The 108,942-nt window shown below is 61.1% G+C and overlaps 8 protein-coding genes across 15 annotated transcripts; 6 read left to right on the top strand and 2 right to left on the bottom strand.

Moving 5' to 3' along the window:
- Window positions 1-425: 425 nt before the first annotated feature.
- MSL1 (MSL complex subunit 1) lies at window positions 426-7,501 on the top strand. Its single transcript, XM_065651351.1, has 8 exons — window positions 426-1,289; window positions 3,817-4,040; window positions 4,374-4,759; window positions 5,521-5,585; window positions 5,773-5,840; window positions 6,070-6,194; window positions 6,280-6,352; window positions 6,457-7,501. Exons 1-8 carry the CDS (start codon window positions 741-743, stop codon window positions 6,545-6,547), a joined length of 1,581 nt encoding a protein of 526 aa, XP_065507423.1. The 5' UTR covers window positions 426-740; the 3' UTR covers window positions 6,548-7,501.
- A 287-nt stretch (window positions 7,502-7,788) lies between these two features.
- CASC3 (CASC3 exon junction complex subunit) lies at window positions 7,789-20,793 on the top strand. 2 transcript variants are annotated; one of them, XM_065651269.1, is made up of 13 exons: window positions 7,789-8,099; window positions 9,310-9,337; window positions 9,664-9,701; window positions 11,182-11,340; window positions 11,430-11,581; window positions 11,978-12,154; window positions 12,343-13,037; window positions 14,695-14,759; window positions 14,988-15,102; window positions 15,682-15,780; window positions 16,729-16,943; window positions 18,100-18,222; window positions 19,072-20,793. In XM_065651269.1, exons 1-13 carry the CDS (start codon window positions 7,848-7,850, stop codon window positions 19,111-19,113), a joined length of 2,160 nt encoding a protein of 719 aa, XP_065507341.1. In that variant the 5' UTR covers window positions 7,789-7,847; the 3' UTR covers window positions 19,114-20,793. The 2 variants fall into 2 exon arrangements, with proteins under 2 accessions (XP_065507341.1, XP_065507342.1); XM_065651270.1 differs by lacking the exon at window positions 19,072-20,793 and adding an exon at window positions 18,372-18,453.
- Window positions 20,794-23,306: 2,513 nt separating this feature from the next.
- RAPGEFL1 (Rap guanine nucleotide exchange factor like 1) lies at window positions 23,307-31,542 on the top strand. The gene is made up of 15 exons (XM_065651216.1): window positions 23,307-23,836; window positions 25,976-26,054; window positions 26,696-26,846; window positions 26,917-27,014; window positions 27,226-27,338; window positions 27,513-27,680; window positions 27,758-27,855; window positions 28,521-28,643; window positions 28,734-28,912; window positions 28,987-29,077; window positions 29,155-29,205; window positions 29,440-29,527; window positions 29,625-29,689; window positions 29,910-29,964; window positions 31,151-31,542. Exons 1-15 carry the CDS (start codon window positions 23,425-23,427, stop codon window positions 31,273-31,275), a joined length of 1,896 nt encoding a protein of 631 aa, XP_065507288.1. The 5' UTR covers window positions 23,307-23,424; the 3' UTR covers window positions 31,276-31,542.
- A 650-nt stretch (window positions 31,543-32,192) lies between these two features.
- Window positions 32,193-47,977, top strand: WIPF2 (WAS/WASL interacting protein family member 2). Of its 6 annotated transcripts, XM_065651061.1 has the most exons (12): window positions 32,211-32,268; window positions 32,658-32,765; window positions 32,863-33,019; window positions 40,617-40,782; window positions 41,263-41,340; window positions 42,040-42,164; window positions 42,655-42,787; window positions 42,948-43,067; window positions 43,506-44,165; window positions 45,050-45,259; window positions 45,363-45,464; window positions 46,700-47,977. In XM_065651061.1, the coding sequence occupies exons 6-12, from the start codon at window positions 42,102-42,104 to the stop codon at window positions 46,738-46,740; spliced, it is 1,329 nt and encodes a 442-aa protein (XP_065507133.1). In that variant the 5' UTR covers window positions 32,211-32,268; window positions 32,658-32,765; window positions 32,863-33,019; window positions 40,617-40,782; window positions 41,263-41,340; window positions 42,040-42,101; the 3' UTR covers window positions 46,741-47,977. The 6 variants fall into 6 exon arrangements, with proteins under 6 accessions (XP_065507131.1, XP_065507134.1, XP_065507137.1 ...); XM_065651060.1 differs by having other exon boundaries at window positions 32,658-33,019; XM_065651062.1 differs by lacking the exons at window positions 32,658-32,765; window positions 32,863-33,019 and having other exon boundaries at window positions 32,202-32,268.
- A 408-nt stretch (window positions 47,978-48,385) lies between these two features.
- Window positions 48,386-51,959, top strand: CDC6 (cell division cycle 6). Its single transcript, XM_065651237.1, is given in 14 exon segments — window positions 48,386-48,424; window positions 48,426-48,542; window positions 48,544-48,571; window positions 48,821-49,045; window positions 49,348-49,566; window positions 49,644-49,843; window positions 50,001-50,167; window positions 50,334-50,440; window positions 50,593-50,732; window positions 50,811-50,911; window positions 51,058-51,122; window positions 51,277-51,476; window positions 51,564-51,704; window positions 51,781-51,959. Coding segments are annotated over 14 exon segments (1,839 nt in total). The 3' UTR covers window positions 51,871-51,959.
- A 4,288-nt stretch (window positions 51,960-56,247) lies between these two features.
- On the top strand, window positions 56,248-76,708 carry RARA (retinoic acid receptor alpha). Of its 2 annotated transcripts, XM_065651204.1 has the most exons (9): window positions 56,248-56,472; window positions 63,429-63,732; window positions 73,550-73,698; window positions 73,786-73,927; window positions 74,682-74,842; window positions 74,931-75,107; window positions 75,196-75,400; window positions 75,581-75,739; window positions 76,011-76,708. In XM_065651204.1, the coding sequence occupies exons 2-9, from the start codon at window positions 63,555-63,557 to the stop codon at window positions 76,220-76,222; spliced, it is 1,383 nt and encodes a 460-aa protein (XP_065507276.1). In that variant the 5' UTR covers window positions 56,248-56,472; window positions 63,429-63,554; the 3' UTR covers window positions 76,223-76,708. The 2 variants fall into 2 exon arrangements, with proteins under 2 accessions (XP_065507276.1, XP_065507277.1); XM_065651205.1 differs by lacking the exons at window positions 56,248-56,472; window positions 63,429-63,732 and adding an exon at window positions 68,745-69,053.
- Window positions 76,709-77,005: 297 nt separating this feature from the next.
- Window positions 77,006-78,548, bottom strand: GJD3 (gap junction protein delta 3). Its single transcript, XM_065650817.1, is given in 6 exon segments — window positions 77,006-77,026; window positions 77,313-77,403; window positions 77,405-77,467; window positions 77,469-77,569; window positions 77,571-78,177; window positions 78,485-78,548. Coding segments are annotated over 5 exon segments (876 nt in total). The 5' UTR covers window positions 78,171-78,177; window positions 78,485-78,548.
- Window positions 78,549-81,025: 2,477 nt separating this feature from the next.
- On the bottom strand, window positions 81,026-99,188 carry TOP2A (DNA topoisomerase II alpha). The gene is made up of 35 exons (XM_065651033.1): window positions 99,156-99,188; window positions 98,627-98,773; window positions 98,346-98,436; window positions 97,813-97,876; window positions 97,162-97,307; window positions 96,707-96,804; window positions 96,192-96,404; window positions 95,816-95,989; window positions 95,517-95,618; window positions 95,212-95,349; window positions 94,900-95,038; window positions 94,476-94,633; window positions 94,083-94,208; window positions 93,508-93,618; window positions 93,317-93,422; window positions 92,524-92,633; window positions 91,702-91,794; window positions 91,116-91,230; window positions 90,682-90,803; window positions 89,955-90,103; window positions 89,592-89,823; window positions 89,329-89,463; window positions 89,004-89,204; window positions 88,236-88,431; window positions 86,838-86,929; window positions 86,125-86,271; window positions 85,941-86,024; window positions 85,410-85,607; window positions 84,359-84,464; window positions 83,926-84,066; window positions 83,339-83,489; window positions 83,158-83,219; window positions 82,707-82,832; window positions 81,448-81,677; window positions 81,026-81,175 (listed from the first exon to the last, which is right to left on the bottom strand). The coding sequence occupies exons 1-35, from the start codon at window positions 99,186-99,188 to the stop codon at window positions 81,026-81,028; spliced, it is 4,686 nt and encodes a 1,561-aa protein (XP_065507105.1).
- Between the last annotated feature and the right edge of the window lie 9,754 nt (window positions 99,189-108,942).

The raw sequence follows: 108,942 nt of genomic DNA, 5'->3' as shown, positions 1-108,942 counted from the left end.
CCCCGCGCCGTGGGGCCGGGCTGAGACCCGCCAGCCCCGCTGTGGGCGGACGGGACGGGGCCGTGGGATGCGGGGGCGGGCGCGGGATCCCGGCGCGCTCCGGGCGGAGCCGCCGCGCTCGGGAGCCACCGGGCGGCCGCGCCCCGCTACTACCGGCCCGGGACCCCCGCCCGGCTCCGGTTCCGCCGGACAGCGCCCCCCGCGGGACCGGCGCGTCCGCGCGTGGAGACCACCCCACGTCCCGCGGGGGCTGGGGGCTGCCACGGTGGCCGCCCCCGCTCCGTCCCACCCGCAGACCTGCCCCGCTTCTCGCCCCCCCCCCGCCCGCCCCGCTCCGGGGTCCCGGCGCCCCCTCCCCGCCCGCGCCCCCGCCCCGACCGGGGCCGCCGCCGGCGCATGCGCACCGAGCCCAGTTTAAAGGTAACCGGGGGCGCCGCGCGGCCCCGGCCTCGACCCGCCCCCGGTACCGGCCCGCGCCCCCCCCCCTCCCCGAATCCCCCCCGCGTGGAGCGGTCCCGCGTGGGCCCCGGCTCGGCCCCTCCCCTGCCCCCCGCCGCGGGGAGGGGGCGGCGGGGCAGCCCCTGCCCGTGTCCCGCGGCCCCCGCCGCCCGGGGCGGGGGATGCGTCGCGCTGATGGCGGCGGGGCCCCGCCGCCCCCCGGGCCGCGCAGCCGGTGGCGGCCGCCGCTGCGCCGTGTCGGCGGGTGGTAGCGGGGCGGTGTGGAGCGGCGGGCCCCGGCCATGAGGTCTACCGCCTTCCGGGCGGCCGAGCCGCCGCGGGGGGGGCTGGAGGAGGAGGAGGAGGAGGAGGAGGGCGCCGCGCCGCACCGCCCGCCGCCCCGCCGGCCCCGGGAGCCGCCGCCGCCGCCGCTGGGGGCACACAAGGGCCGCGGCGGCGGGGTGGCGGCGGCGGCGGAGCAGCAGCAGCAGCGCTGGGCCGGGCTGGTGCCGCTGGCCGGCGGCAAGCAGGCCGCCGCGGGGGATGCCGGCGCCCGGCCGCGCTACCAGGCGGTGCTGCCCGGGCGCGGCGCCGGGGAGGGCGCGGCGGGGCCGGGAGCGGGACCGGGAGCTGGGCCCACCGAGCCGGGCCCTCCGCCGCCGCCGCCCGCCGAGGGCAAGTGGAAGAGCGGGCCGCGGCGCGGCGGGATGGGGGCCGGCGGGGGCTCGCCGGGGCAGGCGGCCTGTCTGCGGCAGATCCTGCTGCTCCAGCTGGACCTCATCGAGCAGCAGCAGCAGCAGCTGCAGGCCAAGGAGCGGCAGATCGAGGAGCTCAAGGCCGAGCGGGACACGGTACGGCGCGGGGGGGGAAGGGGGGTGTGGGGGGGAACGCGGCACGGCAGGGGTTAACCCCCCCCCAACGCGCGGGCACCCCCCGTTAATGGCCACCCCCCCACCCCAGCACCCAGGGGTCCCCCGGGGCTTGTGTCCGCCAGCAGGTAAGTGACCCCCCCGTGGCACCCAAGGAGTTAACGCCACCCCCACGTAGAGGTTAACGCCTCCGTTGTGGAACCCCAGGGGTTGATGCCCCCCCGCCCCGGCACCCAAGGTGTTAACGCCACCCCCCCGTAGGGCTTAACGCCTCCCATTGTGGCACCCCAAGGGTTAATGCCCCCCCCGAGGTTATTGCTCCCTCCGTGGCACCCCAAGGGTTAATGCCCCCCCCGTAGGGGTTAACGCCTCCCATTGTGGCACCCCAAGGGTTAATGCCCCCCCCCCAACAACTCAGGGTGCAATATCCCCCTGCAGGGGGCATCAGACCCCTTCCCTAAAATACCCAGGGGGTTAATCCCCCCCCCAAGGGGTTAATCGCCCCCCGAGGGGGTTAACGCCCTCCCAACAAGGGTAATAACGCCCCCCCCCCAAGGGATTATTGCCCAGACACCCCGGAGGGGTTAACACTCCCCCAGGGGGTTGATACCCCCCAGGTATTGATGCCCCCCCCGGGGGGTCGGTGTCCCCCCCCAGACAAAGGCCGGCGGGGGGGCGGGGTGACCGGTGGGGGCACAAAGGGCCGGGGCGGGGCGGGCCGGCGGGGGTTAACGGGCCGCCGCCCGTCGCCATGGCAGCGGGCCCGCGGGGGGGGCCTTAAAGGGCCCGCGGCGCCTTCCCGGCCCGCCGCGCGGGGGTTAACTTAAAGGGGCCGCGTCCCCGCGGTCACGGGGGTGGGGGGGGGTGTGAGGAGCGGGGGGGACCCTGCTGGGCATTGCTCATGCTGTGTGCACCCCACTGCGTGTTTGCCCCCGCCACGCCGTGCCTGCCCTGCCTGTGTTGCCCTATGGATGCTGTGCATTGCAAGCCTGGCTGCCCTGCCTGCATTGCCCTATGGATGCTGTGCATTCCCCCCGCACTGGCTGCCCTGCCTGCATTGCCCTATGGATGCTGTGCATTCCCCCCCCACCGGCTGCCCTGCCTGCATTGCCCTATGGATGGTGTGCATTACACTATGGATACTGCGCATTCCCCCCCGGCTGCCCTGCCTGCATTGCCCTATGGATAATGTGCATTGCCCTATGGATGCTGTGCATTCCCCCACCCAGCTGCCTTGCCTGCATTGCCCTATGGATGCTGTGCGTTGCCCCCCGGCTGCCCTGCCTGCATTGCCCTATGGATGCTGTGCATTGCCCCTCCTCAGCTGCCCTGCCTGCATTGCCCTATGGATGCTATGCATTCCCCCGCCGGCTGCCCTGCCTGCATTGCCCCCCCCGGCTGTCCCTCGCCACACACTCACACCCGCATCTCCTGCCTGCCAGCCCCTGGATACCGCGCTGGCTCAACCCAACTGCAGTGGCGGCGGTTGCGGTGGCCCCGGTTGCGGAGGGCCCACCCCACGTGGTGCAGCCGGTGGGGCCGCAGCGGCGATGCTGCGTCCCTGCGGTGTGTGCCGAGTCCTCCAACATGGAGGAGCCGCTGCGGCAAGGCCGGGACGGGGCTGCACCGTGGAGCATCCTCCCGCCAGGGTTAAACTGCTGGCAAATCGGGGGGCACTGGGGTCCCCCTGCAGCTACATCCCCCGGGGGTGCTGGGACCCCCCACTGCGCTTTGCCGAATTGACCGCTGTAAATTCTGCAGCTCCTGGCTGGTGGGGACACTTGAGGGTTGGGGACGGGTGACCAAGGGCAGGTGTCACTGAGTCTGGTACTTGCTTTCTAATGGAGCCCACATGCGATTACAAACTGCGCTCTCCCTCCCTGGGCAATTGGAGAGGATGCAGCAGAGGTGGGAACCCCCAAATTGCTCCTCAAAATGTTTGCAGCCGGCTCTGTACCCCCTGCCAGGGATTCGGGCAGTGCCAGAGCGGGAGAATCAGCTGGGAGCAAGTGGCCATTTTGTGCCATTTGAATATTTTAGCTCCTGCCTGCCAGCACTGCAGTTAAACTGTCCTCGAGTGCGATGCCCGTAGCACCCAGCGCTGGCCGCAGACGCTGCCCTTGACCTCCTGTCCCCTCTGCAAGGACAGGTGTGACCACAGCGCTCCCGGCATGCCCGCCGAGTGGGTGCTGTTTGGGGGCTCCTCGCAATGTGCTGCTGTACCCCCGGCATTGCCGAGAAGTTGCCAGGTGAATGCCAGGACGGGCAGAGTTTGCAGCAGGCAGGGCGCTGCAGCGGGGTGGCAGCGGTCCCCCGCGTCCCCGGGTTGTGCCGGAGCGATTCTGCAGGCGGGCGATGGTGATGGCTCAGGTGTGGGCGCTGCACGTCGGCTCTTCTCTTTCCCTTGCTGCCCACGGGGTGTGCAGGCGGCTGCCCGGGGAGCAGGGGTGCAGGCAGGGTTCCCCCCCGGGGGTGCACCCCCAAATGGAGCCCTCGCCCTGCGTTGCAGCTCCTGGCGCGGATCGAGCGCATGGAAAGGCGAGTGCAGCTGGTGAAGAAGGACAGCGAGCGGGAGAAGCACCGCATCTTCCAGGGCTTCGAGGTGGACGAGAAGCCGGAGTCAGAGACGTGTGAGAAGCTGCCGCTGGAGTGTCCCCAGGACCTGCTGGAGCCCCCCCCGACCCTGCAACCCAAGCACTTCCCCTACGGCAGGAACGGGAAGGGGCACAAAAGGTAGAGGGGGGTGGGATGTGAGGCCTGGGAGGGAATGGGGGGATTCCCCATGGCTTTGTCCTCCATCCGTGGGGCACGGAGTTGCCAGCTCAGCCCAGTGACCCTCCAGCTGCCCGGCACCGGGAGTGCGTCCTATCGAGCACCGGCCGGGGGGAACCTCCTGAAAGCCTGAGCAAGGAGTGAGGGGGTCCCAAAATGCCAGGGAAGCCCCTCTTTCCTCCACAAACCTGCCTCTGTCCGGCCCCGGTGTGGGGGTGCCAGTAGCTGCACCGTGGCAGCCCTGGTGAACAGCGAGGATCCGTGTGCCCAGGTCAGCTCCTCTTCCTCCCGCAGGAAACCAACGTTTGGGAGTGCGGAGAGGAAGACGCCTGTTAAAAAACTGGTGTCCGAGTTCTCGAAAGTGAAGAGTAAAACTCCAAAGCACTCCCCGGGGAAGGAAGAATCGAGCGGCTCCTTGTCTGAAACTGTTTGTAAACGAGAACTGCGGAGCCAAGAGACTCCGGAAAAACCCAGGCCGCTCCTGGAGACCCCGCTCCGAGCCTCGGCGCCGCCGAAGGGCCCCAGCGCCCACCCCAAGGAGAAGGGCTTCTTCAGCAGCGAGACCGACGACCTGCCCTATCTCTCAACCACGGAAATGTACTTGTGCCGCTGGCACCAGCCGCCCCCGTCGCCGCTGCCGTTGCGAGAGCCCTCCCCAAAGAAGGAGGAGACTGTAGCAAGTAAGCGATGGAGAACCCACCGCGGCACAGCCGGGCGTCGGGGCAGAGCCGGCGGCTGGAAAACAGGGTTCAGCACCTTCGCCCTGAAGCTGGTGAAGGGCAAAGCCCCAGTGGCGGTGGGAGAGGTGCTGCTGGCAGCTCTGGTGCCGGCGATATGGGCTCTCCTGAACCGCGTCTCTCGTTTACCCTGCTCTGGCGCACACCGGGGCTGCCGCCGCCTGTACGGCTGAGCCGGGGCCACCGTCCCGGGCAGGGCTACCAGCCCCGCTCCGCTTTAGCCGCCCAGTTCACTGAGCAGCCTGCGTGCCCGTTTGAGCGAGGGGTGAATCAACTTCCCGTTCACGATTGGGAAACGCGTCTCTGGCTTGTGCCGCCGCGGCACAGCGTGGGTTCCTCTACGGGGTCACCCGCTGTCCCCAAATCTGGTGCCCCGTCCTGCTGGCTGGTCTCCTGGGTTCCCACAGCGTGGTGAGCGCCGGTGATGGGAGCGCTGGGCTGTGCACATCGGTGATGCTGCTGGTGATGGCATGAGGGGGCTCACTGCGTCCCGGAGCGGCTCCCGTTTGCTCGGGCAGGGGGATGGTGACAAGCTCTGTCACCCCCCAAGTCCCCAGCAGCTCCCGCTGCCCCGGCATCGCCCAGCCCAGCTCAGGACGGGGTTTGGGGAGACCAAGCCGCGCTTCCCGGGGGGTGAAGGAGCAGCGAGGTGGTGGGGATGGGGCTGGAGCGCGGGGCTAACGGCCTGGCCTCTCCCCACGCAGTTCCGTCTTGGAGGGACCATGTCGTGGAACCCCTGAGAGACCCCAACCCCTCAGACCTCCTGGAGGTACGTGTGCCACCCTGGTGGCTTCATAAACAGCACAGCAAACCCCGGCTGCAGCTGGGGGGCTGGGGGTGAAGGACCAGCCCCTCGGTGCCGCGGTGGCTCTGGCTGCTGGTTTGGGGTTGTGCTGGAGCCACCGGAGCCGGATCTGGTGCTGGGGGGACGCGCTCATCCCCATCTGTCCTTGCAGAACCTGGACGACAGCGTCTTTGCGAAACGGCACGCGAAGCTGGAGCTGGATGAGAAACGGAGGAAAAGGTGGGAGCAAAGGGGGCGACGGGGTCCCCGGCAGAACGGGTGCTCTGTGTCCCCTCCCGCAGGGAGATGTCACCCAGAGGGGGGCACAGGACCCGGCTGCACAGGGCACAGCTGGGATGGGGACCCGAAATGCTGCCGGAGAAGGGACAATCCCCCATTGCAGCCCCATGGGCAGCCCGGCGGGGTTGATGCTGCGGTTCCTCACCGCCTGGGGCGTCACTTTTTCCAGGTGGGACATTCAGCGGATCAGGGAACAGAGAATTTTACAGCGGCTGCAGCTCCGAATGTACAAAAGGAAAGGGATTCAGGAGTCGGAGCCTGAAGTTACCTCATTTTTCCCTGAGCCAGATGACGGTGAGTGCCTGGCGGTGCCGGGGGGCGGATGGGGGTGCCGGGGGGCAGGCAGGGTGCGTGTAACCCCCCGGTGTCTCTCCCGCAGTGGAAAGTTTGCTCATCACCCCCTACCTGCCTGTTGTCGCCTTCGGCCGGCCGTTACCAAAACTGACCCCACAGTGAGTACCACGGTCACGGGCGGCGGGAGGGGCCGGCGCTGAGCCGCGCCGGCGCGGTTTGGGTTGGCGACGGCGCCCGGCGGTGACACCGGCTCTGCCCGCAGGAACTTCGAGCTGCCGTGGCTGGACGAGCGCAGCCGCTGCCGGCTGGAGGTGCAGAAGAAGCAGACGCCGCACCGGACCTGCCGCAAATAACGGGTCGCGCCGCCGGCCGCCGCCGTCCCCTGCCTTTCTCGTTGACGGGCGGTTTCGTTCCCCCGTCACCCCAGTTTTCTTCTGTTGGGTTTTGCAAACACGTTCCCCGGACTCATCCCGTTTCCCGTTGCGGGGGTGGCTGCGGACCCCAGACCCCGCCACGTCCTGCCCGTCCTCGCCGCCACGTCCAGTTTATTTTGGATATTCGGGGTGTGCCGCGTTTGCCGGCCGGGGGGGCCGCGTTGTGCCGCTGCCTCCTTGTTAGGTGTAGTTAGAAAAGGGGATAACCAGCAGTTGGTGTCCAGCCGCGGGACACCGGGAACACCAGGAATCCTCTTTGGGTTATTTTTTTCTTCCCCTCTCTTGAGTGGCTATAAAGGGGTCGGAGGGGAGAGTTAAAAAAAAAAAAAAAAACTTTTTTTTTTTTTGTGAAATAGAAATCCTGTACGCACAATTTGGGGTTTTTATTTTTTTTGTTTGTTTTTTAAATAATTTAAATGTTTCGAGGTTGTAAGAGTTGGGCTGGCTCAAGATCCGGAGCTGTGTCCCGTTCCCCACGGTGTCCCCGGACCCCCCGGTGCAGTTTGGGGACCCCCCCGGGGACCAGACCCCGGTGGGGAGGGGGGCTTGGGGGGGTGGGTGTGCTCTGCCTGTCCCCCGCCCCGGCTCTCCCCACCCTCCAGCACAGATTAAACCGGAAAATCGCCAGCAGAGCCGCCTTGGTTTGATTTTCTTTGATTTTTCTTTGATTTTATTTCATTTCTCCCCGCGCTGTCTCTGCACCACCCCCCCGAAAAGTTTTATTTCTCCCGCCCCCAGCTGCTTTCTGGCACCGAGGTTCAGTAGTGAAGGAAACTTTGTGTTTTTTTCTTTTTTTTAAAAAAAAAAAAGTTTACAAAAAAAGTAAATCTCTTTAAAAAAAAAATAAAGTTCTAAACACGTTTAGCGGCGGGTGCTGCATGGGGGGGGGGTGGGTCACGCGTGGCGCAGCCGCTCTTTTATTTTTTATTTTATTTTTAAATTTTTATTTTACAATAAACGAGGAAAACGGACGCTGCGTGGTGTGTGCCTCGCCCCCCCGGGCGTGACGTCATTTCCGCCACCGTGACGCCATCCGTGACGTCGCCGCCCTCCCCGGCGCGCGCCTGCCCCCTGCTGGGCACAGAGACGACGAGGAGGAGGAAAGAGCGGCCGCCCGCCCGCTGCCGCAAGGGCTGCCGGGACGCAGGCGGTGGCGTCGCCCGCCGCGGGGGCCGCCGGGAGGTGTAGTCCGTCCCGTGGTGCCCCGCGGCGGCCCAAGATGGCGGACCGGCGGCGGCAGCGCGCCTCGCAGGACAGCGAGGACGACTCGGACTCGGCCGCCTCCGACAGCGCCGACTCGGCCGCCAGCGCCGCCCGCTCCCGCTCGGCGTCCGGCTCGGGGTCCGGCTCGCCCCGCCCGCCCCACCGCCTCCCGCGGGGAACCGCCGGGGCCCTCAGCGCTGGGCCGCGGGGCCGCGGGGCCGAGAGCGGGGCCGGGGGTGCGGCCAAGAGCGCGCCCGAGTCTGAGTGTGTGAGTGACGGGGGAGCGGGGGGACACGGGACGCGGGGGGGGGCAGTTGTGGGGCGAGGGTCTGGGAGGGGTGGTACTGGGACATGGGGGGACACTGGGGTGTGGGGGGGGCGGCAGAGCTGGGGGAGCACCGGGCTGGGAATGGGGCGATGGGGCTGGGCCCCCCAGCACCGGGCTGGGAATGGGGCGATGGGGCTATGGGGCTGGGCCCTTGTGGGGAGCAGGGCCGGGCCCCCCAGCACCGGGCTGGGAATGGGGCGATGGGGCTGGGCCCCCCAGTACTGGGCTGGGAATGGGGCGATGGGGCTGGGCCCCCCAGCACTGGGCTGGGAATGGGGCGATGGGGCTGGGCCCTTAGGGGGAGCAGGGCCGGGCCCCCCAGCACCGGGCAGGGGTTCCCCCTGGGTCCCGTCCCCAAGCTGGGGTGGGTGGGTTTGCTGCCCGCTCAGGCCTCATCCGTTCTCCATCAGCTCTAAACAGCCTTTTTCTTCAGCGAGGGCATTAAAAGCCGTTTACGGGGAGTTCGTGGTGCTGCTCTCCCCACCTCTGCGGGGTCGTTTTTCTCCTCTGGCAGTTTACGGCTGGGTGCGATTTTGTCCTCTTGTGGGTTTATTTCAAGTTCCTCCTGAATCACAGTGTGTTTCTGCTGGGTTGTTCTGCCATTCGGACTCATTAATTTCTTGGCATGTTTTATTTTTGATCCAAGGTTGTTTTTACACCTCAATCAGTCTGTGCTTTTACTAGAAACCTTCCCCGCTCTGAGCTGTTCCAGTTCATCCAGCGTCTTCTCCCGGGCTGTGTTTCTGTTGCCGCAGTCTCTGTTTGCCCGAGCTTGGTCCTGCTCAGCGTCTGTTCATTATTCCTGGGCTCCTGCTTTAAGTAATCCTCTTGTCCTTTCCCCAGTCAGCTGTCTGGCTTTCTGGTATCGAGGCTTGTCTGCCCTTGTCACTCTTTTCCCTCCACAGACCCCCAGCCGTTAAACAGTTTGTATTTTTTTTCCCTGAGCTGCATTCCCCCAGCGCAGCTCACTCGAGAAGGATCTCACAGGAAGATACTGGGAGCCCTGAATTTCTTTCTTCTTTCTCGGTCACTGAAGCTGAACTTCCAAGGGCAGATGCTATAGGACCAGGGGCCAAATTGTTGTAATTTTGCCTGGGATGCTCTTGACCTTCCCCTCTGCTAACGCACCTTTCCCTCCCTGTCTCTGCAGGAAAGCGAGGATGGCATCGAAGGAGATGGTGAGTAATGACTTTCTGGTATTGTAAGTGTTTTTTGCGTGCAAAAGGTAAAAAAATGGACAAAATACCTTTTTCAATAGTTCTGCGGTTGCTGTCACCCCAAATATTAACTTGTAAGAGTGAGCAAATGTGGAATGGAGGGAGAGCGCGTCCCAAACTTGCCCTCGTTTCCTCCTGGGTGAGCTGGCAGTGATATTAGTTGGGGACGCTTTGGTGGTGGCCTCTGGTGTCCCCTTGGAGAAGCTTTTTGGGGGGTCTGTGTGTGCCAGCGCTCGGAGAGAAGCTCCGTCTGTGCCCTGACACCAAACTCCTTTTTCTCCCCGCAGCTGTCCTCTCAGATTACGAAAGCGCTGAAGACTCAGAGGTAAGAGGAGTCTCTGTCCTGGTGTTTTGCCGAGTGGCTGCATCTCATGTCATTTTAGCGCAAAACCCGGTTTGTGTCCTTCGTTCTCTTCCGCTGACCCCGTCAGCAGCGGTTGCCGTTGTCTCAAGGTACCAGCTCATGTGTAGCTGTGCAGAGGCTTGGAGTGAGCCGTGCTGCAGCGTAGTCGTTGCTGCTGCAGAGGAAAACTCGTGTACAATCTACAGGAGAAGCTGCCTGCGCTGCTGCAGGGTGGGCGTAGGGCCAGTATTTTTAGGGGAGAAAACACATGATTCCTCGGATTTGGACACTGGGAGCGGGATTTGCTGTGGCTGAGAAGGATGTGGAAGGAAGTGTAGGATGCTTGTTGAGTTTTAATTAGTTGAAATTAAAAAAACGAAGTATGGTAGCTGGAGGGGTGACGCGCCCCGTGAGCACTGAGAGAATCCCCCCTTGCCCACACTGCAGCAGCCGTGGCTGGTGGTTTCCCTGGATTTTTAGTTCAGAATTGTAAGTTTAACACCTCCAGGCAGTTTAGAGAAGCTTTGTTTTCTAACAATTACAGTTAAGGTTTTCTAGTGAAAACCTTTCCTTTCAGACAGCAGTTTTGGGGATCTTGAGCGGGGCAGCAGTTGGAGAAAACACAAAAACAAGGCAGATGAAACCAAAGCTCGTGGGGGCTGTTAATTTGTGAATTAACCTCTGCCGTTAGTGAGGAAGGAGCGCGCGGGCTGCAGGGACAGCACATGGAGGGGCGAGGGGCAGCTCCACGTTCATCGTGCAGCTCTGGAGACGTGCGCGGAGACTCCTCGGAGCAGCGTTGGTGCTGCCGGAGCAGGGGGTATTGCATCACCGCCGTGCCACGATGAATCTGTTCCTGTGCCTAAAAATAATGCCATGTCTGGGTTTCCCACACGTAAACAAAAGGAGCAGTTGATGTGCAAATACACCGCGTTGAAAGGGAAAAATAGAGCAGTCCTTTTTGTTAATCACGCAGAGCTATTTTCAGCCCCGACGAGGCTTGCAGGCTCCTGGGGGTGAAACGAGGTCACGCTCCTGCGAGCAGAGCGCTCGGCGTGAGTCAGCTGAGTAATTCCAGGGAATTTGGAAACGCGGTGCTGGCTGGATCTGGGCCCTCAGCGTGGGAAGGAAGGGACAGGCCGAGGGCCCTTGTTTGCTCTTCTCCCCAGCTCGCACGAACCCTTTCCGAGTGGCGAGAGGCTGTGGCTGTGTGGGCGAGCTGGTCGTGGCTCCGTTCTAGAAATTCTGACTGTTGGATCATGGCAGGGAGAGGTGTTGGGTTTAAGTCTTTGCTTTTTCTGTAAAAATACAGGAATGGGAAGAACCTCAAGAGCTGATCCCCTGCTTTGAAGGAGTCGGGTGTGGAACAGGGATCTAATTCCAGATTTGGGGACTTGCGTGGGGAAATTCCCAGGGACCTGCTGTGAAAGGTGCGTGTTTGAGTAACTGGGGCTCTTTTCAGGCAGAGGAAGAGGATTACAGCGAGGAAGAAAGTGCCAAAGTGGAACTGAAGCATGACAGTAATGATTCCTGTGAGTCAGCAGCAAAAGCAGAGAAAGGGGATGAGAAACCTGACTCCAGAGGTGCTGTAACCGGTGAGAGGCAAAGCGGGGACGGGCAGGTAGGTGTTCAACATGTGTTCTCTGTGCCGAGGGTGGATCTTCTCGCAGAGGGACTGCTGCAGTGGTGAGAGCTGTCTGGTTTTGACAGGAGAGCACCGAACCTGTTGAGAATAAAGTCGGGAAAAAAGTTCCCAAGCACCTGGATGATGATGAGGATCGGAAGAACCCGGCTTACATCCCGCGCAAAGGGCTCTTCTTCGAGCACGACCTTCGTGGGCAGACGCAGGAGGAGGAGGTCAGGTACGTGAGCATCCCCCACGCGTTTGGCAGCGCAGCTCTTTGCTTTGGTGTGAAGTTTTGGGAAGGCATCAGCGAGGAGGAACTCTCCGTGCTTCAGCTCCCTGCTTGCAGTGTCCTGCCAGGAGATTTTTGGCTCTTTGTTTTGAAGGAAAGGCTAAGGTTGGTGCAAACAAACCACAAGGAAAGCCTGTTGCCAACGAGCAGTGCTCCTTTTTGCTAATTTTCAGAAATAGCAGCGGGTAAAGCAGCAGCTGCTGGGCAGGAGGAGTGGGAGGAAAAGGAGACGCTGTCTCCTGCCCTGGAAATGCTCGATCTCTGTGTGCGGGACTGGTTGACGCTTCCACATCTCCTCGGCTTTGCACCAACCTCTTGGCCCTTCCTGCGTGACTGTTTCAGGCCGAAGGGTCGTCAGCGGAAGCTGTGGAAGGACGAGGGTCGCTGGGAACACGACAAATTCCGGGAGGATGAGCAGGCCCCCAAAACCCGGCAGGAGCTGATCGCGCTGTACGGCTACGACATCAGGTCAGCTCACAACCCCGATGACATCAAGCCCAGGAGGATGCGCAAACCCAGGTGAGCAGCAAAGTCAAACCAGAGCCTGGCTTGTCCCAGAGTGTGACAGGGCTTGAACCCCGTGTTTGGCTTTGGCCCCGGGGTCGGACCTTGGTCCTGGGGTTTCTAGATGCTGGATCCCGGAGAGAAGTGGTACCTCTCCCCAAGGGATTTTTTTCCAGCATTTTCTGCTATTTTTTCTCCCTCAGGTTTGGGAGTCCTCCTCAGCGAGACCCAAACTGGTCCAACGAGAGGCCAAATAAGCCCCCAAGGCACCAGGGTGCAGACAACACCTCCGCTCCTCCACGAACCTTCACCAACAGGAGCTCTGCAGGTACGGGCAGGATGCCCCCGCTGCGGAACTACCCAAGGATGGGGGGCTACAAAGAGACCCGTCCGAGCTACCGAGCTTCGGAAGCGAGCGTCCAGCATCTGTCTCGAAACAGCGAGCAAGCGAAACAAGAGAGCAGCTATCGAGCGAAGCGTGTCGAGCAAACTCCCCCGAGAGACAAGTCCCCAGAGATGGAAGCGGCACATGTCCACGGCAGCCCCGTGAAGGAGGAGGTCGCTTTGGAAAACCAGGCCGCGGCTGCTGATGCTGCGCAGCCGCCTCCGGACAGACCAATCGAAAAGAAATCTTATTCCCGGGCAAGAAGGACCAGAATCAAAGCTGGCGACGCGGGGAAGCTGGCAGATGAAGTGCCCGCTTCCGAAGGGCTGAATCCTGCACCTCCAAAACCTGCGGAAGCTGAGACGTCCCCCCCACCAGCCAAGAGCAGCAATTGGGAGTCACCGGTAGAATCCAACCTGGATGGACTTGAGCAAGAAATGACCCAGATGAATCTCACGGAACAGAACTGGACGCCGGGGCAGTCGCAGTTCCTACAGCCCCGGGAGCTGAGGGGTAAGTGGGTGCAGCCTCTTGCTTTTCCACTGGAGCCCCAGCCAAAGGTAATTCTGCGTTTGTGGAGTCGGTCAGAACTGAATCTTCTCTGTTTTAGTTCCATTTCAGGGTAGGTACGTGATGGCGACGCATTCCTCTGAGAAAGCGCAGCTGAGATGGTCAGAGGGGACAAAATAGAAGAGAAACAGGGGAAATTAAACATTCTGCTGTAGGTTAATTGAATTAGGGCTGGGAAGGACGTAAGAGCAGATCCTTTCCCTCTCTGCCCTGTTTGGTGTGGAGAACAGGGAAGGTTCGGTGAAGCTGAAGGTGTATGGAGCAGGCCGCAGGGACTTTGTGCGGTGTGGATCATGGCGAGACCGGCTCAGAGTCCACGCTGGCAGATAAGGAGCGTTGTGCTTGGTGGGTACAGATAACGAATAATCTGGCTCTGGTCACATCCTGCTCAGGGGCAGGAGGGACTTTTTCCTCTGTTTATCAGCTGAGGTTTGGTTGCCACTCACTAAGTTGCTCTGTTGGCAGAGAGGGGTGTGCGGCAGAGTTGCCCCTGAGCGAGCCGTGGACTGAGTTCTCGTTGAGCATCCATGCAAGAGGTCATTCGGGTGTAATTATCGCTTGGCAGAATTAGAGTAATTTCTGGGGAGTGTTACGAGTCCTTCCTGAGGGAAATAAAACTGGAGCAAGAAGAAAGCGACTTGTTGCTTTCATAAGCGTCTCTTGAGGTTTAGGTCATGAAACCATAAGTCACCGTGTGCTGATGTGACTGGTAAAACCTTTGTGTGAGCAGATCCTTGGTCTCGCATGCAGACGTGAGTGACGGGCTTTAAATGAGCCAGCAGCATGAGAGTTCCAAAGCGCTGTGATCTGCAGCTGAGATTATGGACTCTTTTGATACTTAAAGATAAAGCATCTTAGCAAATTTACCACGAGACAGCTCTAGACTGCAGGGAGGGGACACTTTGTCTGTAAGAAGGACAAATTACTGTCCCTTTGTTTCTTCTAGCAGAGCAGGAAGGGTTAACTTGGGGAGGATCTGGGTGGATGAGCCAGCTGTCAGCTCATTCTGTACGTACAGCATGGGTGTCTGTGGGTATATTTGCAATATCAGTGGTCTGTGGGTGCTTTTGGTGTTTGTTTTGTCCACTTTTGCTCCCCTGGAATCGCCTGTAAGACTGTGGTTTTAAAAGCGCACCCATAACTTTGTGGTTTGAATTAAAAGGAACCCATGATAAAAGTGATTACACCCTGTAGAGAGTTTAAACTGCAGCTTAACCCAGTCCCACACAGATCTGTGTTTCTGCTCTGAAAAGGTCCTTGTCTCTGCAGGAACAGAGCTTAGATCAGCACCTGGATTTCAACCTGAGGATTTTTTATTTTATTATTATTTTAAGCAAGATTTAGAAGGCATTGAGCAGTGTGGATGATTGTAGCGTGGCACAACAGCTTCTAATTTGTACTGAAACATCTAAAATTGTAACCTAAGAGATGTAGTTGTTAGAAAAAGATTTCTTGTCATGAAAGCAAGAGCTGTGCCTGGTTGTGGTACGACGATGTCCCCAGGGTGCCGGCGCTCGCACGGCACCTCCCGGCAGCGGGTGAGGCGGCTCTTTGCTGGGAACCAATGCAAACCATAATAACCAGTTTGTCTCTTCCTCAGGTATTCCCAACCATATGCACGTGGGAACTGGGCCACCGCCTCAGTTTAACAGGATGGAGGAAATGGTAAAGCTTGTTGCGTGGAGCATGACTCCTGCTTTTAGAAGCGCGGAAGCCCGGTGTTTCTTTCTTTCTGGGCTGCAGTAATTACAGGCCGCCCGTGACACCTCAAAGGCTTTTCCCGTTTGTGGGTGTTTGTAATTTTGACCGTGTGACCCAGATAGGGGTTTGCAAGGGGTGTTGGGGAGCGGGTGGGTGTCCCTGCCCCTCACTGATGCCTTCGGACTCTTTCAGGCGGTGCAGGGGGGCCGTGTCAAACGCTACTCGTCGCAGCGGCAGCGAGCGCCGGTGCCGGAGCCTGCTCCCCCCATGCACATCAGCATCATGGAAGGGCACTACTACGACCCACGTGAGTGTTTCTTTCCCTCCCACTCCCGAGGCTCTGCATGTGTTCACACCCAAGCAGCTGGAGCAGGAGTCCCCGCACTCCTATTAGGAACTTTGCCTTCCCTTTCCTTTGTAATTAGCATCGTTGTATCATCTCGTATGGTAACTAAAAGGCTGCTCTGAGCCTCCCTGGTTGGTGTTAAAACCCACTGAAATACAATCAATGTTACCACCTCACTCCCTCTCTAGGACACTGGTTTTCTTCATGAGAACTAGGATTTAAAATTAGCTTGAAATCAGAGCAATGGCTTTGACATTTAAGAGCAGAGAGAATTACAGAACAAGACTGAGGATGGATTAGGAATTTACCTCAGCATTTCAAGTGTTGGAGAAGAAATTCCCTGAGTATTTTCCTGCTTTGTGAAGGGAGTAGGAGGCTTTTCTGTCGGGAGTGTGTAGCATCTGTGAGCCTGGTAGACTGCGTGTGCCGATGGGAACGTTCAGGTCTCGTCACCGTCGCTGGCTGGGTTGCACGTGTGACTTTGCCTCAGTAGAATAAAATCTGCCGGAGCTTTTCCCTACCGACTGTTGTGTGTTGCAGTACAATTCCAGGGACCAATCTACACCCACAGCGAGAACCCGGCCCCGCTGCCGCCCCAGGGGATGATCGTACAGCCAGAAATGCACCTGCCTCACCCAGGTGAGGAACCACTTCCCCAGCGCAGCACGGGGCAGCTGGTACCAGCGTTACGGTTGCGCCAGGGCGGGCAGATAGCTCTGGTTATGGCACAGCCTCTGTCACTGGGGGAATCCATTTTTCCTATTTCTACAAGATGGAAGAGACCTGCTTCCCTCCTGCAGCGAGGCTGGATCAATATACATTTTAAGGAAAGAAAAAGAGACGTTTCTGGCTCTCGCAGCCAGTGCAGGACTGAGATGATCTGAGCGTTTTGGCACCTCTAGCTGCATGTCTGCAGGTTCTGTGCAAACCCTCCTGGCTGAGTCGCTTCCCCTTTGCTGGGACGTGTGGCTCTGCCAGCTGTTGCGCTCGGCTGGTTCTTCGCTCCCTGCTGCTCGGAGATCAGAAGAGAAAAGCAGAAATGAGAGCTGTTGAATTGGCATGTTCTCTGTCTCACCCACAAAAAACGTTTCCTGAAGTGGATGTGCTGACCCGGGGCTGTGTCCGGTTTGGGTGAATGGCGACCCCAGCGCTGGGGAGGGGGCTGAGAATCGCTTCCCGTTTCCACCCCGCCCAGTGCAGGAGCTGAGGTCTCATTGTTGCAGGAAAAAACCTTTGAGCAAAACGCTTCTCCTTCCCGCTGTGCTGACCTGGTGCCATCCTACCCTGTTTCCCTGAAAATAAGACCTACTCCAAAACTAAACCCTAGCATGATTTTTCAGGATTTTTGACGCTGCTCAAAATATAAGCCCTATTCCAAAAAGAAGCCCTAGTTACCGTTCATAAAAAAAGTCAATTGAAGTAGCGTCCAGGCAGCTACGCATGTTAAAAAAAAGCATCTCTTGGTGCAAAAATTAGTATAAAACCCTGTTGTCTTTTTGGGGAAACAGGGTAGCAGCCCTAGCTCTCCGCGGGACATGCCAGCTTTACAGGTGCTGTCACACACGGCTTATTTCTCTCACTTGGCAGGTTTACACCCCCACCAGACGCCAGCCCCCATGGCAAACCCCGGGCTCTACCCTCCGCCGGTGTCCATGCCGCCAAGCCAGCCCCCGCCGCAGCAGCTGCTCGCCCCGACTTACTTCTCCCCTCCTGGAGTGATGAATTTCGGGAATCCTGGCTACCCCTACCCCCCGGGAGCGCTGCCCCCTCCGCCGCCTCCTCACCTCTATTCCAACACTCAGGTGAGCTGCGCTGAGCAGGAGCCGTCAAGAGCAGGTGGGATCCCGTGGGGTCGGGGGGCAAATTCTCAGAGGCCTCTTGGGACAGGATGCGGAGCAGCTGGGCTGCTCTGTGCTGGGAGGTGTTTTACCGTCATCTTGCTCTACGCTTGGGGTGGGCAACCAAAAAGGACTATACCTGTGGCTGCTGCCCTGGGTTTAGGGCCTGGTAGATGAAATCCTTGTGTTGGTGGATCTCAGAATGGAGTTGGTCTTCTACAGAAGGACATCCACAGTAGCTGTGAGGATGCAGATCCCTGTGGGCGTCGCGATTCCAACCCCAGCGCTCCCCTGCACGCTGTGTGAGCGGCACACGGCTGACACGCAGTGGCAGGCCGGAGATGTGCATGCTCCCCGAGCCCTGCAGCCTCTCTGACCTTCCCTGCTGCCCCGGCAGGGAATTGTCCTGGTTTCGGGGTGAATCCTGAGCCCCCAGGCAGCTGGAGGATGTCTCGGTGTGAAGGGGGACCGTTACCTGCCTTGTCTGCACAGAAAAATGGCAGCTGCTGTTGTTGCGAAGCACAGGCATAAGATGGCAGCTGGGAAACTCTGCAGGGCAAAGGGCGTTGGGCGACAGCAGCTGAATATGAGCCAGCGTGTGCCCAGGTGGCCAAAAATGCCACCAGCGTCCTGGCTTGTGGCAGCCACAGTGTGGCCAGCAGGCCCAGGGCAGTGACCGTCCCTGTGCTGGGCACTGGGGAGGCCAAACCTTGAATCCTGGGGTCAGTTTTGGGCCCCTCAGGCCAAGAAAGGCCTTGAGGTGCTGGAGTGAGTTGAGAGAAGGGAATGGAGCTGGGGAAGGGGCTGGAGCACAAGTGTGATGGGAGCGGCTGAGGGAGCTGGGGGTTCAGTGAGGAAACGGCCTCAAGTTGCGCCAGGGGAGGTTGAGGTTGGATCTGGGAAACAATTTCTTCCCCCAAGGGCTGTGGGGCATTGGAACAGGCTGCCCAGGGCAGTGCTGGAGTCACCATCCCTGGAGGGGTTGGACAGACAGAGATGAGGTTCTCAGGACACGTGGTAGTGCCAGGGCTGGGGGAACAGTTGGACTTGATGATCTTGAGGGTCTCTTCCAACCAAAATGATTCCGTGGTTCTATGATTCTGCTCTCTGGGGAGTGCAGGCGCAGTCCCAGGTGTACGGAGGAGTCACGTACTACAACACTGTCCAGCAGCAAGTGCAGCCCAAGCCTTCGCCACCTCGCAGGACGTCCCAGCCTGTCACTATCAAGCCACCGCCTCCTGAGGTACTGTCCCCTCAACGTGAGTCTGTCTGTGTGCAGTGCTGTATCCTCGGGGTGTGTGTGATGCTGCAGTCTCCTATCTAAAAAATACATTCTTCCAAGAAAATCTGTCTAATCTTTGACATGTCCCAAACCTCAGCTTCTCGTTGCAGGTGGTAAGCAGCGCTCCAGTTAATTTGGTTTTCTAAATACTTAAAAACTAAGCTCATGTAAAAAGTAAGTCCAAAATTGACTCTTGCCTTTTTTAAAAAAAAATTGCACAGGGTAGAAAACAAAACACTTTATAGCAAGAAAAAGCCAGTCTTTTGCAAGGAGGCAGTGACTTCTCTGACAGAATAAATGTTGAGACCTCCATAGATAATTCAGGCAGCAAACTTAAAGGCTTTCCAGAGACGAGAGCCCTTTCCCTGCGCTGGGAACAGTTTCCTCGCCCCAGTGCTGTGAGCCGTGCCTGTGTGTGCACACCCGAGTGCCTCGTGTGTGTTTTGTTTCCCCTTTAATACCTTGCTTGGCGTACGGGAGCTGAGCGAGCCGGAATCGCGGCAAGCCCAGACCCGGGCAGGCATGTGCCGGTTGTTTCCCCGTACGCAGCAGAGGGCTGGGAAACGTGTGGCGTTCGTAATTCCACCGCGAGATCGTCTGATCAAGGTGCCCTCGCGATGGAAAAATGATTAACCGCGAGGAGAGCTTGGCTGAAGGGAGCTGGTTGTGCACGGAGGAGGCGTGTGGGGGTGGTTGTTGGGTTTTGGCACCCAAATGTGGGGGGTGTTTGCTCCCTAGCACTGCAACCCTCGCCCGGTGTTTGTGGCGGGGCAGCCTAAACCTCTGCTTCTCTTTCCTCTTCCCCACCAGGACAGCAAAGGTGAAAAAGCAAATGAGAGGAGCAACACGTAGGAAAACGTGGGAAACCCAATGCCAGACCCGGCACCTCAGCAAAGAGGAGGCTTCTCCTTGGGAAAGGCTCCTTCCCTGGGCGTAGGTGAGGCAGCCGCATGAAATCAGCTGCACCGGCTTGTGCTCAGGGCCAGGCACCTTCCCTCTCTGGTTTTACCGGTGCCCTCCCAAAAACCATCTCACCGCTGCTGATCTGCCCTTCTCCCCCCTCCCTCGCTGGGACACGGAGGTCACCGAAGAATCTCAACCCCCAGAGTCGGTCCTTGGCCACAAGTTCTCGCAACTTCTCTCTTTTACTAAACCTCTGCCCTTTCCCCTCTCTAGGATGTTAAACTCGACTGGCTTGATTGTGGTCTCTGTTTTTATTTAAGAAATGAACCAGCTCCCTCAGTAAAGCTGATTTGTTTCTTTTGGGTATTCTGAATTTGTTTGTCTGGCGGAACGTAACACCCCCTGCCCCCCGCGGAGACAGCTGATGAGTTAATTCTTCGTTTCAATTCTCTCTTTAAATTAGCAAGTTTATTTCTGCCGTTGTTTAAGCACGGGGAGGGCAGCTGGGCAGTCGCCGTCAGGAACGCGCTGCCCGTGCAGTCACCACTTAAATTAGAAGCTCCTCCCGTTTCTTTTTCCGAACAAGCCCTGTTGGTAACTTGTGTCACTGGCAGTTTCTCTCCATCCCGAGCTCGCATCAGATGCGAATCTGTGTACAGGAGTGCAGGGCAATCCCTGTTGCCACAGCACACCTTGCAGAATGGGGGGACGTCTCCACCCGCCGCCTGCGCCTCTGCCGAATCGGCGGCAGAGGGGGAGGTTTATGGGCATCCAGGCACCTCGGTGCTGCCAGAACAGCCAAACCAGCAGCCAAACCAGCTTGGCAGGGCCTGTGCAGGAGGGATTTGCTCCTGGCACTTGGGTGTTGCTACTGCGGAAGTGGAAGGGGCTGTTGGAACCCGCCCCGACGCACTCAGCCTGAGCTCCCACATGAACCACCTCCCCACGGGGACGGCGGCTTTGTCACCCCGGTTAGGCTTCGGAAGCCGATCTGCCGGTGCAACTGGCACCGCGGTGCCGGGTGTGCCGAGCCGGGCTGGCTCTCCCATCCCGCAGCATGGATCCCGCGGCACTGCGGCTCCCAGTGACGCTCGGGCTCAGCCGCGTCCTCGCAGCCGTTGGCAAATTGCGTTAGGAAAGTTGGTGAGGCGAGCTGCCAAGGGCTGCCGGTTCCTGCCGCTCGCCCTGAGCACGTGCCGGCACGGCTTGGGAAGTGCCAGCTGCTGGCACAAGCTCCTCGGCAAGAGGGGGAACGTCTCGGCCTCCAAATCCCCATCTGCGGTGAGGGAGGGGTGCCCGGCTGCCCACCTGCCTGCTCTCTGGTCGAGATCTCGTCATGCATGAGCAGAAATACCTTCTTTGTTTGTTGTTTGTGACTCTATGACCTTTTTGTACCTTATTTCAAGACCTCAAAGTGATGTTTTAAAAGCAGAAATCCCTTATGTTTTAAATGTTGACTGTTTTCTCTGCCTTAAGGCTGAAATGTATCGTTAACATATCGGTCGCGTGACTGAAGTCCTGGACCTTACAACACTGTGATGGGTTTTTTTGGTTTTTGTTTATTTGGATTCCTGTCCCTTCGGAGTGCACATTTGTAACCAGCGTTGTGTCGGCACGCGGATGAGAATACATTTCAGAAAGCAGCCGGTTCTCTCGTGTCTCTTTTCTCGAGGCTCAGACCTGCAGGTGCAGCGTTCCCGGTGAAGACCAGCGTCCCACCGCGCTGCCGCGAAGCTCGGGAGCTGCTCCCCGCTTTCCAGGAGCTTCTGGTGGGACTGGAATCCTTTCTTCTCCTCTCCTCCCTTGCAGGGGAAGGCACAACTGGTGTGGAGGTGGTGTGGGAGCCGCCGCCTGTGCTTCCGCACCACGCTGCCGCCTCGGCACCACCGCGGCCTCCCCTGGCCCACGGCCCGGCTTCCCACGGCAAACGGGGGTGGCTGGCACGTACCCCAATTCCTGCACCGTTCCCGGTGCCTCTCCTCCATTTCCAGCAGCTCTCCCCAGCTCCTGCCCTTGGGGTTGGGGTTCCACAGCCCATCCAGCAGCAGGAGCCATCGATTGACCTCCCACCCCCAAACCGCGCTGCCCCTTCCCTCACCAGCACCCCTGCCTCAGTTTCTCAGTTTACTCCCCTCGACCACGAGCTCTCCCCTTCCCCAAATGCTGAGATTCCCCCCTCCCAGTGCCGCAGCTGGGAAGTGGGTTAAGGCGCTGGCTCGGGGAGGGATTTTTCCCTCGCTGTAATTTTTCCCTCCTACACAAGGTCTGTTCTGAGCGGTGCCTGGAGGCTTCGCACCCCCCGCTTGGCTGCCGGGGTGGGGGGAACGCGAGGCGGCTGCAAATGGAGGTGCAGGCTTTGGGAGAGAAACGCCTGCTCCAGATCCCAGCTCGTTAGGAGAAATAACAGCAGCTTAATTAAGCTAATATTAATAGCTCGCTCTGCGCCAGCACTGCCCCGGTCCGTGCCAGGGGAGAGGAGCTGGGGCACGTTTTCTGGGGGCGAGCGGGGCCCTTGGTGCAGCGCGATGTTCTGGGTCCCTCCTGCTTGCACAGCCCGACTGTTGCCTCGCTGCCACCGGTGAGCGTGGCTGCCCTGTGCCTCCGTTTCCCCTCCAGCCTCTCCGTGCAGTCACAGCCCGGCCAGTGGGCACCACTCGCACCCAGGGCTGGGGACCCTTGTCCCGCCGCCCTGGGCAGAGGGCACGGAGGAGCTTGGCTCAGTGGCAGCGTTTTGGGGTCTTGGGTGGGGGGGTCTGGGGGCTGGCAGGGCAGGTGGAGGTGCCAAGGGGCGGAGAAGGGCAATGCTGTGCCGTACCACACCGTGCCATCCTCCTGGGCCCGTGCAGCCGGGGATGGGGACGTGGGGGCACGTTTTGTCGCTTTCCCGCGGAGTTGCCAAGCAACTGCCGGGTAGAGGCGAAGCGGGAACAAAGCGGGAGCCTCCGGGACCCCCGTCCTTCCATCCCTCCCCAAACCCCCCGGATCTGCCTGCCCAGGCACCGCAGGGGCTATGGGGTCACCTTTGGTGTCACCCTCTGTGTCCCCCTGGTCATTGCTGCCACCCCACCCCAGGGCTGCAGGGAATGAACCCCAGGAGGTGGCGATTGTGGGGGTACACGGGGTCTGTCCCCCGCTGCTGTCCCCACCGCTGCCCTACCGGGGGGGTGCAGAGCGGGACCCAGCCCTGGCGCCTCCCTGGCTGCTGTTGGGGGGGCTGGGGGCCGCAGGGCGGGTGCCCAGCACCCGGCGGGGGGGGACACGGTGGTTCTGCCCCGGGCGGGCACCGCCTCCCACCCTGCCCTGCCCCGGCACCTGCCCCGGCTCGCCGGCCCGGCACGGCCTGTTCCCGGGCTGGCAGACGGCGCGGGGGGGGCAGCTGCCCCAACCTGCCCGGCCCTGCCCGTGGGGCAGCCCCGGCCCCATGGGGGGTGCCTGCGCCGGGGTGGGGGGTCCTGCACCCACTCCCGGCCCTTTCCCACGCTGTGAAAGGTGCGGACAGCTGGGCTGGGGGTGCCAGGAGTGGGTCACCCCGCACCTGGGGATGTGTCCCCCTGGGTGGACACCAGGGACGGACACCATGCGGGGGACAGTCCTGTGGGGCCCAGGGTGCCAGAGCTGGCATGGGGGGGCCGCGTGGGTGTGCCAGGGGACAAGGCGTCGGGGTGTGACATGGGTGTGACACAGGTGTGAGCACATGGAGGGAGGGGTGGGACTGTGTTCCTCTGTCGGGACCTGCGATGGTGACAGTGGGGGGGTGACAGGGTGTGGGCTGCACCCCCTCCTGCACGGGGGCTCTGCCAACGTGTCCCCCATGCGTGGCCGAGCGCGCGTGGCCGTGTCCCCGGTGTGACGGTGCTGCGGGGGTTACCGGGGTGTGCACCGCATCACCTGTGCGGGGCTGCTGGCGGGGGGGCCCGTGTCCCGCTGCGTGACTGTCGCTGCCGCGGCTGTGCCCGGTGTCATCGCACCCCCGGGCCGGGGCTGCCCCCGGCTCCCCGCTCCCCGGTGCCCAGCCCGGGGCGGCGGGGGGGGCGGCGGGCAGGTGCCGGCGGCGGGGCCGGGGGCGGGGGCGGGGCGGGGCGGCGGGGCGGGCGCTGGCGGCGGCTCCGCGGGCCGCGGCGGAGCGCAGCGCAGCAGGCGCGGGGCGGGCGGGGAGCGGCGCCGGGGCCCGACCGAGCCGAGCGGAGCCGCCCCGCCACCGCCGCCACCGCCGCAGCCCATGGCCCCCTGAGCCGCCGCCGCCGCCGCGCCCGGGCGGCCATGAAGCCGCTGGAGAAGTTACTGAAGAAGCCGGGTTCGCACCTGCCCGCCCGCCCCGCCGCCACACCGGGACCGGGACCGGGACCGGGGCAGGGACCGGGACCGGGGCCGCGGCGGCAGAGCCTGTCGCGGTCACCCGCCTCCCCCGAGGAGCCGGCGGGGCCGCAGCCGGGGGGCGAGGGCCGCTGGCTGGAGCTGCGGCCGCCCGAGGCGCCGCTGCGCTCCCCCGAGGAGCCGTCCCCGGGCGGCGACCGGGACCGGGAACCACCGAGTCCCGAGCCGCCGCCCGCCGCCCGCTGCTGCTGCGGCTGCGGCTGCGCCCCCGCCGCGCCCGCGCCCCCCGAGCGGCTCCTGGCCGCGCTCCTGGAGCGGCTGCCGGCGGGCGGCGCGCACGGCCGAGGCTGCGGAGCAGGTACCGCGGGTCGGGGCCGGCGGGGCGGCCGCTGCGGGGCCCCCGGGAGCGCGGCCGGGGGGGACGGAGGGGCTGCGGGTACCGGCGGGAGATGCTGCGGGGGTGCCCGGTGCGGGGAGCGCGGGCGGGCGCTGCCATGGGGAATGCCGGGGGGCGATGCGGCAGCGGGGGAGGGTCGGGGGTGTCTGATGGGCGCCCGCCCGCAGGATGCGCTGATGGATGCCGGGGTGCGAGATGCCGGGTGGGGAGACGCCGGTGGCACCGCGCAGGGCGCAGGAGGGTGCCCGATTGGGGTGGCCAAGGTCAGGCTGGGTCCCCACCGGGCCAGGGCGCCGGTGGCAGCAAGGGGGACAGAGGCTTTGCGGGGTGGGCAGGGGTCCCACGGGGCATTGGTGTCCGGGCCTCCGCTGCAGCAGAGGGGCTGGGCAGGGGGACGGCGGCTCGGTGGCAGCGCCAGGCCTGGCAGAGGGTGAGGTTGGCCGGGCACCGGCTGCCACCGCACCGTGCAGAGCCGGCAGCCGCTTGGTTAATCTTTAACATTTTCCCGGTGCTAAAATTAGCTACGATGAGAACTGCAGTGATGGGGGGGGCAGGCGGACACCCCTTCCCTCCAGCACAGGTTTCAGGGTGCCGTCCCACCGCGGCTCCCCGTGTGAGGTGCCGGGGTGGTTTGGGGTGCGCGGGGCTGTGTGGGAGCCAGGCAGGGGCTGGGAGCTCTCCCTCACTGCGGGGGTCCCTGCTCTGGCTGACCCTGCTGGGGTGCAGGGCTGGGGGGCCGGGGGACACCCCAATCTGCTGCTACCCCCCTGCGCCAGGGCTGGGGTGGGACTCCCTCGGTGACACGAGGGAGCCCTTCGGGTAGGAGCGAGATGGGACTGGCAGCACCAGGCCCTGCCTGCACCAACACGCTGCCGGGCCCGGCCCTGCCGTGCCAGGGCTGGCAGGGAGCGGTGTGGGGAGCAGGAGCCAGCGCGGAGGTCCGGGGGCTCCCCCAGCCACATTCTAGTGTGGGGAAGCCGCCCCTGCAGCCCTGGGGGATGGTGTGTGTGCAGCAGAGAGATGGGGAAACTGAGGCACGGATGGAGGGAGCTGCAGCCTGTAGAGACGGGGGCTGTTTGGCTCCTTCTGCCCCCCCAGCAGAGCCCAGGAAGGGACCGCACCTGGGGCAGGGGAGATGGGGGAGTGGGGGCCGCGTACCTGCCCTGGGGGTGCCCCCCACTGCCGGTGCCCCTGCCCGCCCCGCTCCCAATGCGGGTGCAGGACGCTGGATGTGGGGCAGCAGCTCGGCAGCGCTGGGGGGGGCTGGTGGGTCTGGCCTGTGGCCCAGACCGCTGTGTCCTGCTTTTGGCGGCAGCTCGTCCCCCGTGGGCACCGAGCCTCGGCGTGGTGGTGCCGGGGGAGCCTCAGCCCCGGCTCGGCACAGATCCGTGGCTGGGTTAATGGGCCAGGGCCCAGGGGGTGGCCAGTGGGACACTTGGCATGTGGGGACGAAAGGGACACTGCGGTCCGGCCATGGTGTCCCGGTGGCACATGGGCACAGCCACCCCTGCCTGGGGACCTGCTCAGGGACAGGGTCCAGGGTTCCTCTGGGACCGGGCGCTGCCGCGTCCAAAGGTCATGGTGATTGCCGGGTTCTGGCGTGACGGGCACCGCTGCCGGTCTCGGCCCTTCGGCTCACCCGGTGTCAGGGGATAACATCTGTAACTCCAGCTGTGCCAAAACCCCCTCCCCAGGGCCGCTGCTGGCGCAGAGAGCCCAGCTGTGGCACTGGCTCCCTCGGCGCTGGCTCCGCCGTGCTGTGCCCAAATATTTCCTGCTGCCACCCGCCCTCCCTGCCTGCCTCAGTTTCCCCATTGCCCTGAGCCGTGTCCCGGTTTGCCCGCAGCCGGGCTGGTCGGTGCGCCGGGGTGTCGCGGCTCAGGTCCTGCCCTGCCGGCGCCTCTGCCCCCGCACTGTTCCCCCCGCCGCGATCCGTCTGCCCCACGGGGCTGGGAGTGGGTCCGTGAGTCAGCGCTGGGTGCAGGGGGGGGCTCGGCGGCTCCTGCCGTCGCCTTGGGAATGAGCATCGCTCCCTCGGCTGCTGCTCTCGGGGGGCTGTGCGGGGTGGGGTGCCCACGCCTGCCCCTCCGTGTCCCCCAGAGTTGCTGCTGGATGACATTGTACTCACACACTCGCTCTTCCTGCCCACCGAGCGCTTCCTGCAGCAGCTGCACCAGCAATATCCTTGGGGGGCACTTGGGGTGCAGTGAGGGTGGGCACGGGGGGGCTGGGAAGGTGGCAAGAGGGTGGGCACGAGGTTTCGATGGGGAGGGGTCCAAGGTTGGGCAGGAAAGGGCATGAGGGTGGCAGAGGGGTGAGTGTGAGGGGGCAACCAGGAGGGCACGAGGGTGGCAAAAGGGTGGGCATGGGGTTGCAAGGTGGAGGGCACAAGGAGGGCTATGGGGGGGCACAGGAGGAATTGGGGTGCCGTAAGGGTGGGCGTGAGGCTGCCATGAGGGTTAATATATTGCCAGCAATATATTGGCAAGAGGGTGGGCACAAGGTTTTAATGCGGGGGGCGACCAAGGTTAGGCATGGGGAGGGCACGAGGGTGGCAGAGGGGCGAGTGTGAGGGTGTAACCAGGAGGGCACGAGGGTGACAAAAGGGTGGGCGTGAGGGTGACAAAAGGGTGGGCGTGAGGGTGACAAAAGGGTGGGCGTGAGGGTGCCACGACGGTGGGCTTATACATTTGGGTGCAAGGCAGGCGGTGGGGTGCCGATGTGGGGGGCACGAAGACACTCACAAGGGGTGCCCAGGGTGCAGCAGGTGCCTGTGGGCCGGGGTCCCTCCTTGCCGTGTCACCTCCTTGACGGTGCCACCTTTGTGCTGGCGGGGGGCAGCCCCCCGGCGCACTGGGAGGGGGGGTCCGGGCTGCGGCGCAAGCAGGCGGTGTTGGCCGTGCTGTTGCATTTCCTCGAGACCTACAAGGGGCTGCTGCAGGAGGAGGAGAGCGCCGGGAAGGTGATCAAGGTGGGTGTCCCCCCCTGGACCCCCCCAGCCCCCCGTCACCCCCCGCCCTGAGCCCCTCTTGCCCCCCCAGGAGCTCTACCTGCTCATCATGAAGGACACGCCGCTCTACAACGAACTGGAGGATGAAATCCTCAAGCTGCACCAGCTCGTGGAGACCGTGGAGCTCAAGTGAGAGGGGGGACAGGGGGTCCCCAGGGCGGGACAAGGAGTTGTGGTCCCCAGGAGCTGGGAGGGGTCATTAGCTCATTAGCAGCCCTTTGGTAATGAGCAGGGCCCCAGGTGTGGGCTCTGGCAGAACATCCCTGCAGGGCTCGGGGTGCAGCACCCAAGGGTGCTCGGCCGTGCTGGGGCCCCCCCTGACCCTGCGCCGGTGCCGCAGGGTGGCCGACGAGACGCCCCCCCCGAACAAGCAGGTGAAGCCGCTGTTCAGGCACTTCCGCCGCATCGACTCGTGCCTGCAGACGCGGGTGGCTTTCCGGGGCTCCGACGAGAGTAAGTGACCGTGGCCGGGTGCCGGGATGGGTGCTGGGGTCCCCTCCCTGGCCCCCCCATGGCTGCAAGGGGCTGTGCCTGCTCCGTGCCTCAGTTTCCCCAGTTGAAGCTCTAGAGCCCCCTGGGGAGGTGCACAGGTCCTTGACGCCCCCCCCCCCGCTGCTTTGTCCCCAGTTTTCTGCCGCGTGTACATGCCCGACCACTCGTACGTCACCATCCGCAGCCGCCTCTCGGCCTCGGTGCAGGACATCCTGGCCTCCGTCACCGAGAAGCTGCAGTACTCGGAGGAGCAGAGCGCCCGCGAGGACGCCCTCATCCTCGTCACCATGGCCTCGTCGGGAGGTGCCCGTGGGCTGGGGGGGCAGCGGGAGCCGGGAGGCTGGCTGGCGCTGACCCCCCTGCCCGCGCTCTGCCCGCAGAGAAAGCCGTGCTGCAGCCCAGCGAGGAGTGCGTCTTCACCACCCTGGGCATCAACAGCCACCTCTTCGCCTGCACCAGGGACACCTTTGACTCCCTGGTGAGCACCGCGCTGGGGACACCCCCGAGCTGCCCGGGGCCACGGTGACCCCTGTGCAGAAGAGGAGGGGACCCTCCTGTGGGACCCCCACGGTCCAGCACCCTCCGAGCATCCCCGTGCCTGAGCATCCCCAGCTGAACGTGAGCCAGCGTGTGCCCAGGTGGCCAAAAATGCCACCAGCGTCCTGGCTTGTGGCAGCCACAGTGTGGCCAGCAGGGCCAGGGCAGTGACCGTCCCTGTGCTGGGCACTGGGGAGACCAAACTGTGCATCCTGGTGGCAGCTTTGGGCCCCTCATGCTAATAAAGCCCTTGAGGTGCTGGAGCGAGTTGAGAGAAGGGAACGGAGCTGGGGAAGGGGCTGGAGCACAAGGGTGATGCGAGCGGCTGAGGGAGCTGGGGGGTTCAGCAGGGAAACGGCCTCAAGTTGCGCCAGGGGAGGTTGAGGTTGGAAATTTGGGATAATTTCTTCCCCCAAGGGCTGTGGGGCATTGGAACAGGCTGCCCAGGGCAGTGCTGGAGTCACCATCCCTGGAGGGGCTGGACAGACGGACATGAGGTTCTCAGGACATGGGGCAGCGCCGGGGGTGGGGAACGGTTGGACTTGATGATCTTGAGCGTCTTTTCCACCCAAAATGATTCTGTGATAATTCCATGTCCCCTGGCAGGTGCCACTACCCGAGGAGATCCAGGTGGTCCCGGGGGACACCGAGATCCACCGCGCCGAGCCGGAGGACGTCGCCAACCACCTCACCGCCTTCCACTGGGAGCTGTTCCGCTGCATCCACGAGGTTTGGGGGCAGCCAGGGGGCTGGAGGTGGGGGGTGTGCACCACGGCGCGGGGGGGGACCCTGGCGATGTCCCTGTCCCCTGCGCTGCAGCTGGAGTTCGTGGATTACGTGTTCCACGGGGAGCGGGGCCGGCGGGAGACGGCGAACCTGGAGCTGCTGCTGCAGCGCTGCAGCGAGGTGCAGCACTGGGTGGGCACCGAGCTGCTGCTCTGCGAGTCGCTGGGCAAGCGCGCCCACCTGCTCAAGAAGCTCATCAAGATCGCGGCCATGTGAGTGCGGGGCTGGGGAGGGAGCACGGGGGGGGTCCCCTGCGAGCCCCTCACCCTTTGTCCTCTGTCCCCAGCTGCAAGCAGAACCAGGACATGCTCTCCTTCTACGCCATCGTCATCGGGCTCAACAACGCGGCCATCAGCCGTCTGCGCCTCACCTGGGAGGTGAGGGGTCCTGGACCCCCTGGGTGTTCCTGGACCCCCCCCCCCAGGTGTTTACGCCTCCTGGGTTTGTCTTGCAGAAACTCCCAGGGAAATTCAAGAACCTGTTCCGGAAGTTTGAGAACCTGACGGTGAGAGGGGCCAGGGCACCCATGGGGGTTGGGGACCCCCCCAGGGGGTGTTTGGGGAGCTGGGGGGCAGAGGGTGTGTTCCCACACTGTCCTGGGCTGTCTTTGACCCCCCCGCCCCCAGACCACCTGCAATGTCCCTGTGCCCACAGCAGCCAGTGTGTGTGGGGGTGCAGGACAGGGTGCTGGCACCCATGGGGGGCTCCCCCCCAGCCCTGACACCCTTTTCCCCCCCAGGATCCCTGCAGGAACCACAAAACCTACCGGGAGGTGCTGGCCAAGATGAAACCCCCGCTCATCCCCTTCCTGCCGCTCATCCTCAAAGGTGAGGGGGGGGCATGGGGGCTGCCTGCACCCCACGGTGGGCTGGGGTCCCGCTGCTGCCCCACAGAGCCCCCCCTCACCCCCCACTTGCCCCCCAGATCTGACCTTCCTGCACGAAGGCAGCAAGACCCTCCTGGATGGGCTGGTCAATGTGGAGAAACTGGTGGGTGCCTCTTGCTTGGGGGGGCACGTGGCTGAGGGACACCCAGAGTAAGGACAAGGGTGCCCACCGAGGGTGGGATTGGGGCTCTGGGGGGTTCCCCAGGTGCAGAATAGGATTCCTGGGGGGTGGGGGTGCCCCAGGGTGTGCAGCAGGGTCCTGGGGGGGCTGGGCAGCGTCCCATGGGGCCGGGGGCTGACGGGGGGGCTGCTTTCTGCCCCAGCACTGCATCGCTGAGAAAGTCAGGACCATCCGAAAGTACCGGAGCCGCCCGCTCTGTGAGTATGGCAGGAGGGGTCCAGGACCCCCACAGCCCCAGCTGGGTGGGGGCAAGTGGCCAGCGGTGCGGGAGGGGGCTGATCCCGCAGGGTGGGGGGATGTGCATGGCCCAGCAACCCTGGTGCTGGTCCTGAGGAAAGGGGATGTGTCTGGACCAGCATCCCATGTCCCTGCATCTTCATTCATGCATCCCTGCATCCCCATCCCTGCATCCCCATCCCTGCATCCCCATCCCCACATCCCTGCATCCCTGCAACCCCATCCCTGAATCCTTATCCCTGCATCCATCTGCACCCCTGCATCGCTCCCTCACTGCATCCCCATCCCTGCATCACCGTATCCACACCCCTGCATCCTCCTCTCTGCGTCCTCATCCTCACATCCCTGCATCCTCATCCCACAACCCTGCATCCTCATCCCACAACCCTTCATCCTCATCCCTGCATCCTCCTCTCTGCATTCTCATTCCCACAACCTTTCATCCTCATCCTTGCATCCTCATCCTCATTCCCATCCCCACAACCCTTCATCCTCATCCCTGCATCCTCATCCCTGCATCCTCATCCCCACAACCCTGCATCCTCATCCCCACCCCTGCATCCTTATCCTCACAACCCTTCATCCTCATCCCTGCATCCTCATCCTTGCATCCTCATCCCCACAACCCTTCATCCTCATCCCTGCATCCTCATCCCCACAACCTTTCATCCTCATCCCTGCATCCTCATCCTCATCCCTGCATCCTCATCCCCACAACCCTGCATCTTCATCCCCATCCCTGCATCCTCATCCCCACAACCCTTCATCTTCATCCCTTCATCCTCATCCCCACAACCCTGCATCCTCATCCTTGCATCCTCATCCCCACAACCTTTCATCCTCATCCTTGCATCCTCATCCTCATCCCCATCCCCACAACCCTGCATCCTTATCCCTGCATCCTCATCCTCATTCCTGTATCCTCATCCCCACAACCCTGCATCCTCATCCCCACCCCTGCATCCTCATCCTCACAACCCTTCATCCTCATCCCTGCATCCTCATCCTCATCCTTGCATCCTCGTCCCCATCCCCACAACCCTGCATCCTCATCCCTGCATCCTCATCCTCATCCCTGCATCCTCATCCCCACAACCCTTCATCCTCCTCCCCACCCCCCATGGCGGGGTCTCCGTGCCCCCCCAGGCCTGGAGCTGGAGGCGTCCCCCAGCCAGCTGCAGACCAAGGCCTACGTGCGGCAGCTGCGGGTCATCGACAACCAGAACCTGCTCTTCGAGCTCTCCTACAAACTGGAGCCCGGCAGCCAGTGATGCCCGGGGGGGTCTGGACCCCCCCAGCACTGACGCACTTTGGCCAGGGGGCCCCGGCCTCGTGCGGGGCGGGGGGCGCAGGTGGGTGCTGCCCCCCGCTTGGCACGGGGTGTGGGGGGGCGGGTTTGGGGACCCCAAGCGCATCAATCCCCCCCCGCCCCCCAATTCCCTCTGGCACGCACTGCCCCCCCGTCCCCTGGGGGGGGGACCCTGCTGGACCCCCCTTTATTTTTGTACGTGGCCCCCCCTGCCCCACCCCTCCCCTAGACGTGTATATTTTGTACCGAACCGCGGTCCGGAATTGTACATTTATTTTTTAAGAAAAAGGAGGAAAAAAGAAAAAAAAAAAAAAAAAAAGAGCCCGGGGGGGGGCGGGGGGCGTGGAGCCCCAATAAAAGGTTGTCCCGTCTCGTGATGTCATGCTGGGAGTGATGTCATAGCCGTGCGGGGGGGTCACAGGCGGTAACGCCCCCCGGTGCTCCGTTACCGACCGGGGCGGAGGGACGGGCGGACCTTTGACCTTCCCAAGGTGGCGGCAGCGCGGAGCCGTGCGGGGTGACCTTCCCAACATGGCGATCGCCAGGGTTCCGCCCGACCTTCCCAACATGGCGGAGCTTCCGGCGGCCACCGCGCTGGCCCGCGGCACCTCCGGCCTCCAGCGGCGGCTCGGCCTGGGGCGGGGAATCACCCCCGGGCGGCATGGAGCTTCCCCTCGCTCCTCTGTTCGCCCGCGGAACCGGGCGCTCCCGCCGCCGGCGCGACCTTCCCCAGATGGCGCCCCCGGAGGCCCGCGCCTTTCCGCGTACCGCCCTTCCCACGATGTCCGCCCGACCTCCCCAGCATGGCGCCGCGGCCCTGCCGTGCCCCGCCCACATCCGGTCCGGCCGGCGCAGCCGCAGGAAGGGGCGAGGGCCGCCATTTTGTTCGGCGGCGGCTGGCGGCCGGACGGCGCCGCGGGGCCGCGTTTCCGGGTGCGGCGGGAGGAGGCGGCGGGTGAGCGCGGGGGCACCGGGGCCTGCGGGGCCTCGGTGTGGGGTACAGGGGCCTGTGAGGAGTCCGGGACCGGCTGTGGGGCGCCCGGGGCCGGGTGCGCTGGGCTGGGCGGGGGGCGGTTCCCAGGGGAGGCCGCGGTGCGGCCTGGCCCGCCCGTGCTGGGGAGGGTGGTGGGGGGATCTCCGAGGATCCCGGGGAGATTTTCTCCCCCCGTGTCAGGGGAACGTCCTCGTCCCGTTCTTCCCTTCACCCCCTCCCCTGGGGGTCTCAGGGCCCCTGTGTGAACAGCTGCTCTGGGCGGGTTGGGGCCGGTTCTGCTGCCCTGGGACGGGGGGCGGATGATTCTCCCAGGCCAGGCCTGGGGTCCCCAAGTCCAGTCTCTCCTCTAGGCCGGGTCCTGGCAAACTGGGACCTGAGCAGAATCTACCTGCGGAAACTGGAGCGTGGGGCGGCAGATAAAGCGCCCCGGTGGAGCCGAGCTCTCCCTCCTGCTCCCGGTAAACACGGCCGTGTCTGTGTGTCCCCGCTCCCCTCCCCGCCCACGTCGCCGTCCGGCCTTGAGGACCGAATTCCAGCTGCATCTTTGCACTCCAGACCCCTCCGGAGCCCCGGCTGTGAGCGGACACCGATAAGTAGCCGATTGTTTTCCCCTTTGGGACAGAGGGAGAGCGGCGGTGCCGTGGCCGCAAGCAGCCGCAGCCTTTCCCCCTGCCAAGACTCAGCAGGATCGATGCGGTTTGTGCCCGTTTGGGTGCGTGTGGCTCTTCCCCGCTCCCCTCGGTGTCCCCTCTGCGCCCATTATGGGGTCGCTTGTTTTGGCGTTTGTCACGGAGAAGCCACAGCGAGCGCGGAGCTGGGTTGTACGGCGTCCTCTGAAGCGGCTTGTTCTACACACGCTGCTTGGAGACAGACTATTTGAGGGGTTTAACTCGAGTCCCCGTTGCTGTTAAGCGTCGGGAGGAGTCGCCGGCTGCCTCCTGACCCTCAGCTGACAGGTCGCCGCGGGTGCTGAGCTCCTCGTGACTTCCCTGCTCCGCGTTTCCCAACACGGGCTGGGAAGGTGTCGGCAAGGAGCCGGCGCGGCAGCATCCCCGGCGCAGGCAGAGGCAGAGCTTTTGCATAAAAGCCATTTCAATGAACCGCAGGCTGAGCAGGAGCCCTCAGAGAGGCGCCGCTGTCCCGAATCGGCCCCGTTTTACCTTTGGCAGGCTCGGCCGCGCGCGGGTCTGGCCTGATCTCTGGTGTGAGTGTCGCTGCCCCGCTGACGGCTGCCAGCAAGGGTTTAATCTGACCTGACTCCCGTCTCTGCCGCTGAATGAGCCGGTTTGCAGATGAGGTGTGAATCCACCTGGCTCCGATGTGCTCTCCGGGGCAAAACTACCTGGCGAGCACATCCTCTGCTTGTCACAGCATCCTCTGCTTGTCACAGCCCAGCTGCTGTTCTTGTCTTATCGAGTCTTTCTTGTCCCCAAGGTGTTTCGGCCGGGGAGATGTCCCCTCTTGGCACACCATGTGTCAGTGGCCGCGCTGTCCCGCTCACGGCCGCGTTGCTGGAACGCCAAGGCAGAGCCTGTTTTCCCGTGGCCGGGAGCACAGACCCCTCTTTGTGCCGCGGGGCCGGGGGAAGGTTTGGCTTTGTCCAGCCACCGCCAACAAAACGGGAACTGTCGCCCACCCTGCGCCAAACCGGTGCCGTCTGGAGCGCGTGTCGTGCGACCAGTGCCGCCGTTCCCACCGCTTCCCAGCGATTCGGGTCTGTTTGCGGCACTAAAAGTTGGTTCTGTGGCTGGTGCCGCAGACGTGCGGGGCCGCACGGCTTTTGGCTTTGGTGTTAGACCCTGGGACGAAAGTCGCCGTGCAGAGTCGCTGCTCCGCTGCGGTTGGGTTTTCCGCCCTTGCTGGATGCGTTGCCCCCGAGGTGACACATGCCGGTTCCCCTGCTCTCTGCCAGCGCCGAGGTGACGGGGCACGTTCCAGGTCAGGGCTCGCTTCCCGCTTTGCTTCACTTTAAAGCGCCGTTTCGAGCGCTCTGGTCCGTGTCTGACCTACTTACTTACATCTGGCAGCTTGGACGGGAGGCAGATCTGCTCTGCCAAAGAAGTAGCTTTCTGTTGAGGAGCGAAGGTGGGAGGAGGGAGCGGGGGGGTAAGTGCTCTCCTGACGAGGGGCCGAGCGTCTTGGGTTTCGGCTGTTGGCTTTGCCAGGGCGGCTCTGGCACGAGCGCAGCTCCCAGGACTTGCTTCTCGCTGTTACGAGCTTGGTTCAAAAAATTAAATGGTCTTTGCCAGAGTTAAACAGGCATCTTTGGCTCAAGCTTCGTGGTGGGGCGGTGGTTGTGGGAGCCAAAATGTGCTGCAGGGTCGCGTGGAGCTGCGGCTCAGGTGCGTTTTTGCTCCCTTCGGCCCGTCCCCACCGCCTGTCCTTCCTCTGGTGTTTCCCACACCTGTCCCCCAGGATGCTGCTTGCTGGGGCTCAGTGCTGCTGTACTCGAGTGGCCTTGTTGGCTCTGACCTGCTGCTGTGGCACTGCTGCGGTGCCAGGCTTGCTCCTGCAGCCATGCATGTTCCTGCAGCGATGCGCTCTTGCAGCAATGCACTTGTTCCTGCAGCGACGTGCTCTCCTGCAGCGACGCGCTCTTGCAGCAATGCACTTGCTCTTGCAGTGACAGGCTCGCTCTTGCAGCGACGCGCTCTTGCAGCAATGCTCTCTTGCAGCAATGCACTTGCTCCTGCAGCGACAGGCTGCTGCAGCAATGTGCTCGCTCCTGCAATGACGCACCCCTGCAGCAATGCGCTTGCTCCTGCAGAGATACGTTTCTGCAGAGGTATTTTCCTGCAGCAACGTGCTCACTCCTGCAAAAATGCGCTTGCTCTTGCAGCAGTGCGCTCTCTCCTGCAGCAACATGCTTGCTCGTGCAACATTGCACTCCTGCAGCGATGTGCTTGCTCCTGCAGCGATGCATTCTACAGTGCTGGCTCATGCCCAGGGCCTATCTCTGCTTTCACTGAAGCAACTGAGCACCTTAAATGTCCCCTTGCCTGGGCTGGAGCCTGGCTCGGTGACCTGGGGGTGCTGGTGACTTTGCTGGTGACTTTGCCCTGGAGCTGGGAGTGACGGGGCTGCATCCGCGAGGACCATCTGAGCCCATCGCTGAGCCTGTCCATCTGTCCCACCCCGTCACTAGACCAGTCTCAACGCCAGCCCTCCTCTCCCTCAGCGCCCGCTGTGAATTTGCAGCGTGTTCTTGGCACCCGCTGACCCGAGAAGCAGCCGAGCGCGGATCCGACGGTGCAGAGAACTCGCCCTGACAGCGCTTGGCTCCGGTTCCCCTTGGCATCCACACAGGCGCTTCCTTCGCGCTGCCCCGGCGAAGGGATCTCACCACAATCTGCCCCAGCAAGGGCTCCGCTCGCCGTTACCCGTCCTGCAGCATGGATTTGTGAGATGTCTGTAGCTTTAAGCTCTCGCACAAACATCAAGCTTATGCGCGTGTCCCAAAATAACACTTAAGTGCTGAGTATTCTACGGTAGGTTGTAAATTTTCTCCTAATGACTCTTGAGTGCCAACCTGGTTAGAGGAAAGACGCGTGTCTTTAGCCAATTGAATTTTTTAGGGTTTTCTGAGTGGCTGCTTCCTTTCCGCGAGGCCGTTGTGGCTTTGGGGCGACTTTATTCCGCGGCGAGGACCGTGCCGCCTCCCAGCGACTTGTGCTCTGCCTCCCTCGCTTACCCTGTGTTGTTCTGGATCGCGAATCGGCGCATCCCTGCTTGGCCTTTGCCTAGGAAAACCCTGAGAATACTTGGCCGGATTTTGTGGAAACAGCAGGAGACTTGGGCTGCGCTCGTCGCCTTTGGGGCCGCTCCTCGGAGCAACTCTTGCAAAAGCGTCGAGGCGGGAAGGTGGTGGCCGGGCAGAGCCCCAGCACCTCTGGCCTGCAGGAGAGAGGTGGCAGAAGGTCCCGGAGCGGAGGTTTCTGTTCTTGGCCTCCCCAAAAGCAGAGGAGGAGGAGGGGAGCGTCGGGGACGCCTGGCAGGAGGTGGGAGAGACTCCGGTGGGGGGGACACGGCGGGGACTGTCCCCTCTCGGCTTCTGGCCCAGCCCTGGTGAGCAAAGGGGCCAAAGGGCCACAGGGCAGGACGGGGGGGCTCGGGTTTGTCTTAGGCATGTTTAAACACTCTGCTTAAACCCAGGCGGAGGCTGGTGCAGGGGTTTAAACCGGAGCCAGTCCTGCCGTGTTTTAAAGGCACATTTATTCCCCAGCCAGGCTCCGGAGAGCAGCAGCGTGTGTGTGTTTAGCTCATGGGCTTTCACCAGGATTTTTTTTTTCATGGTTATAACCAAACCCCTTGGGTGGGGGACTGGGCAGACCACTGGCTTTTCTCCTAAGTTGCCCACGCAGCCCGTTGGGTCTCGTGGTGCTGTGACCTCTTGCGGAAACGCTGCCCGTTGAGCCCATGCTGGAGGGCAGAGGAGGAAGACTGAAGAAATGTCAGACCTTGGGCGCTGCCCTGGCATTGCTTCTGCTTGTTACCGACCTCTCGGATATTGGGGTGAGTCTGGGAGAAATTAACGTGGTTTTTTCTTCAGCAGAGAGTTTCCCCTGGGCGTTTCGCCATCCCTGCCTCGCGACTCAGACCTGTGAACGCTGCGGCAGCTGACGGCGTCAACTCAGGGTGGCAGGCTGGAGCTGGAGACCGGGTTTCCTGCTCCCGTCCGCGGTGCTGTAAGTGCCGTAAGCTCCGCGCTGCGGAACGTCTGGTGCTGTTTGAGCGATAACTTCGCACACCGTCGGTTCCGAGCGATGCTCAAAGAGCTGCAGGTTTGTTCCGTGTTCCTTGCTCTTTGCTGGTGGCGCATCAGCCGCAGCCTGGCAGGGACCAAAGGCTGACGTTGCGCAGGTTCTGCCGTGCAGGGAGCCTTAGACACAGCTCGTTAGCGCTTGTCTCTAAATGAGCTTAGCCTGAGCGGGTCCTGGCACCGCTGGGGGGCTTTAAAAGGCTCTTGGAGGTGGCTGGAGCTCTTCTCTGCTCCTGCGGTCACCAAGGTTTTTCTTGCACCTCGAGCTCTGTCATCTCCAGCATGCAGGCTTCTAAATGCACAGACCGTGCATTGTTAGTAGTTGAAAAAAAAGGTGTTTTTATCTGAATGCTGACACCGTCAGGCTCGGGAGCCGCTTTCCACTTGGAGGCGTATTGTTCTCCACCAGGCGTGGACCAGGCGGCGCGTTGTTCCCAGCCATGTGGGTCACGTCGGGAAGTCCCTGCGTCTGTCACTGCTTCCTCCGAACAATCGGAGGTGTCCCTCGGAGAGAGTGGCGGCGCAGAGCGGTTCCTGCCCGCTCCCCCCGTGTGCCACCTCTCCCTCCCCGGCTTCCTTTCCCTTCCCGCCTGGCACACGGGACAGGGAGAGGCAGGGAAGTCCGTGGTTCCTCCTGGGACCGGCTTTTCCTGCTCTTCCCTTTGCCTAATGTCAGGACACGATTCCTTGCTCCTGATTAAAGGTTTCCTCTGCCAAGCGAACCGAGCTGAGCCCGCTGGGAAGCTGCTAAAGACCCGCCTGACTCCGGGGTCCCGGGGATGGGGAGACACAGGCTGTGGAATTCATCCCCGAGGCGTTTAGAAACTTTTGTGTCCGGGGTTTTGTTAAAAAATGCATTGTCAGTGACCGTGGGTTGTTAATAATTCACAGCGAACGTCTGAGTCCCGCGGGGCTGGAGTGTGTCTGTCTGTCTGCACGCAGGGATGCACCGGCTCTTCGAGACGCTCCAAATCGAGATGGCAGCTCGCTCTCTTAAAGCATGCTGATACGATTTTTTTGAAAGCCTGAATGACCTTAAATCCTGCGACGGCTGTCTTTCAGGATAAATTATTTATGGCGCATCTTCGAGCGCTGCTGAAGCCCTCGCTCCTCAGAAATGTCAAGCTCCAGAGGACGCGGGCTCTGAATTTGGAAGGGTTTTGCTGGGGGTGACTGAGGGTTTGGATGGGAAGAGGTGGAAAACAAAGGTGCCCGGGGAGGCGGGGGCGGGAGGGGAGGGTGTTTGAGAGGTCCAGCCTTGGAAGTCGTCCCCAAACCGGTACAGCCGCATTCTGCAGCCGACATCAGAGGCTTGGAAATTCCTCTTGATCTGCAGTTCAAAGCCGCTGCCTCCCCAAGGATGGAGCCGCTTCATCTCGGGTTTGCAAATGCGGCCTCGCCTCGGCAGCCGGCGGAGCTGTGAAATACAAATCCGCCACGGCGCCCAAATCCCCCTGAAAAGCGAGGAAACGCGCTTACGGCGTCTGAAGGTCACCGCTGCCTGTCCTGCTAAAAAAGCAAACCCCAGGGATGAGCCGAATCCAGGGCTGCTTGCTGGAAAAGGCATTTATTTCATTTCCCTTCGCGCCAAACGGGGACTCGCAAAACGCCTGAAAAACGTGGCGTGTCATCCTGTCTGGGCTAGATCTGGCGAATTCACCTGTTTTAGAGGAGAATGGGAGTGCTGAGTGTAACATTTTGGGGTTTTAATAGTGTTTTGGACCCCGGGTTGGAAGGGGAGTGTTGATTGGATATGCGGGACTGCCCCATGTCGGGTTCCAGCTCTGTGGGGTCACCTCCGTCTCAGCGAACTCTCTCTCCTCCAAAGTGCTTTTCACACCTTGTCTTCCTCCTGCTTTTCTCGCAGCTTTGTTGGGTTTTTAAAATTTTTTTTTTTTATTTTAAAAGGCAAGCTAATGCACAAACCCGCCCCTCCTGGCTCAGCCGAAGACGAGCTCTCCTCTGCGCTTTGATCTAACGGGCGCCTCTCACTGCCCTGATTCAGGGCTTTCAAACCACTTTTCCTGCAAGCACGGCCACAGCATATGAATCCCTCAAAGGCTCGGGTCTGGTTTGGTGAAAGGATCCCTGGAAATGAGGAAAAAAGGAGAAGAAACGCAGAGAAAAGTCTGTCAGAATGACATCGTTTCAAAGGGCACAGTTTCCAAGAGGCCTATGCCAGACATTAAGGGGTGGTAAGAAGTGCTGGGAGAACCCCCATTTTTTTTCTTTTCCTGGAATATTTAGGTTGTGTCTCCCTAATCTTTATTAGCCGTGTCTGTCTTCGTGAACATTAAAGATCTAGGCTGTATTTTAAAGCCACAGATCACTCCAGCATTCCCACCCAGAGGCTTCAGCTTTTCTCGTGGTGTGAAATAACCGGCAGCCACCGTGCGCTGAGTTCCGTGCCTCTCGATTTCGGTTTTTCAATGTGACCTTTGCTGTTAAACCGCAGCAACCCGAACGGGGCCTTGCGCTGAGATGAAATGACCCGTTTCTTGGGAAAACTCAGCTCCAATTTATCCTCAAACTGCTTTAGTTTCAACTCTTCTCTCCCCTCCTCTTGCTCTTCTAGGTCAGAGCATTTATCCGAACGCGGGTTTTGGTGCAGCGTGGGTTTTGGTGCAGCGCTGGTTTTAAGGGCACGTTAGACACGGGGAGATGACGACTCACGGTGTTCTTTGTAAAATACCCCTCTCCTCCCTGGCTGTGCGTACGGGAGGGAACACTGTGGGATTGTCCCCGACTGCTCTGCTTGACGTGGGGGGCAGCAGCGCAAACCGGGGGGACCCGCGCGATGTGTTTCGCTCACAGACATGGCACCGTCGTTTTTTCTGACGGCCGACAAACCCCTGTCCGTCTGTCTGTGTCCGGCGAGGCCGTGTGTCCCCGTCATGGGAGCATCTGAAGGGGCTCGTGTCGCCCCAAGTGCCATCGAGGCACAGAACCGGGTGAGAAGTGTCACCCCGTGAGTAACCAGCTGGAGCAGGAGCGCGGCGGGGGGGTGACACGGGTGTTTCTGTCCCCGTGGGCCGGAGGTGACAGCACTGGCACTGCTCCTGCGCTGGCGCAGGCCTGTGACACATGAGAGCGAGGCCGGAGTCTCATTACCTGGCACGTTTCTCAGCTCTGTCTCTGCTAATTACCTCCTGCTGCTGGTGTTCAAACAAGCTCGGCGCTCTCCTGCCTGTCCCCTCCTGTTGTCATGTCATGTCTTCATGCCGTCCCCTCAATGTCACGCTCTGCCCTGGCAGCAGTTTGCGCCGTCCCGGCCCTGCGATCCCGCCGTGGGGTGGGAAGGATCACGGCGAAAAACCATTCCTGTTGCAACACGTCCCGGCAGCCCCGACGAGCACGTTCTGAGCCGTCTCTGATCTTGCTTTGATGGGACAGGTACAGGCTGAGATCTCGAGTGACTTGGAAAACGCCAGAAAATAAAGGGAGGAACATCTTCGCGATGAGGGTGTGCGTAGCTGAGGAGTTTCTCGCTTGGTAGAAGAGCTGCTTTTAATTAAAAGGCAGTTTATTTATTTCTTTTCTCAAACCACAGAGAGCTGGCGGTTTGCTGAAGGGCAGTGAAGCCGCCGGCATCGCGGCAATGCTGCTGGTCCCTTCTTCCCGTTCTCAGACCTCTGCTGTGACACGAGTGGGAACGTCTGAGACGTGAGGATGGACCCGCTCTCATCCCGGCCTCCCGTGAATTTATGTAGCAGAAAGTGAGTCTTGAAAGGGACCTGGATTTTAATACCTGATAAAACCATTTCAAAGGTTGTGGGCACCTGGGATTCAGTGCCTGGGTCATAAAGAAACTTTCACTGTGGTGGCGGGTGGATCCGTCACCTCTCTCGTTGCGCGTCCTGGAGGTTGGGGATCAGAAGTCGGAAGCTTCAGGTGTGAAACTGTCCTGGTTTTACCTTGTGTTGCTATTGTGGGCCCTTTAATGGATAAGGAACAGGTTTTCCTGGGGGAAAGCCATCTGCGGGGCATTCACCCCCTGCCTCTTGGGCTGCCCCGAGCAGCCGAAACTGCCGGGGTGGCGAGCGAGGCTGCCACTCACCGCATTCCTATTGCCTGAGCCGGTGCTGCCGGGACGGCCCGACCTGCTGCTGTCAGAGGCACGAGCTCGCCAGGGCCCCGTCCGGTGATGTCCCGGTGATTCAGGCTCCTCTTCCTGTCCCTGTTTCCTCCGTTCCCAGTCTCAGGTGCCGACTGGAGCTACCGGGCTCCACAGAGCCCCACCGGTGAAGCGCTCCGTGGACCGGGAGCCGTTCCGGGTGAGCTGTGGGTGCAGGACGGATTCGTTTTGGGTTCGTGATGAGACGGATTGAGCTGTAACCGAAGCGGGGTTGGGAAAGCTTGTTTCACCACCTGCTTGGACAGCTTCGGGGGGTATTTGGAGCTGGGGAGTGCAGTGGGGTGCAGGCAGCCTCCTTGGGAGGTCAGTGAAGTGGGATCCGAGCGGTTGGGGCAATCTGTCGGGGCTGTTTGGGGACAGGGACGTCTTTCCTTGGTGCGAGCCGCAGGACAGCACTGCGCCGCATCAGCTGCCTTCCGCTTGGGGATCCGTCTGGCAGGTTTCGCGGCGTCGGTGGCTGAAGGGACCCGCTGGGGACACGTGCCAGCACCGTCCGTGCCGCTGACGGGCTCGGGCTACTGTCGTGCTTCCATGCGAGGGAGCAGGACTGATGGCACAGGATTAGCTCGGTCGGGTTTGCTCTGCGCAGCGAGACGGCTGCGTGGAAAACGTCCTGGGTTTCAGCTGCGGGTGCTGCGCTGGGGTGGGGAGGCCCTGGTGATTTGGGGTGAGGCTATTGTCCTGGGACGTGCTGCTCCAGGCTGTTGGGAGAATCCAACAGCTCTTTGGAGCCACCTGGGAGAGAACAGCCCCGGGGCGCTGCCACACCAGCCCCGGGGCCACGTTTCTCCTCGCCTGCTTTCCCCTCTATCCCTGACAGCCTCCTCCCTTCCCGCAGGAATGAGTGACCGCACTCGTCCCCAGCGCTGAGCAGCCGGAGCCGCTGGGAGCCGGGCCAGGATGCCGATCCCTCCGCCCCCGCCGCCGCCGCCCGGCCCGCCGCCCCCTCCCACCTTCGGTCAGGTAGGGCTCTGCAGTTTGTGGGGAGGGGACATGGCCCGTCTCCTCATGGTGCTGCTTTCAGGGGCCTCTGCGTTGTCTTTAGAGTTCTCAAGTCCAGCCTGCAAGAGCTTCAGGTGACCCATGGGCTGTGCCTCAGTTTCCCTTGCAGCAGAGTCTGTACATGGAAGGGGCCACACATGGCTTTTCTTTACATTAGTGTCTTCTGCTCCGCCATGACTTTGGGAGAGCAGGAGATGTTGCACGTGGCTCTAACTGAGCTGTGTCTTTGGCTTGGGTAGGACAGGAGCTCAAGCTTTCCCTGCGGAATGGGGACATCACCTCCTAGGGCAGCCACGTTGCTCTGGAAGAGAGTCCCTGGAGACGGCAGTTTGCTGGCAGGGGGCAGAGGGGCCTTGGGGCTCAGCAGAGAAGAAGTAGGGTGCGCCTGCTCTGCGATTTGGGGTGTCCACACGCACAGATGAACTCCTGCTGAGCTGCTTCTTGTCCCCAGGCGAACACAGAGCTGCCAAAACTGAGCCGAGAGGAGCAGCGGGGCCGCGGGGCCCTCCTGCAGGACATCTGTAAAGGGACCAAACTAAAAAAAGTGACACAAATCAATGACCGGAGCGCACCAATCCTAGAGAGTGAGTACCCGCCTGACACGGCCCCGAGAGGCGCTCAGTCCCACGCTGGGTCCTGCTGTGCCCTTCAGGACGGCTGCTGGGCTCTCACTCGTCTGGTTTCCAGCAGCTCCTCGTTGGAGGAGCTGGTAAGACCGGGCTTAACCTCTCTGCCTCCTTTCAGAGCCCAAGGGCAGCGGTGGCGGCAGCTACGGCTCCAGCTCAGCTGCGATCCAGCCAAAGGGCGGCCTCTTCCAAGGCGGTGTCCCCAAGCTCAGACCCGTGGGAGCGAAGGACAGTGCAGGTAATGGCCAGCGGGCTGTGGTTTGCGCGGGGGTTCCCTGGGGAGTGGGAGGGGGTTGAGGATCTTGCTGTGTTTGGCTGGGGATTTGAGCTGGTTAGAGGCGGGGACCCCAAATCAACATCCCTGCCGCGGTCTCCTACGACACAAACCTCCTCAGAGGGACCGGGAGTCGCTGTGTTGCTGAACGTTTCTCTCTGCTGTTTTCTGTGGCAACCTGCCTTCCAGCAAGCCAGAGAGCAAATAGCAGCGGTGAGAGAGGAGCCGTGTGTGGCTGAGCACTGTGCCAGCTCCCTGCCGGTGCCAGACAGCATTCCCCGCGGTCTGGCCCTCCCCAGCCGAGTGGGCAGCCTGCCCTGCGCGGGCTCGGGGACGGAGCACGTCGCTCTCACTGACTCCCGTGCTGTGCCTGACTAGTAACTCCGCTTCCTTTCCCCGCAGACAGCTCCGGTAAGCAAACCCTGCAAGTCCCCGGTTCCAGAGCAGCCGCCCCCAGGCCCCCGGTGCCAGCCAGCAACAACCGACCTCAAGACGATGCCGACAACAGCCGGGCATCTCCGCCAGAGCTGCCACGCACGCAAAGACCCTCCCTGCCGGATCTCTCCCGGCCCAACACTGCCAGTGGCACCGGCATGAAGCACAGCTCGTCTGCCCCGCCGCCTCCCCCGCCAGGACGCCGGGCCAACGCGCCTCCCGCCCCCCCGCCGGCGCACGGCTCCAAGGTGTCCTCCTACAACCGGGAGAAACCCCTGCCACCCACCCCGGGACAGCGACTGCCCGCGAGCAGGGACGGACCCCCTGCCCCGCCGCCCGTCAAGCCCCCTCCCTCCCCAGTCGCTATCCGAACGGGGTCAGGGGCTCAGGGCCAGTCTCTTGCCCCCCCGCCACCCCCTTATCGGCAACCCCCCGGTGTCCCCAACGGCCCTTCCAGCCCCATCAACGAGTCGGCCCCGGAGCTGCCGCAGAGACACAACTCCTTGCACAGGAAGACGCCGGGTCCCTTGCGGGGGCTGGCGCCACCGCCGCCCACCTCAGCCTCCCCCTCTCTCCAGAGCAGTCGCCCCCCTCCGCCGGCCAGAGACCCCCCAAGCCGGGGAGCAGGTAAGAATCGTTGGCTCTGCCGGACCCGGCTCCATCGCAGCCGTGATGGATGGATCAAGCTGTGGGAGTTTTCAGGGGGTTGTGTGGTTGTCGAACATTGGAACAGGCTGCCCAGGGCAGTGGTGGAGTCACCATCCCTGGAGGGGTTGGACAGATGGAGATGAGGTTCTCAGGGACATGAGGCAGTGCCAGGGCTGGGGAAACGGTTGGGCTCAATGATTCCCCCGTGCACACAGAGCCGGGCACGAGCGTGTCCCCGCTGCCGGGAGCGGCGGTGGCTTTTCTCCAGTGTCCCTCCGTGTGCTCCCGGGCTCTACATCCCGACCGCAGCTCCCGCCTGGTCCCCTGCCAAGCCGCTCTGTCCCTCTGGCCCTGCTACGGCTGAGGAGCTGCTCTGTGTGTAATTAGCCTAATAAGGAGCATGAACCGCCGCTGTGTGCCCCTGGGAGGTTGGGCAGGAGCAAGAGGTGGGTCAGAGGGGCCGTGGGTCCCGTCACTGCCTCGGTGCCGGTGCAGATGTGGCTTCCCGGCACCGGCACGCAGCGTCTTGGCTCCCTATGGAGCTGCTGCCTTCAAATCCTTGTGTGTGCAGGGTTGTAGCTGCTCTTGGGTTCCCCTCTCGTGCAGGGGGTGACCTCGGTCTGACTGGGGGTGGGCGTTGAGCTGGGGGGAGCAGGCTGGCTGCTGCCACTGCCGAGGAGGACTGTAGATATTGGGAACGAGCAGGAAAAATCTCTGCTGTGTGCACGTAGGAGCATCCCTGGGCCCGCCGTGCTCTGGCCTGGAAAGCTCCGGTGGGGGCCGTCCTTGGCCGCGCTGCTGGAGGGAGGGTTTGCCCTGGGGACGCCGCGGCTTGGCAGGCACTGACCCAGCTCTCCCTGCAGCGCCGCCGCCTCCTCCGCCGATGCTGCGAAACGGGGGGCGCGACGCCCCTCCGCCTCCCCCTCCCTACAGACTGCACAGCTCCGCCGAGCCCCCGAGCCGGGGGAAGCCACCGCCACCGCCCACGAGGACACCGGCCGGGCCGCCACCGCCACCTCCACCGGTGCGGAACGGGCACCGGGACTCCATCTCCACTGTCAGAGCATTCCTGGGTGAGTCTGTGCCCACAGCAGGTGCTGATTTCCCGGCGGGGCTGGAGCTGGAGCTCACCCAGGGCCCCCTCCCTGACCTGCCAATTTTCCCTATTCTCTGCAGATGACTTTGAATCCAAATACTCCTTCCATCCCGTTGAAGACTTCCCAGCTCCAGAAGAATATAAATACTTCCAGAGAATCTACCCCAGCAAAACAAACAGAGGTAAGGGAGGGGGTGTCTGGCTGTCCTGTGGGGTCTGGCCCCCTGTCCTGTGCTCCCGAGGGTGGCAGGAGGTGACAGCAGCGCAGCCACGGCCACCTGCTGAGGTCGGGGCCGGAGCACAAGTGTGATGGGAGTGGCTGAGGGAGCTGGGGTTCAGCTGGAGAACAGGAGCTGAGGGGAGACCTTCTGATCTCTGACCTGCCTGAAAGGAGCTTGGAGCCCGGGGGGGTCGGGCTCTGCTCCCCAGGAACAAGCGCCAGGACCAGAGGAAACGGCCTCAAGTTGCACCAGGGGAGGTTGAGGTTGGGTCTGGGGAACAATTTCTTGCCCAAAGGGCTGTGGGGCATTGGAACAGGCTGCCCAGGGCAGTGCTGGAGTCACCATCCCTGGAGGGGTTGAACAGACGCAGATGAGGTTCTCAGGGACATGGGGCAGTGCCAGGGGTGGAGGAACGATTGGACTCTATGAGCTTTGAGGGGCTTTTCCAACCAAAATGATTCTATGATTGTGCTGATGTGACCCACCCTGGGCTCCTGCTCCACGTCCTCTGTGCTGCAGTGTCACCCTGGGGCCTCCACACACTCCCCGGGATGCTGAGCCCCAAATGCAGCCCCTTCCACTTGGGGTCCCCGAGGATTTGGGCTGTGCAGGTGTCCCATCCCGCCTGTCCCTTCTTTTCCCTGCCGAGCCTGTGCAGAGAAACGCTGCCGGGCTTGTTCCCGCCTGCGATAAGGGTTTTTGATGCTGGGGTGGTTATAAATGAACCCGGCAGCCGCCCCTATGGCTGAAGGTGGTGTTGGGCAGGGGCTGGGGGAGTAAAGAGCCCCCGCACATCCCGGGATGAGCCCAAGCAGCTGCGCTCAGAGCCAGTGTAGCCGGCACGGCACAAAGTGCCCTTGCTGAGCTGCTGCTGCACATCAGCCCTGCGGATCCCGCAGGAGACTCCGGGGAGAATGGGATGCTCATTTATTTTTAGAGCCATGAATGTTTAATGTGAATTTGAAAAGCCCTGAGCTCTCCATCCGCTGCTGCAGCGGCTGGTTTTGAGTCGCAAATCCCAGGCTCCAGATCTCTGCGGGGAGCACGAGGTGGGGAGGAAGCTGGTGTGGGGGTGTGGAGGGGGGAAAGAGGCCGTGCTGGATCCCGATGCTCCGAACCAGTGGTCCGGTGTGGGACACACCCTGCCGGCCGTTTCCCCGCGGGTTCTGGCCTCAACGGGCTTTCTTGTCTTGCAGCAACACGTGGGGCCCCCCCTCTGCCGCCCATCCCCAGGTGAAAGCGGCTGCGCAGGCGGATTGTTCCTGAGCAGAGAGAAGGAGCTCCCTCCTCTTCCTCAGACGGACCCTCCCCACCTCCCAGCCCCCCCGGATCCTGCATGAGAAACTCCCAGTGGCTTTTCCCCGGACGAGCAGACGCCCCAGCCCCAAGCTCTCCGCCGGCCCCCGCTCATCTATGCATCTCCCCCCGGGACTTGGTGACCATGCCGACAGCCCCGGTGGGTCCTTTCCTCCTCGCTCGCCGCGGATCTGGGCATGAGGACTCGGGGTGGACACCAAGCGGTGGGGACCAGGGGGACTCAGTGCCCGATTCCTCGGGGCCGGGACAGGACAGGAGATGGACACGGTGACGGGGGAGCAGGGACACCCCGGCAGAGCCTCGTTACCCCGGCAGAGCCTCATTACCCCGGTGCGGCTGATTGCTTTTTTGCACAGGAGCCAGTGGAGGAGCCGGGAAGGGGGGCGAGTAGGGACCAGCCCCACAGCGTTTGGGGGGGATCCCCCCTCCCTGCTCCCTTGGGGGGACATCCCAGCTGTCACCCAGTGTCACACCCCAAAACCACCACAGCCTTTGGCTTCTCACCCGGCTGGGTTGGGACAGGACGAGGAGGAGACACCCGGGTTTTAACGCTAAGTTACCAAACTAGAGCATTTTAACGGGAAGACACTAATTGTCCTTGGGATGCCGTTACTGGGCGGGGGGGGTGTCATTTGGTCTTGTTTCTCATGTGGTGGGGGACCTGGGGGCACATCCCCGTGCCGGGGGGGCTCCGGCTGCTGTTTTGCCTTACACACTACCCTGTCCGACTGTTGGTACCGCGCTGGTTTTTCTGTATTTACTTGCAGTACCGGGGTGGGGGGGGCTGGACATTAACTGTAGTTACTGATCTCTTTTGTACGTTGTAAAAAGCTTGTACCATAGGAAGAAGGTTGGGCTTGCTGCGGGGGTACTAAACCCTCCCCTCTAACTGTTTTGAGGGTTGTTTGGGGGTTTTTTTGTTCTTTTTTTTTTTTTTCTATGAAGATGAAGACTTTCCCCAAGGGTGAGGGACACAGGGGGGTGGGTTTTTCTGGAGAATCAACCCCCCTCCCAGCGCTGCTGTTTGGTTTAAATAAAGGTTAAAAAAATGGTTCTTCCCAAACGCTGGCTGCCCCTCCCTGGGGGAGCAAGGGGCTGTTTTAAGAGGGAACAGGATAAAAACCGAGGAGCTTAAAAATTGCATTTAAATAAAAGTAATAAAGATACACGTGTCTGCAAGGGCGCTGTCTGGGGGGTGCTCTGCGCCTCCTCAGGGACCCCTCCCCTCTTCTGGGGGGTGGTTTATGGCCCCAGGGAGGGGGTCAGGCCCTTCCCATCTTCCTGCAGTGAGGCTGGTACTGGGAGTACTGGGAGGCACTAAGGAGGCAGGATGGGGGGTGCTGGGGACAGGGTTGGTGGCACTGGGATCACTGGGAAGGCACTGGGAGCAGGGAGAGGCAGGACTGGGGGTGCTGGGGGCACTGGGAAGGCGGGATTGGGGTGATGGGGACACCGCGGAGATGGGATTGGGGTGATGGGGGCACTGGGGAGGCGGGATTGGGGCCACACCGAGACCTCAGACTACAACTCCCAGCATGCTTCGCGCTCCGCCTACACCTCCCGGCATGCCCCGCGCGCCCTCGCTGATTGGCTGCTCGGCGGCGGACCCCTCCTCCGAGAGCGGCGCTTGGCGCGGGACCTTGCGATTGGCGGCAGCGGCGGGCAGCGCAGCCAATAAGGAAGGAGGGGGCGGGGCCAGTTCGGGCTGGTGGCGGGAAGTGCCGGAGCCGGGGCAGAGTTGGCGCGAGAAGGTCGGTGGTGGCGGCGGGTCCGGGGACATGGGGGGACATGGGGGGACATGGGGGGACAGGGCGGGGCAGGGCGGGACAAGGCTGTGCTGGGGGAGCTGTATCGCGAGTGGGGACGTGGGTCACGCCTGTGGGGGCAGAGCCGGCCGATATGGAGCGGGGGGGATGCGAGCGGGGCTTGGGTTGTGGGGGGCGGCCGGGAGCCGCGTGGCTGGGGGTCCCCCCGCCTGACCGTTGTTCCTCCATCCGCAGAACCCCCCACCATGTCCAGCAGCAGCCCGCAGCACCAGCCCACCATCGGCTTCCCCCGCCGGAGGAGCGCCCGCCGCCTCGCCGCCCCCCCGAGCAAGAGCGGCCCCGACCCCGCCAGCCCCGACCCCTCCGCCCGGCGGCTCTCACTCCACCCCGGAGCCTCGGCCCCCGGAACATGCTCAGCCCGGACCAAAGCGCTGCCCCTGAGCCCCCGCAAGCGCCTGGGTGAGCTCCCCTGGGACCCCCCGGGAAAGGCGTGGGGGGGCGCCCCTTTCCCAAAAGCGGCTGTGGGGCTGAGACAGGCAGATGGACCCAGCTCCATCCTGTCCCTTGTGCAGCTGCGTTTGTGGCTTCCCCCGGTTTTGGGAGGAAAAGCTGCTCCCCCGGGGCCTGAGGGAGCTGAAGTGTGAAGCTTTTTCCCCCCAGAGAGAGCAACACCGAGTTACAAACAGTGTCTTGTTCACATCCCAGAGCGCTCGGGTTGGGTCTGTGTGCTCGGCTGTTCCTCTGACCCATCTGCCCCACAGGTGACGACAACCTCTGCAACGTCCCCCGCACGCAGCCCTGCTCCCCAGCCAAGCGCAGCAAGGAGAACCAAGGCCGCCGCTTGCTCTTCGGGGACTCCCCAACATCCCCCAAGAAGCCCAGCAGCCCAGGGCCCTCCCCACAGCACAGGGGGCAGGAGACCCCCCGGCGTTTGGGGCTCGGTGGGACACCTGCCCGCACTCGGCTCTTCAGGCAGGACGGTGAGTGCGGTCGGGGAGTGGGATGGGGTCCTGTGGGTGCCACGGCCCCCCCTGAGCCCCCTCTGTCCCCCGCACAGGTACCTGCTACCAGAAGGCGAAGCGGGTGCTGCACGCGGCCGTGCCCGAGCGGCTCCACGCCAGGGACAAGGAGATGGGCGTCATCCGGCAGTTCCTGCGGGACCATGTCTGCGAGTGCCGGCCCGGCAGCCTCTACATCTCCGGAGCCCCCGGGACGGGGAAAACGGCCTGTCTGAGCCGCGTCCTGCTCGACTGCAAGGTGAGCCGCGGGTGGAGGAGATGGGGTGCCTGTTTTGGGGGTGCCGGTGGAGCAGATTGGCAGGGAAAGGTGAAGGGGACTGGCAGGAGGAGCGAGAGCTGAGTGTGACAGGGGGGACAGCGGGTGGCCGTGGATATAACACTCCCGTCCCCGGCAGGATGAGCTCGCCAGGAGCAAAACCATCGTCCTGAACTGCATGTCGCTGAGCAGCCCGCAGGGCGTGTTCCCCGTCGTGGCGCAGCAGCTGGGGCTGCCCGCGGCTGCCGGCCGGGACGGCGTGCGGAGGCTGGAGAAACAGCTGACGACGGCCCAGGGACCCATGGTGTGAGTGCCCTGCCCGGGGGGGCGTGGGGTTGCCCCCTCAGCACCCCAAGTGTGCCCGGCTGGGGGAGGCAGCCCTGGTTTTCCCTGCTCGGGGTGCTGTGAGTGGGTCACAGGGGTGGGGGGCAGAGCTGGGGCTGATCTGGGCTCCCCCCCGACACCCCCACAGCCTGTTGGTGCTGGACGAGCTGGACCAGCTGGAGAGCAAGGGGCAGGACGTGCTCTACACCCTGTTCGAGTGGCCTCGGCTGCCCGGCTCCAGGCTGGTTCTTGTGGGTGAGTGCGCGGCAGCGCGGCGCTGCCCACCCTGGGGACCGTCCCCACATTGCAGAGGGGCTGGTGGGGGTTTGGCTTTGCGCCCCCCTCCTCCCCGCCCGCTCCTTCCCCGGGGCACAGCTTCATCCTTCCTCACCCCGCTGTGCCCGCAGGCTTGGCCAACGCGCTGGACCTGACGGAGCGCAGCCTGGCCCGCCTCGCTGCCCGCCCGCACGGCGGCCCCCAAATCCTCCACTTCCCACCCTACACCCGGGAGCAGCTCGTTGCCATCCTGCAGGAGCGGCTGGGCCAGGTGGGACACGGCGGGGACACACGGGGGGGACACGCGAGGGGACTCTGCCCACGCTGACAGCGCGCGGTGCCTCGGCAGGTGGCCGGTGACCCTGTCCTGGATGCCACCGCGCTCCAGTTCTGTGCCCGCAAGGTCTCGGCGGTCTCCGGGGATGCTCGCAAGGCTCTGGATGTCTGCAGGTTGGTGCCTGCCCTGAACCCAGCGGTGCCAGTGCTGGCGTGGGTCCGGTGAGCCCCACAGGGTTCCTGTGCCGGGGGTGGCCATGCCGGGGGTGCCCACACCGGGGCGGCCGCTCTGCCCGGTGCTCAGGGCTGTCCCTCCCCAGACGCGCCGTGGAGGTGGTGGAGCTGGAGGTTCGGAGCCAGACCCTCCTCAAGCCGCTCTCCGGTGGTGAGTAACTGCTGCTGTGCCAAAACCAAAACCCTGCGGGTGGCACTACCAGGCTGGCATCAATGGCAGGGTCTGGGGTCCCTTTCTGGGGCACCTGCTCTGTTCCCCTTTCTCGCCCTCCCCAAGGTCTCCTGCAGTTCTGTCTGTCCCACAGGTGACTCCCCGGCGTCCCCCGTCCCCAGGCGCGTGGGGCTCCTGCACGTCTCCCGCGTGATCTCGGAGGTGTTTGGGGACCGGCTGGCGGCCGGTGGCCGCGGGGCCCCCGAGACCTTCCCGCTGCAGCAGAAAGTGCTGCTCTGCTCCCTGCTCCTGCTCGCCCGGCGCCTGCGCGCCCGGGAGGTGACGCTGGGGAAGGTGAGCGACGCTGGGACCCCCTCGGGGCTGGATTTGGGGAGCGGGCGGGTGTCTGTGGGCACAGCGTAACTGCCCTGCCTCCCCCAGCTCCACGACACCTACAGCCAGGTCTGCCGGCAGCAGCGTCTCCCTGCCGTCGACCAGGCTGAGTGCCTGTCCCTTGTCACCCTCCTGGAGTCCCGCGGCGTCCTGGAGCTGAAGAAGGCCAAGGAGGCCCGGCTGGCCAAGGTACCGCGGGGGACACGGGGGTGTCGGGGGGGCAGGATCCCGCGGTTCGGTGCTGAGCATCTCATCTCTCCCCCAGGTCTCTCTGAAGATGGAGGAGGCGGCGGTGGAGCACGCGCTGCAGGACGTGGTGCTGCTGGGCAGCATCCTGGCACAAGGGCTGCGTTAAACCCCCCACCGGGCCCCCCCGGCAGCCCCTTCCCTGGCTCCTTGGCGCTGCCCCAGGTGGGATTTCGGTGCATCCAGGCATCCAGGGTTTGGTTGGAGCAAGGAAAGGGCTCTCAGGGGCCTCAGCTGTTGTTTGTTGAGTCGTGCTCCGAGGCAATTTTATTGATATTGTTGTTAATAATATTATTATTATTATTATTATTAATTTTGTGTGGCCGGAGCTAAGAGGTGGGGGGCTGGCACCTTCCCCAGCCCCCTTGCAGCAGCGGCTGTGGACGGTGGGTGCCCCTGGCCCCCTCCCATCCCGGCACGTCTGATCCTGGGTCCTGATGTTGCTCCCAGCTTGTTCGGAGCCTTTGGGGCCCCCCCGAGCCCCCGGCTGCAGGAAGGGGGGGCCCGGTGGCGGCAGAGGGGGTGCAGGGTGCAGTGGGCTCCAGGCTGTGCCTGGCGGGGGGCAGCGGGGGTCCCCTCCATCTCCTGGCATTAATAAAGTTGTTCCGGTTCAGCACTGGCTCCTGTCTCTGCCCCCCCCATTCCCTCCCCACCCCAGGGCTGTGGGGTTCTGATCCTGTCCCCCCCAGCTCCTCTCATCCCCGGCTGTGGCCCCCCTCCCCGGCTCCTGGCTCGGGCTCCTGTGCTTGTGTTAAATAATAGACACTTTGACCTAATTTTGCAGCTTCCCTGGGTGGGGGGGCCCCATGCAGGCGGGAGGAGCAGAGAGGGACAGGGGCTCCATCCGTACCCTGTGTCTGGCTATTGTACCCCTTGGCCCCCCCCGGCATCCCACCCAGGACCCCCGGCTGTCCCCCCAGCAGCTCCCGGCCAGGGTGAGGGTGCCCGGCCCTGTTCTGGGACACTGTGCCAGGGGACACCTTGGGGACAGGGCAGGCCCTGGGTCCTTTCCCAGCAGTGGGGAAACTGAGGCAGGGGCAGGGCTGGGGGGGCTGGTGTCCCCCCCCAGGCCCCGAGCGTGGTTCAGCTGCTGGCGGCCGCGGGGCTATTTATAGCCGGCGCTGCCATGTGTCAGACGTGTGCAGTGGCACGGGGGGGGGACAGCGCGTTCAGCCCAGGCTGCGCCCGCTCTGCTCCACATCCCTGCCCTCCTGGGGGGGCCAAAGGGGGACCCTGTCCCCCCAGCGCGCCGTGGCGCTGAGCGGGGACCGCGGCCCTGCCACTTGTCACCAGGCTGAGCGGGGACTTGGTGTCCCCCAGCTGGGCTGGGGAGGGGCTGCCTGGGACCCCCGTGTCCCCCCTGCATCCAGCCCCGTGGCCGTGCCGCAGCCCCACGGCGTGGAGCCCGCGGTGCCGGTGGGCGGAAGGAAGCAGCTGGCAGCGTGTGTGACCGCAGTGACGCGGTGGTGACACCGGCGGCACCGCGGTGCCCCCGCTCCCCACGTCATCCCCCTGGCATCTCTGTCCCCTGTGCCCACCGTGGTGCTGGGCGAGGTGGCAGCGGCACAGGCAGGTGTGGGTACAGCATGGGGGGCACCCCGCACCCAGGCCTGGTCGTGCCGGGCATGCCCTGGCAAATCTGGAGGGTCCCTGGTCCCGGCACCGTCCCCAGGGTGGCCTGGCTGTGGGGATGGGGACAGTGGGGGACACGGGGTGGGAAGGTGGCTTCCCTCACCGCGCCAGCCTGCTGGGGTGCCCGCGGCCGCCCCGGCTCCGTTCTCTGCCGCAGTGGATGAAAAATCGATAGCGCAGACGGATTCAGCTGCTCGGGTGCCGGAGCTCCCGCCGGAGCCGTTTGTCACCGCTTGGCGAGGGGTCGGCAGCGCCGCGGTGGGAGCTCCACGGCTTGGGGACATCTCTGCCAGCCCCGGGACGCCCGGGGACACCCAGGCCGCCCAAGGACACCCAGGCCCTGCGCTGCGGCCGGGTCGGCAGCCGCGCGGGGGTGGCCGGGGGACTGACAGACGTGTCCCCCCACACCAGCACACGTGTGCCCACGTCCCCTTGCTCCGGCACACACGTGAGGTGCCCGCGGGGCTGGGCAGCGCCCGGCTGCACCGCGGGCAGCCCCCGGCGCGTCCGGCTGCGCGCCCGCCCGCACGTGCGCGGCGGGGGCCCCGTGTCCCCTCGGCGGTGTCCCCGGTGCCCCGGCTGTCTCCCTGTCCTCCCTTGCACTCTCCTTACATAAGCGGCCACGTGGCGGGCACGGTCCCCTCCCGCCGCGCCGTCACCGCCGGCACCCAGATTCCATCTGACAGCCCCGTTCCGCTCGGCTGCGCTCCTGCCGGGGGCCGGGGCCGGGGGCGCGGGGCAGGACCCCGCGCGACCCCGCTGTGCCAGCACCGGGCCTGGCGGGATGGGGACACCGGGGACACAGCCCTGTCCCGCCAGCACCTCCCATCCCCGCCGTCCTGCTGGACCTCGGCACCCCGACGCCGCGGCCCCGTGGCTGAGCGGGATGTGGCCGGCGGTGGGTGCAGCCCCACGGCGGGGTGGCGGGTGCGGGGTCCCCGGTGCCCACCCCGGTGGGCCGCGGAGGGGGCGGTGGGCTGGCGGCCGCACACATCTGGGAGTGATTTGGCACATTCCTCCGGGCTGAGCACATGCCGGCGGCTGGGCCTCGCCGCGGCCGGCAGCCCCGGCGTGCTGGGGAGGGGGCTGTGGGTGCCCAGGACTCGTTCTCAGGGGAAACTGAGGCTCAGAGCAGCCCCCCAACCTCCTTGGTGCGGATCCCGCGGGGCCTGACGCGCACCTGCGGGCCCTGGGGAGCGCGGGGGGCAGCGGGACCCCCACGGGGCACGTGCCGAGGCTGCCCAGGCTCCTCACACGTGTGTCTTCCCAGCACAGTGCTGCGGTTCTCCTTTTTCTTCCCTTTTTCACAGAAAAGTTGCTTTAACCCCTCACATGCCCACGGTGGGCAGCCTGGTGTGGTGTGAGGGACGAGGGGGTGCCGGGACTGCCACCTGTCCCTGGGGTGGGGGCAGCTGGTGGCGGCGAGGGCATCGTGGCTGCGGCAGCGCAGCTGATAGCTCGTGTCCCCGTCGCTGCCCGTGTCCCCGTCGCTGCCCGTGTCCCCGTCCCTGGGTCAGTGGCTCTGCCGGGGAGGGTAAGTGGCCAAGGAACCCCCGCTTGGGTACAGACACTGCACAGTTCACGGGGCCCATGGGTGGCCCCCAGCCCTGTCCCTCTGAGCCTGGGGGAGCCCAGGGAACCCCCATCCTGCCCCCCAGGGGCTGCTCAGAGCCCCACCCATCTGTGTCCCCCGTCGCATCCCAGTTACCCCCACACTGCCCAGGCCCTGGATGGTCCCAGTGGTGCTGCTGCACCCCAATATCCTATGGGCAACCCCCCCCGGCTCCGCGTGTTCCCTCGTGGCCCTGTCCCACCCCCAGAAGGGCCACCATATCCCAGGTGGGATATCCACCATACCCCCAGCCGGGACCCCTTTCCCCTGGGCACCCCGTGTGTGACCCCCTGAAGCTTGTGTAGGGGGGACACGGCCTCGGTGAGCATGTGTAGAGAACAGGAAAGTGGGGAAACAAGGCAGGGTGACCATGAGCCAGCGCTGGGCCCTTGTGGCCAGGAAGGCAAATGGGACCTGGGGGGGATTAGAAGGGGGTGGTCAGGAGGTCAGAGAGGTTCTCCTGCCCCTCTGCTCTGCCCTGGGGAGACCACATCTGGAATATTGTGTCCAGTTCTGGGCCCCTCAGCTCCAGAAGGACAGGGAACTGCTGGAGAGAGTCCAGCGCAGCCACGAAGATGCTGAAGGGAGTGGAGCATCTCCCGTGTGAGGAAAGGCTGAGGAGCTGGGGCTCTGAGCTGGAGGAGAGGAGACTGAGGGGTGACTCATTCAAGGGGATCAATATGGAAAGGGGGAGTGTCAGGAGGATGGAGCCAGGCTCTTCTGGGTGACAACCCGTGATAGGACAAGGGGCAATGGGTGCAAACTGGAACACAGGCGGTTCCACTTAAATACGAGAAGAAACTTCTTCATGGTGAGGGTGCCAGAGCCTGGCCCAGGCTGCCCAGGGAGGTCGTGGAGTCTCCTTCTCTGCAGACATTCCAACCCGCCTGGACACCTTCCTGTGTAACCTCATCTGGGTGTTCCTGCTCCGCCGGGGGGATTGGGCTGGATGAGCTTTCGAGCTCCCTTCCAGTCCCTGACGTTCTGTGACTCTGTGAGGCTGCGGTTGCGCGGCCCCTTTAAGAGCCCCCCCCCCCCGCCTTGCTCCGCGCGGCGCGCGCACCCACTTTCTCCCCTTCCGCCTTCTGGAGACTTCAAAGGGTTACAATGGAGCGCCGGCCCCGCCCACGCCCCGCCCCGCCAGCCAATGGGGCGCCGCCTACGCGGCGCCCCATTGGCTGGCGGGGCGGGGCGGGGGCGGGGCCGGCGGGAGGGGCGGGGCCTCGCTCGCCGCCCTCCCCGCCCTCCGCCGCCGCCGCCGCCGTCGCCGCCCGGCCCGGCCCAGCCCCGGGTAAAGTTTCCCCGCGAGCACATGACTCGCAATGGCCGCGGCCGCCGCTCGTTAAGCTCCCCCCCGGTTCTCCCCGCCTTACACCGCCTCGCTCCCCGTGGCTTCTCCGCCGCCATGCAACCACCACCGGGAGCTTCCCCGGTTTAAGGATCTCGGTGCGGAGCTCCCGTGATCAGGTAACGAGTGGGCCCCCCGTTGGTGGGGTGGGGGGGACGGCTCTTGGTGTGGCTCCGGTGCCGCCGCCCCGGTGCCTGGGGTTGGGAGCCGCTGCGGCGGGACCCAGCGCGTTGTGCCGGTGGGCGGGCGGGGGGGGCGGGCGGCGGTCGCCGCGTTCGCGGGGGTGCTGGGACCGGGGGAGGGTGGTCGGTGCCGTCCAGCCGTGTTCCCGGGACTACCCCACCCCCGGTTGGTCGGGGTGTCCCCGCCCCGGGAGGGGATACTGGGGGTCCTGCCCTGGTAGAGGCGTCTCAGGGGTCCCAGGGCTGTGGGTCCCCCCCCCCGGGAGGCGGCGCTGGGGATCCCCCTCCGGTAACCGGGGAATCCCGGAGATCCCCCTCGCTCCGTCTCGGTGGTGGGCTTCCTGCGGGGGGGCGAGGGCCCCCGCCCGCCTGAGGCTGCCGTGAGCCCCGGAGGGGCAGCGTTGCCCCCCACCCCCGTTCCAGATCGCGGCTTTCCCCCCGCCTCCTCCCGCCCCGGCCTTGGCGGAGCGGGGCCCCCCCGGTTACCGGTGCTGGGGGTCCCCTCTCCCGACACCGGCTGACCGTGCGCTCCCGAGCGGCAGCGCGGCCCCCCACCCCGGTGAGGGCTCGGGGCACCCCCGGCGCGGGGGCTGCGGTTCCACATCGCCCCGGGGGGGCCGCGGCACCGCCACGGAGCGCAGCGCTGGGGGTGCCCCCCCGGGAGAGCCGGGGCCCCCCCCTCCCCGGGCCGCCGGTGCGCTCAGCCACGTTCCCCCCGCTCCCCGGCGGGGGCGGGCATGGGGGGGGCCGGGGCCGCTTCCCCTTTTCGGGGTGCGGGGGGGCCGGGGCGCAGCCGGCGGGCGAGCGGGGCCGGGGGCGGCGGGGGCCGGGGTCCGGGGGGCGGGAGCGGCGTCTGCGGCGTTTCCTGGCCGGCGGGCGGAGGAAGCCATCGCTCTCCGCGGCTGACAGGGCGCTGGCGCGGCGGCGGGGCCGGGGGGGCCGGGCGAGGGGCGCCGGCCGCCACCTCCCCCGCCGCAGCAGATGCCCGGGGACGGCGGAGCCGCCGCGGTCCCCCGGCAGGCGGGGTGAGGCGGGGGGGGCTGCCCCACCGGGCGCTTCCCGGGCTGCAGCACCCTGGGTGGGGGGGGCCGGGCAGCAGCTCCCCAGGCTGGGAGGGGGGTCGTGGCGCAGAGCCCCTGCCCACCAGAGCCGCGGTGGCCCCTAAATCTGTGCCTCTGACCTTTGACCTCGTTGTGCGGTGGGGGCCATCCCGCAGCACAGCGGGGGACGCGGGGGCTGCCCCGCGGTGACCGCAGCGCTCCCCACCACGGGGGTGGCCGTCCCGCTTGGGGGTGCTGGGCAAGCGCCCGCCGGTCGCTCGGGGCGCAGCGCCCTGACCGTCGGCCTCCGCGCTGGGATTAGCGGGTGACGACTCGGTGGCTTAGCGGCCCCGCGGCCGCCACTCCCGGGCCATATGTCACCCGTGGGCCTCGCGCCCTGCCCTTGGGGGTAACCTTGCTGTGGCGCAGGGACACGCACGGCACCACGAGTGCTTGCACCGTGATGCCGGTGGGTCCCTGGCTCTTCATGTGCTGCTGCGCTTGTGCCCTCGGTGATGCCAGCGGGCACCGGGGAGGAGGGCAGGGCCTGCACCCCATCCCGTGCTGCCGGCGGGTGCCATATCCCAGCCGGGATGCCCGGCTTTGCTCGGCTGTCCTTGCACACCTGCCGTGTCCCCAGCGCTCGGTCTCCGTGCCGGCAGCGGCGTCACGGCTGCGGAGCCTGGGGAGGGCCCCGTGCCGCCGCCTGCCCTGCGGCGCTGGGATTCACCAGCTCCACGGCTCCGGCTCTATTTATAACCAGGAGGCTCTGGCGTGTCGACGTGCCACACTCGGCTGCGCCGGCCGTGGGCAGAGTGTGCCCTGGGCCGCCCACCTTGGGAACAGCCCCGCACCGGTGCCAGCGCTGCCAGCCTGGGCTCTGGGGTCCCCTGACCCTTTTTGGGGTGCTGCTGTGGAGCTTCGGGGGGGCCCTCAGCTGGCAGAGCTATGGGGCCCTCGCAGCGCATGCCCAGGGACCCCAAGCACCCACATGCGCCCCACACCATGGGGTACCCCTGTGCCAGGGTCCCCCGTGGCAGTGCCAGCTCGGGGCGGGGGGGGATGGGCTGCGGTGCTGGCAGGCGCGGGGGGGGCTGCGATCATATCTGCGGTGACACATGTGCTGATTACGGAAAATGGGTTAATCTCCCTGCGGCTGGAGGCGGCTTAGCGGGGGGTGGCTCGTGGCAGGGCCCGGCGAGGGGCCGCGTGCGCCCGCCTCGGCCTCCGCTGTTCCCGGCTGCGCCACAGCTGCGAGGCCGTGGCGGGGGGACATGGCACTGCCGCGCATCTGCACGCCCTCCTGCAGCGCCTGCAGCCAAGGGTGGTTTGGCTCCCCCAGGTACGGCAGATCCCAGCCTGGCCTGATCCCGGCTCCCGGGAGCCTGCCCAAGCCGAGGGCATGGTGCCACCAAATCCCGGTGTCCGGAGGTGTCGCGCGGCCGCCTGCCCGCCGGGTCCACCCACGCCAGCCGCGGGCGCCGTGTCCCGAGCGGCCCCGTGCCGCGGCCGGCGGCGCAGCCAGCTGCACTTGTCTGCCGGCTGTCGCCGAGCCAGAAAGGGCTGTCTGGGGCCGCGCTGTTCCCGGCACGCCGTTCCCAGGGCGCCGGCTGCGCGCCGCATCCAGGGCTAAAAACAACCGGGGGCTGCCGCGAGCGGCTGCTGTGCTGCTTCCCGGGAGTCTGGGGAGAACTGGGACAGGGCACTGCGAGACCACGATCCCACCCCGAAGCAGCACCCTGGGCTCGTCCCGAGGGCCAGGGCTGCACTGTGGGGTGGGAGCCGGGCTGGTCCCCCTCTCCATGGGCAGGCAGTGCCGGGGCGTTGTCCCCACGGTGCTGCGGGACCGTCCTGCAGTGCAGGGCTGGTCTGGGCACCGCTGGGGATTTGCGGCTGAGCCGGGCTGGCAGGCTCCTTCCAGGATCCAGTGAGCCGGCACCCGCGGGGCCAGGCAGCGCTGGTGCCGGTGGCAGCATGGCACAGCCGTGCCCGTCCTGGGGGCCATGGCGGGGGCCGGGGCACCTGTTCCCGCAGAAGAATGGCGCGTCTGGCGGCGGGTGCGGGAGGTGTAACCGGAGCGGCGCGTTCCCCGCGTAACTGGAGCTGGCCTGGCCGCGACAGGTGGAATTTCAGTTTGTGGCTCCCACCCGGCAGAGGGACGTGGGGGTGCTGGAGCAGGGACCCACGCCACGGGGCTGGCAGTCACTCCCTGGGGTGTCTGTGTGCCCCGCAGAGTGGGGCAGCCGGCACAGACACCATCCCCACCAGCAAGGCCGCTGTCCTGTGTGGGGTCCCTGGCCCTGTGTCTGTGCTGGTGGAAGCCGGGGTGGCCTGGCATGGGTCGCTGGCGCTGCCCAGGGACCTGTGCTGGGGCTGAGCAAGCCCCTGGGTGCACTTGCTGGCTCTTGGGAGTAGCTTGCGAGTCTTGGGGTCCACACCGAGCCCCAGATCCCCTTGAACGGGGGCTGTGGGCAGCCTCAGCTCTGGCACACACCGCGTGTGCCGCCGGCTCCGGCCCTGCCGCCGGGCTGGGCCATGATTCACGCCTGCCTGGGGACGTGAGAAACGTGACGGTGACTCACGGCCGGGATGCTTCGGGGATACGGGGAGGAGAGGGGGGGGTCTCGCTTAGCAGCCCTGACGGGGGGCACCTCGTGCCCCCGGTGTGACGCTGGCTCAGCCGGGGGTGCCGGGGTGGCCGGGTTCTCGGCCTCGCGTGTGAGGCCGCCCCAGGCTGGGTGCTGACAGCAGCGAGGAAACCGCAGGCTGCGACCGCACCGCGGCTCCGCGGGCGCTTCCTGCCCTGCCCGGGAGGCTGCCAGCCGAGCGGGGCCACCCTGCTCCCCCGGCTGGGGACACAGCACCCCCTCCCTCTGCCCGTGGGCCGCGGGGACGGCTGGGCGCCAGGGGTGTCCCTGGGACCTGTCCCGCTGAGGATGGGGGACATGGGGTGGCAGCCGCTCCTGCCAGATTTGGGGAGCAGAGTGGGCTGGCAGGAGGCTGGGGTGGTGGGGTCTGGGGTGGTGGTGGCGCCAGGGCAGGGGATTGGGGTGACAGGGTCTGGGGTGGCAGGGGAGCATGGTGATGGGGTTCAGGGTGGCAGTGGCACCAGGGCAGGGGATTGCGGTGGCAGGGTCTGGGGTGGCAGGGGAGCACAGTGGCAGGGTCTGGGGTGGCAGGGGACCGTGGCAGCGGGGCCGGGGCTGAACTGAAACCTGTGCCCCCCAGGAATCGAGAGTGGCGAGGGGAAGCTGCGGCCGGGAGCGCGGTGCCCGCAGGCATGACAGGAAGGGCTCGGTCACTCCTCACCGCCCCGCCAGGCACCCCCGAGCAGCCCCGGCCCTGCTTGTCCCCGCGGTGCCAAGGGGGGAACAGGGCGGTGCCCCCGCTCACCGGCGTGTCACATCCGGGCGCTGGCGCTGCCATCGCCGTGTACCCTGGCAGGAAGCGCGGCCGCGTTTGGTGGTGTGACGTGGGCACTGGGGGTGCTGCCAGCCCCGGGGGGTTCAGGGTGCCCGTGGGGTGGTTCGGGGGGGTGCTGCCTGTCCCTTTCGGTGGGCAGGGCTGGTAGCGGTCGCTGGGGAGGTGGGTGTCGCGGTGCTGCCGTCCCGGTGCGATCCCTGTCACTCTGCGGTTGGTGTTGGCCCTGCCAGGCGCAGGGGAGCGGGATGCGGTCTGTGGTCATGGCTGGGGGCTGCGTTTTCAGAAGGGGTCTCTTGGGGGTGTTGTGTCCACGCTGCCTGGCCTGAGCGCGTGGGGTGGGCTTTGTACCCCGGTTTGGGGTGGCGGGTGGCTCGGGCGGCCGTGGTCCCCCCAGCCGCGCTGCCACCAGCCCTGGGAATGGCTCCAGTCTGTGCGTCCAACCGTCCATCCGTCCGCTCCCCGGGGCCGCCCCCGGCTTGGGCGGGAGGTTCCTCGTGGCTGGGATTTGGCGCGGGCCCCACGGCCGTGTGTTCCACGGGGCTGGAGCCAGGCGCTGGATTCCAGGAAGCTCCGGGCCCCGTCCAGCTCCTGCCGGGGACTGGAGGAAAAGGCGTCGGGGAGGGCGAGCGCAGGCCCCTGGCCCCACGCTGGGGTGCTGTGGGAGCAGGGCTCGACCAGGCTGCCCAGGACCCGCATTTGGGACACTCAGGACCCCCCGGCTGGGGAGCAGCTGTGTGCAGGGGGCTGTGCTGGCACGGGGGGCCCATGGGGGCTCTTAGGGGTGCAGATCCTTCTGCCCATGGGGATGCACAGGAGGGGGGCCGGCCAGGCTCCCCGACCCTCTTGGCCACTGCTGGTTCTGTGGGGACATTGGGAAGGTGCCGGGGGGGGCAGCAGCCACCCGCTGGGGACAGGGTGTGTGGTGGCCGTGCTGGCCTTGCTTGGTCCCGGGGCAGGGGGGGCAAGAGGGGGTTTGAGTAATTGGGCCCCGGCATGGCTGGCGCGGTGCCCGGTGAGCACTTGGCACCGGCAAACATAAACGGTTCCTCCCGCGCCACCCTCCCCGCTGCACCCCCCCTCGGCCGGCACGGCTCGGGGGCCATGGTGTAGCTGGGGGGCCGTGGGCAGCACCGGGGGACCAGGGACCCTGTGACATCGTGTGGGGACCCCAAGCAAGGGCTGTCCCCTCCCTGGGGCTGAGCTGTGGCCCCTGTGCCCACACGGATGCTGACCCAGCAGCCGGCACCATGCCCCAGCGGTGCCCGTGGGAATCCGGCACACGCTGCAGTGCTTGGCAGGGCACCCCGTGACCCACCCCCAGCCACCCTTGGGTGCCCGGCTGGACCGTGGGTCTCCCTATGGGCGCTCCAGCGGGTCCCCACGGGTGGGGGGCAGCGCCGGGGCTGTGGGTGCCGGTGTGAGCTGGGAGGATGGGGGTCCTGCCTCCAGTGGGTGCACCCAGCTGTGTGCTGGGGGGGGCAGGCAGGGCCGTGCCCATCCCGGCCCCTCCCCAGTGCCTCGCCGGGCGGCCCAGCCTTGTTCCTCTGGATCCTTTTCCGCCTCCGCGGGGCCGGGAGCCAGCACTCTCGGCAAATAAACAGCCCCCGCCGGGCCCCGCGCCAGCGCTTAAATAAACAGCCAGCCTGGGATTGTGAAAGCCTCGTGCCCCCCTTCCCACCGCTGCCCCCCGCCCTGGCTTGGGCCGTGGGGTCCGTGCCCCGCCGGGCTGGCGTGGGAGCTGCCGGCACGGTCCGGCACATGGCACGGCGCGGGGGCTGCGCCGCAATGGGCAGAGCCCGAACCTGTGCCAGGCTGAGCCCCCGGGTGCTGGTCCGGGGGGGGTTGAGCCCCCTCCTGCCCTGGGCCGGGCGGCCGAGCCCCCTCCAGCTCGGTGCAGGTGTGGGAGGAGCGAAGCTGGTGGGGCAGCGCGGCCGTGACGGCAGAGCCGGGCTGGAGCGGAGCCACTGTCCTCAGGGGACCTCAGCGTGCCTGTCCCCTCCCTGGCTGCCTCGCAGTCCCCTGGGCTGGGGCAGAGGTTGCTGCCCCCCCCGGGACACCCTGTGCGCCCCTGCTCCCAAGCTGGGCTTGGGGAGCAGGTTTAGGGCCATCGTGTGGCTCCTGGCCCAAGGGGGTGTCCTGTGGGGCTGCAGTGTCCCCACGCTGTCCCCTTGTCCCCTGCCCACTAAGCCGGGATTAGTGACCTGCGCCTGCCGGCCCCGCTGGCCGTGGTGTTGTTAATCTGGGGGATTGTCGTGAACCTGGTTGGGAGCGCTGGGCCCGGCTGGCTGCGCCCTCCTGGGGCTGGGAGGGGATGCAGCCCCTGGCGGGGGGGTCTGGGGAAACTGAGGCACGGGTGGTAGATGCCACATCAGGGTGGGGACCGGGTGTCCCAGCCTCAATGCTAACCACGCTCTCTGCTCCCCCCCGCAGTGTCACAGGACCCAGTGCCACCAGCGAGGACAGCCGCTGGGCAGCGGGTCACCTGGGGTGCCCCATGCTCTGCTCGGCCCCCGCACCCCACGCCTGAGACCCCCCCCTGCACCAGAGACCCCCGCCATGGCCAGCAACAGCAGCTCCTGCCCCACGCCCGGAGGGGGGCACCTCAACGGTTACCCCGTGTCCCCCTACGCCTTCTTCTTCCCCCACATGCTGGGGGGGCTCTCGCCGCCCAGCACACTGGCCGGCATCCAGCACCAGCTGCCCGTCAGCGGATACAGCACCCCCTCGCCTGCCAGTGAGTACCGCGGCCCCGCGGCGGGGTGGGTGGGACCCCCAAGCGCCAGGGGTGTGTGTGGGGTCTGTAACCAGCGCCGGGGCAGTGGCACTAGCCGCTGTGTCCCTTGCCCACGGGGAGCTGTGTTTGGGGGGTACCGGCTCTTTGCCTGGTGGGAAGCAGGCGCTGAGCATGTACTCCTGTGTGTTTGTGTTGCTGCTGGGGAAACTGAGGCATAGAGCGGGCAGTAGCGCCCGACGGGGTGTGTGCGAGTTAATTGCTGCTGCGTCCGCCTTCGTTAATGGCTGTGTTTAAACCCCGGCTGTTAACGGCCCAGCTGGCCCTGCTTAGGGGCCGCTGCTTGTCACCGTCCCCGGCACCCACCGTGGCTGTGCCTAGGGGCTTGGCGGTGGCGGGGGACCGGGGAGGCCGATGCGGTGCTGCGTCCCCGCGGCGGCTCTTTGTTCGCCGTCGGCGCGGGGGCCGCGCGTGGGGGAGGCGATGAAGGCAATCATCGCGTCTGCTCCTGATTCAATTTCCCCCTGACAGGGTCGTCCATCACGGCCCCAGTAATCACCACCCCACCGCGCCGGCAGCTGGGAGCCGCGGGAGGTGGGCTCCCGGCCGCGGTCCTCTCTGCACCGCGACCCCAGCGTGCCTCAGTTTCCCCACACCCTTGCCGGGTGGCAGCTGCCAGACCCCTGCCCGTCCCCAGCGCCGCTGCGGATGGCCGCCTTTGCCTGTTCTCGCGCCGCGCCGGTGTGGGTGCCCCGCGGCACCCGCTGTCGGGGAGGCCCCCGTGGGTTGGGGTGTGGCGGGGGGCCCCCCCCGGCTCCTCCCTGGCCCCAGGGGACCGTGCAGGCCCAGGCAGGGCCAGCCCCGGGCGCTGTCCCCCGCCGGAACCACCCTGGCGGCGGTGGGACCCAGTGGGACCAGTTGAGCGACTGGGTGGCGGCGGGTGGGGCCTCTCCCCCGCGCCGGCTCTGGGGCCGTTCCCGCCGCACGGCGTGTTGGGAACGGGCTGGGGGGGCCCTGTCCTACCCCCCGGCTTCCCTGACACTGGGGATGGTGCCGGTGGTGACTGGGTGAACTGTGCCTCAGTTTCCCCTTGGCCTTCTCCAGTGGGGGGCCCAGGGATGCCAGGGGGGATGCAGGGAGAACTGGGACTGGGGGGGGCCCTGGAGGGGCCCGGTGCAGCCACCCCCTCCCTGCACATGTCCGTCCCTGCCGCCGGCCCACCCTTGCCAGATGTGCTGCAGCTGCGTGGCCCCAGGGCTGATCCGGTTTGGCCCTCCTGGGGGTGCAGATTCCCCGCCTGGGGTTCGGCTGGGTGCCCCACCGGCGCCGCGGCTGTTGGCCCGGGGACGTGGTGGCGTTGGAGCTGCGGAGAAGCCACTGGTGCCGCATCCAGCCCCCCCGGGGTGCTGTGTGCTTTGCCCCCGGCGCGGGGAAACGTGGCCTTCGTGGCACGAATCAAGAGCGCCCAGCAAAGGGGAAGCGAGCAGAGACATCGGGGACAGCCCTGGGGACCCCCTGGCACCGTCCCCCCCCAGCACAGCCCCCCCACAAGTGAGGTGGCTTCCCCTGGGCCCCTTTGTGGGGCATCCCTGGGTGGGCTGGGGGGGGTGGCGGGGGGCACCCAGGGTGAGCGTGGGGCCTCCGCATGCTCAGCGCTGCGTGTGAGCACGTGTGCGCTTGCATGGTGGGTGTGCACACGCGTGTGCGCTGCAGGGGTGGGATGGCGGGGTGTGCACAGGCGTGTGCGCTGCAGGGGTGGGATGGTGGGGTGTGCACACGCGTGTGCGCTGCAGGGGTGGGATGGGGGGTGTGCATACGCGTGTGTGCGCTGGGGCTGCAGGGGGGGGGTCCGTGTGCGTACTAAGTGTGCGCAGGGCCGAGCGCCTGTGCGAGGGGGTGTGTGTGTGCCTGTGGCGCGAGGCCGCCCGTGTCCCCGTGCCAGGTGTGTGCACGCGTGTCAGTGCGTGTGCCCTCGTCCCCATCCCTAAGGACTCCACTGTGGCCCGGCTGTCCTCATGGAGGGTCTCGGGGGGGCCATGAGGGATTCCTGCCCATTGCACCCACCCCCCGCCCGGGCTCTCCTTTCGCCCTGGTTCCCAGGCTGCTGGAAATGGGACCCCGGCTCGGCCCCCTCCCCCAGCAGCCAGGGCCCCCCCCGTGGCCCCGCTCTTGGCTGCTGGGCCGGGGGGCCCCGCGGCCGGGCCCAGCCTGTCACCCAACCCGCTGGCTCTGGTTTCCTCTGCGCCGCAGCCGCTCCCCCGCAGCGCCCCGTAATTAATTAATTTTTAAAAATTAATGAGCAAAACGTGCTCCCTGCAGGCTGGGGGCCTCAGGCGGGGTAGGGGGGGGGGGGGCGCTGCAGCGGGGCTGGGGGGCCCCGCTTGGGGCAGGGGATGGGGAGCTCCTGTGGGGTGCAGTGCTGGGGACCCCCCCATCCCCGCCTGGGGAAGATTGATGAGACCGGGCTGGGTGCTTGGCCCCCGCGCCTGGGAAAGCCCATTACGGCGGAGGTTTTCTATCACTGTCACGGGGACCGGGGGGAGCTGCCTGCGCCGGCCGGGAATTCGCCGCTGCGCTCAAAAGCCGCTGAAGGGGATAAATGGGGTCTTTTGAAGTGGGCGGGCGGGAGGGGGGCTGCGGGGGCCCCGAGGTGCCAGTGTGGGGATGGGGGGAAGGGGCCGGGGCTGGGCACCCTGTACCCCAGGCTGGGATGCGTGGGTTTGTGTGGGGGTCCCTGCCCACGTCCCGTTGTCTGCTGGGGCTGTGACCCTGCGCTCCCCAAGCTGACTCTGGGGGCAAGAGGGTCCCCAATGGCGTCCCCGTGGGCTTTGGGGCTGGGTTGCCATTGTGGTCATGGAGGGTATCTTGTCCTCCCCAGAGTATCGGCCACCCCATGAGTTGGGCCGGGAGATGCTGCCAAGGTGGGGGGCCCATTCTGGTGTCCCCAGGCTGGTGACGGGCTGTAGCGGTGGGACGGGGCACGTGGCGGGGCGTCCCCGTCCCCCCTCTCCCCGCAGGGCTGCGTGCGGGGCGCTCCCCTCGCCCAGTTCCTCTTGGCTTCTGCACTAAGACTTCGGGATTTTTAATCTCTGTTTCTTCCTGTTGCCGCCGTCGCGGGATGGGAAGCGCTGGCCGGCGGGACGGCCGCGGGCGTGCGTGCAATGCATGGCCGTGCCGCAGCCAAGCCGCGCGGTGCCACCGGCCCGCGTCCCCTCCGCCGTCCCCTCCGTCGCAGCCACATTCTTTCCAGCGCTGGTAAATGAGTCAAAGCAGACATTTGTCATGTTCGCTGCAGGAAGTTGGAGGAGCGCTGGGCTTTTGTTCAGAAACCTGCTGGCTAAGCAAAGCCTTTGACTTTCTATTATTATTTAAACAGGCGCTGCTGATCTGCTCTGTGCAGACACACACGCACACACATACACACACACACATGCCTCCCGGCCTTTTTCTTATTCTTTTCTGTTTTTCTCCCCTCTCCCCCCATCTCTTTGGGGAGGCAGATTGGAAATAAAAGTCAGGGCAGCCTTGGCTGCTCACTTAGGGCTGGGGGGGGGTTGCCAGCATGTGCAGGGCCGGTGCCGCCAGGAGGGTGCCCTCACGACATTGGGGTGCGTGTGCGTTCTGCCATGCGTGTGCGTTCTGCCATGCGTGCACACGCGCACAGCTGCTCGGGCACGCTCCCTGCTTGCCGCATGTGGCCGTGCAAGGTGGGCGTGCACAGCAGCACCCGCATCGTCCCATCGAGGTCTGGCCGCACGCGCGTGTGCTCGGACTCGGGTGGGTGTTCGGATGGACCCCGCAGCGTCCTGGGGTCTCCCTCGGTGGCCCCCCCAGGGTGGCAGAGGCTGCGTGCCAGGGCTGGGGCCCGCGGGGTGGCTGTGCCGGCGGTGCCGAGCTGCAGGAAGAGAGGGTGGGTGGGTGAGACTGTGTGGCAGGGAGGTTACCGGCGCGTCGGGGGAAGTGGCACCATTGGGGCTGCCAGTACCCGTCCTGCCAGCCCGGCCCTGTGGCCGCTGTCCCTGCTGGGGTGTGGGCAGCGGCGCCGGGCCGGCTGTGCCGTGTGGGATGAGGCCGTTCCGTGTGGGCAGCCCTGGGCTTGGGGGTGTCACCTCCCGTGGAGACCTGCGTGCATGGGCAGGGGAGGGGCGTGCGGCACATGGGCCACACGCAAACACACGTATGTGCAGTGGGGGTGTGCGCACACACGGGTACAATGGGGACACGCACACATGCTAACGTGTACATGTGTGTGGCTTCTGTGCCTGATGGGGGACACGATGTCACACACATGTACGTGTGTGCAGAAGGAATGCATACACATTATGTGCAGAAGGAATGCACACGTGTCTGTGTTTGCGGAAGGAATGCACACACACGTGTCCGTGTTTGCAGAAGGAATGCACACACATTATGTACAGAAGGGATGCACACATGTGTCCGTGTTTGCGGAAGGAATGCACGCGCATGTACATGCACACAGGCTGTCCCATGCACTGCAGGAATTTGCACACATACACACATGGACCCCCCCGTGCAATGGCGCAGCAGGAACACGCGTGGGCCCATCTGCAGCGGGGGACGCAAACAAGCGCGTACCTCGTCGTGCAGCGGGAACACGCGTGCACACGCGTGCACACGCATGCACACATATGTGCCCACACGAACACACAGGCCCCTCGGGGGGGGCGGCCGGGGGTCAGGGCGAGGTGAGCCCTTCCCCACCGGGTTCACCAGCAGTTCACCCGCATCCCATTAAGCAAATGAGCCGCGGCCGCCGGTGGGCCCCGGGCAGCCCCCGGCCCCGCGCGGCCGTGTCCGGTGCCGGCCGTCCCGGGGAGGAGGAGGAGGAGGCGGCGGCCGGGGCGGCCCCGCGGCGCGGAGCGGGTTAAGGCTGTGGGGAGGCGGCTGGTGTCGGGAGGGACCGGGGCTGCCGGAGCCGCAGAGCCGGCGGGGCTGCGCCTTCCTCCGCTCCCCCTCCTCCTCCTCCTCCTCCTCCTCCCGCCGCCGCCTGCCCGGGCGCGGAGCGGAGCGGCGGGGCCCCGCTCCCCGGCCATGGCAGCGCGGCCCGGGGCGCCCCGGGGGCCCGGCTGCCGCGGGGGGGGCCGCTGACCTCCCGGGGCCGCCCCCGCCGCCGGACCGGGGGAGCCGCCCCCGGCGGCCCCGGGCCATGTACGAGGGTGCGGCGGTGGCGGGGCTGCCCCCCGGCCCCTTCCTGCGGATGGATTTCTACGGGCCGGGCCGGGGCTGTTTGCTGCCGGAGCGCGGCCCCCCCGCGCCCCGCGGGGCCCCCCGCCGCCCCCCGCCCTGGAGCAGCTCCGGCCGCTGTAGGTACCTGCGTCCCGGGGGCGGCCGGGCCCCTCGCCGCCGCCTCGGGCCGGTGCTGGAGCCCGCCCGGGGGGGAAGAGCAGCCCCGAGCGGGGGGGATTGCGGGGGTGGGCGCGGGGTGATGGGTGCTGGGGGCTCGGCCATGGGGCGGGGGCGCTGAGCTGGGTGCTGAGCCCAGGGGGGTGCTGGGCTCAGCCTCCCCGGCCCAGTGCCCTCCATCTCTGGGCCGAGCTCTGCGCAGATGCCGCCGGCTCGGCCATAAACAACCCTTGTCCTATTTCGGTGAGATCTGGGACGGCCGGGACCGGGGCTGAGCCCGGTGAAGGGGGGGCCGGGGCGCCCCTCGCACCCCCTTCTCCCGAGTGGGCTCCCCCGGCAATGTCGCTCCCTCCTGCTAAGGGCTCCGACAAAATCCAATTAACGGCAGAGCCGCTGCGCCTGCTGCTGCTGCAGGGCCGAGGCGGGGGAGCACCAGCGGGGGCCCTGCTGGGGATCGGGGTGTCCCCTTGGGCCGGGGTGTCCTGGGTGCTGATGTGGGACCCGGCTGGTCCCGCTCCCGCTGGCAGATCCTGCGCGGTGTCCCTGCGGGGCCACAGCCTGGTGTCCCCCACGGGTCCCCCACCGTCCTTGGGGACAGGCAGCCCCGTGCTCTGTGCAGACGGGGGGCACGTACGGGCAGCTCCGTGCCGTGGTGGGAACAGGCAGGGGCATGGGCAGCGCACCGGGGGGCTGCCACCCCATGGGGGACACGGGGTCCTGCTGTGCTTTGTGCCCACCCTGTGGGGCTGGGTGGGCTGCAGGGGGTCCCGTGCCCCCGCAGCGGGCGGCCGGCTGGCTGGCCTGGCGCCCAGTGGCCAGGGGCAGCGATAACGGCCTGGGGAAAGTCCTGCCGGGCTTGGTAGGACTTTCACCCCGATAAGGGCTGTGGGGGCTGCCTTGTCCCTGGGGGGGTCAGTGGGTCCCTCTCCCTGCTGCTGGTTCCCCCATCCCGGCGCGGTGCCCGGTGCTGCTCGGGGGGTGTGTGGCCGTGGCCGCTGCGGTCTCGCTCCCCCCATTGTCTCGGGGCCGCTCGACCTTTCCGCTGGCATCGGGCGCGAGCGCGGCGCGAGGGGCCTTTGTCTGCAGCTGGGGACGGCGCGGGGCTGCCGGGGGGCCTCCCGCCGCCTCTGTGAGGGGGGTGCTGCCTTCAGAACCCCCCAGCAGGCAGCATGCAGGCAGGGGCTGTGCTGGTGGGTTTCGCACCGTCCCCTTAGCACAGGGCTCCCCTGGATCCCATTTGGGCCGTGCTGTGCTGAGCAGGGTGGCCGGGGGCCATTGTCCCCCCTGTACCCCGTGTCTTGCGAGAGAGGGGGGGCTGCCTATCCAGAACCCCTTCCCCGAGCGCTGCAGCTGGCTGGGCAGCTCTGGGTGGACGCGCGACCCCCGGTGCTGCGCGGGGCCCCTTCCCAGGCCAGGGCATCTCCAGGCTCTGGTCACTGTGACCGTGACTCGGTGGACACGTGAGCAGCGGGTGCTGGCGGGGATCCCTGGCAGGGTGCCCCACTCCCTACGTCACACCGAGGTGCCGTGTCTCCCCAGCCCAGGGTGCCAGCCTGCGGTGCTGCTGGTGGCAAAGGTGCCGTGCCTCAGTTTCCCCAGAGACGGCTGTGGCTGCGGCTTGGCTGTGCCCGGTGGGGCTGGCCGTGGGGTGCTGGCTGCTGGCCCGGCGCTGGCGCTGCCAAGCCCGCCGGGACGCCGTCTCGCTGGCGCGGGGGCAGAGCCACTCCCCAGGGCCTGGGGCTGCCGCCACGCCGCAGCTGGGGAAACCGAGGCACGAGGTGGTTCCCAATGGCTTGCAGGAGCCCACCGAGGCCGCGGGTACCCTGTGGCTGTGTGGGTCCACGTGCTGCCGGTGGTTTTGTGGGGTGCTGTGGGGGTCTCAGGGCGTACGATGGCTTGTGTGTGTACACGCGGTGGCCCCACCGTCCCCTCACGTTAGCCGCGCTCTGTCACCACAGTGGCACGTACCAGCACAGTGCTGTGGCACGGGGTGGGTCAGGGTGGTGGAGACCCCGGGTGCTGGCAGGGGACAGGACCCCCGGATCCACCGGGCAGGGTGCCCCATGGGGACCAGCGGCATGTGGGCATGGCCGGGCACCCCATGGCTCTGGGCTCCCGGCCCCATTGCTCCCAGGACCTCCTTTCCATGCAGGTTCCGCGGAGATGCAGGAATTTGGGGCATGTGGGATCCTCACCCACAGGAAAGCCCTGGGCGGGTGCCCACCCTCCGTGGGGCTGTCCCGCCCAGCGTGGCACCCCGTGCTGCCCCGCCGTGTCCCCTTCCTTGTCCCCTGCTTGCGTCCTGTCCCCAGCTCTGGCCAGGGAGCGAAGGCCGGTTGGTGGTGGGGGTGGCGGCAGCCCGGACTCCTGGGTCCCCCCCGCACTTGGTACACGGTGGGGCCCCGCGGGCGCTTTCCCACGCCGGGGCGGGTTTTTGGGTGTTGGGGTGCCCCGGGGTCCCTTGGCGCGGGCAGGAAGCGGCCGGCGGGGCCGCGGGCGGGGGCGGCGCGTTGGCCCGGGGATGCTGGCGGATGCTGGCGGAGCCGCAGCATCTGGTTTGCAGCTGGGGCTCCTCGGAACAGGGGGACACACACACACACGCCTGGGCCCCTCCTGTTCCAGGAGGAGATGGGGCTGGGGGAGGGGAGGGAGCCCGGACGCCTGGGTCCCTGGTGTCCCCAGCTGGCCCCTCAAGCACCCAGCCCCATAGGAGCGGGGTGGGGGGATTGCACCCATGGTGTGTGCTCAGCACCTTTGGGTGCTGCTCTGCACCCTCTCCTTGCCCTGACGCCACAGTGAGGGGCTCCGGGGGGGCTGGCTGTGCCGTCCCCGCCGGTGGCACCGCGGTCCCTTGGCAGTGGCTGCGGTGGCGGGGGATTCCCGTGGCGCTGGCGCAGCCGGGGACACCAGCGTGCGCCGGCGCGGGTGGGGAGAGCCGCATCCCATCCCCGCCCCCCACCCCGAGCGCATCAAAATCTTGTCAAATCTGCATTTTGCGAGTGCAGCTCTCCACGAGGAAGTTCTTAAATTATATAAAAGAGGCGATAAATTATGGACGACGTTCTCTCAGTCACTTTAATGGCTCCGCTCCCTCGAGTGGCAGCGGTGATTTATTCAGTGCCGCCCTGGGAAGTGCTGCCCGGCTCGCTCGCCTCCCGCCCCGCACGCTTGCATCCCCCCCCTTGCACCCCCGTATCCCCCCTGCACCCTCATGTCCCCCCCCTGCACCCTCGGATCCCCCCCCTGCACCCTCACCCGTCCCCATCAAGCAAGGGGCCAGGTGTCGTGGGTGGCTTTGTCCCTGTTGTCCCCACTCCCTGGCCTCATCCAGGGACCCCAGCCGTGCTGGGGCCCCCCCACCCCTCATGCATCACCCCCCAAGCCCCACCGCCCCCCATGGGACCCCTCCTCAGCTCAGCCCTGGGGTGGGTGCCCTGGCCGGGGCCTCTCCCCGCAGCACCCCGGCCCCGGGGCCCTTTTCAGGGGCCCTTTTTGGGGCGCAGGGGCCGGCGTCATGGGGGGGGGGGGCAGGTTCCCCCACCGGGCCGAGCCTTTAATATCCTGTTTGACTGGTTCGCTTGGCTCCGCTGCAGAAAAACATTCACAAACATCCCGCAGGAGCCGGGGAGCACTTAACCCCTGCCTGGCTGCACCCCGCAACGGGGGCTGGCACCCCAACCGCGCTGCGCCCCCCGTGCGGCCGGGGCTGCGCCGGGGCGGGGGGACGGGGCTTGTCCCGGCGGGCTTGAGCCCTTTCTAGGGGGGCGGGGGGTGCGGACGTGTCTCACGGGATTTTGGGGTGCGGGTGGCGCTGGTGGGGCCGTTGCAGCACGTGGTGGCCAGGGGCCGCGTGTCGCGGGGGCGAGGGCAACGCTGCCCTCAGGGACATCCTGTGCCGGGGGTGCCACCAAGCCTGTCCCCTCCTCGGGGGGGCCCTGCCTTTGTCCCTGGGGTGCCGGGTGCAGCGGGCAGCCCCCCGGAGCCGTGCACACGCGTGTGCCCACGCGTGCGAGCGAGTGTGCGGCGCCGGCGCCGCCCGCGCGGGGGGCTCCTGGGATTCCGCCTTTTTTCTTTTCTTTTTTTTTTTTTTTTTTTTTAATTTCTTTTTTGTCTGCCTGAATTCCACATCGTCTCCGTGGCCTGGAAATGTCAAGTTGCATCTTCCCGGCTCACGTCCTCTCCCCACCGGCCCCGTGCGACCCGGGGTGGGGTGGGCAGCTCTGGGGGGGGGGGCGTTGGGACCACCGGACGCGGGGTCCAGCCCTGGCACTGCCGGGGGGTGCGGGATGGGGGTCCAGCCCTGGCACTGCTGGGGGGTGTGGGATGGGGGTCCAGCCCTGGCACTGCCGGGGGGTGCGGGATGGGGGTCCAGCCCTGGCACTGCTGGGGGGTGCGGGATGGGGGTCCAGCCCTGCCTGGGGGGGGGTCTCCATGAGCGCTGCTGTTTTCCCCGCAGCCGTCGAGACGCAGAGCACCAGCTCGGAGGAGATCGTGCCCAGCCCCCCCTCGCCCCCCCCTCTGCCCCGCATCTACAAGCCCTGTTTCGTCTGCCAGGACAAATCCTCCGGGTACCATTACGGGGTCAGCGCCTGCGAGGGCTGCAAGGTGAGAGCTGCCAGCGTCACACGCCGCGATGGGGACGGTCCCTGCGGTCCCCGGGCTGGGCGCTGACGGGACTTTGGGGGTCCCCAGGGTTTCTTCCGCCGCAGCATCCAGAAGAACATGGTGTACACGTGCCACCGGGACAAGAACTGCATCATCAACAAGGTGACGCGCAACCGGTGCCAGTACTGCCGCCTCCAGAAGTGCTTCGAAGTCGGCATGTCCAAGGAGTGTGAGTGTGGATGGGGACGGGATGGGGACGGGATGGGGACACCCTGCTGGGGTGCAGTGGGGGTTCCAGGCACGTCGGGCGGGAGGGATGGAGCGTCCCCCTGGGATTGTGTCACGGCTTTCCCGTTGCCCAGGCAACGCGTGATGGATGATGGCAGAGACAAATGACGCTGCCGAGGCCTCCCGGTGTCTCCGTGCCAGTCGTCGCGGTGCCCGCTGGCCCCCCGGTGTGGCCGGGGGTGGGTGACCGCAGGCGGTGGCTGCTGGGGCACAGCTGCCACCCCAAGTTCTGCCCCATCTGCCTGCCCTTGGGGGACCGGGGACCCCCTGGGATGGGGCTGATGGATGCTGGGGGGCTGAGTAGCGTTGGGAGGGGGGGCTCAGCAGCTCACTCTGCACTTGTTGGGGGGGGTCCGGAGGCTGATGTGGCCCCCATCGCTGCCACCTTGGGGTCGCCCCATGTCCCCGTGATGAACGCAATGTTCAGCTGCTGTTTTCTCTCCCTGGGGTTTATCTCTGCTCTGTCGGCTTTGCAGCACAGAGCTGAGCACTGTCCCCATGGCCAGGCCTGCCATGTCCCCCCCCAGCTGTGCTGTCACCCCGAATTGCCTCTTAAGACTTGAGGGGGGGGCTTATCTGAAAGCTCTGCTGGCCGTTTTTCACCATGGCTGGTGGCAGGGTCCCCATCCCGCCCTGGGGGGACAGGGGCCGGGTGGCAGCGGGGCCGGTGACGCTGACCCCCGTTGTCCCTGCAGCCGTCCGCAATGACCGGAACAAGAAGAAGAAGGACGTGCCCAAGCCGGAGTGCTCGGAGAGCTACATCGTCACGCCCGAGGTGGAGGAGCTCATCGAGAAGGTGCGCAAAGCCCACCAGGAGACCTTCCCCGCCCTCTGCCAGCTCGGCAAATACACTACGGTGAGTTTTGGGGGGGTCCTGGGGGTGTTGGGGAGCGTGGCCACCTCCCCCCCTGCTCCGTTTCATCACCCCCTAAATTCCGCTGTAGAAAAACAGCTCGGAGCAGCGAGTCTCGCTGGACATCGACCTGTGGGACAAGTTCAGCGAATTGTCCACCAAGTGCATCATCAAGACGGTGGAGTTTGCCAAGCAGCTCCCCGGCTTCACCACGCTCACCATCGCCGACCAGATCACCCTCCTCAAAGCCGCCTGCCTCGACATCCTGGTGAGAGCGGGGACAAGGACAAGGGGACGGGGCAGGGAAGGGGACGCCAGGCTGAGCCCCCCCACCCCGTCCCTTTCCCCCCACCCAGATCCTGCGGATCTGCACGCGCTACACGCCGGAGCAGGACACCATGACCTTCTCGGACGGGCTGACGCTGAACCGCACGCAGATGCATAACGCCGGCTTCGGGCCGCTCACCGACCTGGTGTTCGCCTTCGCCAACCAGCTGCTGCCGCTGGAGATGGACGATGCGGAGACGGGGCTGCTCAGCGCCATCTGCCTCATCTGCGGAGGTGGGTGCTGGGGGGGGCAGGGGGTGCAGGGACCCTCCCGAGCACCCTGGCGGACCTGCCCGGCCCCTCTCCCCAAATTGTGCCATCGTGGTCACCCGGAGCTGGGCTGTGTCCATGGTGGGGGGATGATGGGACCTGTGGTGCCCCCCATAACCGTTGTGTCCCTCCCCAAAACCACAGACCGCCAGGACCTGGAGCAGCCCGACAGAGTGGACAAGCTGCAGGAGCCGCTGCTGGAGGCGCTGAAGGTCTACGTGAGGAAGAGGAGGCCCAACAGGCCCCACATGTTCCCCAAGATGCTGATGAAGATCACAGATCTGCGCAGCATCAGCGCCAAAGGTGAGCTCTGGGGTGGGAAATGGCTGCATTCCTGCGGCTCCGTGTCCCCTGAGAGCATCCGTGGGGGGGTCCAGGTCCCTCATCCTTCCCCAGGGCACAGCATCCTCCGGAGGGCACAAAAGAGGGGGTACCCGCCTCCAGGGACGCTGGGGATGTGGCCGTGTCCCTTGTCCTCAGCACCCAGCGATGAGCAATAGTTGGGGGGGGGGGCTGGTTTGTGGGGGGGTCCCTGTTTGGGAATGCCCTGCAGACCCCCCCACCCTTCCCGCAGGCGCCGAGCGGGTGATCACGCTGAAGATGGAGATCCCGGGCTCGATGCCGCCCCTCATCCAGGAGATGCTGGAAAACTCCGAGGGTATGGACACACTGGGGGGGCAGCCGGGCGGCCCCCGCGCAGGCAGCCTGGGGCCCCCCCCGGGCAGCTGCAGCCCCAGCCTCTCGCCCAGCTCCAACCGCAGCAGCCCGGCCACGCACTCGCCGTGACCCGCGCCCGGCGTGCACCAGGACACAGCCCGGCACGCCGGCACACGGGGGGGACACCCTGCGCCCCGGCCCTGGCTGCAGCCCCCCCCCGGGGCGGACTCCTCGCCGGCGCAGCCCCAGGACCCCCCCCCGCTGGAGCAGACCCCGTGGGGACCCCCCAGACCCCCCCGCAGCCCCGGGCGAAGCGCGTTGGTTGAGTCACATTTCAGGGGCGCGGGGGCCTCGGCCGCGGCCCCGGGGACACCCCCGGCCCCACCAGCACCAGCACACACGGGATCGCGACCACCGAGCCAACCCCCCCGCCCCCCCGGCCCCGTCCGGCGGGGAGGACTCGGCCAGACCCCGCACGCCGAGGAAGCAGAGTCATTTAAAAGAGAAAGAAAGCAAAGTATATATATATAAATATCTATAAATATCTATAAATACGTTTTAAAACCTTTGTAAAAGTTTGGAGGGGTTTTTAGGCCTGTGCAGGTGGAGGGGGCACGGTGGTGCTGCCGGGGGAGGGGTGGGGGGGTTGAGGTGGGAAGGGGGCACACACGATTTATTATTATTAAATTTTTTTTTTTTGGTCGTTGTTGAGATTTTAGTGGTTTTAGAGTTGGGGGGCGCTGGGCAGGCCCTGCTCTGGCCCCCCCGCCGGGGTGGGGGCTGCGGGGGCACGCGGTGATTTCGGCCCCGGCCTCGCGCCTGCAGGAAGGGGGTTGGGGGGGGCCCGGCCCTGCCGGCACGGGGAGGACGGGGGGACGGGGGGGGCTGGCTCCAGAATAAAGTTTATTTATTCTAGTGCCCGGCTCGTTCTTGCTGTGGGGACACCCAGGGGAGGGAGGACACCTCGAGGCTTAGCCGGGGGAAGTCTTTGCTGCAGGGAGGCACCCGAGACCCCCCCCACCTGTTGTCCCTGTCTCTGCCATCCCCCAAGGTGAGGCTGGGGCCTTTTGGGGTTCCCCCCAGCACCCCCAAAGCTCTGCCCTTCCCGGCCACTACACCAGAGCCCTGATGAATTAATTGGTGACACTCCTGGGTCTGGGGGCAGCTCTGGCCTCTCCCCGTGCTGGCTGGGGGGGCAGCGAGGGGTCAGGGATGGGACCTGCTTGTTTTCCGTTTGTCCGTGTTTTTTTTCCAGCAGCTGCCGGGTGAGGCCCATCCGCTGCCCACAACAGGAACCGGGGCACCGCGCGGTGAGAACGGCCACAGCTCGGTGCAGCGATGGCTACACGGTCAGGTCCCCCCGCGCCGGGCTGGCCTTGGGGTGACACGGCTCCTCCGCGGCCCCCGCTGGCTGCCCCGGGGCCGGTCCCCGCTCCTGCGGCCGGTGGCAGCACCCGCCGCCCCGGGCCGAGGGGGGACCCTTGCGCAGGAGGTGGGCGAGCTCGGCCAGGCTGAGCAGCGCCGACACCAGCCCCACCACGAAGTAGAAGTGGATGAAGACGGTTTTCTCGGTGGGGCGGGAAACGAAGCAGTCGACGCGGTGCGGGCAGGGCCGGCGGCGGCAGACGAAGAGCGGCTGCACCCTGAAACCGTAGAGCAGCGCCTGCCCCAGCAAGAAGGCCAGCTCGGCCGCGATGCGCGCCACCACGCTGCCCACGTAGAAGGGCTGGAGGCGGCGGGCGCGCTGGCCTTGGGCCCCCCCGCGCCCCGGTTTGGCCGCCTGGTGCACGGCGAAGATGACAAAGAGGGCGGCGGGAGCCGAGAGCACGACAACGTGGAAGACGAGGAAGCGGTAGTGGGAGATGGGGAAGGCGGCGTCGTAGCAGACGGGTTTGCAGCCCGGCTGCTGGGTGTTGCAGACGAATTCCTCCTGCTCGTCCTCGAAGACGTCGCTGCCCACGGTGGCCAGGACCAGGATGCGGAACAGGAGCATCACCACCAGCCAGAACCGCCCCACCATGGGCGAGTGCTCCTGCACCGCGTCCAGCAGCGAGCTCAGGAAGCCCCACTCGCCCATGGCCGCGCTGCAGGAGCAGGGTCAGCGCTGGGGGGGACGCCGTGGCCGTGAGGATGGGCCCCAGCACGGGCCCCCCGCATCACCACCCACTATGCTGAGTCCAAATCCATCACACCATCCCTGCTCGCAGTGCCAGCCCAGCTCATCCCTGTCACCAGTGTCCCCAGGCATCTGCTGTGCCCCAGGACTCACTCCCTTTGGAGATGGGTCCAATGACACCAGCCTGGACAGGACCAGCAGGGTCCCCATCCCTTGTGTCCCCCCAAGACTCTTCCAGCCCCCCCCAGCCCAGCCTGTTGGCATCTCTCCGGTACCTGCGCAGGCTGCAGTCCACGATGTGCCAGCGCCTGTCCAGGGCTGTCCGGACTGTCTGGTCCCTTGTCCGGCTGGGCTGGGCTGACTGTCCCACAGCCACGCCTGGAGTCCTTTTAAAGAGACAGGGCAGCGCGGGGGCGCCCGGAGGGGCGGGAGGGGCTCAGCTCTGCCGGGGGGGGCCTCAAGGACAAACGCTGCTCTGGGGCCAGCAGCTGCCTGGGGTGTGGGTTGGTGCAGGGGACAGCAGCCCCCCCGTGCAGAAATATCCATGTGCCTCTGTCACCCCAAACCCCCAGGGTCTGGGAGTACAAAGCCACAACACAGCCCCCAAAAGGCCCCCCCAGCACTGGCATCGCCTCCCGGGCAGAGCGTGGTGGTCTTTGTGCCTCAGGTTCCCTTTCTGGTAACAGAGCCCTGGGCGATGTGGGGCATGCTCAGGCCCTCCTCACTCCCCAGGGACCATATAATCACAGGATCATTTGGGTTGGAAAAGCCCCTCAAGATCATGGAGTCCAACCATGTACCCCCCCCGGCACTGCCCCATGTCCCTGAGAACATCTCCCTCTGTTCAACCCTCCAGGGATGGTGACTCCAGCACTGCCCTGGGCAGCCTGTTCCAATGCCCCACAGCCCTTTCCAACACCCCACAGCTCAGCTCCCCCCTCCAGCAGCACTCAGCATCCCCAAGGCCCCACTGAGGGACATTGAGGGATGGAGAAAATCCTGCCATAGGCACCTTGGTACATTATGTCTGTGTCACACAGCTCTATATATACATTTGGGGTGACGCTGGGGTTACAGGAGCAGCTACGCAGCCAGCGCGGAGCAGCCGTGACCTCCCCATTTGCTGCACAGGTCGCGACAACTCGGTTCTCCGGGCACGCTTGCAGCAAGGAGAGCTGTAAATAGCAGCAGCCCCTCTGCGGGGACGCGCCAGAGACACTCTCCAGAGCTCGGCAGTGGAAAATCTGACAGCACTTTCCACACTTGACTGGGTTCCAAGCAAAGCACCTCAGTGGCACCGATAGTGCCCATGGCCGGGGGGCGTCCTGAGGCTTGGCAGTTGGTCCTTGTCCCCTGGTGCCAGCACAGAAGCGGGACCTGGGGTAGAAGGTCTACACCAGCCCTAGAGCCCGATCAGGCCCTGGCACAAGCTCTGCAATGGTGATTTTTGTGCCAAAATTGCCCCGATGGTCGCTTGCTCCTGAGAAAATCAGAGCTTCAAGGACTTACCACGAAGACAGACAACTCCTGAGCTGGCGCAAGGCAAAACGAGGTGAACAGGCAGATGAGGACAACTCCTTTATTGAAGAAAGCTTGATAAAAAACATTAATGACACATCAATATTAAAAAGGACAAACTCAGGACACAAAGAAAAACATTGAAAATATTCACAGACAGTCGAGAAATATCCCTCAGTGCTATTGAAATGGCTCTATGAAAAGCAAAACACGACTAGATCAATACTCCAGTGAAGCACAAAGGGGAAGGTGATGCTTCCCTTCTTCTGAGGAGCCTGAGCGCTGGAAGGTCTGACCATCCCGTGACATTGAGGTGACAAACAGGCCTCACCCCGCAGGGCAGCGCTGAGGGTGTAGAAGCTGCAGGGAAGTTCTTTGTCCCCAGGAACAGAGGCAGAAGCTTCGTGCTGCCAAGAACTGCAGCGGAGAAGCTCAACACGAGGGAACCCGCCGTACATCGGAATAACCAACCGGCTTTTCCTGCAGGTTCCCACAGATCAAAGATTTTTGGGTGAGGAACGTCTGTCCCGCCGCTGTCCTTCTCTCCAAGAGCCCGTCTTGCTCAGCTGGCACCGCAGACGCCCGTCCAGCTCTTCAATGATACAAAGTGCTGGCAGCCACGAGCGTCTTGTACCTGAAGACAACCCCTGGGCTGAAGGAGCTGAACACGGGGTTTCTTGGCAGCCGGACAGAAGATAAAAGTGCCAACGCTGAGCAGAGTGTGGAGACAAGTCCGCGCAAACCTCCAGCGTTAAGTCTGAATTTAAAAAACTCAAAGGTTAAAACTCAGCACGGCAGAGGTTGAGCAACAGGGGCTTGCACAGGCATAAAACTGCAAAAGGGAAAGGAAAACAGCAGCATGGAGCTCTAAATGCCTGTGCTGCACTTCTCGGGTCTCTGTGGTTGTGGAGTTAAAAGCCTATTTTATTATTTTTTAAGATATCTAGAGGAAGGTATCTATGTGAGAGGGTATCTAAAAGGATTTGCTGTGTTCTAAAGCCTACTTGAACATTAAAATTACCACAAAGTATCAAAAGATTCCAGCCGCTGATGGGGAAGTGGGCGCAGGGCTCCAGTGCTCACCAGAAAGGGAGTTCCTGTTTAAACAAATATAATGTCTTTAAAAACTAAGAAAAATGGAGTTTTATTCACTTGTAACATTTCTGGACTAGCTTGCATTCAGTGAAAAGATTTCCTAGTCTGAGATGTTGTTCTTTGGTGACAGCTTGCCAGGAGCTCTGCTGCAGGGTAGTTTGTACGTCAATTTGCATCGGCAGGTTAAAAACCTTCATAAAAATTCAAACCATATCGTCCTCATCAGACGACTCCAAGTACTGGACGGGCTTTTTGAGGCGTCTGGGCCTGGCGCAGGGCACGGCTGCCTCGGGGCCATCCGCGCCAGCAGCTGACTCAATGGCAAAACCACCATTGTCTTCCACCTTGGATTTCTGGAGGGAAAGGAGAGTTAAGAAGTGAATCATAACCAGGGAACGCTCAGCATAAAATGAACTCAATGAGCATAAAATGCACCAGGGGGAAGGTGGTTGTTTGGACTGAGGAGACTAAACCAACAATCTGGGATAAGTACGTGTACCCGACACCCTCTTCTCACCCACCCATAACGATGGGAGTCCCAGGGGAGGTTCTACCTCTCCCGTGCTTTTCCTGCCTGAATAACCAACACCCCATGTTGCGCTACCCCTCGGGTGTAAGTACAAACCTTTGCTGCAACCGATTTGGACGGCTTGGAGCCAAAATCCGAATCCGAATCTGAATCTGAAAAGCTTGGCGGCCTTTTGGTGACTTTCCGCCCCTTGGCCGGGCCGGGCTTCTTGTCACCCGCCGCTCCAGCATCCAAATCTGGGGATCTCTCCTCCTTCACCACGGTCTTGCCGGATTTGGGCGCAGCCTTTTTCTTGGCGAGAACATCCATGATGGATGGTTGGTTATCTGAAACAGAACTCTGCGTTTAAACCCTCGTCGCGCCGCTTTTCTGATGCGTTGTGAATTACTTCCAACCCTGCGCCGTACTGCGAGGTCAGTCTCATTTGGAAGCACGGTTTTCTAGAAAGATTGCTCTTTACTGAGATGGTGAGAAACGAAGTGGTTTATCTGCTTAGTTCCACTGCATTTAGAGCATCGAATTAATCTATAAATTGCTTTGGGTACATTTTATTTCAGATTGAAAAGTCCTGCACTCTCAAGGCTGCGGAACCAATCTTGTACCTTCAGAACTTTTGCCCGGGGAAGGAATAAATTTCCCATCTACACTGAACAGTTACTCATGGAGGTTTCTTACCTATATTTTGACATTTTAACAGCATCTTGAATCACGTCTCCAAGTTAAGCTGAAATGGGCAGGCCACTCCTGAATGATAATAGGCTTTCTCAATTTAGAAGTGGAAGAAACAGCCCTTTTGCGGTGGAGGAACACACCACTTTGCTGGGATCCAACCCGGCTCGCGATGGAAGATGCAAAACAGCTTTCAAAGTTTGACAAAGACTCCAGGCAGTTAAGTTTAAAAAACCTGAGTCAAATGCCGTAGATTTATGAGGTCGAGCTAGCACTAAATAGATCAAGCTACCCCAAAGAAGCTTTTCTTCTTGCTGGGAAGTGAACTAACAAGTAGCTTTCTTCCCAAAAAGACATGAAGTAGAACATTGACTGCAAGACACAAATTCCACTCGGATTATTTCTGCCAAGCATTACATAGCGCTGTAGGAAGCATTCACTTTTCCTGTTCCCAAACGAAAATTCCCTCCCTTCAAGCATGTCCGAGATGAACTAGAACATGATATGTTTGGAAACAAACTTCTTTAAAAACGACAACAACTAGGCAAACTTTGCCACAAAGCTCAGATCGTTTCTGAAATGAAAACTCATGTTATTCAGGCATCTGAATGCCTGGCAAAATCAGACTTGTTTCCCACAGGAATAATAATTATTACTTAAAATTATCCTACTAATCTTTGCCTTACCCTTAGCGGCAGCGGCCTTCTTAGCTGCAGCAGGCTTTTTAGATACGGCCTTATTGTGCTGCACGGCGATGGATGGAGCCGCAGGAACTTGACTCGCGTTTTCAGTAGCAACATCTTGGACTTGAACTAAATAAAGCAACCAGAAAGTAAGTACAAAATAGTCAAATTATCTGCTCCGGCTATAAACATTAGAGCAGAAGGAAATAATTGTGATCCACTTTATTAAAAAACCCCAAGTATTAAGAGTGGATTAATCACAAATTCATGTTAGAAACATGGTTGAGGGCACTGAAACCAGCTTGTGCTGCAGCAGCAAAGTTTCTTTGCAAGGTCTTGTGACCAAGGGCTGCCTTGTCGGTGCTACGTGCTGATCAGAACGCCCAGATTCCTAAAACCCCACTCTCCCGGGGGTTTAGGAAAACCAACAAGGTTTAGAAGGCCTCGTACTCACCAGGGATAGCGCTTTGCACCAGCTTCTGCTTGGGGGCTTTAGCTGCTTTTTCAGTGGTTTCCCTAGAACACAAAACCCCAAGTATTTTTTCAACTTATTAAATAAGTGCATTGAAGAAAAAGAGCTAATTATTTCTATATAGCACAACTGATTACCAGTGACTGTGTGGAGAAATACTCACTTTGGAGCAGCTTTGGGCTTGGGAGCAGGTTTTTCTTTTGGGTCTGTATCTGGTTCAGTGTTGTCTTCACTGTCGTCCTGAAATTTGAACTCCTCCTCTGAGCTGGAGAGACTTGCCTCTGAGTCCGAACTGATTACGGTCTTGACTTTGGCTGAGGAAATGACACAGATGTATTATTTTACACGCCGGGCAATATGGAGCTCAGTTTATTTTTCAATATTTTAGCTGTGGTTATTAAAAAATAAAGATCTGAATAAAACCAAGCAGATATTGAGACTGCCAGTGAGATGACTCCAAATCACAAGTGTATTCTGGGCTCGTTTACCAACAACACATTTATTTGCCAACACACTTGTGTGATTAAAACCAATAACCTTATTTTTATAGTTGCCCATTTCTGCTTTTCCATGAAAAGCATGACAAAAAATCTGCTCAGATGGCAGAAATACTTAGCTGTTATATACAGTAAAATAAATCTCTTAAAATTATTTCTGACTGAGCCCTCAGCCTTTGGGAGCTCTCTCCAAATAATCTGTTCAATATTCTCCTCCAGATTGTCCCTTTTCTGCCTTTGTATCGTCACTCACCTGCCGCCTGGCGAACCACCCTTTCTCTTTGAGGAGGCGCTTCAAAATCAGACTCTGAATCAGATCCCGAGTCAGACCAAGGGTTTCGTTTCTTGGTTTTCTTTATTGGCTTAAAAGGTAGAGTGGCCTGTCTCTTTGCACCTGAAAAATATTGGGAGGCAGGATGAACCAGCAAACTTCCACGTGTACTTCAGCCTCAGCAGTTCAAGCACAACTTAAAAGTACTTCACTAAATTCAGAGGATTCTGGCTTAAACATCAAATAGAACTAGTCATCTATCCCACTTGACTGTTATTCAGCATCACTTTCTCACCTAGTTTTTCCACAAATACTGATCCTAGATGTTACTCACCTTCAGGAAGAGGTCAGATAACCAAACCTACAACCCTTCTCCTCACTTTCCATTGATGGAATAACACATAAAAGCATTTACCTTGCTCAGTCTTAAGCTTCTGCACTAATCTCTGCTTAAGGCTTGATGGCTCTTTGTCTCCTGATGTGTTTTCGTCTTGATTCTCATCAAATTCATTTTTTTCACTCTGAAGATACAAGCAGATATCAAATAGATAGTGAGTCAGCTCACGCCATTAGTAGAGGCGCAACAGAGAATAATGTATAGAAGAGCTGCTCGTTTTAGATGTATGAAAGTCAGCAATACAGGAAACGTGAGTTTGCGAAAGAAACTGTGTAAAACTGATTACAGCCAAGTAAATCAGACACGATCTATCCCCAGATCAGGTGATTTAAAATGCAAAACCCAACATGAACAAAAACAGGAACTTTGTCCTCATTCCTGAGAGCGCGTTGCTGCCGCCCTTTGTGTGCCGATGGGATGGCTCTAGGGCGTGTTGAGGATGCAGAACTGAACAGGGTGGGTTAAAAACAACAGTGCAAGTTATTTGGAAAAACTGTTAGCTGGAACCATCTGTAGGAACGGAGCAGTATGTCTGGCTTACAGGTCAAAACAGGTGAGGGGATATTTCAATTTTCTATGTTGTAAACGGCTGGATGGCATAATTTCAACTAGCCCTATAAAAAGAGTTAAATCTTCTTTATCTCCTTGATATCGAGAACAATAACGGCATTAAGTGGCTGAAAGCATTACTGGAATTGCACAGGCTGTTCTAGAGAAGTGAATTTACTGGCTGTACTTCCTGCCTGCTGGAGGATTTATAAAATCCCCAGGACACCTAGAACAACCTCACTTGCATCTGCCTTTTCCTTTCTGCCCATCCCTGACACTGTGATATATGCTCTCGCTGAAAGATTTCCCTCTAAGCCATCTCCTGATACGTTAGCGAATCTGTTCTACTTCAAGCTGAAAAACATCCATTTCTAGTGTTCCCCATGTCCTAAGATTCTGTCCCTCTCCCTAAACAGCTGCTTCATCAGGTCAAGTTCACCTAATGAGAACTTGCATTTCTTTAGGACTGTGTCGGAGAGGATGTAAAGAAAGATTAAGCATTCAAAATGTTATTTTTTACCTTTATTTTCTTTTTAGTTCTCTTCTCTGCCTCTGCCTTCATCTCTGCAGTTATCTGAGGAACAACCCTTTCGCCGTGAGCTGATGGCATGACTTCTGGCAGTTGGGCCTTCTTCACCTTCATTTTTCCTCCTTTCACCTTTAAAGGTTTACCAGCAACTCCTGCCATCTCATCCTGCATTTGCTTGGCTTCCACCACCTGCAGACGTGAGCATAAAATAACACAACCGTGAGAATACAAAAGAAACAACATACTACTGAAAAATCCCCACCATCACAGCCCTTGCAGTAACACACCTGATACTCGCTCCTAAAACTCCTCTTTACTACCCAGACTGCTAATTGCCCCCCTCCCAACGGCCACCTTGGTGGTTTGACTCTCTATCCAAGCAAAGAAACTTTCATGTTCCTCAATGAGCACAAGACATAGGAGTTATCGTTTTTAGTTTCCTTGTTATGACAAAGTCGTCAATAAAGAGTTGGTGGATAAGACTACAAGGGAGTCAGTCATCTGCACTGAGCACTGACGTACATCAAGTTCTTCGATAAAGGCAGCGAGGTCTTCCTTCCACAGATCGGGGGGGCTCTTGCGCTTAAGGTTTTCCAACTCCGTCTCCTAAAAGAAATCACAGTTAATCATTAGTTGCATATTTTAATCCACCATTTAAAACCCACATTCTATAACAATGCTTTTACAAGAAAAAGAAGGAACATACTTTGTTATCTCTCTGCTTACAGAGCTCATCTTTCTTCTCTTTAGTTAGATACCAAAGGGGCATGTTCAGCAGATAGTTGAAATCAGGTCCGGTAGCTGCAGCTGATTCTTTGTCACTCCCATCTTGCTCCTCCTCCTCCTCTTCTTCCTGAATGCGGATTTAAAACAAACATTGTCAACAAATATATTGACATGAAAGGGTAGGGCTATTGATCAAATTTGGAGTGCATTACAGGTACTTCATGTGTTATGGCAACCTAGACTCTACAACCTAGAAGTGGATAGAGATGAAGTTATGTTTCTTAAAGCCACAGCCACAGGAAACCTGCAAAAACAATTCTCCAAATCTCTTTTTGCCCTACTCTGTTTGGCCTCTCTGTCTGATAGTCCAGATTCTCTCCTCGGGCTACTTCGGGTTGTCATCTTCCTCACAGCCTTTCCAGAGCTGTGGCCCACACGTGGATGGAAACCCTTGAGGAACCACAGAAATTGCTGTGGGAGAACTTGACCCAACAGACTCAAACCCCAGTGACGAGGCCTCAATGCCTTCTGAACAGCAGACTGAATTTTTCCTGGTCTTATGTTTCCTATCACAGACATACCAGACATGCAAGCTCTTGAATCCTACAAAGTGAAAAGCAACTTGCACTTCTTCATATGAACGATGAGATAGGGGCCAGTTTGGATCTGGTTAGAGGATGACCAAAGCATTACCTTGTTTTGCAATTCCTTCCAGGCCTTCACTGGATCAGATTCATACCCTCTCTGGATAAGCACTTGAATCAACTCTTTCTTGGGTTTGTTTTCTGTAAACAGACATTTCAGGATTGTCCGTTAGTGATTGCTACCAATCACTGTTAGGAAAGACAGATGAGCTTTAAATTTTGGATCGCGTGGTTCTAGCAGCTCAGCATCCTACCGGGCTCTAAAACAGCCTTTCCTCTTCAGAGGCGGGACATGTGGAAAAGCCTGAAATAACACCTAAAGAGTTCCTACTTCATGATTTATTGGATCAGCATTGCTCCTATTGCTGTCAGAAACACCCAACGGAGTACTGTAAATATTTTTCTTCTTCATTTCCACATTTGTATTTCCGCTGCCCTATGTAGTTTTTGAACTTGGAAAAAAAAAAAAGGTGTGACAGTATCAAAAAGGTTTTATGATAACAAGCAGGCAGGTGGAGGAAAAACTTCCCTGATAGCACTCAAAAGGTTTGGTATAGCTTGTGCCTCATTAGCCATCACCTGGGAAATTTATGCTATAAGTGCCCCAACCAATAGAAATGCTTCAGCTGGAATTTGTTCTTTTTTAAGCTATCGGAAGCAATCAACCATGAGACACAAATACAAATGACACCAGCTCTGTCAGCCTTGAACTACTTATTACAAAACCCCAAGAAAATGCATTTCAAGGGAATTACTTCTCTTCTCTGAGTCAAGTCAAACAGACAGAGGCTGTTGGGATTATTGGGCTGCCTTCAGACACAAACCACAAAGCATCTTATGACACTTTGTCTTAGCTGTGCCCTCTGCGAACACAAGTGAAATACAGGCTGCCTTTTAGAGTGGAGTGGGAAAGTTGATCGAAAAATCTGAGTGCTGAGAACAAAGATCTGTTTCTTTTTCCCAGCTCATGATTCTCAGATGCTGCTAACTTGAGTATCTTTTAAGTGTGAAACCCCAATCCACTGAGAACATGATTTGGAATATTTCTGCAGAGGTTCACAGAGATACAGGTTCTTAAGGAGTGAGAATTTGTACAGACAACACCACCCCTTTCTAATCTGACCAGTACTTATTATAACTCTTACCCCTATTAAGTTATAGTTGGAACTATTGTTAAACTATTTTTTAAAAAAAGCTGCTTTCAAAATAGTGGCAAGCACACAGTAGGAAAGCTGTATCTTGTTTTAATGAATATGTGCATAATGCTCTATAGACCAAGGATGCTCTGTGAAGCATTTTCCTCTTGTGTGTTGCTGAAGAGAAAGATAAGCTTTGGTGTAGTTTGTTAAGAGCCAGTCCGGCGCCAAGGGGGTGCTGACAGAACTCGAGGGAGCACCTACTTCTTCTCCCAGTTTCATAAACCAAGGAAACCAAGAACACCACATACCGATGACAATTTTGCCATCTATTTTCTCCAGGATGAAACGAGCCTGGTTGCTCAGTTTTGCAGACTCAGCACCGATCATTCCAATGAGCCATTCTTTTCTCAAACCGTAATACCGGAGCCTGAGTTCAAAGAACTCTTTCAGAATATCCTGGGGAGAGTCGTACTTCTTGAGAAAGCCAACGTGGTCAAAAAGAACCTAGAGGGAAGAAGAGAGGCGTTATGAAGATAAAACTGATTTCCAAACCCACTGAAAATTACCTATAACACAGACGCAATACTACAGTTGAATTATGAGCCAACAAATTCTAAAACCTTAGTGTTGTTTTAGAAATTACTTCAGTTTGCAAGCACAGCAGCAGAGCCAATTTTAGAATTTCAAAGTTCTTGAACACACATAGTAGGGTTAAGGTTACTTGAATCTTAAAGCCATCTGCAGGATAAATATCGTGCATCAAGCTTCACACATTGTCAGAATCCAGACACTCAATAGCAGTGCTGTTGTCACAACAAAGGTCTCTGTAACTGTGTGATTTCAGATCATTTTGACTCCTTCAGGCAAAACCATACCACTTTGGGTCCATTCCCAAGCCAGTCTCTTGACCTTTTAAAGGTATAGTTAGAAAGCTGATTTAAAACCAGTAACAGCAGAAAAATCAAAGCGAATAGGTTGTTGCAAAAGAGCGTTTTTGTTACAAGCAGCAACTGCAGCTATTCCACAGAGTCTTTGGGTTAAACCAAGAACTTTCTTCAGCAAAATCTATTACATACCATGGAGTTGCATGTTAAATTTGTTTGGAGTTTGAAGACCTTGTGCAGCCCCGCTCTTTTAGCTTCAGCTAGTTTTTCCTCGGTCATCTTCACTATAAACTTCACTGTTGTGTCTGTGTGATATTCTTTATAGTCTGTGATTAGTGGAGGTGTCTTCTCGGTCCCATTTAACATTGACTCCAGAACTTGCTCTTTGTAAGTCTGAGAAGAGAATCAGACTCATGTTTTCCATGGAGATTAAAAGCTCCTAAACTCACTAATATCACTTTCTGCTTTACAGGGAGAACTATACATTCATTGCCAGGGCAAATTCACTGTGTATTACCTGTGTCCACGTTCTGACAGGCAGCTCAGTGATCTCAATGGTTGTAGAATCGAGGATAGACACTTCACCACTTATCACATACTGATTAGGTCCCAGCTCATCTATTGTGCCTTTGAAATTCTTGTAACTAGGAAGCTAAGCAGAAAAGAACACTGGATTCAGCTCTGTGTTGCTACTTCTGGTTTGAAGCGCTTGCATGAAACGCTCCAATATGTGCTGAATAAACTAACAAGCCAGACATTGTTTTTAAATATGTTATTTACCATTGGCAATGGCTCTTCTCCATCCATCAAACGACGGATATTATTCACAACTTCCCTGATGTCAAAGTTGGGGATCTTACAGGACCAGCCAGTACCAATCCCTTCTGCCCCGTTTATCAGCACCATCGGAATGATGGGCATATACCATTCCGGCTCCACACGTTGATTGTCATCATATAGGAACCTCAGGATATTGTCATCTGTTGATGGGAACACCAACCGTGCTAGTGGACTAGAATTGAAAAGAGAATTTACAAGTAGTCCAAAGTGAAAAAAAATTCATTTTTCATTTTAGCTACTGTAAAATTAAGTCCTGTAATATGCTAAGAATCTTTAAGACAGTAAGAAATGTTTAATGCTGACCTGAGCATTGTAAAGATGTATCGAGGGCTGGCAGAGTCTTTCCCACCATGCAGCCTTGTGCCAAACTGACCGATAGGCTGCAGCAAGTTGAGGTTGTTACTGCCCACAAAGTTCTGAGCTAAATTAATAATAGTCATCATCAGAGATGCCTGCAAGAAAGGAAGGTTCAAAGCTAAAAATGCAGAACTCTTCATCGAAGGGACAAAGTTACAGGCAAAATTCACACCAAGAGCAGAACCGATATAGAGAATAAACTCAACTAATAAAATACTGAAGGAAACTCACTGAAAGTGCATCCCCAGAACATCTGCTCTGGGCGATTAGATATATTCCTGTGACCCAAGGATATATCGCTGTCTACCTGTTCTTGAAACCTCCAATGAAAGAGTCTGTCAGCCTCCAAAGAGAAGCTTGTTTTAGTGCTTGACTTTTCCTTCCCAAGGTAGAAAGGCTATTAACATCTGCCTAAATCTATCCCAAATAAAGCAGGTTTTTCTTGTTCTACTTTTTGAAGGAAATATACTCCCACAAGGTCTAGGTAGACAGGAAGACTGACCAACCTCAGATTAAATTAATATTGAAGTATTAATAGCAGATATACAGCCACTTTGTTTTGACTTGTATACTCAAACACCTGCTTTAGAGGCACCATAACCATCAAATCAACAGAAAGGGTTTTTTGCCTTTCATTTAAAAAGCATTTTGCACAACCAGGTCAGGTTCTTACTTCACCATGATGGTATGATGACATCTCAGCTACAGAACCAGCCAGCTGAGCAACCTTCACCTCCCGCTTATCATTTCGTTTGAAACATGTGAAAAGAACTTTCCTTTGACCTGGCTTCAGACCTGTAGAAAAAAGAAAAGACCCCGTGATTAGAACACACCACGTGTTGCACTTAGCTTCTGCTCTCTAGAGACTGAGAACTGCTTGTACACCTGAAGATTCTCCACCAGGAGAATAATGTACTTTTAATAATATACTACAAAATGAGTAAGATGTTTAATCCAAAGATTAAAAAACTCGGACAGCAGAATACAGACTTCAGAACACTGAAAAACTCAGCAGGTTCCCCGATTCTGATGACAGGACACACAAACACCCAGTTATTAAGTTCTGGGGAATGCACTATGTGGAATCACTATATCAAAATAACTTACCATCAACCAGTGACGGGATCGATCTTTCGTTATCTGAGTTTGAGAACAGGACCAGCTCCTTGTTAATGAAGTCGTTGTATGTCAGGTAATTAGTATTTTTCCCATACAGGTATTCCTAAGAAAAACAGGTGCAAGATTGCCTTAATTTCAACAATCTGTTCCTTAGCTCATACTTGGCTGGTTTCACTAGAATGGAAGCTTTGTGTAAGACCAGCTAAACACAGCTCAAGTGCTGATATTTGTTGCATGGAAAGGGAAATGTGGCTTCCTGCAATACAGACCGATTTTTTTTGAGGAAAAAAAGTCTTCATACAGCCCTGGCTCAAGTTATCATTTCCCTATTGATAAAGTAATTTGAAAGACAAGAGTAAAAAATGAAATGAACTGTTGGACAACTGAGCATGAGGCTGCACTGATAACATGAGAAAAGAAGCTGCTCTGCAAAATCCTGAAACATTTTAACTGTCCCGTAATTGGGTGACTGACTCACTGAGCTGTGTGCGGCTCTACCGTGCCAGAACGAAGCTGAGAACAACTCCAGGGACAAACGGGAAACCATTATTCCGTATATACGTAAACCTTTTACCTCTGGCAGGCCATGCAGCTTCCGTTGTCTTCTATCCTCCATGAAATTAGTCAGCCACTCCTTTCGCTCCTCTACCTTCTTCTTGCTAAAGGCCTGTGTATTACAAAATTAAAAGTAAGCTCAATTCTAGGACATTCTGTGGTGTGGCCTGTTGGATCACCAGAGAAAACACAAGCATATGGGGAGAGTTTACCCAGGAGAATAACATGCTAAATAGACTGACTTAATAGCCCAGGAAGTGCAGTAAAAGGTTCTTGTAGCTAAATATATTAAGAGCATAATTTCTACCAGTCTTCAGGAGACATGGTAGTTAGGTTTTTTAACATGATAATGGAAAACTAAAGCAGAATTTTGGGAAAATTCATATTTTGGGGAAAAACTTGAATTTTTTTGGCATTGCCTAATAGCTCAGAAGACTTAAGAGCGATTGCTCATAGAAGCAAGGACTGTTTGAATCCAGTGGTGAACCATTTGAGAAGAAAACCTGAGGGAGAAAGGGAGGGTCCAACTTGGAGAAAATCAGAACAGAACATAGAGAAAAATGTTAGAGGAATATTTAGTATTGTGTCTGAAAATGTCAATTGGTTTGTAGTGATTAGTTTGTTCTTAGCTATATTTAAAAACAATCATTAAAGGGTACTCCTGGCCTGAGGTCTGCGGACAGATGTGCTTCTACTGGTTCGACTAAAGCTGTAGCCTTGGTAACAAAGAGATTGTCTCAAGCCCAAAGGTCTCTAAGAGCATTTTAAGAGAAAATACACTGCACTCTAAGCAGTAGAATATTAAAGGTATAAGTCAGCAATTAAATCAAGAGTTAGTTACCAGGGTGATCGCAGCATCATCTTCAGGACCAGAATATTTGAAGCCAATTCGATGTCTAGCCATATCTGCAAAGTATTCTTTAGCCTCCTTCGATGTGCTGGTACCCAAACCTGCAGAGACAGTGCTAATTAATCCTAATAACTCCTTGCTTAAATCAAGTTGTGGTTCAAAGAAATATTTGGCTATGTCTAGTTTCTGTGATGCAGCATATTAATGTACAGCATGAAGATGACTTACTGAAAACTTACATTACTTTAAAATGAGACATAAGGTATTACAAAAATGACAAGAATTACACAGAAATGAGCAGTTGCAGGTTGTACTTTTGGATTTTCTTTGTAACTCCTGTAGATATCTGAAATTATTAACTGCAAATTGGAAATTCTTCCTCATAATCCAGCCATTGTTCTGCAGTTGGCAACTTTCTTATTGGCATTAAGCAATTCTGGAGTAAGTACTTAGCTTACAGTGCTAACAGTGCACAAGGACTGTAGCGTGGAAAATAGCTCATAAAACTGAGCATAATCACCTAAGAGGGCTGAAAGAATGGTTACCTACAATATTGTCCTTCCATTTTGAGAGATTTTACTATGATTTTATCCAGTTAGAGGTTATTGTTTCCTCATTTTTATATTTTATGCCACATGTATTTGTAATCAGAGTGTCTTAAGAGAGAAGAGACTTGGAGGACGCCCAGTGCAAACCCTTTCTGCGAAAGCAGAGCTAACTGAATTCAGTCATAAGTGCTCTTACTTGGATCATTTAATTTCACCATATTAAGTTTTCTACAAACCTTTGTAGTACTTAATTTTCCATGAGTTGTAGTTCTGTGTATTGCTTTTCCATTCTTCAAATTCAGGAATGCTGTAGAATGAAATTTCTTCTTTGTTTTTAGAGACCTACAATGAACAGATGTGAAATGAGGGGCAGGTTTGGACCAACGGATCCTCACTTATTCACCCTAATCATCTACGCAACCCTTACCTTTATGATGGGAGTAATAAATTCCTCCAAAAAGTTGTGTCTTAGAAGAGACGGCCAGTTGTGATGGATGAAGTTAATCAGCAAACCTTTGATATGTGATCCATCTTGATCCTGATTTACAAAATTTTAAAAAGAGACATATTTAATCAGGGATGTGATGGAAGTGACCATTGTTACCTTAACAGCAAATGATTCTATAATTCCAGCTGACCCTGTTAACTTTCACTTCTATAAAGTTGACCACGTGTTGTTTAACTACTGAAAATTAAGAGAAACAGAAAAGGCACTTTCTTAGTGAAAAAAGGTATCAAGGACTGGTCAAGGACCTTGAATCGGCAGACTGGAAAGAGAGTATTTAGCTTTTTGGTGATACTACTCCCTCTTCTATTTTATCTGTTTTGTTTTGTGGTTGAAAAGACATTATGACCCACTAAAATATAGATGATAAAAGAAATGAATACAGAGAATTCGGTACAACAAAGGCAGTGGGAGAAAGGTACTATTTTCTTCTTTCCTCTGTATTCAAGTGCTGGTTTTTTTTTTCTCTCCCAGTTTTCAGTTTTAGTGAACCTAACCTGATCTGTCATAATCATAATCTTTCCATAGCGAAGAGTCTTTAAAGATTCTTGATCTTCATAGTTCTTTTTATATTGCAAACCCACAATCTTGATGATGTTGTTGATTTCAGCATTTTCCATAATCTGGAAAAGATCATACAGAATAAAAACTTGTCTTTCAGACTTAAAATATAGCTCAAAAAAGTCAACAAAATATCCATTGACTGAGTAAATGGGTTTTTTTTGCTGTTTAGAAACTTATCATTTCTAAAATGCTAATGCTTAAATTATTCTAGATCATTCCAACCATTTTCTAGCCCACAACACAAACATCTCTTCAGGCAAAACACTGAACTAACAGGACTCACACCGTGCCTTCTACATGTAGACTATAATAATTTTCCAACTAACCTGCTTATGAGAAGCTTCCCTGACGTTGAGCATTTTACCACGAAGGGGAAATACTCCATATTTGTCTCTACCAACCACTCCTAGACCAGAGACAGCCAGTGTTTTGGCTGAGTCTCCCTCAGTCAGGATAAGTGTACAATCTAAAGAATTCTTGCTGCCTAAAAGAAGGGAAAAAAAACCCACAACCAAGTCATTTTTCTAATTAAGAAGTGAAATCAAAGCCTGCATACACACAAACTGAATGAGAATATCTTCCAACACATACAGGTTTTGTTGCGCTGCACATAGTAAATGGGACTGTAAAATGGGGATAAAATATAACAGGTTCTCTCATTATCTTTAGGAGATAGTTCTTCCATTTGGCTAACGAACGAGTTTTAACTGGTTTTGAATTAATAGGTTACAAAGGATGTAACACACTTACCAGCATCATTGGCATCATCCAGTTTAGGAACACCCTTAATCTTAGTGTGTTTCACAGCCGAACATTTCTTGTTCAGCTGGCTCTGTGCTTTAAATTTTACCCAGTTTAGGATACTTTCCACAATGCCACATCCAACTGCCTGCAATATAAAAAATAACCCCCTAAAATTGCAGGAAAAGCCTTAACAATGACAGAATTTTAAGTTACATACTTTTTCTTCAGTTCATGGCATTACTTCAAAAGTATTTGCCAGGTTAAACATAAGATGCAGTTTTACAGACATCTCGATTCTTCGTGTATATCAATACTTACACCCTTAATAAATTTTTCACTCAGTTTACAGGTTGAGCCAAAGTTCTTTGCCTGCAGAGTCATGTTCTCCTTGGTCTGAGAGTCGAAGGTTGGGTTTTCAATTAAGGCATTCACGAAAATCCACATGTGGTTCTTCACCTATAGTTCAATACAAAGAGTCACACGTTACACAGGCTCATCTTGGGAACAGCAGCACATTCTGACATTCTGTAGTTACAATAATGTTTTATTTCCCATTGGGGAAAAAAAAAACCAAAACACCAAAACCTACAGTTGTGTTTCCCACTGGGGAAATTCTGACGTACCTGAAAAGGCTTCACTCCGACTCCGTTTTTATTTTTCTTTTTCACAACTTCAATGATTTTAGTCACCAGCTGGTCCGCTACATAATCAACATGCCTGCCACCCTAAGGGAAAATGAGACCAAAGACCTGGTGGTGATTCCATTAAAAAAAAAAAGTATGAATATCTATTTAAAATTTTAAGTGTTGTCTTTGCAACATTAAGCAACTATTTGTCACTAACTTATGTACATTTACAAATAGCTAGGAATATTAATGATGAAGAACGTGGCATTAGCTTGACTAAATGCACTAAGAGTTACCTTTGTAGTGGCAATGCTGTTGACAAAGCTCACTTGCTGGAAACCTTTTTCACTTAAAGTCAAACACACTTCCCACCGAGAATTCACTTCCTCATGGATAACCTTCAGCTCGTTACCGGTTTCGTCTACTTTGTCCTTCAGATAGAGGTCCACATAACTGCGGAATCCTTTCACCTGCATACAGATGAAAGCAGACAACTCGTTTATAGCAGCTCCTATAAATACTTAATGCACATCCTCCTGAAAAGTGGGTACAGAAATCACTCACGCAAATTCTCTCTTTACTATGTCTAAAATAAATCGCTTCGACAATATCTCACTGTTTAAATGCCATGAGATATCCAGACATTACAGTTTCTTTTAAATGCTCACTTACAGGCAGCCTCTGTCCATTTAGGAAAACTTTGACATCCTTTGTGGATCCAGCAATATCATATGCTCTTCGAGACATTAGTGCTACAATGTCCTTATCAAGAATTGTCATTTTGAATTTTGACAGATCAGGTTGGAAAGTGACACACGTGTAATCTTCTCCATCATAATATTTCAGTTTCATTTCACCAGCCTTTCCCATGTTGTCTGTCCAGGTCTGAGAAAAGGAAGTTTCATGAATTGCAAGTAACTAGCTTAGTTTTTAAAACCAGTAAGCTGATTTATGAGTTTTAAATTCTTTCAAATTAAAATAAACACTGGTTAAAAACTAGATTCTGATTATATCTGCTCATTTAATTATTCATTTGAATTATACTTGGTGGTAGAGTAACTGTGGGCCAAATTGATTGTAATCACGGTGCACTGAATGCAAGTTATGCCTAGATTTTTGGAACAAAAACTTAGGGTCTTATTTGAAAATCTCAGGTATAACCTTACTGAAATGAGAAGTGTTCATACCTGCTTGAATAACTTTTTGTATTCACGACATGCAGTTTCCACAGTAAATTTTTTGCTAAATATGTTGCACAGTTTGGCTCCATAACCATTTCGCCCACCTGCAATTAGAAGGAAAACAGACTCTTTTTATTACCTTTGTTCAAAATCAACTAAAGGAATTCCAGACTAACAGGAGTTCAGCCACTTCAGCACAACTGCTAATAAGCAACAATGTCCTACAAACTCAGAATGCGACTATAAACCCATATGTAATTTGGATTAGTGTTCAAAGATAATATTTTCCTGTTCTCCATGTTTGTACTGTTATTACTATAAAACAGAGCACAGAGATCTCTCTCCAATGGACTCAGAACACCATTTTCATGTTGCATCAAGGACGCCCTTCTAGTTCAGTTCACACATTTAAACCGATCCGGCTGCTCAAAAATATTAGCATATATTTGAGTCTTCCCTACCTGTGACTTTCTTTTCATTGTCATCGTAGTTGCTGGATGTCAGTAGCTGTCCAAAGATAAGAGCAGGCACATAGACCTTCTCCACTTTGTGTTCGACTACTGGAATACCTTTCCCATTGTTCCATACACTGATTGTGTTATTCTCTCTTGGGGGAAAAAAAAGAAAAAGTGTGTTTTTAAGGCTGCAAGTGACTGAGCTATGAAACAAGTATTACACAAAAGCTCTGGTGAAAGGTACCATTTCATCTAGAGCAAATATTTGGGCAGTAAGTGCAGAAACAACCAGCAGAGGGAGGACAAGGCAACCAAAAAATCCTCAGATCTGCAGATACGTCTATGAAATGGACCACCACACAGAAAAATCCTGTCTGTGCTCAGCAGCAGAATAAAACATTGAGAGAAGGAAAGGAGGGAAGTGGCCACGACGGAAAACAACAACAAAAAAGCAGTGATTTCACAACTCAGCACTCTATAAGAGACCAAGGGACTAAGCAAAGGAAAAGGCTTTCACAAGTGGTGAATTACATTTGGTCTAACTTGGATCAGTCACATCGCAGAGCACTCCAGTACTGCACAAGAACAGCATCTGAGCGAGCAAATCTAACACACCAGAGTCGGGAAGGCAACGAACGAAAATGAAATAAGACTTACACGTCAATTGTAACTTTAATGCATGACATGTTTTTATCCCTCTGCTTGTTGTCTGCAGCATTGACTAGAATGGAAAGATTATTGTTATTATATTATATTCCCAATCAAGACAAAACCGTAAAGTGTCTTCAGTAGAATGAATGCAAAAATTCAATAGAGTGTTACTAATAATCATCTTGGTGTGCAAATATTTTGCAAGTTACAGAGACAAATACTACAAGTTAATATAAAAAGGGAGAATTTTGGGCTGAATGGAATTGGTTTTGTAATAGAGTTGCCATCATCCAGTGAATGGTTTACTGTTAGGCAGCACTAATGGAAGGTCATTAGTATCCAATATTTCCAAGTACAATCAACGAATCGTGTGTTCTGCAAACGCGACCCATCAAATGACGCAATAAACGTTATTTGGTCAACAGCGTGAGGAGATAAAAGTACACTTGATATGTTCTTGCATTTAGTTGCAGTTCTTAGACATTCAGCACCCGTTAATAACTTGTCAATCATTGACTCAACGGATAGGTCACCCTTACCTAGAATCTCATCAAAGATTTTGTATAAGCCAGGCACAAAGGTCACATCTCTGCAGTTGAGGCCCACGCCCTCATCAAAAACCCACATTTGCTGAAAAAAAAAAAAAGGAGAGAAACACATAAGCCCCCAGGCACACCTCCTCTTCTATGCCATCAGTTTGTCAAGCAGGCACTTCGTGCTTTATAAACAGATGTTAACAACTTCTCAGCTGCTCCGAGGAGTTCAGGTGGCTCGGCCCCAAACCCATCCCCCTTAGCCCGGGTGTCCCCCCCTCTGTTACCTGGGTGACCAGCTCCACGGAGCCGATGTAGGTGTCGGGCCGGAGCAGGATGTGCTCCAGCTGCGTCTTCTTCTGGTAGATGTGCTCCACAGAGAGCCCCTTCCCGGCGCCGTCGCCCTTGGCCAGCCGGCGGTTCTCGTCCGCGGGCTGCCCGGGGGAGAGACGGCGGCAGTGAGGGGCGGCGGGCCCGGGGGGCGAACCGGGGCGGCCCGAAGGGGATCAAACCGGGTGATGGACTAGGGGGGGCGGGTCTGGCGGCCGGGAACCCCGAAACGGTACCAGGGGAGCGGGGGAGGGAGCCGGGCAGGGGCGAGGAGAACGCGGATGGGGGAAATCGCAGAGGAACGGGGGATCTGAGGAGAGCGGGGGATGAAGGCGCGAGAGGGGCTTGTGGAGGCCATGAGGAGGGCCCGGAGGGAGCTGAGGGAGGCCCGGGGCGCCGAGGGGACGGGGCGGCGGGGGGACCCGAGGGGCGGCGGGGGGACCCGCAACCTTGCGGGGACAGGGGGCCGCGGGGCGCCACACGCACCCGGAGGGGCGACGGGGACTCCTGGAGCTCCATGGCGGCGGCGGGCGCTGCTGAGCGGCGATGATGGCGGCCCCAACCGCCCGGCGCGTTTCAAACCTCCGCTCAGCCCGCCGAAACCCTCCGCCAATCCCCGCCCGCCGGGCCCCATGGCGCCGCCAATGGCAGAGGAGGGCGGGGCCACGAGTCGCGCCCCGCCCTTCCCTCTCGCCAGTCACGAGGCGCCCCGCGCATTCAAACCAGCCACTCAGAAGGGAGATGTCTCAGACGGACAGCGATATCGACCAATAGAAGCGCGAGGGGGCGGGCGCTGTGCAGCGGGGCTCTGCGCCTGCCTGGTTGCGGTGCCATGTTGCTGGGAAGGGCTGTGGGAGGCCGTGGGAAGTTTCAGGGGGTACACACATGGCTCCAGACCCGCTCCCCGTTCCCCAGGCTGGCTGCAGTGCGCCCCACCATACCCCTCGCTGCAGCAGACAATGTCCTGGGTGCTGCCCCCCATAAGTGTTGCATTTCATCCAAAACATCTTTTTTGTGTCTTTATTTCTGGGATGGTGACAGCGTCCGCTTCGCTCAAGGTGCAGGGAGGTGGGCAGGCGCAGCCTGGTGTCACTCTGCTGCCCCGGGGCACGGGGATCTGAAGGGATGGCGCAGCCGGGCCGCAGAGCCCGTGTCCCCTCGGTGCTCTTGCACGGCCCTGGCGCTGCATTTCTGCCCCCGCGCTGCCCACGGGGCTGTTTCCCCAGCCCCGCAGGACAGGGTGGGCTGCCCGGGGCACGCGGATGGGGGTCACCAGTGCCGGGGTCACCACATGTGCCGGTACGGGAAGGCCACCTCCACGCAGAGCACCGCCAGCGCCTGGGAGCAGTTGTGCCGCTGCCCGGCCAGCAACCTCCCCTCGCCCAGGGGGGCGGCCAGACCCTCCCCGGGGCCGGCGCTGCGCCAGCCCTGGCAATCCCGCCGGCGGGCACGGCCACCCCGCGGCGTGGAGCCATGCCAGGCCAGCCGCTGGGGCCTGCGGGTGGGGACGGGGGTGAGAAGGGCTGGGGGACACCCCCTCGGGCACCTCCAGCTCTTTGGACCAGCTCCCGCATCCGTGCAAGTGCCAGGAGCTGCAGACCCCCACCCCGGCTCCTGGCATGGGTGTGTTTTTTTGGGGACACCCTGCCGGTCCCCACCCCACAGCTGGACTCACCAGAGGGGATCCGTCAAGACATTGCGCCCATTGAACGAGTAGATGGGGCCCCGTGGGATGGCACCAGCTTGGCCGTCAAAGAGGGAGCTCCAGGACTTGGCCAACAGCTGGCCCTGCGGGAGCAAGAAATGACGCTGAGCTGGGGACCAGGGCGATGCTGCTGTCCCAACCACATGCGGGCAAGTGAATTACTCTCGGTTCCTCTTGGCTCCCCAAAACACAAATGCTGAGCACGGCCCGGGTGCAGGACCGGGCAAGGATCCCCCTGCCAAGGCTCACCGGGGACCACGGGGCTTTGCCACCGGTGGCCCCCAAGGGGAATGGGGGTACCTGCCTTCAGGTTGACGACAGGGAGGGTCCTGTCCATCCTCTTGACGATGGAGACCAGGTCCTGGGTGGGGGCCGACAGGAACGCCCGGAAAGTGCCGTAGAGTTGAGCCTCCTGGGACTGCCGGTAGCACTGCAGGTCGGCGCCCCGGACCCCGCTCATGTCACCGGCGAGGGGCACGTTCAGGGCAGCCAGACGGAGCTGGGGAGGGGACGCATGGTTTGGAGGAGGCTTGGGCATGGCCAGGTGTTGAGGTCTCTGCTCCCCTCCTTGCCAGGAGGGTGAAGCCTCCAGCCAGAGGGGTCCCCCCAGCACCTCTCCTCCTTCTCCCATGGTTGGGCCACTTGTCACCCACCCCTGGAGCCGGGGGGGGCATTGCTTACCGAGGGGATCCGTGGGGCGATGGTGGTTGGCAGGATCTGGGGCATCCCTTGTCTCTCCTGCTTCTGGACCTGCAATAACACAGCTCAGGTCAGCCTGGGGACACCCATCCCAGTGCCATGGGTGCAGCACCCTCCCCATCCCAACACAACCCCTCTCCATGGCACATCCCTCCCAGCATGGCTGGACCGGCGGCACTCACCAGTGAGTCCGTCTGGGCCAGCATGGGTGTCCCCGTGTTGTCACCTTTTGTCTGTGCCGGCTTTGCCGCCTGCATGGAAAGGAGAGGACAGTCCCGCAGCGGCCCGTTCCCCTCCCCACAGGCAAAGGACACTCTGTCCTCTTGCTGGGATGTGAGCGGACCCGGTGGCTGCCCGGACCCCTCACCTGGTACTGTGGGGTGGAGGCAGAGGGGTCGTCACCGGCAAAGAGCGACTCCGAATCCTCCAGCTGCTCAATGCAACGAGTAGAGGGATGGGTTAGGGGGGGACCAGGGGAGGTTTATGTTGGATATTGTGAACGATTTCTTCCCGCAAAGGGCTGTGGGGCATTGGAACAGGCTGCCCAGGGCAGTGCTGGAGTCACCATCCCTGGAGGGGTTGGACAGATGGACATGAGGTTCTCAGGACACGGGGCAGTGCCAGGGCTGGGGGAACGGTTGGACTCCATGATCTTGAGGGTCTTCCAACCAAAATGATTCTATGAAGCGGCTCCCTCCCCAGGCTCTGCTGCCCTGGCACCAAACCCAGCCTGGTGCCGCCTGCCCGGGCTGCAGCGGGACCCCCCCTCCCTGTGGGGTGTCCTCGGTGCGCGGTACCAGGAGGCGGCTCCAGCCGGTGGGGGTCCGGAGGAAGGCGCTGCTCCCTTCCCGCACGTACACCAGGCTCCCCTCGGGCACGGCGCTGCCCGACTTCAGCATCAGCTCCTTGGACCTGAAGACCCATGTCTGGCGCTGAGGGGGGATGGAGAGGGTCATGGCCTGGCAGTGGGACAACTGGACAGCCTCGGGGGGGTCACCCACTGGTGTGGCTGGGACGCACCTGGAGATCAGCACGGGAGTCCGGCAGCTCCGTCCGAGGAATGTCAGCATCTGGAGAGCCCGGAGAAGTGGGGGGTCACAGGACGCCCTGGCACAGGGGTAGGTGCTCCCATGGGAGCCGCTCCACAAGGATGCAGTGGTGATAGGAGCCCAGGAGCCGAGACTTTGCAAAAGGCATTTGTGAGGAGTCTGGAGCCCAAAAAACACCCGAGAAATGTCCTTACCTGCTGCCCAGCCTGTGTCGGTGGCTGCCTGCAAAGGCAAGTGGGGCCTGTTACTGTCACAGGGCACAGTGATACCCTTCCTGGCACGTGGGGAGAGGACAGAGTCCCACTTGGGGACAGCGAGGCTGTGTCTTACCGGCTGCTTGCAGGGCTGCTGGGCATGGCTGGGGTAAAGCCTCTGGAAGCAAAGACAGGTGGGTTGGCAGGGAACCCCTCGTGCTGTGCACGCTCACACGCGTGTGTGCACTGGCACGGGTGTGTGCACAGCCCGTGCTGGCCCTTACGTTGAAGTATAGGAGACCTGGTGCTCCAGGGGGGCCGGGGGGGCCAGGAGGGCCGGGGTTCCCAGGAGGACCTCGAAGACCCTGTGGTAGAGCAGTGGGGAGATTGGACGGGGCTATTTTGGTGCTGCCTTGAGGGGGGCAGCTATAAGACACCCCATTGCTGTCCCTCATCCCTCCCCGGGCCAGCACAGCACACAGACGGGAGCCAGGCGGTGTTTCTCACATGGGGGATGATCGCTCCATAAATCTCTGGCTCCTCTTTGCCGCCCTGCAGAGAAAGAGGGAAGATTAAGGCTGATCGCCATCCTCCCCCTCTCAATCCTCCTCCTCTCCGTCTTCCATCCCTCCATCCTCCATCCTTCACCCCAGCCGGGGCTGTGAGCCTTGTGGGGCTGCCTGGGCTCCAGCTGCAGGGTCCCCACGGCCAGTCTGGGGTCCCTGAACACCCCTCACCATGATGGGGTTCAATGAGCCCTGAGGACTCACCGTTTGGTACCCACTGATGGGCACCCAGGAGCTGGGCTGGCTGCCGGTGCCGGGGAAGGGGAGGTGGTCTGGTTTGCACCCATGCTCCCCGTAGCAGCACCCCTGGGTGAGGCGCAGAGAGACACGATCAGAGTCTGCACTGGGTGGTGGGGATGGGTCTGCGCTGCGTGCACGGCTGTGCACACGTGTGTGCGCTGCGTGCTTGCAGGGGTGTGCACACGTGTGCACGCTCCATGTGTGCACATGTGCGTTTTCATGTGCCCCAGGGGATGGTGTGACTCGCTGCCCCCCCACCCCAGTGCCCATTTGGGGACACTTGCTGCCACCCAGGTGAGGCAGAGGTTCTGCCCTGGCACCAAGGGGTGCGGGGGAGCGGAGGCAGCACATGGGGCTCAAGGGTTCACACTCAGGGTGTGGGGATGGGGATGGGACCCCTCCCCAACCAACTCCCCCAAGCCGGTGTGCACGGCTACAAACCCGCTCTCCAGGGTCGCCCTTTTGTCCCTGGAAGGAAAGCAGAGAGGTCCCATTAGCACCCCAGCTCTAGGGGTTCCCGAGTCCCCCCCGTCCCCTGGCACAGTGCTGTGCCTCCCTCCACGGGGTAACACCCGCCACGGAGCTGTTTGGTGTCGGTGCTGACACTGGGGAGCAGCCAGCCATGGCCGATGCCATCCCCGTGCCCCCACTGCCAACTCCCACCGCCCGCGGTGCCCTCTCCCCCAGGCTCACCTTGGGGCCCGGTGGCCCAGCCGTTGCCCGGTGCCCTGCGTGGCGCGAGTCACACTGGAAAGCAAGGACGTGTTGGGGTGAACACGGGGGCTGCCCCCCACCCCCGAGCACCCCCAGCCCCAGGACCCCCTACTCACCCTGTAGTCCCCCGGTGGCCCCGGTGGCCCCATGGGACCAGGCATACCCGGGGCACCCATCTCCCCGGTGCGGCCAGGGCTCCCTGGCATGCCCGGCAGTCCGTGTTCGCCCTTCTCGCCCTGCCGGCACACGGTGCATGGGGCGGTGAGCATGAGGGGCTCAGCACCTTGCATCCCCCCAGGCCCCGCAGCCACAGGGCTGGGGCAGCCCCAGACCCCCCCAGGGCAGAGCAAGGGTCCGGTGAGCCTGGCTGCTCCATCTGCCCCCCCGCTGGCTCTGCTCTGGCCCCAGGGACATGGACACGCTGGGACCCCTTTACCTTAAGCCCAGGGAATCCTGGCTCCCCTCGGAGCCCTGGTTTGCCAGGGAGTGATGTAGGTCCAGTGGGACCAGGGGGTCCTTCATGCCCAGGTACCCCGGGGGGGCCTTGTGGTCCTGGGAGTCCTGGTGCCCCCGGGGGTCCATCTGGCCCTGCTGAGCCTGGAGACCCTGGAGGTCCTTCCGCCCCGGGGAAACCGGGTGGTCCCACAGCCCCTGGTGGGCCAGGGGGTCCCGGCTGCCCCTCCCGCCCAGGGACCCCCGGGGGCCCTTCATGGCCTGGGTAGCCTGGGGGTCCAGGCTGGCCGGGCAGCCCAGGGGGGCCCGGGGGGCCCGGGTTCCCAGCAGGGCTGGATGCTCCCAGCTGCGTGTCGGGTTGAAGGGAGAGAAGAAAGAAAGAGCAGTCAGTGAACGGCCGTGTCCCATCCCCTGGCCCCCCTCCCTTGGGCTGCCCGCTCCCCCAGCCCTGCAGCGCAGCCCTCCCCATCCCTGCCGGTCCAGCCAAGGACAGGCACCGCAGCCAGCGCCGGCATGCCCCATCCACCCCGCCATCGCCTGCCCGTGTCCCCATCCCAGCACTCACCGCGTTCTCCGATCCCCTGGGGAGGGCAGTGGCCATGGGTGGGCTCCTGCCTCCCCAGGTGCCTGGTGGTCCTGGGGGCCCCGGCGGTCCTGGAGGACCTGGGGGGCCCCGGGGACCCTGGTGACCTGGCTGCCCTGGGCTGCCGGTCTTCCCTTTCTCCCCAGAAAATCCAGGCTGGCCCCTCTCTCCTGGGAACCCTCGGTCGCCTTTCTCTCCCTGTCAGGGAAAGACAGAGCCTGGCTCCCTGCTCCTGACTTCCAGCGCTTCCTCTTGCTGCCCTCCCAACCCAGACCCTGAAGCCAGAGTCCAAACCCAAAGCATAAAAGGTTTTGAAGGGCCAAAAGAGCCAAGGGATTTGTCCCAGCGGGTCCCTGCGCCTCTTCCCGAGGGGGAAACACACACCGCACCTTTGGACCAGGAGGGCCAGGGCGCACGGGGCAGATGCAGCTGGACCTGTTGTGCATCTGGAGGGGGAGATAGTGGTGAGGTGGGGGACAGGACCCCCAGCTGCAGGGGCCAGCACGGGCACCCTGCGCCCACCTCACCTGGAGGGCAGGATCCGTCTCCGGGGCCAGGAGCACCCGCTGGGGCAGCCCCTTCGCCGTCGTCTGTGCAGAGAAGAGGTTGAGGGAGACCCCTGAGCACCGTCCCCGTCCCCATCGCCTGCAGCACTGTCCCCATCCTGCCTTGCCAGCCCATGTCCCCCAGCACCCCTCGCCCAGGTTCCTATCCCAGGCTGCCCCTTGCAGCCCCCCCGGGAACCAGGTCCCCTCCACCACCTGGATCTGCAGGAACTCCTCTTCCTCTGCGCTCCCCTCAAAGATCTCCGGGGCAGCCGTGGGTCGGTGCTGCTGGGACAGATGAGGACCACTCAGCGCGGGGCTGGGGGGATCCCAGGGGGATATGGGGCCCCCCTGCAGCCCACCGCCCGGCGTGGGAGCTGAGCCCCAGCGCTGCCATGGGGCTGCACCATGTGTGGGGACACCGGGAGCTGCCGTGGCTCCTTTCCAAGGTGGCAGAGGTGGCTGAGCTGCAGCTTGGAGGCTGGAGCAGGGCACAGATAAGGGGAAGGACGCAGCGAGGGGCCCAGCAGCAGCTGGGGAGCTTCAGGAGGGCTGAGGGAGTCGGGGGGGACGCTGCCTGGGGAAAAGCACCTGGCCTCGCGTGCGCGGCATGGCATGGCCCCGACCCTTCGCCGCCCCCCTGGCATGGGACTGCCGGCCTCTGGGGGCCATCGCCAGCGGGGGTTTGCTCAGCAGCACCTTCCGTGAGGGCTCCACACCGCCAGCATCTGCAGGAGCAAAAGGGCAACGGGGCGCGAGGTGGCAGAGCTGGAGGGGGACCGGGGTGGCACAGCACTCCCAGTTCCCAGCATTTGTTTTGGCCACAGCGGTGTCATCAGCACCGCAGCACCCCACACCTCACCTTCCAGTCTTACTCCGGAGGTGCCTCCTCCTTCCTGGGGTGCAGGAGCTGGGGGTGCCGGGGAAGCAGTGCCCCCACCCCGCCATGCCTACCTTCCTCCCCGTCCAGAGCAGGTGCTGTGGGAGCCGTAGGGCTGACGCTTGGATCCGGGGTGGTGTCCTCCGCGCCCAGGGGGTAAAACCACTGGGCTGTGGCAGGGAGCAGATGCCCGGCCAGCACCAAGAGGATGCAGAGCACGCGGAGGAGGTGTTGGGGACCGCCAGACCCCATGCTGCTGCCTTGGGGCCAGGCTGCTCAGGATGGGGGAGATTGGCTCACCCTGCTCGCCCACGCCGTCTGCTCCTGCGGCCCCAGCACGGCTGCCGCGGTTATCACGGCAGCCCCCGCACCGCCCACCACGCCCCTTGGCCGCCCCGACACCCGCGACCCACGGGCCGCATCCGGGGGGGACTGAGCAACCATGTGGCCAGGTCACTTCAGCCAGGGACAAGGAGGGCGGCCGGGAACCGCAGGGAAGGAGGAGCTGCTGGAACCGATGCGAGGGAGGGCCAGGGAGGAGATGCTGTCTGGAAATGGGGAGTACAAGCAGCGAGGAGGGGAGTGGAGCAGGGGCCACTGGCCGCAGTGAGAGCAGCCGGCTGCTCCGTGGGGTTTGGCCAGCGCTTTGTGCTAGGAGGGGACAGACATGGGCTCACGGGTTTGCCAGGATGAGACCTGAGGAAGGGGCTGCGAGAGCCCAGGAGGCACCAGGGTCCTGCAGTGGGTGCAATTCCTGTGCCCTGATGTGTGTGCGGTCACCGTGTACCTTGTGTCTCCCCAGCTCCATCAGGGCCACCCTTGGTCGGGGGTCTCCAGCCATCTCTGATCACCAGCTCCTCTCCTGCTGCTGCCCTGACCTGCAGCCTCTCCCTGGGGCTGGGGCAGCTCCAGACCCTTCTGGGGACAGTCACAGAGAAGCAGACGGGGTCCTCGCAGCCTCAGAAACCCCAAAGAGCCTCTGAGGCTGGGAAAGCCACGCTGGGAGCATGAAGAGTCCTGGGGCTGGGAGCGTGGGGCTGCACCAAGCTCTGTGCACCAAGCACCCTCCCTGCCTGCAGAGCTGTGATCTTGGGGTGGGGGGCAGCATGGCTGTGGGGTGCACCAGATCTGGACCCCTCTCCATCATGCAGGATGGTGCTGGAATGGGGACCCGGAGGAGCTGTGCCTGGCAGAGGAGGGGACATCTCCCAGGGCTGTGTCCCTGTCCCCCGCATGCCCCACCGGCTGCCACTGCTGCCTGCACTGCAGACAAAACAGTCTCCTCAGTGGGCGCTCAGCATTGCCAAGGCCTGATAAGGTGCCGCAGCCCGAGTGGGGCTGGGCACCTGTTTGGGTTTGGGCCTGGCTTGGACACTGTGTCAAGGCTGGCGCCTCTGCCCCAAGTCACGGCCACCGCGTGCGCTGTCCTGGCGGCTGTTCCAGGCAGGGCAGGGGCTCCGGCGCGGCGCTGGGTGCCAATGCCGTGCAGGGCCCCTGCGCCGGCTGGGAGGGGACATGCGGGGCTGGGGACAGTGGGGGACACGGACGCTGCCTGCCCCGAGTCCCACGCACCCGCACGCTTGGCACTGCCTGTGTTATCTGCACAGGAAACAGAAGATGGTCCTGGGACACGGTGCTGGCACTCAAGCCCCAAAATGCCAGTTTGAGCACTGTATGTGCTCACCCATGAGATGAGTTGGGGTTCTCAGCCTGGGCCCTGCGTTACAGGCTGGCTCTGTTCCTCTCAAGGGGGCTGCGATGTGCTGAGCTCTTTCCACACGTGGCCAGGCTGCAAGCATGCTGGGGAGGTGGCTTTTTGTTCGCTCGCTGCCCCCCACCTTCTTTCCTCTTGCCTGTTTGCTCAGGGCAGATGAAACAAGTGACGTTCAGTATCACACCTGCACAGGGCCTTGTGCCTGCTCCTGTCCTGTGCTGCACTGAATTGCTGGGAACAACCAGAGTTTGGCCCTGGCATGACTCCCATTCATGCCTTCACCACGGAGCAACCTGTTGAGCTCTGCCACCCGCACTTGGGGACAGCCCTGCCCCACGGTGAGCGGAACCGGGGCAGGAGCTGCAGGAGCTGCTGTGCAGGGGAAGGATCCCTCCAGGGCAGCCCAGGTTCATCCACTTGCACATCACCATGGTGCAGCCCTCTCCTCTCAGGACCCCTTTGAAACTTTGCCCACTCCCAAGATGCTGCCCCACATCCCACTCGCTGCGCCAAGCCCCACGCCAGGACCCCACAGCGAGGCCTGATGTCTGAGTGTTTAATGACCGTTGGATTGCCACACACGTGGTGCAGAGGATCCCACTGCTCATCCCATGGCATGAGTTTAGCAAGTCTCTGCCTTCCACCCGGCCACAGTGCATCCTGTGCCCAGGACAGGGAGAGGGGCTCTCTGACCCCTTGTCACCCCCTCCGTGAGCCAGGTGCGTGGGGGACCCGCAGCCCATGCAAGGCCTGCCCAGGTGCTGCGGCATCTCACTCAGGACAGGGGGAGCAAGGCTGTGCTTGTGCCAGAGCTCAACCCACCCTGGGCTGTGTCCAAGACCCCCTGACACGACTAGCTGGGTCCCCCGGCTGCCCCATGCCTGTCGCTGCCTCAGATGCCCCTGGGCGCAGCTCGCAGGTCACCAGGCCG

Source organism: Caloenas nicobarica, chromosome 24 (assembly GCF_036013445.1).
Source record: "Caloenas nicobarica isolate bCalNic1 chromosome 24, bCalNic1.hap1, whole genome shotgun sequence".
Classification (NCBI taxonomy): domain Eukaryota; kingdom Metazoa; phylum Chordata; class Aves; order Columbiformes; family Columbidae; genus Caloenas; species Caloenas nicobarica.
This window is presented reverse-complemented; position numbering and strand designations above follow the sequence as displayed.

What these genes read in the sequence shown, in the direction of transcription:
- MSL1 (XM_065651351.1), top strand. Translation starts at nt 741, where the DNA reads ATGAGGTCTACCGCCTTCCGGGCGGCCGAGCCGCCGCGGGGGGGGCTG. An exon ending in TCAAGGCCGAGCGGGACACG is followed by an intron (nt 1,290 to 3,816) that starts GTACGGCGCGGG and finishes CCTGCGTTGCAG; the next exon opens with CTCCTGGCGCGGATCGAGCG. An exon ending in AACGGGAAGGGGCACAAAAG is followed by an intron (nt 4,041 to 4,373) that starts GTAGAGGGGGGT and finishes TTCCTCCCGCAG; the next exon opens with GAAACCAACGTTTGGGAGTG.
- CASC3 (XM_065651269.1), top strand. Translation starts at nt 7,848, where the DNA reads ATGGCGGACCGGCGGCGGCAGCGCGCCTCGCAGGACAGCGAGGACGAC. An exon ending in AATGCACCTGCCTCACCCAG is followed by an intron (nt 15,781 to 16,728) that starts GTGAGGAACCAC and finishes CTCACTTGGCAG; the next exon opens with GTTTACACCCCCACCAGACG. An exon ending in TCAAGCCACCGCCTCCTGAG is followed by an intron (nt 18,223 to 19,071) that starts GTACTGTCCCCT and finishes CTTCCCCACCAG; the next exon opens with GACAGCAAAGGTGAAAAAGC.
- RAPGEFL1 (XM_065651216.1), top strand. Translation starts at nt 23,425, where the DNA reads ATGAAGCCGCTGGAGAAGTTACTGAAGAAGCCGGGTTCGCACCTGCCC. An exon ending in GTGGAGACCGTGGAGCTCAA is followed by an intron (nt 27,015 to 27,225) that starts GTGAGAGGGGGG and finishes CCGGTGCCGCAG; the next exon opens with GGTGGCCGACGAGACGCCCC. An exon ending in CTCATCAAGATCGCGGCCAT is followed by an intron (nt 28,913 to 28,986) that starts GTGAGTGCGGGG and finishes CTCTGTCCCCAG; the next exon opens with CTGCAAGCAGAACCAGGACA.
- WIPF2 (XM_065651059.1), top strand. Translation starts at nt 42,102, where the DNA reads ATGCCGATCCCTCCGCCCCCGCCGCCGCCGCCCGGCCCGCCGCCCCCT. An exon ending in GGGAGCGAAGGACAGTGCAG is followed by an intron (nt 43,068 to 43,505) that starts GTAATGGCCAGC and finishes CTTTCCCCGCAG; the next exon opens with ACAGCTCCGGTAAGCAAACC. An exon ending in CACTGTCAGAGCATTCCTGG is followed by an intron (nt 45,260 to 45,362) that starts GTGAGTCTGTGC and finishes TATTCTCTGCAG; the next exon opens with ATGACTTTGAATCCAAATAC.
- RARA (XM_065651204.1), top strand. Translation starts at nt 63,555, where the DNA reads ATGGCCAGCAACAGCAGCTCCTGCCCCACGCCCGGAGGGGGGCACCTC. An exon ending in CAGCACCCCCTCGCCTGCCA is followed by an intron (nt 63,733 to 73,549) that starts GTGAGTACCGCG and finishes TTTTCCCCGCAG; the next exon opens with CCGTCGAGACGCAGAGCACC. An exon ending in CCGCCTGCCTCGACATCCTG is followed by an intron (nt 75,108 to 75,195) that starts GTGAGAGCGGGG and finishes CCCCCCACCCAG; the next exon opens with ATCCTGCGGATCTGCACGCG.
- TOP2A (XM_065651033.1), bottom strand. Translation starts at nt 99,188, where the DNA reads ATGGAGCTCCAGGAGTCCCCGTCGCCCCTCCGG. An exon ending in ATTAAAGTTACAATTGACGT is followed by an intron (nt 97,308 to 97,812) that starts GTAAGTCTTATT and finishes TTTTCCCCCAAG; the next exon opens with AGAGAATAACACAATCAGTG. An exon ending in GGTGCAAAGCGCTATCCCTG is followed by an intron (nt 82,833 to 83,157) that starts GTGAGTACGAGG and finishes TGCTTTATTTAG; the next exon opens with TTCAAGTCCAAGATGTTGCT.